Below are 124263 nucleotides of genomic sequence, written 5' to 3' on the forward strand. Positions count from 1 at the left end.
GATTGAAATAATCTCTCTAGAAAAGAAATTCACTATTATCAACTTTACTATATAGAAATATTTGTAAAGTCAAAATCAACCTTACAGTGAAAAATTCACTGAAAGTATAAGAGAAATGAACATCATTTTTTTCCACAAAATATTTATAGGAATAAGGTATTTGATAACATGTACAAATGCACAACCTAGAGGGACCAAGACCATGTTCCTTTCTATTCACTCCTGAAGGATTTGCTAAATGAGCTATTAAACAGACTTAGCATACTATCATAGCAACTACACAGCCAATTATTTCTGGGAAATATTGTCACAGACATATTCTGGTCCCTACCCCTACCTCCTTATTCTAAGGGACACTTGTCTCATAATTTACTGAATATTCTTTCGAATGATACTCTCAAAGTCACATTGAAGCTTAGTACATAAAAAATGCAGTAAGCTTTTTGAATGGGTAGGAAACTCTAAGCCCAATTTAAGTTTGAATATCAATAGATATAATGAAATTGAGATCAGTATATTAAAGTAATTCAAACTCAAAAAGAAAAATAAACATATTCTTTATGTGTATCATTTAGTTTCATTAATATTAATATATTAAGCTTATATTTACAAATGTACCTGTGACATGAAGCTAGAAGTTGACCTAAAGGATAGGAAGACAGGTAAAGGGCATATATCTGAAACAGAGTATGATGGACTATATCTAACCTGACTAAAGAAGAAAAGACATATGAATCCAGGAAGGGAACATTAAGAAAAGGCGGGGGGGAGAGAATAAAGCAACTGAGAGAGAAATAAGAACAAACTATACAAGCATTCATGTTTGAAGAAAATTACCAAGAAACATTTCAATAAAATAAATAAGACCAAATACAAATAATCTTAAAAATTCTAAAAAGAATTTCTTAGCACTATGTCATCAGATGGTGAATCGATTCATTTCTTAACTCTATCAAGGCTATCTAATATGACATGATTTACTCAAATATGTGGTCTTTGTGCCTTGAAACTAATAAATGTTTACTGGAAAGGTATCAAATCTACTATTTCCCATTCTGTTTTTCCACAGATTGAATATTTTGGTTAGATATACATGATATAATTTAACTAAGATTGTCACAATGCAATATTCTTTTACACATATTATTAAAATTTATAGCATATTGAAAAAAGTATTTTTCTGAAAATATCAATTTTGTTTATAAATCACAGTGACCTTGTAAATAGCAAAATGAAATTACATTTAAGATTATGAAATAAAGTGGGACTTTATTACATATTGTGGTAACCATTCAACCAACCCACAAAATTTTAATATGTATGTTATTGATTAAGTTCACAAATGCAGCATAAACAAAAGTCACACCTTTTAATATTCCCAACAGTTTTAAAAGTTTGTACTCCTACTAATAATGGAGGAGCATTCCCCTTGTTACATATCTTCAGCAGCAAGAACTATCTCTCCTGTTACTGTTCTGAGATACTCTGACAGATGTAAGATGGAATCTCTAAGTCATTTTGATTTGCAGTTCTCTAATGGTTGAGGATGTTGAACATTTCTTTATGGCTTTCTCAGCTATTTGTGTTTCCTTTATAGAGAGTTCTCTGTTTACATCTGCAGCCCATTTTTAATTGATTTATTTTGTGTTTTCTATATCTAGCTTCCTGAGTTCGTGTATTTTAGATATTAGTCATCTATCAGCTGAGGAATGGGAAATATTTTTTTGGATTCTGAGGGTGTCACTTTGTCCAAGTAATGGAGTTCTTTACCTTAAAGAAGCTTCTTCAGTTTAACGAGGCCCCATTTATTAATTGTTGATATTAGTGCCAATGTTATATGTTTCTTTCAGGAGGTTGTCTCCTATGCCACCAGATTCAAGGCTATTTCCAACTTTCTCTTTTATCAGCTTCAGTGTGTCTGGTTTTATATTGAGTTATCTGACCCACTTGGACTTGAATTTTGAGGAGGGTGATAATTATGGATCAATTTGCATTCTGTTAATTACTGAAATCCAGTTTGTGCAGGACCATTTAAAGAAGATGCTGTCTTTTTTTCCATTGTGTATTTCTGGACTCTCTCTCTCTCTCTCTCCACGTGTGTGTGTGTGTGTGTGTGTGTGTGTGTGTGTGTGTATGTATATGTATATATACATATATATATATATATATATGCCAGTACCATGTGATACTTTTAATAATATTACTGTACTATAACTAGAAGTCAGGAATGGTTAAACTTCTGACAGTTGTTTTTTGTTGTTGTTGTTGTTCAGACTTGTTTTAGTTATCTTTTTTATTTTATACATGAAGATAAGAATTGTCCTTTCAAAGTTTTTTAAGAAGTGTGGTAAAATTTTGATAGAGATTGCATTGAATCTGTATACTGCTTTTTTTTTTTTTTACTATTTGGATTGTTTAGAAGTGTGCTATATAATATCTAGGTTTCACAGTAACATTTCTATTTAATTTTATTTTGGTCAAAGAGTCACTTACACCATATGAATCTTGTCTCATGACTCAGTCTTTGCTGCTTCATGGCAAGTCTTCTGAGAGCTTTTGGAACAGGTATTGCTCACAGATGAAAGTTATTGAGACAGCTCGGTTAAGTAGCAGGTATTTACAAATCTTTTACTTTGTTACTTTTTTGGTGTGTTTTTACTGTTTACTGTGTAGAAATCTGAACCTATACCTACCAATTTGTTTACCATTAAAATTCAATGTTATTGGTTCATAAATTTAAAAACTCTGCTATTATTATTTTAAACATTTATAGATAGATCATGCAGATTATTTGAGTCTTTTACTACTCCTGTGCTTATAAAATTCTTATTGTTTTCTTTCTCATGTGTACATGGACACGGTGTGTAAGGTAAGGGTGTATGCATCTTTTAAATTGTGTGGATGAAAGAAGTATATAAGAAAAAAATATATTACTATTCCAAAAATAATGTAGTTTCCAGCTGCCTTAATAAGTTATTTTATATACATATATATGTATCTGTGTAATGTATTGCCTATATTATATATGCATCTATACACTATACATATATGAGTACAATGTATACATACATGCCTTATACTTATGTGAGTATAATATATACATATACATGCACAATGTATTTATACATATGTGTTTATATATACAGAATAATAAATGTTTATCTTAATTTTCCATAGAATACAATTTAATTTAAATTTATATTTTATATTTATTTTTTTCCTTCCTCTACTCCTTCCAGAACTCCTTACCTGCCTACCCAATCAATTTTTTGTTCTCTCCCTCTGGGATGGTTAGGATGAAGGAGGGGTGGATGTGGGAGCAGGGAAGTATATATCTTAATTAAGGGAGCCATTTTAGGGTTGGCACGAGACTTGACTCTAGAGGGGTTCCCAGGTGTCCCAGGAGATGTCCCCAGCTTGTTCCTTGAGCTTCAGAGGAAAGGGTTCCTGAACTGGCCTTCTCCTATAGCCACACGGATGAATATCTTGCATATTACCATAGAACCATCTTCTGGCGATGGATGGAGATAGAGACAGAGACCCACATTGGAGCACTGGAGTGAGCTCTCAAGGTCCTAATAAGGAGCAGAAGGAGGGAGAACATGAGCAAGGATGTCAGGACCGTGAGGGGTGTGTTCACCCACTGAAACGGTGGGACTGATCTAATGGAAGATCAACAAGGCCAGTTGGAATGGGACTGATGGAGCATGTGATTGAGCTGGACTCTGAATGTGGCTGATGGTGGAGGATGACTGACAAATGAAGGCCAGTGGCGCTGGGCTTTGAAGCTACTGCATGGACATGCTTTGCATGAGCCTTGTCTGTTTGGATGCTCACCTTCCTGGACCTGGGGAGAATGGGGAGGATCTTGGATTTTCCATAGGGTAGGGAACCCTGACTGTTCTTTGGCCTGGAGAATTCGGGTGAGGAGAAGTGGGGGGAGGGGAGGGGAGGGAAGTGGGAGGAGGAGAGGAGGTGGAAATTTTTAGTAAAAATAAATAAATAAATTTTTAAAAAAGGAGACAGTTGGAAAATTTTGGAGGGGAGTTGGAAGAGGTGAGTATGATCAAAATAATTGAATATGTACATGAAATCTCAAGGGGAAATATAAATATATATTTCAAAAGAAAAAATCAGAGTATACAAGTGAAAAGAATTAAAAATGAAAAAACAAGGTGTCCATAAAAAAAGTGTGCCATCGGATTAGGACATACCATCAACAGTGAGCCAACACTGGATGCTTAACATTAAAACTGTAACAATTATAGACACAGACACAGAGACACAGACATAGAAACACACACACACACACACACACACACACACACACACACACACACACACACACACATGACTCCTTTCATCATCTGCTACTTTCCAAAATATATTTTGATCATCTCAGTTGTAAGGAGCCATCAGGAAATCGCCATTATAATATGGCGCAGGTGGTCCTGCAGCTTGGAGGTAAACAGATCCTTTTGATGTTTGGCCTGCATTTGCATAACTGAGCCTTGTTCCCTAGCCCGAAGCCCCAGGCTTCAGTGGAATGGTATTCACCAATCAGGACAGTATCCGAGCCTCTCCACTCTAGAAAAGCAGCTGCCACTTGACTTTTGTTCCCTCTCGCTCCATGCTATCCCTTCAACCGAAAGGCTCCAATAAAGTGTGATTTGGGAAGAATCCTCGATTTTATGGTCATTCTTGCTTGCTGGTCAAGCAGCGCACCACACTCAGTAATCATTGGAGTGGTAGTGCATAATAATTTTAATATTCATTTCTCCTCTTTTTATTATTTTTCCATCTTTACTGTTTTTTATGTAATGATTTTATTGAGCTATACACTTTTCTCTCCTCCCCTTCCTTTCCTTCTCCATGCTCCCAATTTCCTCAAATCTTTTCTTTTTCTACTTTCCGTGTAGATTAGATCTATTGTGTCTCTCTTAGAGTCCTCATTGTTGCCTAGGTTTTTGGGATGGTGAATTGTACGCTGGTTTTCTTCATTTATGTCTAAAAACCACTTATGAGTGAGTACATATGATAATAGTCTTTCTGGGTCTGGATTACCAAACTCAATATGTTGTTTTCTAGCACCATTCATTTGCCTGCAAATCTCAAGATGCCATTATTTTTTTCTGCTGTGTAGTACTCCATTGTATAAATGTACCACATTTTCCTTATTCATTAGGTTGTTTCCACATTCTGGCTATGACAAACAATGCTGCTATGAATATAGTTGAGCACATGTCCTTGTGTTACAATTGAGCATCCTTTGGGTATATACCCAAAAATTGTATTGCTGGGTCTTGAGGAAGGTTGTTTACTAATTTTCTGAGAAATTGCTATACTGATATCTAAAGAGGCTGTACCAGCTTGCACTACCACCAGCAATGCAGGAGTGTTCTCTTTACCCCACATCCTCTCTAGCATAAGTTGTCATCAGTGTTTTTGATCTTGGCCATTCTTCCAGGTGTAAGATGGAATCTCAGAGCTATTTTGATTTACATTTCTCTGATGGCTGAAGATGTTGAACATTTTCTTAAGTGTCTTTCAATCATTTTATATTCCTTTGTTGAGGGTTCTCTGTTTAGGTCTGTACTCCATCTTTATATTGGATCATGTGTTTCTTTTTATCTCTTAACACAAAAAGAAAAATCAATGGGTGAAGTTCGTTGCTGTTCTGTGACAGCTGATCAGAAATATCCAGATCCAAATTACAGAACTCATAAGAGACTGTCATGTGTCCGTGTTTCCTTCTCTGATTCTTCTTGATAGCATTCTGAAGTCTCTCTCTCTCTCTCTCTCTCTCTCTCTCTCTCTCACACACACACACACACACACACACACACACACACACACATCTTGATCTCTCATTGCCAAAATCAAGAACTCCTCCAAAAGAAACTCAATGTTCCTTCAGTGATTCTCAAGTGTTCTTTATGTTCTTCAGAGAATATTATTCGAACAAGTGAAAAGTCCTTGAGGCTCTGTGAATCTCAACAATAATACTGGCCTCTTGAGACACAGTGCTCAGAGAGTAGTTACTACAAAAGAGGAAAGTAAATAGTAGCCCCAAATTCACAAGAAGCCTGAGAGAAGGGTAACAACTTGGACAACTGAGTAGTTCTGCACTGTAAACATTACTTAAGGAAAGCTCATGAAGGAAGAGGTAGCCCTGCATTCAAATTTATAGTATGATTTATTTTGTTTGTACTTGGTTCTTGTATACTTACAGAGCTAGCTGTATATTGGTGAATATATGTGAATGGTATTTTCAAAATATTCTCATTATTCTTCTGTAGATATAAGTATAAAGATTAAGTTTTCAAAATACAGGATTATTTCCTTCTATACTTAATGATACAGCAGTATGAACCAATAACTATTTAAATCTTATTCTCTCTATACAGCAGTGGAATTTTTCACATGGAAAAGATAAATGAATCTTGATAATTTTTAAGAATTTGCATTTGTTAGGCTATTTAATTGTCTTTTTATTTCAGGTATTTATGTCAAGCAAATCAGCAAAATGAACTACTGAGAAGGGCAGATGTGTTATAAAGAGTAATAAAAACTAATCTGAAGAGCATCTGGAATTTATGTGCAGGTAATTTTCAAACTACTGCTACTTTAGGTATTCAATGTCTATTTTGTTATGGGTAAGTTATTAACTATGGTGTTAACATAAGTAATTGAACCAATGGATTTAGGGTAGTGTTCTTATTTGTAAGTTATTCTAATTTCTAGTCATTGTATTTGCTTTTCCTCTGGAACACATTAACTCCACAAATGAATCAAAAGATATCAACTATAAATTTGATCCAACAAACTTAAAGACATTGATATGTTTTGCAGAGGTTCTATTTCTTTCACACATTTTATTGTTAGTTAATGCTGTGATTAAATGGTAGACAAAGAATTATTCGGGAGATATTCCCAGAATGTGATAAATTTCAGACTTTCAATTGTTAATGTTAATAAAAACAGCTAAAATTAAATTTTTTGTTCAATGTTCTACATAATGATATATAAATCTTTCTTTTTTAAGGCTTAGATAGTTGAGAAATCATTATTAGTGAATTTGTAACATATGGAAACTGTGCATCAATACTCCTTGAATGATTTGCAATGAATAGTTCTACATGATTAATAAATTAGCAATTTAGATTTCACGTACAAATTCCTTCTAGATGCTATTTAACTTTTGCCTGCAGAGCCAGATGGAGAAGTATGTGGTTCCTTCCGTTCTAATACTTTAACATGAACTGTAGCTAGGTAATAGAAAATAATAACACTTATTATAATATATTAATATATTCATACACAGATATATAAAATAATCAATAATTGCTATAAATGCAAAAATAAGTCCTGAAATAGATACAAGCTAAGAGATATCTTTATCACACAGTTTGCACTTAGACTATGTACTCTCAACTTGCTGTTATGCATACATTCTATAGATTTTAAATTATCTGTGAGTTTCAATTACTTTCCCTAATGTGTTTACACACTCTAGAGTTTACTTAATGATAATATATTATTCTTAAGTGTAGGTGAGAAATGCAAGGAAATTTTCTATCTTTTCAAAATATCAACAGTGAATATTTAACTATATTTTGCCTTCTTAATTACCTTTAGAACATACCTCACATAGTATACTTTATTAACTTCAATAGCTGATTCTCATCTCTTTACACTTCTGATACCATATTTTATTAGAATATTTCATATCAATCAGATAATTCATATTTAAAAACTTCAAACTTACAAACATAATTTATATTTTAACAGATAAGACTATCTCAATACCACTAATAAGACAAAATATTAGGGATATTGGTAAAGAACTGTTTGAAGCATCAAATTTAGTTTCCAAATACTAAGGGAATTTTAAATGATTTATAAATTTTCTTCTGGGTTTTTTACAGCAGTATCTAATACTTGTTTATAATGCTGACATAGCTGTGATCACACTGGAAATCTTTTACTTGGATACTTTTCCCTTAGGTACTCAATTTTTCTAGCACAGACTAAATGTCAATGGAATGCCAGAGAAATATATCAGAATTCATTCTCATGGGTCTGTCTTCTAAGCAGAGCATACAAGTGTTTTCCTTCTTGTTCTTCTCATTCTGTTACCTCGCTATCTTGTGTGGGAATCTGCTGATCCTTATAACAATTAGATGGAGCATTCTGTTCAACCAACCAATGTACTATTTCCTGAGTCACCTATCATCCATGGACATCTGCTATACCTCCTGTGTGACACCCAAATTGATTGGAGATATGTTAGTGAGAAGAAAAACCATCTCATATGAGAACTGCATGCTGCAGGTCATTGCTATGCACTTCTTCGGAATGATTGAAGTCTTAATCCTGACAACCATGGCCTTCGACCGTTGTGTGGCCATCTGTAGACCTCTACACTACATGGTCATCATGAGCAGAACCAGGTGTCATGTCCTGATCTGGGCTTCCTGGGTTGGTGGAGCTGCCCATTCCTTTTCCCAGGTTTTTATGTTAATATGTTTACCCTTCTGTGGCCCCAATGAAATTGACAGCTACTATTGTGACATTTTCCCTTTGCTGAAAGTTGCCTGTGCTGACACCTATATCACCGGTGTCCTTGTGGTTGCCAATTCAGGAATTGTTGCCTTGGCAATATTTGTTCTTCTGTTTGGTTCATATGTGGTTATATTGTTCACATTAAGGAACCACTCAGCAGAAGGAAGACACAAAGCTCTTTCCACCTGTGGGTCCCACATCACTGTGGTTATTTTATTCTTTGGACCCTCCATCTTTGCTTATCTTAGACCTCCTACCACTTTCCCTGAAGACAAAATATTTGCTCTATTTTACACCATTATTGCTCCTATGTTCAACCCCCTCATCTACACTCTAAGAAATACAGAGATAAAGAATGCCATGAAGAAGGTTTGGTGTCAAAATACATTCTCAGGAGATAAAAAAATTAATTTGTATTATTCATAGAATATTAAAGGAAAATACTGCACAACTATTAAAATGGCCTTATCATCCAGGAGAGCAATTAATCTTTAAATTGTTCAAAGCTTTGCTCATTCATAAGTAGCAAATACAAAAATATGAAAACTAATTAGTAACAAATATTTCACTGTGCAACCTAGTAAGAAATTGTGTATTCAAATTAATTCAAGGTTAAAGAATGATAGTTGCATTGTATAACCAATTTCAGTGCTAATTTAAAATGTTACTAGTTATTCAATTTTATTAATTACATAATGATAAGGGTTTTTTTAGCACATTTTAGAAAAAGATGGAAATTGCCTTCAAAAAAGTAGGTTTAGTGATGAACTTTATATTCTGACAGGATTTGTAAATAATCCTTATATGGTGACCTTATGAAAGAAAACATTCTATTGTTCTATGACAAACTTTTTAAAAAACGAGAATTTGAGTGATTATAACACAAAATGTTTATCATGAATCACCTGAGAGCTGCTAGCCTGTCTTCCTCCTTATAAATATCATAGGTACTTCAAAGAGCCTTATGGATGGCCACAGTCATATGCACGTACAATGGGTTTATAAATATTTCTTAGGTTTAGGGTGAATTTTTGAACTGGTCTTTTCAACTCTCCCCAGCATCTGAAAACATCAAATGAGGAAATATAACTTTTCTTCTTCCCAATAAAACTAAATTAATTTAAAGCTCTAAGATTACACTACACATATGGGAAGTACTGGTCTCTTTTTCCACCCTTTGGATTTTTAACTTATTCCACTTATCTTAAAATTATATCTTCTTATATAAACATGAACCCTATTTTGTGGGAACATTTCTTGAGTGATAGGAGTCTGTTGTCTTAAAAAGATGCAAGATATTTTGATTTAAGTAGCTACTAGATTATACAGAGAGGGAGATAAATACAGAAGGATTAACAACATGTTGAAAAGTGTATGTAGAGAATTATTAAATATCAATGTGGAAATGCAGAAAACAGCATAAAGGAAGTGAAATAATGGACTCACAAAGGTGAAATATGAGATCACTTATTATAAATAAATTTTCCTTTACCATCATCCTGTCTGAATACATCATCTAAATTTTGCCTCCACTGTGTAGAGATTGATGCAATTAAAAGTTAAATAGAGGGCTGGGCAGTGTTGGCACATGCCTTTAATCCCAGCATTTGGAAGGCAGAGACAGGTAGATCTCTATGAGTTCGAGGCCAGCCTGATTTAGAAGAGCTAGTTCCAGGACAGGCTACAAAGCTACAGCAAAACCCTGTCTCAAAAAAGAAAAAACAAACAAATAAACAAACAAAACAAAACTAAATGTTAAATAGAGGTATCTGCTTTGATTTAGAGAGGAAACTTTTTTGACATAGATTCAAAATGTTGCCCATGGAGATAATAATGTGACATTTCCCAGAAACAAGTGACAACACAACAGGGAAATGATGCCTACTTAGTTATAAAATTTCACATCAAGAAAAATATCACTATAATATTTGGTAATTGCATAAAGTATTGATTAAGCATAAAGTTATTCACAACCTACCAAGAAATTTAAAACCAAAAATTGAAATATGAAAGATTCTGAGCCACTTGCTTTCTCTCTACTCCTCAGAGGTAAACATAGAGAAAAAACAAAACAAAACAAAATCTCAAACTCAAATAAAATGGGAATTAACTGTAGACAACCTAAGGAAGCATTAATTAGTCAAATGGAAACAACTATAAACTCATATGTTTGTTTTTAGTTATCTTGTTTATTGTTAACTGTGTTGATTACTATTCAATTATTGAATAATATTTACACACTAATTAAATAACTGAAGTGATTTATTTTCATAATTCAACAAACATTTAAAGATTCATACTTAGCATTACTGAAATGATATCAACAAAAACAAGTAGACTGGTCAGAAATGTTTTAAATATCCTTACTGGACTGAGTTCCTTTTTCATTGATTTATGTAATAATTGAGTTAATTGTTTTAAACTAGCTAGTGCTAAAAATGATGATTATAAATGTTCTTACCAGTACTCCTATCATCGAATGAAAGCTATTACATGAAAATAATAACACAGAGCCATGAGCGGTGGCTGGGATTCAAAAAGAAATATGTATAATTTTCTTAGTGTTTGTTGGAAGCATGTAAGACATACCTCTTTTGTATGATTAAAGTCATGAAAATAAAACACAGATCATGCTTCCAGCTACAAGGACATAAAAGTAAATTCTTGGGTCATTGCACCTCTGTTTTAAGTGATAGTAGTAATATATTTATTATACCTTGGGTATCTAGAAATGTAACTTGCATTTCTTTATATTTTATTTTACTATTTAAATATATATATATATATATATAACCACAACAAATCATTTTATTTCTCATGATTTAGTATGCACTTTGGTAAAATTGGTTTGCAAGCGCTTTTTAGTGCTGCTGCATTTAAAGTATTAATTCCTTTATGATCTTAGAAACATGGAGCATGGGAAGGATTGAGTAACAAGGTGTAGTTGTACCTACTGATGCTTTAATGTTATCAATAGCCTTTAAAATTTGAAGATTTCTATCATTGTTTACTTTGTGTTGCTATGATAAAACACCATGACAAAATCTAAACTTGAAAAGAAAGGTTTTATTACATCTTACAGAATAGAGCCCATCATTGAGGGAACAAGGAAATGAACTCAGAAAGGGCACACAGAAACTGAAGCAGAAACCATCGAAAGGTATTGTTTACTGGCTCATTTTTCGAGGCCTTTATGGCTTGTTATTTTATACATGGCCACCTTTGTAGGGATTTCCATGCCTCTGTGAGTGAGAAGAATGCCTTCCCATCAATCGCTATTCAAGAGGATGTTTCATGGTCATGATTACAGGGCAATGTGGTAAAAATAACTACACAACTGGGATTCCCAGGTGACCAGTTTATAACAATTTTTCAAAAAATAATCAGCACAGTAGCATTTTATTTATCGTTGCAAGATGTTATAGCATGAAATGTAACACCATTAATGAAAACCCAGAGACATATATTGAGGTTCAACTTGAAGACCAGAAAAGCAAAGCGGTCAAACATTTGCTATTGCCTCAACCTCAGTCTAAAAATCATAATTCTGCTTCCAGGAATCCTCAGAATGAGACTGCCTGAGAGGTGTCTCTTCCTGTCTTTGATTCCTCTCTAGTGCTGTGATTAAAGGTGTATACCACTACTGAGAAGTTTCTATGGCTAATTATTGTGACTCCTGGAATTAAAGGTGTGCATGTATGGCTTTCTGATCTCTACGACTGACCAGGGTGGTTGTTTACTCTCTGATCTTCAGGCAAGCTTTATTTATTAAAATATAATTGAAATATCAATACAATGAAAAATATATTTTAACATAGTTTTAATAAAAAGCTATGTAAAACTTAAGACAGCTGTTTTATGGCTACATATAAACATATATAGAATATGTATATACACCCTCACACACACATACACACACGCACAAAAACACATATATAAATATGTATATAATTTTTGAAATTATGCTTTCTGGTTGAAAATGCTACTCCTAAAACTATAGACTTTCTTGCAAAAACTCCGTTATCAGGAATAGAAAACCTCCATTTGAATTTTTGGTCATAGAGTACCTGAAACCCATGAGAGTATATGGTACTTCTATTGTTTTATGGTGCTTTTTCAGAAAAAGAAGGTAAAACTAAATTTCCGAAGATATCTCATTCTTTGAACACATTATTTGAACAAACTGATATGTAAGTATGACATGAAAACCTCCTCACTAAGGACTAGCTCTTACAGTTTCAGAAGACATGCAATCTACTAGCAGTGAATAGGAAACTGAAATTCTTTTCTTCCATAATGTCTACAAAGCACAAATATTAACAGGTGACAAAATATTCTAAAAGCTGAAATAGTATCACATATATTTGGGGGGAACCAATGTTCCCTTAATTGAAATTACAATCCACTCCATAGCAGGAATTTATGTGTGACCTTGTAAATTTAGCCAACCACCCATGTATTATGAAGCCATGTAACCTAGATGAGACTTTATTACTAACCATATACTAAGCCAGAAAAAATGTCCATTGAATTCTAAATACTTGTCATTATATCCACAGATAAGTGCACCTCTCACCTCCTATCAAGGATATTTCTCTTTGCAGCAGACCAACATCATTGCAAAAACTTAAATTGTGAAATTATAGAGATCAGCAGACATTCAACTATCAGCCTCCAGTTAACATATTTATAGCAGAATCCCAACACTTAAATCTCATGAAAAGCACAAACATGGTGTGGAAAGGTGATAAGAGCCAGAGGACAAAGACAATGTGAGAAACTTTCTTCTTAAAACAAACAAGCAGGATAATAAATGGGAAGAGAGACAAGGGATTGGATCTGGGTTGAACTTGAGGGAAAAGTTGGATACAGTCAAGGTACATTGTATGAATTTCTTTTAAAGAATAATAAAATACATTACTTTTAAAGGAAGCTTATTTTATTGCCAGAAATCAGTCCTAATGATTAAGTAAATTTAAGAAAGCTTATGTGAAAATAATTCCCAAATTATTGATGAAGAGACCATGTAGAAATATAGTTTAAGAATGGATATGCTATCTATCCACTTACCTTTCCATAGACTAAGAAAATGGCCATACATGGCTTGCCTCATGGAATGGAAAAGAGACATTTACCTTCCTTTCAGAAACACTTGATAACTCCAAACTTTCTGTAGGGCATTCTTCATCTCCTTGTTTCTCAGTGTGTATATCAGAGGGTTAAACATTGGAGCTATTATGGTGTAGAAAAGAGCAAACACTTTATCTTCCGGAAATGTGGTAGCTGGTCTGATGTAAATGAATAGTGCAGGAGCAAAAAACAGGACGACAACGGTTAAGTGAGAACTGCAAGTAGACAGAGCTTTGTTTCGGCTCTCCACAGAGTATGCCCTTATGGTATACAGAATGAAAAAATAAGACAGTACCAAAACAACAAAAGTAACTAAAGCAATTAAGCCAGAGTTAGCAATGACTAAGAGACCTATTATGTGTGTGTTGGAACAGGCCAATTTCAACAAAGGGTACACATCACAGAAATAGTGATCTATCTCATTTGGGCCACAAAATGGTAAGAACAGAGTGAGCAGAAGCTGACTAGCTGAGTGCACAAATCCCCCAGTACAACAAGCCATGATGATCGCATTACACCTATGCCTGCTCATGATTATGGTATAATGCAGGGGCTTGCAAATGGCTACATATCGGTCATAGGCCATCCCTGTTAGAATAAAGATTTCAATTCCTCCAAATAAATGAGTTGTAAAGAGTTGTATCATACAATTATTATAGGAAATTAGTTTCCTTTCTGCCAGTAAGTCAGTCATTAATTTAGGGGTTACAGTGGATGTGTAGCAGAGATCAGAAAGTGACAGATAGTTGAGGAAGAAATACATGGGTTGGTGAAAGAGCTGAGTGTGTGTGATAGAAACCATTATGAGTACATTGCCCATCCAAATAGTAGTGTAGCAAAATAAAAAGAAAACAAAGCAAATGACTTCAGTGTTCTTATTTTGGGAAAGTCCCAAGAGAATAAAAACTGTGATGTTACTTCTTCTGTCCATGGTGCCATATAGAGAGAAAATGCAAGTCACCTGAAATGACATAATTGAAGAATTTATGTTTAGAAGTGTCTGCTAACAGTTTTATGATTAAATTCTTTCTGATGTGATAGCTAGGCCTAACTTCCTTCAGTCAAGTATATCAGATAATAAAAATCTGGGGTTCAGTTGCAATAGCTTTCAGGATTCTGTGAAAATATAACAGCTGGTTTCAAATAAATCTTAAATTAAATAGAGATTTAATTTAATTTCTATAATTGTCCATTATAATTGTACAGGTCCATATTTTCTGTGAATTATGGAAATCACAAATAACTATGGTTAAGAGGGTAAGATGTTTTAGTGTATTCCATGTTCTTTTTATTCTCTATAATGTGCTTTGACTTTTCAACAACTCCATGTGATTCTAAGTAGAATATAAAATATATCCTACTCTGATTCTGCTTATAGAACTCACAGAATAATATAGTGAATTTATTTGTAAACTCTACCAGCATTTTCATAAATTTTCATTTCAAATACATAAATTATTATTTAAGTATTAGGGAAAACATTTGGTACACTTAACTTTGAAAAACACAACAGTGTTCAAGATATTAAAATATTTTGAAGCTAGTGTTCTGCAGTCGAGTTCCCAATTTTGGTCCTTCACAAAAAATTGAGTTTAATTTTAACAAATAAAATTTATTAATAGTGTATCTCATTATCAGTCAATAAAAATCATAAAACCTTTGGCTACATGAACTATGAAAATTATAGTAGATAGGTTCCATATGTAGTGCTAGACTTTTTGAATCATGGACAAGGCTGACGGTGTGTACATTTAATTTTTAATACTTCCAAATAATACATCTTAAAATTAATTCTTGACAAAAAGTCTCAAAATATTAGCTTTAATGTGTATTTTCAGCTTTAATTTCTCATTCATATGTTAACTGCTATAAAATTGTTTCTATTCTTTGACAATTAATTAATACTGCCATTCACACTAATAATGATACTGATTATGAAATAAAGATTTTCATTTCCATAGTCAAATTTAAAGAATAGACTAAAAGTACAAAATTTTTAGAAGTAAGTTCTAATCTTTCTCCAAAACAGATAATAGTAATATTTTGCTATATAACAGGAAAATACATTTTAATTATTCTAAAACTAGGTTAGTAATATAAATGTTCATAAACATAATCTCACACTTTTGTGATTTGTACATCTGTAAGTTGCATAAATATTTTACACACACACACATTGTGTTATTAAAGTTTATAGAATTCCCATGCAGAAATAATCTGATGCTTTTCATTAATTCATTAGGCATTTATTAGAATATATTGTTGGAGGCTGAGTTCATTTGATTCAGAAGATTATTATAGTTGATGTTTAACTTTCTCCCTAAAATTTTGTTTTTTAATTTATAAAATATTTTTATTTATTAATATTTATAAATTAGAATATAGTTACAACAATTTCTCCCTTCTCTTATTTTCTCTCAACCCTTCTATAAGCCTCTCTTTGCTACCTTTCAAAATTGTGGCCTCTGTTTTCATTTTGATTCAACTGCTTCACAAAGTAGGCATATCGAGTTTAATTGCTACTGTATTAGTGTATTAAAACCTTACTTGTAAAAATTTAATTACTCCTTATAGTTAGATATCTCCTTGGTTACGAGTGCTAAATTAGTAGCTAACTTCATATATAACCCCGGTTAATTTAAATTTAAAAACAAATTATTTGTTTTAAAAAATTAAAGTTGAAATAACGACATACATCTTACTTTACTGTTAAAGACAGGTTCTGAGTATCAACTTTCATAATAGATGAAAAGGAATTTATTAAAAATGATTTTGAAGTAACAGCATTGTGTTAGTATTGATGTGTCACTTTAAAGGTTAAATAAAGTTAGCTATAATCTTCTACTGAAAGATACCTAAGCATGATAACACAACCAGCGTATAGCCATCTATATCTTGAGAGTTTTCTGTCCCCAGATCTTGAATTCATCACCACCTCTTTCTATGCCCTGTTCAAAGTCAAGAAAATGTAGAGATAAACTGAACATTAATTCTGTATTGCCAAACTTTGAATTTTGTATAAATGTTTGAATAAGTCAAGCAAACTGGTACGTTTTCTGAATTTCAATATTTGCTTCATAATCAATTATTTTAAATAGAAAGTCTTCAATTAGAAAATGAGACTATAAACTAATTTGAAGTCTGTACACAAACCACGGACTGAATCAGTTCTTAGATTCATAATTAAACCTGGAAAATCACAGGTGCACGGTTCTTATAAGGTTTTAGATAACAATTTCTCTTACTTTCTTAAGAATGATTAGTGATATTACATTCTTAATTATTAGCCATAAAGAAAAATAAGTGTTGAGGGGGAGAAATTTGAGCTTAAGTCTTAATGATGTCAGTTCTAAGATTCAGGACTTAGTCCATAAATTTCTTAGTCTATAAAATGAAGGAGCTACAATGAACATTCTTTAAGTATCTTTTCTACACAAATTACTAACGCAGAGGTAAATCTATTTTCAATATCACAAATTTATGAACGATAGAAGGTAGTGAAATTGCTTACTTTCACATGTCCTACTCTTACTTTAAATATGTTGCTTTCTTTATAATCATCTCTGTTCCCTTATTAGGGAATAAGTCATGTAACTTTAAATTATTTCCTTGTAATTTCCTACTTGAAGGCTTCAACTCAAATAACAATATTGATATTTTACCAAGCTTATGTATTAGAGAATTAAAAATTTAATAAATATATGTCAGATATCAAACTACCAAATCCATAATTATAGGACACTGTATAATTTAGAGAGAAAGAATTTGAGACACAAATATATTTTTTTGAAAACACCATAGAACCATTTTACTTCTTACTTCTAAGAATTTCAAATTCAGTTGTTAAAGAGCATTATTTGGGCAAATATTATTTCTTAAAGATACATTTTAATTTCATCTGAAGATAGTAGTTATGAAAGTTTATTGTTCACATATGCTCATTACCAACTCACCAGTTAGCAGCATCCTTTTATATCCAAAATGTCTGAGAAAAATCTGAAACAGAATTATACATGTTCTGTAAAATGATTGTTTCCCATTTATGACAAAATTTTATTGACTGATAGGAAATTTGCTGATTATGCAATTTGAGTTTCTTTCTCCTTCTTTATTATATGGGAAGGAAACTATAGTTATCCTCATGCTGAGAACTAGTCTCAAGCAGTTCATGCAGAACTTTTCATCATGTTCTCTGGGGAGGTGCTATGAGTTCAAGTGTGTTTTATGTATTTAACAATTCCAGAAGTGGAGTCCAGGGAAGTGTATGTGACAGGCAAGTGCTCTGATACAGAGAGATGCCTTGGTGTATTTTGTGTGCCAATACATTACTAGTCAATGGTGGAGAAAAATAGATAGTGAATACAGGAAATAATAGGCAGATCAGACCCAATGTAACTCATTGATAGATGGATTTTTACTCTAATTATCTAAAACAGATACACAGAAGATACCTAATTCTACAAACAATATAGATATTTGCATACAAAGATTAGTGTATCCTCCATAACGTATTCTAAATGTCACTTTACAAGAAATAAGCTTACATGTCATAACCATTGCCTATATCTTAAATATTAATACTATTCTCTAAAATAAAGGAATTAAGATATATAGAAAAATGCATGATTCTAGGATGAGTGTGTGTGTCAGAGGTAGATGAAGAGAGGTTTAAGACACTCTAAGCACTGAAAATGTGTTCATCAAAATAGATACGGAACAAAGAGCCCGATGGCATGACATGAAAATGCTCTAAATGACCAGATAGAACAATCAAAACAATTATAGTATTTCATTAAAATCTAAAGAATAAAGATATAGTTTATACTAATGAAGAAATAAATGGATAGATGAATAAAAGCTTTTAAAACTTTAGTTGTTTTACTAAAACAAAAATCTTTTTAAAATTTGTTTTATTTTTTTAAAAGAAAACAAACTGTCTTATTTCATTTTACATCTCAATCCCTGTTCCCACTTCCTCCCCTCTTCCCATTTTATTCACCTTATCACTTCCCACCCTACCACCAACCAATGCTCAGAGAGTATAAGGCATATTGCCTTGGGGTAGTTCTAAGGTCCACCCTACTATATCTAGGCTGAACAAGGTATTCATCCAGAGAATAGGTTCCCCAAAAGCCAGTACAAGCAGAAGGGATAAATACTGGTGCTGCTGCCAGTTGCCCCTCAGTCTGCCCCAGGCATCCACATGTCTCCCACATTCAGAGGGGCTAGTTTGGACTTATGTTGATTCCTTTCTTGTCCAACTGGAATTGGTGAGCTCCCATTTGCTCAGGTTAACTGTTTCAGTGGGTGTCCCCATCATGGTCTTGAACTCATTGCTCATATTTTCACTTTTTCCACCCTTCAACTGGACTTTGGGGGGGTGGGGTTCAGCCCAGTGCTCCATTGTGGGTTTATGTATCCGTTTCCATCAGTAGCTGAATGAAGGTTCTATGGTGACATTTAAGATAATTTTCAAACTGATTACAGGATAAGGCCAATTCAGGCACCTTCTCCAGTACTGCTTAGGATTTTAGCTAAGGGGTCATCCTTGTGGATTCCTCAAAATTTCTCTAGTGCCAGGTTTCTTGCTAGCCCCATAATGGCTTCCTCAATCAAAATATCTCTTTTCTTGCTTTCAACTCTGTCCTTCTCCATGTTGACTATCCTGTTCCCTCAAATTCTCCTCCCTCCTTCCTTCTCCCTTTCTCTTCCCTTCTGATCTCCCTTCTCTCACCACCCCCATGCTCTCAATTTTATCAGGCAATCTTTTCTATTTCACCTTTTCAGGTAGATCTATGTATGTTATTGTTTTTTTGTTTGTTTGGTTGGTTGGTTGGTTTTTTAGGGTTCACCTTTTTATTTAGCTTCTCTAGGATCATGAACTATAGGTTCATTATCTTTTGATTTACAGCTGGTATCCACTTATGAGTGAGTACATACCATGTTCAACTTTCTGGGTCTGTGTTACGTCACTCAGGATGGTTTCTTTATTTCCATCCATTTGCATGCAAATTTCAAGATGTCATTATTTTTACTGCTGAGTACTACTCAATTGTGTAAATGTGCCACATTTTCTTTATCCATTCTTTAGTAAAAGGCATCTAGGTTTTCCTAGGTTATGCCTATTACAAATAATGCTGCAATGGCCATAGTTGAACAAAATTAGATACCAGACAACAGAAAGTCTCTCGTGTTTCTGATAGGTAGGATCAACATAATAAAATGATAGTCCTACCAAAAGCAATCTGTAGAATCAACACAATTCCCATTAAACTCCCAACAGATTTCTTCACAGTCCTGGAAAGAACAATAATCACCTTCATATGGAAAAACAAAAAACCCAGAAGAGCCAAAGTAATTCTGTACATGAAGGAACTTCCAGAGGTATCTCTATCCCTGACATCAAACTTATTATAGAGCTACAGTAATGAAAACAACTTGATATTGGCAAAAAAGCAGAGATGTCGACCGATGGAATCAAATAAAGGCCTGGATATTAGTTCACACACTTATGAACACCTGATTTGACAAAGAAGCCAAAGTTATACAATGGAAAAAAGAAAGCATTTTCAACAAATGGTGCTTGTATAACTGGATGTCAACATGTAGAAGAATGAAAATATTTCCATATCTATCCCCATGTACAAAACTTAAGTCTCATTGGATTAAAGACCTTAATATAAATCCAACCACACTAAACCTGATAGAAGAGAAAGTGGGAAATATACTTCAATGCATGGACATAAGAGACCACTTTATCAATATAACCACAGTCATACAGACACTGAGAGCAACAATAAATAAATGGACCTCGTGAAACAGAGAAGCTTCTGTTAAAGCAAAGGACACAGTCAATAAAACAAAAAGGCAGCCTATTGAATGGGAAAAGATCCTCATCAATCCCACATCAGAGGATTGATCTCCAAAATGTATGAAGAACTCAAGAAATTAGACATTAAAGTACCATATAATCCAATTAAAAATGTGGTACAGAATTAAACAGAAAATTGTCAACAGAATAATCTCAAATGGCCAAAAGACACTGAAGGAAATATTCAACATTTTTAGATATCAGGGAAATGCAAATCTAAACAACTCTGAGATACCATCTTACACCAGTCAGAATGGCTGAGATCAAAAACAACAATGACAGCTAATGCTGGAATGGATATGGAGTAAGGGAAATACTCCTCCATTGTAGGTAGGAATGCAAACTTGTACAACCACTCTGGTAATTAGTACGGCAGTTTCTTAGAAAATTGGTAATCGACCTACCTCAGGACCCAGCAATAGCACTCTTCAGTATATACTCAAACCATGCTTAAGTACACTACAAGGACATATGTTCAATTATGTTCCTAGAAAAAAAACTTAAATAACAAATGTCTGAATTTAGAATAACGCGATTAAATCCATAATTATCAACCTATACAGAGCTCAATTCCAATTAGATCAACGACATAATATGAATCAGCTATACTCAACCTGATAGAAGAGAATGTTAGGGATAGACTTCAACTTTTTGGATCAAGAAAATACTTCTGAATATACCACTGTTTTGCAGCTAAACAATTGATAAATTGGACCTCATGAAACTGAAAAGCTTTTGTACAGCAATGCACAGTGTCATTCAGACATAGAATCAGGCCACAAAATGGGAAAAGATGTTTGTCAATTTCATATCTGATGGATTTCTACTTTCCAAAAATATAAAAAGAACTAAAATCTGGGTATCAAGAAAATAATCCAATTAAAAATTTGGTACAAATTTATATAGAGAATTCTCAAAAGAAGAAATTCAAATATCAAAGAAGAACTTAAAAATGTTTAGCACCCTTAGTTATATGGAAATGCAAATGAAACTTTTTTGAGATTCCATTTTATACCAGTCAAGATGGCCTAGATCAATTAAACAAATGTAAACTCATGCTGACAAAAATGTAGAGTAATGAGAATACTCATACATTGCAGGTGAGACTGAAAATTTATACAGCAACCATGGAAATCAGAGTGGTGGCTTCTCAGCAAGCTTGGCTTAGATCTACCTCAACATCCAGATAAACTACTCTTAGATACATACTACTATAAGACATTCCTGCAACCATGTTTGTTACCTTTGTATCTGTAAAAGCCAGAAACTGGATGTCTGTCAACAGTTGAATGGAAAGGAAAATACATAGTAAATTTCCAGAACTGAATATTACTTAGCTTTTTTAAAATTAAATACAAAATCTTTTAGGTAAATGGATGCAATTAGAAGAAAAGTCATCCTGAGTGTGGTAACTCAGATCCAGAAAGATAATATGCATTTGCTTGTATGTGAATATTAGCACTTAAGTTATTGAAAAGAAAGCTAGAATCAGTGTAACCACCGAGGATAGGTAGAGAATACGGGGCTGAAAGACAGGGGCAAATTTATATCCCTAGGAAGGAGAAATAGAAACAAGGAAGGGTCAAATGAGAAGGGAGATGGTAGAGAGGAATAAGAAGGAAGAAAAAAATCTAAAGGCCATTTGAGTGGTTGTTTGTAATGTAATATAGAATATACCTCCTAAAATATACATATATATGAAGGTGAACTAAATGAAATCATCAAATAATGGGAATGTAGAACTATAACTGATTGATTCTTGTCACCTAATAAAGCTTCCAGGAACAACATGGTATACATCTAATTAATTGTTTTTCTAAGGGGTTTCATTTGTACACCTAAGCATCCCAAGCTATTGCCAAATAATGTGGGATGTCATTCTGTATATGTGTTGCATTTATTGGTTAATTAAAGTTGTTTTGTCTAATGGCTTAACAGAGTAATGGAGGGCAGGATTTACAAATATATATATATATATATATATATATATATATATATATATATATATATAGAGAGAGAGAGAGAGAGAGAGAGAGTACGTAGAGTCAAAGTGATGCCATGTAGCCACTGAAGGAGACAAGTGTCAGCTACTTACTAGTAAGATATAGCCTCATGCTCAGACACAGATTAATAGAAATGGGTTGACTTAAAATGTAAGAGCTAGTAATGAATATGTCTAAGATACTGGTAAAACAGTGTTTTAATTAAGATAGTTTCTGTGTGATTTAATAATCTGTGTGTTTATTCGGTCTGGGTGGTCAAAAGAAGCATTCTCCACTAATAGTCAAGGTTATTGGTTGCTCTCCACAAATCAAATGGAAGGTAAGGTCCTATTGCTGAAGACAGTGCCTACACAACTTGTTAAAACCTGAGAAGCTGAGCTGATGGCTTTCTAGGGTCTTCAACCCTATGGACAAATGTTCATGATATTGGAATGAACTCTAGATGCTACCAAGTAGAAAGGTAAACATTAAACCTCCTACACTGAAAGATATCCTGGTGCAACTACTTGTGGGAGAAACCAATCAATATCTAATTTGATTTAAGACCAACAGGAAAAGCAGAAAATAAAATGTATGGTGTTCTGGTTCATTTTCTGAACTACAGAGAGTCTGGTAATTATAATTGTGATAATAATAAAAACCTGGTAAAGTTCAAATATATTCTAGAGTTCAGTTCATAGCGCTGTCTTAATGCCAGTTTTAGAATTATAACAAGTGAACTATGAGAGTGTAAGTTTTGACAAAGGGTAAATAGTATGTGAGTTTTGGGAACAATTTATTCCTTCAAGTTTTCTGCATGTCTAAATTTATCCCTAAGTACATTTCATTTGAAATTCTTCATCAGCATTTGAAATTTAACTGACCATACTTGGTCTCTGATATAACAGTTTTGTCCTAAAGTATTCCCAGTCATAGGTCAAAAGTGGATGGTGAGTGGTGGAAATAATCAGGAAAATGAACCCTGCTTTACTGGGTAGACAGACTTTACTGGTGTTTATCTAATGCACAATTGGTCTCAAATTAAAATAGATTTTGTAAAACTACTTTTTCATGTAACATCAAAATGTTCAAGCATGTAATTAAAATTGAGAGCTTTACAGCGATGGTCATAAAATCATTACAATTTTTCATAACTCTGATTTTCTGTGTATGTTTTTGAAGTCACAGCTATTTTCAACATTGTTTCTGATCTTGGATTTCCTATTCACTGTTGCACATCAACATTACCTATGGCTTTAAAATTCTTACTGCTTATTATATTGACCAAAGAAATCTTTGTATCTAGCTGTAAGACATAGGATATATACATAGGCAAGGTAATGAAAATACAATTTAAAAAATGGGATTATGTTAATGCCTTATTCAAATAATCAGTTAAAAATAGACAAAAATCAGTATCAGTTATGTTAGAAAAAGTTTTGTAGAAGGATAGGAGGCTTAGAAGCTTGTAGTATAAGAATGAGTTCCACATGACCCCGAAAAGCTGAAAGTGGTTGCACATGTGTGTGACCCCAGCACTAGGGTGTGATTTGAGGCTGTGGCAGAGACAGAACAGTCTTGGTAAAAAATGGCAACATCCAGGTTCTGTGCTAAGTGCTACTGGTTTATAGATTCTTGACAAGAAAAGATAAAATAAATAAAATGGAAAAAAATAAACTTTTCAAAAACAGGAAACTCAGTTCTCAGCTGAAAAAACAGGTATGTGTCAAATAGATTTCCAGGACACCAGACTTTAAGAGTTATTCATATCACAGGAGATAATGAATTCCTGTGAGACAAGTCTCAGATATAAAACTGCAGAAATCAGAAAGCATACAGCTGTAAACACTCTTTATAGGTTGGACACAGCTGTTTCCTCACTGAAAGACTGACCAGGAATGGATCCAGTTGGATGTTTTACAACTTTGCTACAGCCTATCTAGGAGAACCAAAATCAGAATACAAAAATCATTTCTCTAGCGTGCACTACATGCATCAAAGATCATGATTTCTCTGAAATAATTTTAATTTGGAGGGAATGGAGAGAGAATTTTCTTGTGAAGACACTTCCTTAACACAGGCCTATTTGATAGTAAGTTATCTAGGAGTTTCTTGGCAAATGTATTCATATATTTCATAGAATATGAGAAGTTTCTTTTCTCTAAGGAAAGTTTCACTGAAGGTGGTATTGATGTGAACACTGAACACTCACAACTATGGTCAAGATATCTACCAACTGTTAAGGTATGTTTTTCAAATATGCTTATTAAGTACTGTGATTTTTTTTACATATGGGAAAAATCATCTCTCAATGTTCATCAAATACAGTCACAGAGGTTTTCCTCTTCATCATAATATTTAAAATTTAACAGATAAATGTTTTATCATTATCATTAGGTATTGTGAAACTAACAGAAATAAAGGAATGGATAAGACCCACCTATCTATCTTATGACATATTATTTTGTCCTTTGACACTTTCTTTAATAATCAGAATAAATCATGAGACTACAAATGTTTTGTTGGACCTCTCACTCATAAGTCTCAAAGATTAGTATTAATTGCTTTATTATTAAGTTCTTGATTATGAGCACAAACACAGACAAATCACTGTAAGACCCATCTTTGTGGCTTTTTAGAAAGTACAGTTGGGGATGATTCTTCTTCAGTTCATGACAGTGTCAAATGTTTCTTCATGATTTTGCCCACCCATTTAACATTTTTTGTTATGTACACACAACTTTACAAAACTAACTTGAAGCTTTATACTTGTTACCTTTGTGAATGTTTTTCTATTTTAACCAATTCTCACAATAAATTATAAGGCAGGTTTCACTTTATAGACAGATGATGAAGCAGCTTCATGAAGTGAGAGGTAATGAATGTAAAATGAGAGGAGTGAAAGGAGGGAAAGCTGGCTTCTTACTTCCCCTTTCAGTTCTTAAATGGTTATGTCTGGTCACTGCTGTAATAGTTCTTAGTAGGTTAGAAAAAGAGGGTAGAAAGGGAGAGGGGAGGGATGGAGGGGAGAGGAGAAAATATATGGATCAATACAAGCAATATAAAAAAGAGAATTCAGGGGCCTCTCTTTATAATCATGTTAGAGAAAAGTGATCTTTAGTTAGGCCAAGATAAAATAACAATTTCAAGAATCCAGCAGCATGTATTTCTTAGTACCTGTAATGTAAATATAACATGAGTCATCTATATGTTCACTGACATAAGAGATCAAATATAGTTTATTCAGAGTTACTGAGTACCAGCTTCAGCAGTCCCACAGGCTTCAGAATTCTACAGCAAGTGAAAATTGGCTTGGGAATGGGATCTGCGGTGTAGAACAAACTAACTTACTCAGGCACATTGGACCAGCATGATTCTTTATTCCTTGGGATAAGAAGAAAGAAGGGGGGAACAAAAAGAAGCACAAGGGCATAAGGCCTAAGGGTAAGGAGGGGATAAGACATAAGGTTGAAAAAAGGGGGTTATCTCCACAAAGCTTTTAGATTATAAAGGCATACAAACAAGTTAACAATTCCCTAGTTGATAACACTTCCATCAAGTATGCAATTTCACAGACTTACAAGAAACTAGTGAATCTGACAAGGAGACACCTTATGTCTCAGAGAGGACATGGCTGTGAAGTTACCCTGTAACTGGAAATGCAGCATAGGTAGCTATTCTAACCTGCAGGCAGGCTTGATTTGCATTAACAAAGGAGTCTCTTCTGAGGACACAGCTTTTGACTCCAACAGGGTGCCCAGGTGAGAATTTTTCTCTCTGAGGCTAATTTTCAAATTTAGGCCTTTGCCTTGTATAAAGACTTAATTTCCTGAGCTATAATCCTGTTAATTGAAACCAATTTAAAGGTTAATGCAGAATATTTGTAACTTGTTAAGTCAGAGCAGAAGACCAGTAGATTACACCTTCCTGAGGCTCCTAACTTATCAGTGACTACTGTCAATAAAGAAAGTTTGTGGGGACTGTATTTATGTAGATTTTTGCTATGAGAATAGACTTGACTGAATCCTTTCCAAACCTTTTCAGGATATCACCGGTGTGTGGGGAGATATTTTGGTTGCCCTACAGGAGAAGTCAGGTTTATACACTCCTGGGGTAGTACAGAAGGGAGAAATGTCATGATTCACAAAATTTTTTACAGACTTGACAGTGACTTATTCGAAAGACAAGCATTGCTGTAGCTCTGCCAAAAATGGATTACTCCAGGTGAAGTACACATATCCACTTCCTGTGGATAGTCATGTAGAAGTGTCAGCTGTATATTTACTGTAAAATACTTGTGAGCTCACAACAGATGTTGTCACTCATGTCATATGAAATAAATAAAACTGTTAGAAACCCACAAATTATAAACCAATATTTGTATGAAATGACAATTATGGAGTTTTACGGTAAGACTTTTTTTGATTCTGTAATCACATTTACTAGAAGTTATGGCCATCATGGGTATACTTGTTCAAATAAGGACATATAATGGTCCAGCATATATCTCTAAGAAAATGAAATAGTTTTTGCTTATTATAATATAAAGCATATTACAGGTATACCACATAATTCTATAGGATAGGCAGTTGTAGAAAGATCAAATTGAACTATAAAGAATATGTAAAACAAACAGAAAGGAATGGAAAATACCCCCGGAAAAGATTACATAATGCTTTATTAACCTTGAATTTTCTTAACGCTAATGAGAAAGGAACAACAGCAGCAGAGAGACATTGGATAATAGAAAAATCTTCTGAATTAAAACAGCCAGTGTTTTTCAAGGATGTATTGACCTCACAATGGAAGCCAGGAGATGTACTACATTGGGGAAGGAGTTTTGCTCTTGTTTACACAGGAGAAGAAAAGCTATGGATACCATCAAAATTAATAAAGATTCGGTTTGGAAAGGAGAAACCTCTTGAGAAAGAGAAATGACAGCTCATCCAGAATGGTGACAACCATATAGATAATAAGGAAACCATATAGGGTCAGAGCAGGATTCTGGTCTTCTCTTTACAGGAAAATACACATCTTCAAAAATTCAAGAGATCCTAGATGTTTGGATGCTGACAGAAGGAAAAGTAACTATCCAATAGGATCATCAAGAAAAGGGAATTTGACTCATAAAGACAGGTAATCAAAACATATACATTTATATGTGTGTGTGTATGAATATATAGAGCTGGCTTTAGAATCATGATGTCATATCAACCAAGTGGAGTTGTTGTTGTGGGGCCCCATCTTCTTCCTGAAAACTTCAATGGTTACTGCAGGAAAATACTTTGTTCATTGTGGAAAACTTAAACATTAGTTATATAGACATACATAGGCATATTTGTTCATTAAAAGATAGAGACAAAATTAGGTATGAAGAAAAGTAAATTTTTTTCTAAATTATTTCTTCTTTTTGTCCCATACCAGACAGCTTTTGACGTGAGACATAAAGTCTGAATTTTTCTTTTAACAACATGCTTAGATTTAGAGAAGGACAGAGCCATTGTCCAACTCCAAAACGGTAAGACTTTTAATAATAATATCTGTTAAAAATTTGCCAGACAAATTTAAACAAGAAAAAATCAAAATCATTATTTTCCTCATGATTACCAGCATAAAAGCACTAACTTTCTGGTTTTATATTATGTAAAAATAAAACTCTTATACAATTATGTTATGTAATTATAAAAATAACTAAATAAATTGCAGAAAAAATAATGATATTAATCACCAATTTCATTTACAACTGGGATTGAGTAAGAAAATACCCGTAAGAAACTTCTACTATGAGACAGTATGTTTTGTCAATTTATTTAATATTGGCCTTGAACTTATACATGGTCCTATCAAACATTTTCTTATCTCGAAAATAGACAAATCACAGCAGCTACACAGAGTTTTAAAAATATTCAAGGAAATGAGGAATAATGTGCAGTACATAGAATACATTCTTATACCTTTTACAAAGGATTCATATATACTGTCAATGATTGTACATTATTTTATAGTGACTCATTTATTCCTTTATTAAGTAGTTTTGATTATTACTCTGACTTTCTTCATGACCACTATTGAGTTGTTTTACTTTCTTACTAATATTTATTTTGAAAAAGAAAAAAAGATAAATATTTTTTCCAGATCCTGGTAATTTGTTTAAAAAAGATAGAATCATCTGTATGATTTAAAATTTATCTGTATTTAAAATACATCTGTATTTGTTTTTTGTAAAGGAAAATACCTTTATTAAATGATGAAAGGAAAACATGACAAATATTAATACCTGAGCTTCCTTCACTGGATTTTATTTAGAACTGAACTCAATTCTATTGCCTCCAAGGCACTAAAGTCAATTAATTATATTGGTGCCCGGGATTTCCTATATTCCCAGCGACTTGTTAGTTTTCAAGTTATATTTTCAATCGCCTTTTATGGTTCCTTGTCTCATAAGATTAAAAACAAAACACTTTAGCTTTGGTGACCATTACTTAGATCCTCTACTTATTTGAAACTCTCCATTTCCAGCATTATTTACAAAAGTTGTTTTTGTTTTGCTTTGCTTTTTATATTCTTTGCAGTCATCTTAATCCAGTTATCAGGGAGTCAATTTGAGTAACACAAAGAATGAAGACCTGTATCTGTATGTGAAAGCAGCAACAACAGTATTCACAAAATTTTATGCCTGAGTAGTATTTAAATGAAATTGATGATGCATCATTTTTCCTAACCAAAAAAAGTGCTTAAATTTCCAATAAAACAGATGGATAAGAGGAATGTGACCGAGTTTGTTCTTCTTGGACTCACACAGAACCAAAACATGCAGATAATTGTATTTGTTGTGTTTTTGATTATATACATAGTCTCTGTGTTTGGGAATTTGCTCATTCTGTTCACCATCATATACCATCAAATGGTAAGGTCCCCTATGTACTTCTTCCTTGCCTATCTCTCTTTTATTGATGCCTGCTATTCTTCTGTCAATAACCCTAAACTGATTTTTGATTCACTTCATGAAAAAAAGACTATTCAATTCAATGGATGCATGACCCAAGTTTTTGGAGAGCATTTCTTTGCAGGTGCTGAAATCATCCTGCTTATTATGATGGCTTATGATCGCTACGTGGCCATCTGCAAGCCCCTGCACTATGCAACCATCATGAACCGAGTAGTATGTAACCTGCTAGTGGGGGTGTCATGGATGGGAGGGTTTCTTCACGGAATCATACAGATTCTGTTCGTTATTGATTTACCTTTCTGTGGCCCTAATGTCATAGATCACTTTATGTGTGATCTGAACCCTTTGCTTGAACTGGTTTGTACTGATACCCACATTCTGGGGCTCTTTGTTGCTGCCAACAGTGGGTTTATCTGTCTATTACTATTTATCCTTCTTCTGGGCTCCTATGCAGTTATTCTGTACTCATTAAGAAACCATAGTGCAGAAGGGAGACGCAAAGCCTTTTCCACTTGTATTTCCCACATCACAGTGGCTGGCTTTTTCTTTGTACCTTGTATATTTGAGTACTTGAGACCTGCAACTACTTTACCTATTGATAAGGTAGTTGCTGTGTTCTACACAATGATAACTCCCATGTTAAACCCTTTAATCTATACCTTGAGAAATGCTCAAATGAAAGATGCTATTAGGGGATTGTTCAATAGAAAAATACACTCAGAAGCCAAATGAATATGTTTTGATTCAAATTTGAAAATGGTTGAGTGTACATTTTAGACTGACTTGATATAGAACATTTAAATCATGAAGAATAAAATAGCTGTAATTTATGAGATGGCCTTGAAGGATGCAGAAAAAAAATACCATAGAATGGAGAAACCAACCCATTCTAGGTTATAGTGGCACTACTATTAAAACACTCATTTGCTGTTTCTAATGCCCATTCAGCACTAATAAATTACTCTGTACAATCTATGCCTTTTGAAGTTGAGATTTGCAATTGACACCTTCCACCTAAACTCCATTAAAAAATCTTTCATTAATATTTCCTGGTATTGTGATATTTTTCTTCTGTAAGTTTCCACTAAGAGTAAAATTTTATAACAGAAAAATTCATGGTTCATCTTCTTGGTCAAAGCTATCTTTCTCAAAGTTTTTGTCAAAATAGGTCATCCAATCTCTGCCAGGTTGAATAATAGGGTTTACATGACAAATGGCACTACCTATTTCATTGATCCTTGAAACTCTCCTTCATCATCTTTACATGAGGGAGTTATCGAAATTTGTAATTTACTCACTGTAGCCTCCTCTTTTATAGCCAAGTCACAAACAAATACATAAACACAGACCTTATCACTACCTAAGTAATGACATTAAATGAATGTTTTTGTTCTAGTGAGTCTTCACTGTTAAAGCTGATTCTACATAGCTTGATGTTGGTTCCATTATGTTCACACATATTTCTAGATAAATTGAATAAATTATGAAGTTCTTTGAAATGTAGTACACCTGGGTTATACTATCCTTATTGTTTGAAGTAGAGTATAGTTATTGTTTTAGAAAAAAATTAAGGTTGTGGGAGTGATTTACATAAACTATTTTCTTTAAATGTTTTGAATTAACTTTTTTCATTTTGATATTGTAATTACATTATTTACTCTTTGACAAAATGTTGGAGGAAGGCCGCTTGTGTGTCCTAGCTGCTAAGAACCAAATTAATCACACAGAAACTGTATTATTTAAATCACTGCTTGGCCCATTAGCTCTAGCTTCTTGTTGGCTAACTCCTACATCTTAATTTAACCCATCTCCATTAATCTGTGCATCATCACGAGGTCATAGCCTACCACCGAAGTTTCAGCATATCTATCTCTGGCGGAGGATCCATGACTTGTCGCTGACTCTACCCTTCTTCCCAGCATTCAGTTCTTTCTTCCCTGCCAATCTAAATTTTGCCCTATCAACGGGCCAAGACAGTTTCTTTCTTAACCAATACAAGGAATACATAGAAAAAATAATCTCCAGCATCTACAAAAGTCTCCCATTATAGTCATTCTTGTTCTCTTTCAAATACATGGTCTTGTTTTACAGTATTGTCTAGTAGGCCCATTCCCTCAGAGCTTGCCATAATAGTTTCCCTAGAATGTGTATTTAAATTCTTCAGGTAGACACCTGCAGGTTCTTCTACTGAGGAGAGAGAGAGAGAGAGAGAGAGAGAGAGAGAGAGAGAGAGAGAGATTAGCCCCCAGAAGAAGCCAAAGAGACTGGGAGTGGATTCAGATTCTCTTAAAGGAACAGGTTCCATTTTCTATAGAGGTAAATGCAGGGTCTAACCTGCTGTGCCAGGGTGTGCCTGAATACTAACATTCCTCACTTCTTCTCTTTATTGAAAAGGTAAGGAATTAGGCATGGCAGGTTAAGGGGATGAGGACTCAACACTGTTTCTTGCTGATTTGTGGGTGTCAACATCTTGGGGAACTTGAGAAAACTGAGATGCTGGCCACATTCTGGGGTTAATGAATGCTTCACTGCAGTCCAAGCTCTGTGGAATTGTCTAGTGTCTCTTTGACCTGGAGAGTAGTTGGCAGAACAGAGGAGAAGGTTGATTTATTAAGAAAAATAATTTCTTTAGGTACTGGTGATTGAGTAGGAGGGTGTCAGAATAAGGGGGAGGTGCTGAGGCTTAGAACACTTAAGGCCTTGCAATTGAAAAAGAGGTACATCTCATCTGTTTGGAGTGAGTTCTCTAATTCAGCTCTCTGGAACTTACAAGAGTTATTTGAGTCTATGAAAATATAAATTTTAGGCACATTAGCATTTTTCTTGTTTATAATCTGTACTAAAATTTGTTTTGTAGAAACAACAGTATACTCATTTCAGAAATGATTGTGACAGATGTATTTGCACAATGAAAACTGTCTTTAGAAAGTCAAAAGAGAATTGAAAATCTTGATCTTGAAGAATAATAGTGATAGTACACTGTCAGAGCTAAATCAGTAGCTTAACAGAATGTTATTGGTTAATATTAAAACTATGGATGGCAGCTTAATGAGAGTGATATCTGTTTATTTTCTTTTGTATAACTTAAAACATTTTTATACTATGATAATATGAAACATTCTTATTCTCAGATCTTTATAACTTACAGGTACACAGCTTAATAGCTTGCATTTTATAAACTAAAACAACTTTTGAACTATAAAACATTGTTATAACAAAGTATCTTGACCTTTGCATCTTAAATACCTTTCATTTAAACTTGGTAAGAAGTTATACTGAAATCTGATTTTGAGGTTGTCCCCTTTAAACTCGCAAACCTCTCAACCATTAAACTATATCAGAAATTTTGAGAAGGATTAAATTATACCCAAGTTATTGATTTAAAAATGATAGAGAATTTACTTGGCTATCTAGACAGTCATTCCCCAGGGTCCCCCAAGGTCACTGATGGCAGGGACTTCAGTGCAAATTTGTTGTCTTCAATTATCAACAGGGCCTGCAATACTTCAGAAGATTTAGTGGCTTAGGAGCGTTGAGAAATACCAGCATACCTTGCCCTGGGCAACCAGGCAGTTGATTACAGTTTTCTAATGTCTACTCCTGGAGATCTTCAGCAGATCAATATAGAGAAGGAACAAAGAGTAGAGGCCACACTTCCGACCACCAATCAGTGGTAGAATGTTAGTGGATGATAGGAAGCTAGGCAGTTTGATATCTGAGTGTGGAGGCTCAGTTTCTATGACTAAGTAGAAAAGAAGAAATTCCAAGATACTGAACTCCAGCTCCTGAGAAGTTTCCTATGGACTGTGGCTCATACTGGCCTTAGGTCGTTACTTATAAGGTCCAGGGACCATGGATATGAGGGGGCAAAAGATAAACCTTTATGTAATCATTTTGGGTCAGGCACCAGAGGGGCTTTAAGCTTGAGAGACAAACAGTTGACCATTACTGGTTCTTTTCACAGCCAGTACTAATCTGTACTCATGGCCAGAAGTGGAGTGGGGGACCTTTTGGTAGTGTCGATGTTGGGTGTAGAATTCCAACAATTTTGAGTTGGAAAAGTATAGAAGAGTTACAGGTTACAGAATTCTCAGTGTTCCTCAGCAGCAAGGGTGAGACTGTAGAGTTCAGAGCACCAATGAAGGATTACAGAGCAAGTTGGGACCTTTGCAGGTCCCATTGCATCTGGGTGAGGTCCAATCCACGGATGTTAAGGGACAGACAAATATGCCATTTGGACAGAGATTGGGTGTGAAGTTTTATTAAAAAGGTGTTGTAGAAGAGAGATGGGAAGGGAAGGAAGGGAGATTGAAGACAGACACTAAAAAGAAATCCCATTCTATCTAAGAATTGAGTATAATAAAGGATTATTTATTTAGGGGTAGACTCACAGATCACAGTCCTCTGCTGGAATGAGGAACAGCAACCAAATCCAGCAGCCAGAAGTGAAAGAAGGAGCACACACTTTACACTGGCATTTATAGAAAAAGAGGCCACTCACAAATGGACAGAAAATTTAAAGGCTACTGCCTGAAGGATTTCCTATAGCACATCCCTCTTTTGTTTAAATAGGAGAGTTCTAAGCCTAATACAAAATTATATACAATAAGAACAAATATGAAGTGTAAAAATTAGAATTACAACAAGATAAACAATATCAAGCAAGAAACATGTGATAAGTGATTCAATGATTATCCTATTCTAAGTGGTCTAATTCTTGTATTATAAATAACTTGGCCAAGTAATGAGAGGGAAGTAACTATGACTATCTAGTCTTCAACCCCATCAGAGACCCAAGAAGGGAAATAATGACTTGAGTAAGCAACTTCCAAAATGTGCAACAAATGACAGAGACAACTGGCTACCTGAGCAATCACAGAAAGTCTCATATGCAACAATGGAGCAAACAACTTTGGCTAAGGCCTACCATAACTGACAGACCATTTTCAGGGGCAGAAAAATTTTCAAAATCATCTTGTCCTGTCTTGGCAAGATTCAAGAGTCTTTTTTTTTTCTTGTATCATGATTGTCCTGTCCAGACATTGTGCATTTTGTCAGTGATCAATGCGTGGGCAATTCCTTGTCCGAAAGCCAATTTTGCCAAGAAGCATACTATTTCCAAGTGGAGTGTTTTCAGCGCTCAACATTCTCTCAGGAATAGATTGGTGCTGCAAAGAGCAATAGTGTCTCAAGTCAAAAGAACCCTAAGTTATTTAAATGCAACATTCTAGAGCTCTGTGAAGTGCTTGTAGATTACGCATCTGTGAATATCTCTATGTATCTAAGGAACCTGATTAGTCTAACTATAAATATGATAAAAGGATGAATATTGATCTATAATTCTTCATACCTATATAGCTGAAAAACTAAGACTTCATATTAGAATAGTAAACAATCTTTAAACAACTGTGCAACAAATGAGAACAATGTAAACAATGTATAAGCATCTTGATCAGAGATAAAAATATATATTGCAATATGATAAATATATCCTAAAATTGTATAACTATACAATATGTTTTAAGCAGAGTTAGAAGCATGCATGCATCCAATATGATAAAATAACTTTGCTAGGTATACAAATATTATAGACAAAAATAGGGAGATATTCAGTATAATTTGAATCTGTATCAATATACATGAATCTATACCAATGCAAACTGCCTTTGACTTTCGATGGATACCCACTCAGCCTAGATATAGTCAGGAGGGGCTTGGCTCTTTCTCAAAGCTGTGTGTCTTACCCTCTCTGAGGCATGGATGGGGTGTTTGGTAGGGGCAATAAGAGAGGGAATGAGAGGAGGGGAAGGAGTAGGAATTAGAATTGGTATGTAAAATCAAAAGGTATAGTTTGCATTTCTTTTTAAAAATTTAAAAGAGTAAGCTGTCCAGATAGGGCTTCTCTCTAGCTTTGGTAACTTGTCCTGGAACTAGCTCTTGTAGACCAGGCTGGCCTTGAGCACACAGAGATCCCCCGCCTCTGCCTCCTGAGTGTTCTGATTAAAGGTGGTATATCACCACCTCTCCGAAGTCTTGCCTTTATTTATGTGGAGAAAGTTTTTTTTTCCTATGATTATACTGAATACATTTTCTTTAACTTTGAGTTAGTATTCTCTTCCTTTTATTATTTTATTATCCCTTTTATTCTTAAGTTTGTTTTTTTATGGCATTCATTGATATTTTGTGTTAGAAAAATTTTGAATTTAACATTTTCTATCACGGATATATCTATTTATTCTCATATCTTCAAATCCTGAGATTCTGTCTTCCATTTTTTATATTATGTTGGTGATGCTTGTGTCTTTAATTTCTGTTCTGATCTGATACTGGTTGAACAATTGCCTCATGAAGCTGTGATTCCAATGTAGGAAATTAAGCTATAAGATAAAATATTACTGTGACTACAACATAGGATCCAAACAGATCTATTCTTTTCAATCATACATTTAATTTAAGCATGATTTTATATTTTTAATTTCAAATGTCCACTTGTGGGCACTGGTAATGATATTTCAGAAAAAAAGGTGATTAAAAGTTTAGCTGAGAAGTAATTATTAATAGGCATTTTTATGTTCTTATTTATACCAGCTTAAAGATTAAATTTTATTTATGATTGTTAGCTCTCTATTTTAATTTCTGTATGATTTTGTTTAGATGTTATTGGATTCATTAAAATTGTTTTAGTGTTGGAACAATAAAACTCTGCTTATTTAATATGTTTATTTTAGGTGTTATATTTATTTAATGAATTTTTTCTTGAGACAGGCTCAGTTACATAGCCCTGTTTGGCCTGAAATTTCACATTCCCCACATGGTTTAGTGTTCACAGACGTAGCTCTGCTTGTGCCTCTTCAGTGGTGAAATTAAAAGCATGAGCCAGTATGTCTGTCTGTATTATCAGAATTTTTGGAAACACATTGTGAGTGTTAATATGAGTAGGAAAATATGTATAGATCTCTTAAAGAAGGTCATAAAGAGAAGGTTTCTAATTAAAATGATGATGTTTTTAGAAAATACTTTATTAAAATTTGAATTTGACTTAAGCAGTGCATTGCTAAGAATATTTCATGTTCTCTCACAGTATAGTATTGTCATTACTGTGGGCATTGAATTATCTCCACACCTATAATGTCTCTTATTCAGTAAGATTTCTTTTTTGGCCTCTTGTTTAAAATGGTATTATTTTAGTTTCTTCCTAATCTTCTACCATCAGTAAGCAAAAAAAAAAAAACCTATAAAAGACAATAATAAATAATACAAATATCTTCAATAATATGTAAAATAAAATCTTGGTCTTTGGAGACTGTTCATTTGATAAGTTACTCACTGTACAGTGTGAGAATTTGAGGTAAAATACCTAGCTCCCATATGAAAAGCCAGGAATGGCACAGCATGACTATAAACTTAATGTTAGGGAGATAGAGACATGATTATATCCAAAGCTTAATGGTCGGTAAGCCTAGCTGAATAGTTGAGACTGAGATTCAGGGAAACCTCTTTCTCAAAAAGTATAATGAAGTTAAAGAGAAAAAGTCATAACATTGGGTACCTGTGCCTGTATTGTTATATGCACACACAAAGATACCCTTGTATGCATCAAACAGACATTAAAAAAATAGGTTTTGGAGCATATGATGAAGTAAAATCAACACACATAGATTTAAGATAAAAAATGTATTAAAAGACATGAAAATGAGAATTGTGAGTGTACTTATGATGAAGATAATTAAACCAAGCTTTAATGAAAATTAGAAGAAAATTTTTGCTGTATGGAAAGTATGATAAAAGTGAAACCACTAGGTACTCACTCAGTCATCTATATCAACTTAATTTTTTTTTCCTGACTGAAAGCCATAAAAACAAGATTTAAATTTTAGACTACCTTATTTGAAAATTTCCAAATTTAAAGTTATGAAAGAAAGTATTAACTTTTATTAGTATTGCCATGTGACTGTGGCTTACCAGCAAGATTCTAACCAGTGTCTGTCTCAGGCAGGAGATCCATGGTGTCTCCCATTTTGCCCTTCTTCCCAGCATTCAGTTCTGTCAACTCTGCCTACCTAAGTTCTGCCCTATCAGGAGAAGCACTTTCTTTATTGATTAACCAATGAAAGCATCACATAAACAGAAGGAACTCCTACACCATCCCTTTATATAAATGGACTAACCTCACTGATAAAAAGCACAAACTAACAGATTAGGTAAGAAAACAAAATCCATCCCGCTTCTGTATACAAGAAACAAATTTTAACCTCAAAGACAGACATTGTCTCAGAGTAAAGGGTTGGGAAAAGCGATACCAATCAAATGGACCTAAGAAAAAAGCTGGTGTAGCTATCCTAATATCTAACAAAATAGACTTCAAGCTAAAATCAGTCAAAAGAGACAAAGAAGGTCACTTCATATTAGTCACTGGGAAAATCTTGCTCAGGTAAGATGGAATCTCAGCGCTGTTTTGATTTTCATTTCTCTGATGACTAAGGATGTTGAACATTTCCTTACATGTCTTTCAGCCATTGTAGATTCCTCTGTGGAGAGTTCTCTGTTTAAATCTGTACTCCATTTTTTATTGGATTATTTGTTCTTTTGATGACAAATTTCTTGAGTTCTTCGTATATTTTGGAGATCAGACCTCTATCTGATGTGGGGATAGTGAGGATCTTTTCCCATTCTGTAGGCTGTCATTTTGTCTATTGACTGTATTCTTTGCTTTACAGAAGTTTCTCAGTTTCAGGAGGTCCCATTTATTAATTGTTTCTCTCAGTGTCTGTGCTACTGGGTTATATTTAGACAGTGGTCTCCTGTGGCAATGCTCTCAAAAGTGTACTTCCCACTTTATCTTCTATGAGGTTAAGTGTGGCTGGCTTTACATTGAGATCTTTGATATATTTGGACTTGAGTTTTGTGCATGGTGATACATATGGATCTATTTTCATTCTTCTATATATTGATATTCAGTTATGCCAGCACCATTTGTTAAATATGCTTTCTTTTTTCCGTTTGATATTTTTTTCTTCTTTGTCAAAAATCAGTTGTTTGGAGGTGTGTGGATTAATGTCCAGGTCTTCGATTTGGGTCCATTGGGCCTCCTGTCTGCTTTTATGCCAATACCAGGTTGTTTTCAGTACTGTAGCTCTCCTATACACAGATGATAAAAGGGTTGGAAAGAAATCAGAGAAACATCATCCTTCACAATAGGCACAAATAGCATAAAATATCTCAGAGTAACTCTAATCAAACACATAGAAGACTTGTATGACAAGAACTTTAAATCTTTGAAGAAAGAATTTGAAGATGAAATACAAAAGTGTAAAGATCTCCCATGCTCTTGGGTAGGTAGAATTAACATAGTAAAAATGGCAGTCTCACCAAAAGCAATCTACAGATTCAATGTAATGCCCATCAAAATTCTTCACAGACCTCGAAAAAATGTTACTCAACTTCATATGGAAAAACAACATACCCAGGATAGTCAAAACAATCCTGTACAATAAAAGAACTTCTGGAGGTATCACAATACCTGACCTCAAACTCTACTACAGAGCTACAGTATTGTATCTGATTCTTATTGACTTAAACAACAACAAAAACATACAAAACTGATAAATGATTATGATCAGAGAAGACATACAGAGGAAGCAGAAAATAAAATGTAATGTGGTGGTCTGTTTTATTTTCTGGACTACAGAGAGATTGGTAATTATAATTGTGATAATAACAATAACCTCGGTGAAGTCCAAATACATTCTAGAATTCAGGTGATAGGGATGTCTTAATGCCAGTTTTATAATTATAACAAGTAAACTATAAGAGTATAAGATTTGACAAAGCGGAAATTATATATGAGTTTGGGGTACTATTTATTTATTCAAGTATTCTGCATGTCTAAATTTATTCCTAAGTACATTTCATTTGAAATTCTTCATAAATATTTGATCTTAAACTGACCATACTTGATCTCTGATATAACAGTTTTGCTCTGTAGTATTCGCAGTCAGAGGACACAAATGGGTGAAGAACGGTGGAAAAATCAGTAATTCAAACCCTACTTTATTTACTGGTGTTTGTCTACTGCACAATTGGTCTCAAAATGTATTCTATAAAACTACTTTTTCAGGTAAAATTAAAATTTCAAAAACGTAATTAAAATAGACAGCTTCACAGTAACAGGTATAAAATTATTGCCATTTCTCTTAGTTTTGTTTTTCTGTGTGTGTGTTTGAAGCTACACCTATTTGCAACATTGTTTCTCATCTTGGATTTCCTATTCAGCTTTGCACATACATCAACACCATCTATGCCACTAAAATTCTTGCTGCATATTATTTTGCCCAACAAAATCTTTCTATCTAGTTGTAAAACGTAGGATAAATACACAGATGAGGTAATTAAAAAATTTGAAATATAACATTATACTAATTATGTTTTGTTCAAATAATCAGCTTAAAATGGGCAAAAATTGGTATCAGTTTTTTTGTTAGAGACAGTTTTCTAAGATGGGCCTTGGTGGTACAGGCCTTTAATCCCAGCACTTGGGAGGCAGAGGCAGGTGGATCTATTTGAGTTCGAGGCGAACCTGGTCTAAAAGAGCTAGTTCTAGGACAGTCTCCAAAGCTACAGTGAAAGCTTGTCTCAAAAATCATTAAAAAAAGGAAAAAGAAAGAAAATAAAAAAGAAAAAGTTTTCTAGCGAGACAGGAGGATTAGAAGCTTGTTGTATAAGAATGAGTTCTTCCAGATGAACCTGATGAAGATTATTTAGCTATCCACCAGGAGGTAGGAAATAGACAAGAGTCCCAGGTAACCTCGGGTGCATGGGGGGGAGGGAGGGTCGATGGAAGGGGAGAAGGTTAGAGAGAAGGGAGTAGGGGAAGAAAGGGGAAAGCTTGGTGGCCTGGGATGGGGAAGGAGGGAGGAAGGATGAACAAGGGACCAGGGAAGATTATATTTCAACTAAGGGACCCATTTTAGGGTTTACAGGAGACTTGAGTATATATGGGATCCCAGGTCCAAGGAGAGATCCCCCAGATTGCTCTCTGGACAGAGGAGTGGGTGCCTGAATCGGCCGTGGCCCATGTCCATACTGATGTATATTTTGCTTATCACCATAGATCCTGCATCTGACGAAGGATGGCGATACAGTCGGAAACCCACATTGCAGCACGGGACTGAGCCCCCCGAGGTCCAAATGAGGAGCAGAAGGAGGAAGAACATGAAAAACGAAGTCAGTACTGCGAGGGATGCCATCACCCACTGATACAAGGGAACGGATCTGATGAGAGTTTACCAAGGCCAGTTGGACTGGGACTGAAAGAGGACGTGATCTAACCAGACTCTCCGAATTTGGCCGGATTCTCTGACTGTGGCTGACCCGAAGTCTTTCTGAAAAGCCATTGACTATGACACTGGGACCTGTTTCCTCTACATATAATGGATTTTGGGGATCCAGTCTGTTTGGACACTCACCTTCCTGGACCTGGAGGGAGGGGGAAGGAACTGGAACTTCCCACAGGGCAGGAAACCCTGACCGCCCTGGGGGACGAAGAGGGAGGAGGAGGGGGAGTAGGGGGAGTGGGAGGGTGTTGGGAGGGGGGGTGGAAATGGAAACTTTTATAATTTAATAAAATTTACTAAAAAAAAAAAAAAAAGTATCTACATTTGAATCAGATACCAAAATGTCAATCATGTAATGGTAAATTATAGATTTAGGAAACTGTTAAAAAAAAAAAAAAAAAAAAAAAAAAAAGAATGAGTTCTTCCACATCAACCTGAAAAGCTGGAATTGGTTGCACATATGTGGCCACAGTATTAGAGATTCCTGTGGCAAACACAGGAAAGGCTTGATAAAATATGACAACATCCAGGTTTTGTGCAAAGTGCTGTTGGTATGTGGAGTCTTAACAAGAAAAACTCAAATAAAAAATATGGAATAAAAACATAAACTTTTCAAGTACAGGAAATTCAGTTCCCAGCTAAAAACTGGCAAGTGTCAAATAAAGGTTTCCAGAACACCAGCTTCTAAGAGAGGTTCTTTCTATCACAGGAGACAATGAATTCCTGTGAGACAATCTCAGATATAAAACTGCAGAAATCTGAAAGAACACAGCTTTAAACACTCTTTAAGGTAGGGCACAGCTATTGCCTTACTGAAAGATTGACCATGAGTTGATCGATTTGGATATTTTGCAAATTTGCTAACTCTTATCTAGCAGAACCAGACTCAGAAAACAAAAATCATTTCTCTAGAGTGCCCTACAAGCATCATAGGTCATGATTTCTCTGAAATAATTTTAATTTTGGGGGAATGGAGGAAGAATTTTCTTGTGAAGACACTTCCTTAATAAAATCTTATTTGATAATAAGTTATCTAGGAGTTTCTTAGCAAATATATTCATATATTTCATAGAAAAAGTTTCTTTTCTTTCAGAAAAGTTTCACTGAAGGTGGTATTGCTATGAACACAGAAAACCTACAACTATGGTCAAGACAATTTCCAACTGTTAAGGTATGTTTTTCAAATGTGCTTATTAAGTACTGTGATTTTTTTCACATATGTAATAATCATCGCTCAATTTTCATCAAATACAGTCACAGAGGTTTTCCTCTTCATCATAATTTTTAAAATTTAACAGATAAATGTTTTATCATTATCATTAGGTATTGTAAAACTAAAAGAAATAAAGCAATGGATAAGACCCACCTATCTATTTTATGTGATATTATTTTGCCCTTTGACATTTCCATTAATAATCAGGATAAATCATGAGAATACAAATGTTTAGTTGGACCTCTCACTCATAAGACTCAAAGATTAGTATTAATTACATTATCATTAAGTTCTTGATTTTAAGCACAAACACAGACAACTCACTGTGAGACAGCTCTGTGACTTCTTAGAAAGTACGGTTGGGGATGATTCTTCTTCAGTTCATGACAGGGTCAAACGTTACTTCATGTTTTTGCCCACCCACTTAAGCTTATCTGTTATGTGTACACAACTTTACAAAAATAACTTCAAGCTTTATACTTGTTACCTTTGTGCATATTTTTCTATTTTAACCAGTTCTCAAAAGAAATTACTAGGCAGGTTTTACTTTATAGACAAACGATGAAGCAGCTTCATGATGTGTGAGGTAATGAATGTAAAATGAGAGGAGTGAAAGGAGGAAAAGATGATTTTACTTGTTCCTTTCAATTCTTGAATGGTTATATCTGGTCACTGCTCTGATAGTTCTTATTTGGTGAGAAAAAGAGGGTAGAAAGAGAAAGAGGAGGAAGGGAGGGGAGAGGAGAATAAATCTAGATCAATAAAAACAATATAGAAAAGATAATTCTGGTACCCCTCTTTATAATTTTGTTAGCGAAAAGTGATCTTTAGTTAGGCCAAGATAAAATAACTAATTCAAGAATCCAGCAGTATGTATTTCTTAGTACTTGAAATGTAAATATATCATGAATCATCTATATGTTCACTGGCATATGAGGTCAAATATAGTTTATCTAGAGCTACTAAGTACTAGCTTCAGCACTCCCACAGGTTTTAGACTTCTACAACAAATGAAAGCCGGCTTGAGAATGGGATCTGAGGTGTAACATAAACTAACTGACTCAGGCAATTTGTACCTGCATGCTTCTTTATTCCTTGGCATAAGAAGAAAGAAGTGAAAAGAAGAAGAAGAAGCACAAGGGCAAAGCATGAGGGTAAGGGTAGGAAATAAGGCATAAGGTTGAAAATGATTGGGTGATCTCCACTAAGGTTTTAGTTTATATAGGCGTAAAATAAGGTCAAGTGTGCATTTTTACAGACTAACGAGAAACTAGTGGATATGGCAAGGAGACAACTTATGTCTCAGAGAGGACAGGGCTATGAAGTTCTCCTGTGACTGGAATACAGCATTGGAATCTATACTAACCTGCAGGCATGCTTGATTTGCATTAACATCTAGCTGGGTGACTTAAAAGAAGTCTCTTCTGAGGACCCTGCTTTTGACTCCAGCATTGTGACTAGGTGAGAATTTTTCTCTCTTAATCTAATTTTCCCTGTATAAACAGTTAATATTCTGAGCTATGATCCTGTTAGTTGAAACCAAGGTGAAGGGTAAAAGCAGACTATAAGTAACCTGTTAACTCAGAGCAGATGACCAATACATTATACCTTCTGAGGCTGCTGTTAGAGCAGACATACCACCTCTATGTGGCTCCTTTCTTACCAATGACTGCTATCAATAAAGAAAGTTTGTGGGGACTGTTTTATGTAGATTTTGGCTATGGGAACAAGTCTTGGGTGAATCCTTTTCAAACCTTTTCAGGACTTCATGGTATGTGGGGTAAGGTATCTGGTTGTCCTACAGGAAAAGTTAGGTTTATACACTCCTGGGATACTACAGAAAGGAGAAATGCCATGAATTCACAAGATTTTTACAGACTCGACAATGACTTATTCAAAAGACAAATGTGCCTGTAGCTCTGTAAAAAAAAATGCATTATTCCAGGTGAAGTATACATAGACACTTCCTGTGAATAGTCAAGTAGAAGTGTCAGCTGTACGTTTACTGTATAATACTTGTGGGCTACAACAGATGTTGTCACCGAAATCATAAAATGAAGCAAAGTGTCAGAAGCCCATTTAAGGTAAATTATAAACCTATATTTGTATAAAATGATAATCTCGCAGTTTAATTGTAAGACTTTTAATAATAATATCTGTTACAAATTTCCAGACAAAATTAATTAAGAAAAAAAATCAAAGTCATCATTTCTCTTCCAATTTCCAGCATGGAAACACGAACTTTCTGATTTTATATTAGGTAACAATAAAATTGCTATATAATTATGTGTTATATGATTATTTATGATGTTATATAATTATAAAGATAACTATATAAATAGAAAAAATGATATTAATCAGCAATTTCATTTTTAACTGGGATTGGATAAAGAAATGCCTATAGGAAAATACCACTAAGAGAGAGTATGTTTTATCAATTTATTTAAAATTGACTCTGAAATTATACATGGTACTATCCTTCATTTGCTTATCTCAAAAATAGATAAATTACATCAGCTACAATGGATATTAAAAGTATTCAAGTAAATGAGGAACAATGTGAGTACATAGAAGAATTACTTTATTATAGCTTCTACAAGCTTCTATACTGTCAACTATTATATATTATTTTATAGTAACTCTTTTATCCATTTTCTAAGTAGTTTTGATTATTACCCTGACTTTCTTTATATCCATTATTGAGTTGTTTCATTTCTTATTAAATTTTATTTTGGAAAAGTAAATAAAGATGAATATTTTTCACTACCCTGGTATTTGTTTGAAAAAATAGAATCATAATTTATTTGCATTTGTTTTTGTAAAGCAAAATACCTTTATTAAGTGATGAAATAAAAAAGACAAATAGTGTAATATCTGAGCTTCCTTTTCTGAATTTGATTTAGAACTGAACTCAATTCTATTTCTTTCAAGGCATTAAAGTCAGTTTATTAAATTGGTGCCCAGAGTTTCCTCTTATCCCAATGACTTGTTAGATTTCAAGTTATATTTTCAATTTCAATTTTAGGTTCCTTATCTCATAAGATTACAAACAAAAAGCTTTAGCTTTATATTTGTGCCTACTACTTTGATCCTCCACATATTTGAAATTTTCCACCTCTAGCATTATTTACAAAAGTTATTTTTGTTTTGTTTTCTTTTTCATATTCTTTGCAGTTATCTTAATTCAGTCATCCAGGTGTCAATTTGAGTAACACAAAGTATGAAGAGTTGTATTCTGTATATGAAAACAGCAAACAACAATATTCACAAAATTTTATACCTGAGTAACATTTAATTGTTTTTTTGTTTTGTTTTGTTTTGTTTTTTTCTTAATTTTCAAGACAGGGTTTCGCAGTACCTTTTGGAGCTTGCCCTGGAACTTGTAGACCAGGCTGGCCTCGAACTCACAAAGATCTGCGTACCTCTACCTCCCAAGTGCTGGGATTAAAGGTGTGCGCCACCACAGCCTGGCCCTGGGTAACATTTAAATCTTAATTATGAGAATGCAGAAGTAAAAGGAAGTTGATGATGAATTATTCTTCCTGGCCAAAAAAAGGTGATTAACTTTTCAATGAAACAGATGGAAAAGAAGAATGTGACTGAGTTTGTTCTCCTGGGCCTCACACAGAACAAAGACATGCAGAAAATTGTATTTGTTGTGTTTTTGATTATCTACATAATCTCTGTGATTGGAAATTTGCTCATCCTTTTCACCATCATATACCATCAAATGGTAAGGTCCCCTATGTACTTTTTCCTTGCCTATCTCTCTTTTATTGATGCCTGCTATTCTTCTGTCAATAACCCTAAACTGGTTTTTGATTCACTTCATGAAAAAAAGACTATTCAATTCAATGGATGCATGACCCAAGTCTTTGGAGAGCATTTCTTTGGAGGAGCAGAAATTATCCTACTTGCTGTAATGGCTTATGATCGCTATGTGGCCATCTGCAAGCCCCTGCACTATGTTACCATCATGAACCGAGCAGTATGTAACCTACTAGTGGGGGTGTCATGGATGGGAGGGTTTCTTCATGGAATCATACAGATCCTGTTCATTATTGATTTACCTTTCTGTGGCCCTAATGTCATAGATCACTTTATGTGTGATCTGAACCCTTTGCTTGAACTGGTTTGCACTGACACCCACATTCTGGGGCTCTTTGTTGCTGCCAACAGTGGGTTTATCTGTGTATTCACATTTCTCCTTCTTCTGGGCTCCTACACAGTTATCCTGTACTCATTAAGAAACCACAGTGCAGAAGGTAGACACAAAGCCTTCTCCACTTGCATTTCCCACATCACTGTTGTTGTTTTATTCTTTGTGCCCTGCATATTTGTGTACCTGAGGCCTGCAACTACTTTACGTATTGATAAGGCAGTTACTGTGTTCTACACAATGATAACTCCCATGTTAAACCCCTTAATCTATACCTTGAGAAATGCTCAAATGAAAGATGCTATTAGGGGATTGTTCAATAGGAAAATGCGTGCAGGAGACAAATAAGTATATTGTGAGTCTAATCAGAATATGATTGATTGTACATTTTAGACTGACTTCATATAGAACATTTAACTCATGAAGAATAAAAGAGCTGTAATTCACGGGCTGGCCTTGAAGGAAGTAGAAAAAAATACCATATTTTAAAGCAGAATCGAATCACATGTACAGTACATTGTAATATGTTTACATATATTAATCAACACTTATAAATACATATCAATCTAAAATATTTGAGACTTACTGCTTTCTTAGTCTGAGAGGAGAAACAATGTTCAGATTCTGTTAAGACTGAAAAACTATTGTGGCTCTTTAAAGCTGTTTTTAAAAATATTAGGTACATGTACACATACATGCAGTCGAATTTTAATTTCATACACATATACACAAACATACAAAGTTAAAACTAGCTTATATTTAAACATAAAGCTAAATGAAAAGTCACATGCATGCATACACACATATATGAAAAAGGAATTGTGTAAAAGGGATGCTCTGGTGTCCATGCCAAAAACATGGTACTGTGCAAAACACAACTCATAACTGAGTCAATATGAGAAATTTAGAGACAGAAGTGAAAATAAAAGGAGAACAATGTCCTTAGAAAAGATGACAACTAGTTTGCCTGACCTGTTCTTTCCATTGTATACTTTACATTGTTATTCATAACATAAGAGACTTTTCTCAAGTGGGTCGGTAACTTAAAGTTTACTGGCTGAAGAATTTCCTATAGCACCTCCCCCTTTTGTTTATATAAGAGAGTTCTAAGCCTAATACAAAATTATATACAATAAGAAAAAATATCAAGTATAAAAATTAAACTTACAGCCAGCATAAACAATATCAAGCAAGAAACATATGATAAATGTTTCAATAATTATCCTATCCTAAGGAGTCTAATTTTTATATCATAAATAAATTGGTCAAGTCATGAGAGGAAAGTAACTATGACTATCTAGTCATCAACACCATTAAAGAACCGAGAAGGAAAATAATATGACTCGAGTAAACAGGAAGTTCAGTCAAGCAACTTTCAAAATGAGCAACAAATGACAGAAACAACCGACTACCTGCACAATCATCCAGTCTCATTTGCAATATTGGAGCAACCAACTATGGCTAAGGCCTATAGTAACTGACAGACCATTTACAAAGGTAGGAAATTTTTCAAAACCTCTAACCCTGTCTTGGCAAGAATTGACAGTATTTTTTTCTATTTCCTGCTGGTCCTGTTGGTACATTGTACATTTTGTCAGTGTGTAGAAAGAGCGGTGGGCCGCTTCCTGCCACCCGCCTCCCAGCTAGCTTTACCCCTGAAATAATTACATGGAAACTGTATTCTTTTAAACACTGCTTGGCCCATTATCTGTAGCCTCTTATTAGCTAACTCCCACATATTGATCTAACCCATTTCTAATAATCTGTGTAGCATCAAGAGGTGGTAGCTTACCAGGAGGATTCTAACCTGCAGCTGTCTCGGAAAGGAGAGTCATGGCATCTGCCTGCCTCTGCTTTCTTTCGCCCACAATTCTGTTCTGTCTTCCCTGCCTACCTATGTTCTTACCTATTAGACCAAGCAGTCTCTTTATTAACCAATGAAAGTAAGACATAGAAAGACACACCTACATCATTTCCCCTTTTTCTGTTTAAACAAAAATGAAAGGCTTTCACTTCAACATAGTAAAATTACATATAACAAAACAGTTATCAAGCAAGAATTACAGTTACAATATTTATATCTATTTTATCTATTATCATCACTAAGAAAACTTTAACTATAACTAATCATTCTTCAACACTATCAAAGACTCCAGAAGGATATAATATTACCTAAGCAAACAAGAAATAAACAACTTCCAATCTCCAGAAATGATAGAGACATCTCGCTGCCTGGACAGTCACCCAAAGTTCTTTTGTACCGTTGGGGCATCCATCTTCAGCCTTCAGGCCCATAGTTTCCAGCAGACATTTCCATGAAGCAGGAAATTCCAAAGGCAGTTCAGTCATTATCTGCTGTGTCCTGCAGAATGTCTCATAGACATAAATTAGGAACCCTGAAAGACCATCTCACCTTTAGGAGAGTTCAGCAGTCCTCACTCTGCAGGTTCTTTGGGTACAGTTCATGCAACAGTACAGGCAAGGGTAGTTTCTTGCCCAAATGGCTATCAAACTCCATAAGGAGCCTCTTCGATGCCCATCTTCCTCTTGAAGTAGATTGGTGCTGCCAGGAGCAGACGTGTCTCATTGTCATGAAAAGCCCTAAGTTATTAAAACATTAAATGCCATGTTCTGTAGTCTTTGAAAGATATGAAGAATGCCTATCTGAAATATATCTATGCACATCTAGAAAATCAAACTAACATTACTACAAGCTTGACTATTATCGATGATTATCATTAACAACCTATATTTTCTAATTATACATTACATTTTAAAATGAACTATACAATCACAATAACTTAATCAATATCAGAAATACATATATGTAAAACAAAATTGACCTTAAAATCCATACCAATGAAAATTATTCATATCTATATCATATCCCCCTTTAAATGTAAAAGAGCATTTATAAACAATATCTGGGAATATGGACGTAGTTATTTCTCTCCAAACTTCTTCCTGCTGTATAGGGGCACTGTTAATTAGGTCTTTTATGGTATAACCTGTGTGTTAGGTTCATCTCAGTCGACAGTTGAGTGAAGTCATTTTTTGAAGGTGTTCATGGTGATCTTTCAGGAGGGTGTGGTCTATCATACCATATTGGGATAGAAGCAAATCATAGGACCTCATCCTCTGTGAAAACAAAAGAAGAATCTCCTTTCCAAAGCATCATACTCTTAGACCCAAATTCCGAAGTCATAATACCCTTATATCCATTCTGGTTTAGCTTGGCAGCCCATATAATAAAATGTCTCTCTGTCCTTAGCTCCTTCATAGTCAAAAATTTTAAAGAAAACACAATGTACAGAATCCAGACTCTCTGTGAATTTTCCATTTTATGTGGCTTATTTTTATTTATTTTTTAATCTACAACTATCTGTACTCTGTCTCTTTAAAGACTTTACCCTTTTTTAAGGCATTAACTTTATTCTCTATAGTCCTTTTCTTCTCTCTCCTAAGCCTACGTACAGTCATCCAACATTGTGACCCATTTATAGGTCTTATATGTCTGAATCTGTCCTATTGTGAATCTGTAATATTTTTAGTATCCAGGAGCACTTCTTAATATGCTAAGCAGTTCTTAAAAACTTAAGTTGCACCATGTAGAGGTGATTTGGTACCGCTTATTTCCAGTCTAAACCTTAACTGCACTTTTATTATGATAATTACGACTGTTCCTGCCTGAGGTCACAGAGAATCTTGATACTGTATGCTATTATGCTCTCTTTGAATTGTTTGAATGCTGAGGAAGGAGCAACAGTTGCCAAAAGACATTTGCTTATAAATGCTGCAGAATTAATCCAAGATAGATATTTTGAAAATACCTTGGCTTCAAAATTGAAGTCAAAAGGTATGTTACTTTGGAGAAGAGATTTTGCTTTTATTTCCACAGAAAATGAGAGGCCGTAGATTCATTCAGAGTTAAGAAAAATCATCTTTGACCAAGGGAGACCACCCGAGAAATCTCTGATAAGAACAGATGGCCCAGATGACAGAGTTCTACATCCAGAACAGATTCGAGACTATTGCCTGAGATGATCGAGACTTACAAGATACTTCAGTCAGGACTTGAATATAACTCTAAATTTTCTTTAGGTCCCCATAAGATCATCAGTGCCCCCAACCAGCAGGAAGTAGCCTGAAATACTACGCCCACATTCCCAACAAATGGACTATGGGTATTTTCCTTTGTTTAAAAAAAAAGAGGGAAATGGTGTGGGAGAATTGTCTGTATTCTGTCAATCATGTATTTTAATAAAATGCTGATTGGCCACGCAGGAAGTATAGGCAGGTCAACCAGACAGGAAGTAGAGTTGGGGCAATGAGAACAGGAGTATTCCAGGAAGGAGGAAGTCCCTCCACCATTTCTGTCCAGATCACCGAAGAGGCAGCATGTAACTTGCCCATCTGAGAAAGGTATGGAGCCATGTGGCTAATGTAGATAAGGTTAATGGGATAACATAAGTTATAAGAGCTAATAAGTAGCCTGACCTAATGGGCCAATCAACTTTATAACTTATAGAGATCTCTGTGTGATTGATTTTCTCTGGGACTTGCCGGCTATGGGGTACTGGGCGGGAACAGATACCTCAACAAGCCAGCCCTCATGTTACATCAGTGGGCACAGTGGGCAATGCATGAGCAGTTCCTTGCCCAAAAGCCAGTTTTACGAAAGAGAGAGGGAAAGAGAGAGAGATAGAGAGAGAGAGAGCAGAAGAAGAAAAAGAAAACAAGCTCCAAGTGGACTGTCTTCAGTGCTCAGCATCTCTTGGGAATAGATCAGTGCTGCCAAGAGCAATCGAGTCTCACATCGACAGAACCCTATGTTATTTAAATGCCATACACAGCTCTGTGAAGTGTTTGAAGATTACCTATCTATTCAGAATATAATCTGTATGTATCTAAAGATCTTAATTAGTCTGATTAGAAGTATAAAAAATGAATGAATATTGACCTATATGACTATATATAACTACCTATATAACTGAAAGATTAAGACTTCATATTAAAATATTAAACAATCTTTAAACAACTGTGCAACAAATGAGGACAATGATCTCAAAATGTAAATAATGTATAAGTATCTTGATCAGAGGTAAAAATGTATGTTGCAATATGATAAATATGTCCTAAGGCAGAAATGGAAATTTTTATAAATTAATAAACTTTGGAAAAAAACAAAACAAAACAAAAAAACAAATGTCGTTAGCAGAGGTAGAAACATGCATGCAAACAATATGACAAAATAATTTTGCCCTGGTATACAATATAGGAACATATTCAATAAAATTTGAATTTCTATCAATATACAAGAATCTATGCCAATCTGAATTGCCTATAAATAATAGCTCACAAGCATTCACACTATAACCTATCATTATTAATGTGAGTAATCTCACAATAATCTATCTGTTATTCCATCCAGTGTCCTGTTTTTAATTTTCAAAGAGATCCTGAGCTTACATAGTTTCTATTTAAATCCCCCATACTTATACCAATTATAACCAACACCTAATTGATGTCCCTGACCCTGAGCACAAACTTTTTTGGAAGAGTTACATTGTCTTCTAGAATTACTTCCAGGTTTTATGGGATGATATTTTTTCTATGGGATCCTGTGAAAGTAATATGATGATTAAATTTCAAGATTACTGTCTGTTATAAATTGTAAACAGTCTCTGAGTATTTGTTAGGGTTTTTCTGGGGGTCCTATTTGTACAGCCTTAGATAATCTTTATAAAATGTCACTAAAGAGTTCTCTCCGACCCAGTTTAACCCTGGTATAATATTCAATTGTTTTCTTGGTTCATGAATCCTGCCCAAGCATTTAAGGTTGCTTTGTGGCATTGGGTAAAGGTTTGTTCATAAGAAAGAGCTTGAGTGCAGTGAGCATAAGAATTTGATTTTGGGAAGACTCAAGACCTTTTGCTTATCCTTGTTGTCCTAAACTTTTTACCTCTTCTTGCAAATATTTCTGCAGTAATTGTGGTCCATCACCCATGACTGCCGAAACTAATTGAAGCTAATCATGTGGGGTTGCCTTATTGCTAGAAGCCCATGTCTTTACCATCTCTCTAATAAATGGTGAATGCAAGCCATAAGATACTACTGCTTGCTTAATTTCATTTAGATCATTCATTCCTACAAGTGTCAGTCTACATTTGGATCCTTTAGGGCATTTAAAATTCAATCCTTTGCCAGAGTAGATTACAGGTTGGGAAGCCAAAACCCTGGGTAAGTCATCTCTAACAGCTATTGGCAATGTTGAATCCTGTCCTTGTACCTTTATTCCCTACTCATCAGCTCCAAAAATTTCGTCAATCCTTTCAAATCTTTTTACTACTGTCCTTTTTACAGCCTGAATCTCCTGGCCATATATAATTTTAGTGATTTCACTGAGGCCCCTAGCCTCTGGTCCCCATTCTTCACATGTGATTCCAAGGTGTGTAGTTTTTCCTTAAAAGATAAAATCTCATCCTTGGACATTATTTGGATAGCATACAGTTTGCCTTCCTGGAGAAATACTCTATCTGTTAACCTATCATAACTCTTTAACAGATTTTATTGTCAAATTCAGCAGTATTAATTCTTTCAGATAACTTCTCAGTACCCTTTGACGTGGATTATATTTTATCTGTCAAATTAATGCTATCTTGTTCAATGGTATTCATTTTTTTCAGACAACTTTTACCTTTTGATGGTATTAATCCTGTCAGATAGCTGTTCATTATTAGTTTGTAAAGACTATGATTTCTAAAAGTGCCTCATTTTTAATCTCTGTTATCCAACCATTTTCTTAAGGATATAATATTCAGAAGAAACCTAGTCCCAATATCTAGTAAATGGATGTATCAAAATAACCATATAAGCCTTGCAGAATACACTTTATAGTATCAGCAAAATGGTTATTAAAATTGTGTGTGGTACTATTGTGTGCCATTCCATAATTTTCAGGTTTATTGATTTATCTATTAATTAAATAGTTCCCTTTCTTACGAGGTTCGATAGATCATTTTAGGTATAATAGCTTTAATTTTTCTGCAGGTGTCGCAGTTGCAGCCAATAAATATGCCATGTGGACAGTGACTGGGTATGAAGATTTATTAAAAAGTGATGTAGAGCAGAGAAGAGGAGGAAGAAAGGAAGAGAGAGACTGAGAAAGAGAAAGGAAGAGAGAGAGAGAGAGAGAGAGAGAGAGAGAGAGAGAGAGAGAGAGAGGAGAAAAGGAAAGAGAAGAGGCCAAGACTTGCTTACCTTGGCTAAAAGATAGAGATGGAAAGTGGGCCTGTCTTCTCTTAAAGGGACAGTGTACCAATTGCTATGCATGCAGGTTCAGGATGTGATGCACTGTGCTAGGGTGTCCCTGAACACTAATAGTTGGCCTTGTGAGCATAAGAGCAATAGAAAGAACTCTATCGTGCAAGTGTGGGTGAGTGAGCCTGGAAGTTGTATACATGGTAGAGCTGTTGCCATTGATCACCTGGCAAAACAACACTATGGCTGCTCAGACCTAGTCTCAGGTTTATAACTTGGCCCTCCCCAACATTTACTTCATCTATGAACTTCTGGAGCACGTGAAGGAGTCTGACCCACAGACCTAAACCTGCAGGAACTCTACAACATAGGGCAGGCACAGGATACCCAGAAATAATTCTATGAGGACCTAGCATTGACAGAATAGTAGAAACCATAGACCTAAAACTAGCCTAGTTTTTCTTTGCAATGAAAACTTTTAAGATATATGGACATAGGGGTCTACAATGTAACTTACTGTGTCATGCTCCAGTTTCCAAGATGACAACAACATCCATTTTTTTCTCTGTTTAACTTTTCTTCTTTTTATCTCTTAAAGTTTATTTGAGGAGGCTTACAGGGGTGGAATAGGATCAAGTTCCATGATGTAAAAGACCTATAGATTAAGAAAATAAATAATTAATACTGTACAACATATTTCAATACTTTGCTTCATTTAATTCATACATTGGTAAATAAACCTTTATAATGTAAATCTGATTTCCTATATAAAGGATGGCCTCTTCTAAAATATTTAATCTACTAACCCTCTCTCAATTCCTTACTAAGTGACAAGGGCTGTAGCAATATTCTTAGACAGGAAGTTTACATGGCTAGCAGTGTGTATTTGCTGAGGCAGGAACATGTTTGAAGCAGCCATGTACCTGTAATTGTTATTAAAGCAGTGATTCTGAGGATAATTGCAGCAATAAATCAAATTTAGGTGTGATAGAGAGTTAGCTAATTTCTGTAGGACAAATATGGCGGGATCTTCATACCAGGGTGAGAAAAGATTAACAGGTAACAGTACTTGCAAAGGTTGACAAAGAAGGAAGAAGGCTTTAAGATTAGTAGGGGAGTTAAGACAGTTGATCAGAAAACAATTGTTACAGGAGATATCATAAATTGATCAATTAGCAACAATAGTAAGAGGCACTGTCTCCCCTGTATACAAGATGGCAAAATGTGACATAACACAAGCCTGAATATCAAAGGAGTAATAATTGAGGTGACCAGGTAATTAGAGGTTAACATGATCTATGGAAGCCATCAAAGGGTTCAAATGAGATGAGGATTTGGGGAACTAGATGACAGGGCCACCTATATTAGACTGGCCAACCAAATTTTGTCCATTGATTTACAGTGGGTGTTGAGAAAGTATAAGACCAATTATTTAACCAAGACTGTATTATAAGGACAAAAAGCAACTCAAGTCTAAGGGACAACACATTTCATCCAGTTAGGAAGGCCAGTATCAGGCTTCATGTTATCCCAAGCATGACCAGAAAGCTTAGCATCACGTCAGGATTGTCCCAAGGAGAAATATGATGACAGGAATAAACCTAATTGATTCACGTGCATCTAAAGGAGAAGTTATATTTAAAGACCAGATATTATGATTATCCTGACTAGCTCTGAGGAGTCTGGGCCTTATAAGCAGACATTCTTTTGTAGGGGACAAGGGAAAGGCAAAAAAAAAAGCATAAGGGGAGACTGTCTGAATAACTCTGGAAGTTGAAGAGTTTGACTAGGCAAGGATATATGAAACTAGATCCACTCCTTCCCAGTAAGGAAGAGTCATTGGAAACTAACTTGATTTCCTCATAATCCCATTTGGCTGGGTGAAAGAGAGTGGGTTCTGGGTCTAAAGCCCAAAAGCTATCATGAGCAAGAGTATACAAAAAGAAACAAAATGCCTTAAGGATAAACACAGCAAACATCATAAGGAAATTATTTTCAGGAATTAAATTTTCCCTTGATTCATCTGAATTTGAATAGCCTCAGACGTCAGTTACTTAATCTGACCCCACAGGGTCTCATGTGGAGACAGCGAGCCACCATAGCATGAGTCTCAAATATGAAGCCATGTACCAGTCATCTGTTTCCAGATGAGAAGTTGTGAATCCATTCTTGGTTAAGAAAAATAATGTTTTGTCAGGAAAGCTTCCTGAAAAATCTCCAATGGGAGCAGATGGTTCAGATGATTCAAAATTTTGAAACACCTCTGTTAAACTTTCCTCTGAGTTCTGTGTCTAGAACAGCTTCAAGGCTGATAACTGAGATGGTCCAGCCTCACAGAATGTTCCTGGACTGGAACCATAAACCCAAATTTATTTTTGGATTTCTATAAGATTAGAACCCAAACAATAAGAATTAGCCTAGAAATCTATACCTATATTCCCCCAAAAAAATGGTTTATAGAAATTTGTCATTTTTAGCATATTAGTTACATGTTATTATGAGTAATGTTCAGAAAGAAAAGAAACAAAAGAGATTAAATTCAGAGTTCTTGTTGTGAAAAGAAAAGAGGAGGAGTACTGTGGGATAATGCTCTTGTACGTTGTAAAGATTTGTCACTCACACTGGTTTAATAAAACACTGATTAGCCAGAAACCAGGGGGAAAGTATAGGCTGGGCATCTAGACTAGAATTCTGAAAAGCAGAAAGAAAGGCAGAGAGACAGTTACAAGCCCGATGCAGAGGAAGCAATATAAGAATGCCTTACTGAGAAATGGTAACAAACCACATGGCTAAACATAAAGAAGAATTATGGGTGAATTTAAATCATAAGAGCTAATTAGTAATAAGCCTGAACAATAATGCAGTTTGTATTTAATATAAGCCTCTGGGTTTTTATTTGGGACTGAACAGCTATAGGACTGTACAGGAAAGAGATGTCTGTCTACAGTTAGCCTGTCTTGGTCATCTTTTACTCCTTAATTAGGACATATTATAGTCATAGACATATGTGTATCACAAAGCATCATCTACTTGCCCATAATTATCTAGTTATTAGTTATTTTCTAGAACTCTTTTGATGGAAAGTTGACTAAGAGGTGCATGGCATCTTGGTACATGCTCTCTCTCAATCCTTTATAAACACAGGCCTGTAATCAATTACAGATAAGATCTTTTTCCCTCCAAGAAACCTAAGACACAATGGATCGTATTTACTGATGAGGGGTAAGTCTGGAAGGTGAAAGAAGACAACCTAAGGCAGCAGAGCAATCTGTCCTAAAGCAGAATCGCAGGCTTTTGAAATGGAGGGAATATGTTAGAGCCCACAGAAGTGAATTCAGTTTGCCTTAATCAAAGATTAGTGTGTTCAGGCCTGTTTTTGCTTCTTCAAGTTCATGATAGGAGGTTCAGCACAGGTTGTGGCTGTCTACATGTTCCTTGGCCTAAGGTGTGGTCACTGTATGTCCTGCCTAAACAATAGAACATTCAACTCAGGATATAGTTACTTGATATTTCAGGTATCAAAGAGGTAATTACTTTGTTTGTTCCTTGTTTGTATCATGGTAAAGAAGTCTTGCCATATTTCACCCCTTTGAATTGAAGTATATAAAACATATGAAAAATAAATGCAGGCAAACTCAGCATTCATTGGGTTATACTCCCAATTCTATTCTTGTCTCTGTCATTTTTTGTATCTCTTGGTTGTCAGTCTAACTTTTCTAATCCACATGCCCTTATCTCAGAACACACAAACCCACTGAAGCTGGACCCCAACAGATGGTTCCTCAATATAGGGCTTGCAGCAAATCAGTGCTATTAACTCTATCCTCCATGCAGTGGTTTCCTGAGTAGGAAAGATTTTTTTATGACTATCAATAATCAATGCAGCTTGACCTGAGGCAGAGCCATCAGTGAAGATGAGTGCTGATGGAGGGGATAATGGATTTTAATTGGTTTTATGGGGAAATATAATAGGATGGAAAGCTAGAAATTTTAATAAAAACCATTTCTTATTTTATTTGAAAAGGTACCTGTAAACCTTAAATTGAGCAATTTGCCATTCTGCAGACTCATAAGACAAAATATTATGTTGTTCACCTGTGTAGGGAATGATTATCTCATCAGCATCTTGCCTACAAAAATTCTTACTTTCTTTTTTTCTATTACCTAATAAGGAGGCAACCAGAAGAATAAGCAGTCACAGTTTTTCTGAGTTGCAGAGTCACAGGTAAGTGCAGCCATTCTAGTGGTCTTTTTTTTTTCTAAAAGCAGGCCATGAGAGTGTACTCAGTGTGTAGTATCTAACACTCCATGGGTTATTATTAGCTATATTAAGGAGTCTCTGAGTATTAAATTTTCCTTTTATAAGAATCAAAGTGGTTTGAGCTTCATGTGTTAACTTTATTTGGAGAATTTCAAATAAAGGCTTGAATGTAATCATGGGTATTTCTATATAAAAGCAAACCCAATTAACATCTCCAAGCAGTTTTTGAAAATCATTTAAGGTTTTTATGTGGTTTGTCTGTAATTGGAAAGATTGAGGAGAAATGAAACCTGTATGAATAGCATGCCCCAATTTGAAAAAGGTGGCTGAATTTGGATTTTTTTTTTCCAGAGGCCACCTGAAACTCATACAAAGTTAACTGTTGAATCAGAAATTGTAATATGTCTTGTATATAGGCTCTGTCAGGTCATGAAATCAATATACTATCCATGTAGTGAATTAGGTACAGGTCAAAGTACATTTTCCAAACTTGTAAGAAGGCTGCATCCATAAACAACTGGCACAAGGTTGGTCTGGTTTTACTTCCTTGTGGTAAAGTTTTCCATTGGAACCTTTGCTAGAGTCTTTGAAAATTAGGTAAAGGCAAAATTTTGACCCCCTTGGGGATATAAGGCTATGCTAAAGAATCAGTCGTGTAAGTCTATGACAATTAAATTATAATTTTTAGGAATAGCTGATGGAGATGGCAAGTCAGGTTGTAAAGTCCCATAGGCTTCATAATTTCACTTATATTTCTAAGATCTTGTAACAATCTTCATTTGCCTGAATTTTTCTTAATAGCAAATGCTGGAGTGTTCCCTGAGCTAGAGAAGGGTTTCATTTGATCCATTTGTAGTTTTTCTTCTACCACAGAAGTAGCTGCTTGAATCTTTTGGAGAAAGTTTCTTTTAGAGAAAGAGAGTGCTTGTGCCATCATAAGATATTCACTGCAGGAACGGTTATTATACAAAAAGTTTTAGGCCCAGCATCTTGAAACTGGGTTATCTCCATCAAAATGTGTTCATTTTAGTGGGTTAATCTTCTGCTTTTTCAGCTGAAATCTCCATACATAATTCTTGCAGACCACAGCATTTAGGTATGTCCCTTGTATTTGTGTTCTCTCCAAAACCTTTATCATGAACAGGTGTTGGATTTTGTCAAAGACCTTTTCAAACTTCCAATGAGACGATCATGTGTTTTTTTTTCTTTCAGTTTGTTTATAGAGTGGATTACATTGACAGATTTTCATATGTTGAACTATCTTTGCATATCTGTGATGAAGTCAACTCAATATTGAGTTTTTTTAAGGTGTTCTTGGATTTGGTTTGCCAGTATTTTGTTGAGTATGTTTACATCAATGTTCACGAGGGAGACTATTCTCTTTCTTTGCTGCATCTTTGGTTTTTTTGGCAGGGGAGGGAGTATCAGGAAAACTATGGCCTCATAAAATGAATATTCCTTCTGTTTCTATTATGTGGAAAAATGTGAGCAGTATTGGTATTAGTTATCCTGGTAGCTTTCTAAATTGAAACCATCAGACCCTGGGCTTTTTCTTTTTTTCCTTTTGGATGGGTGATTTTAATTGACTATTTCTATTTTCTTAGAGGGTTTTTGGTCTATTTAAATTGTTTATCTGGTCTTTATTTTATTTTGGTATGTGGTACCTCTCAAGGAAGTTGGTCCATACTGATTCCTTCCCTGTCCAACTGGAGTTGGTGAGCTCCCATTAGCTTAGGTAAACTGTTTCAGTGGGTGTTCCAATCATGGTCTTGACCTCTTTGCTCATATTCTCACTCATCCCACTTTTCCACTGGACTTTGGAAGCTCAGCCCAGTGATCTACTGTAGGTCTCTGCCTCTGTTTCCATCAATTGCTGGATGAAGGTTCTATGGTGACATTAGAGATAGTCATCATTCTGACTACAGGCAATGCCAGTTTGGGGACTCTCTCCACTATGGCTTATGTTCTGAGCTGGGGTCATCCTTGAAGGTGGGTACAGTTGTATGACTGGAGAGTCACTGCAGAGGCACTGGCAGTGTCACCAGAATTTATCCCTACAGCTTGTACTGGCTTTTTGGAACCCATTGTATTTGGATAGATACCTTACTCAGCCTAGATATGACAGGGAGGGACTTGGATCTTCCTCAAATCTATGTGCCTTACCCTCTCTGAGGAGTGGATTTGGCATTTGGTGGGGGAAATAGGAGAGGGAATGGGAGGAGGGGAGAGAGTGGGAACTGGAATTGGTATGTAAAATCATAGAAAGAGAGATTGTTTTTTTCACAAATGCAGAAAGTATTTTTACTACGTTAAAATATTTCTTGAGCAGCAATTATGTACATGGAGAGTTCAAAAAACTGATTTATGATTATTTACCGTGTCCCTCATTAGAGACATCAAAATACATACACTCCTTCTAGTACTTTCTGATGTCTAAGAGGCTTGCAGATCTGTCAGCATGCTCTCATCTGATCACACGAAAAAGTACAGAATAGACAGTGTTCTCTTCTGAACTTACATTTTTAGAACGATTCGAATGCTTTTCCTTGAGTGTATCAGGTCGAAGCCTTTATTTTTTTGGTCGAAGGACAGAGTGTCAGTTACAAATTCGTCAACTTTTATCTTTTCTGACATATATTCAGACACCAGCTTTGGAACACTCTCTACACTCTTCCATCCTCCAAAAGCAGTGCCTTTCCAGGTGCGTTCCATCACCAGCTGGAATGGGCTAGTGGCGATTTCTTCACCTAAAGCAGCTGCACCAACCACCACACTTACTCCCCAGCCTTTGTGTGCCGCCTAGTGGGCTGCTCTCATGACCTTCACATTGCCAATACACTCAAAAGAGTAATCTACTCCCCCATTTGTCGTCTCAATGATTACTTCTTGGATGGGTTTACTGAAATCCTGGGGGTTAATACATTCAGAGGCTCCAAATTCTTTGACCTTTGCAAATTTATCTTTATTGATGTCGATACCAATGATCCGAGATGCAACAGCCACTTTACAACCCATGATCATTGCTAATCCAACTCCTCCCAGGCCAAAGACAGCAAAGGTAGAACCGTGCTCCACCTTGGCAGTGTTCACAGCAGCACCTTATCAAGGTGAAATGCCACACCCAAGAAGGTAGACTTTATCCAAAGGTGCTGAAGGATCAATTTTAGCAATGGAGATGTCAGCCACAACTATGTACTCAGAAAATGTGCCTCCCAGGCGACTGCAACTTGGTTAGCCATGTCCACAAGTTGGGGTTCGTGAGCTGAACGTCAAGCAACAAATCTAGCAGATCCTGGGTATTTATTTTTTTCTTTTTAAATAAATTAAAAAAGAAAGTACATTTCTTTTAGATTTTTCTTTCTCCCTTTCTTTCTTTCTTTCTTTCTTTCTTTCTTTCTTTCCTTCCTTCATTTTTTCCTTCCTTCCTTCCTTCCTTCCTTCCTTCCTTCCTTCCTTCCTTCCTTCCATCCTTTCTTTTTCAAATAGGGTCTCTCTGTAGCTTGGGAAACTTGTCCTGGAACACACAGAGATTTCCCCTGCCTCTGCCTCCTGAGTGGAGTGTTGGGATTAAAGGCATGCACCACCACCGTACTACAGACTTGTCTTTACGTGGGGAAAGTTTTTTTCTATGATTTTGTTGAATATGTTTTCTGTAACTTTGAGCTGATATTCTCTTCCTTTTCTATTGCTATTATTCTTAAGTTTGGTCTTTTCATGGCATCCATTGATATTTTGTGTTAGAAAAACTGAATTTTTTTAAACATTTTCTATGATTGCTATATCTATTTACTCTCATATCTTCAAATCCTAAGATTCTGTCCTCCATTTCTTATATTCTGTTGGTGATACTTGTGTTTGTAATTTCTCTTCACTTCCCCATATGTTTCGTTTCCAGAATTCCATTGGTTTTTGTTTTGTTTACTGTTTATATTTCAGATCTTTATGTCTTGAACTATTTCCTTTACCTGTTTGTTTGGTTTTTTTACTGATTTTTTTCACTTTCTTTAGGAAATTAATTCATTTGTACCAACTTTTTGTTTTATTTTTCTTTGACTTCTTTAAGGGATTTTTTTTAATTTCCTCTCTCAGAGCCTCTATCATTTCTTTAAAGTAATTTTAGGTTCATTTAATTGTGTTTCAGCTGTATTGGAATGTTCAGACTGTGCTGTTATATGACTGCTTATATCTGGTGGTACCATATTGCTCTTTTGGTTGTTGAATGTATTCTTATACCAGCATTCACTCTTCTTTTCATCCAACTAGTATGGAATGTGCCTGTGCCTATTCTTCCAAATGTTGTGGTTTGCACTTGTGCCTATGTAGTCTCCTATCATTCAGTTTAGGTTTCCCTGCCTACCTTTATTCTACCCTATCAGGCCAAGCCAGTTTTCTTTATTCATTAACCAGGACAGAAGAACCTCCCATATCAGTGATCTACAAAGAACTGAGTCTTGTAGCCCTTCCAATGGTCTGGTCCTCCCTGGGGAAGACTTCTTCTTTGTCTAGCTTCCTTCAGTTGCTTTAATTCTATGTGTCATAAAATTAAATCCTTGAATAAAAAATTGGCTTGGCTGTTGATAGGGCAGAACTTAGGTATGTGGGTAAAACTAAGTTGACTGCTGAGGGAAAGAAGGGCAGAGTTGAACAGATGCCATGTAGCCTTGCTGGAGAAGGACACCAGAAAGTCAGCTGGTAAGTCATAGCCACATGGTAATACTCAGATTATTAGAAATAGGTTAAATTAATATGTAAGAGTTAGCCAAAAAGAAGTTAGAGCTAATAGGCTAATCAGTGTTTCAATTAATACAGTTTTTGTGTGATTATTCCATGGTTGGGTGCCCAGGAACTAACAAGAGGCATTTCCTCCATCATATTGGTGCTGACATGACAAATGAAAATCTTAAAAACCTGAGAGAGCCTAATTCTAGACACAAAAATACAGAGTTTAACACAGCTTCTTGTTGTTTAATGACAGCATGTCTTTGCTCCTTAAGAGAGACTTTTCTGACTCAGCTGTAGTAGAAAAATAAGTGGTTCAGTTTTAAAATTTCAGCTCTATGGGCTGTTCTGCCAGGGTGACTTCTGGTTCTTTCAGGAGACTGAGCATTTGGATGGGGTTTGTGAGCAACATGCTATGGCTTGCTTGCTGGTCTGATGCACCAGTGGTGTGCGTAGAGATGGTGCACTGTGCATGACTCTCAGAGGTGGCAAGTAGCTCTGCCATGCTAAACTGTGTTGAACAAGCAGAAACTAATGTATATAATCTAGTAATTTTGCTGCTTAAGTTTTTAAAAAGCACTAATCATTTTAAGAAGCGCTCCTAAACAGTAAAGAATTTCAAATACACAAGAGGACAGATTCAGACATAAAAGACCTCTAAATGAGTCACAGTGTTGGATAACTATATGCAGGCTTAGAAGAGAAATGAGAAAGAGTATAGAGAGTCATAAATTAAAGTCAATGATTTTTTAAAAAAGGGGTAAAGTCTTTAAAGACACAGAACACAGAATGTCATAGATTAAAAGGAGCCAAGAAAAATAATCCATGTAAAAATGGAAAATTCAAAGAGGTCTGGATTATGTATATTATTGTGCCATGTTTGAATTTTTGACTGTGAATGAGCTAAGTACAGAGAGGTATTTCATTGTATGGACTGCTAACCTAAATCAACATGTATATTAGGAAGGTATCATCATTTCTAAATTTGGTTCTAAGGATATGTTGCTTTGGAAAAGAGGTTCTTCTCTTGTTTCCACAGAAGATGAGAAGCTGTTGATTGCTACCAGACTGGTGTGGTTTGATGGACATAGACCTCCTGAAAGGGTGGCTTGACTATGCCTCAAAAAATTACGTTGCCCAATAAAAAGCAAGAAGAAGTTTGGACAGAACTATGCCCATATTCTCAAATATTGTCTATAAATGTTTGTTTACATTTAAGGGGTCACATGATATAAATATGAATATTTTGCATTGGTATGAACCTTCCTTTATTAATAGAAATTGAAGATCAATCTTATTATATGTATATTTCTGCTCTTGATTAAGGTATTGTGTTTGTATAATTAAGAAATATAGGCTAATATATAATCATCTGTAATAGTCAATATTATAGTCGTTGTAGTTAGGTTTTCTAGATATATACAGAAACATTTCAGTTAGATAGGTATTATTCAAATCTTTCAGAGACCTTCAAGTTACAGCATGTAAATGTCTTAAGACCTTAGGGCTTTTCATGATAATGAGGCCCATCTTCTGGCAGCAAAAGATACTTCAAGAGGAAGATGGGCATTGAAGAGGCCCCTTATGGAGTTGGTTAGACAGTTGGCAAAGAATCTGCTCTTGCTGGAAATACTTAACTGAACATGCAGGACCCACAGAGAAATGACTGCTGAACTTGCCTAAAGGTGAGAAGATCTTTTGGGGTTACTGCTTCATGAAAAAGTCTGCTGGATACTATGGTGTTGTAGGCTGAATTTAGATGCCCCAATGGTACATAAAAACTTTGGGTGAATCTCCAGGCAGCAAGAGATTTCTGTCAATTCTAGAGTTTTGGAAACTGCTTACAATGACTTAGGTAATATTATATCCTTCTGGAGTTTTTGATGGAGTTGAAGAATTTTTAGTTATACTTTTCTTTAGATATGATAAAAGATAATATATATATATTTATATATATAAATAATTCTTGCTTGATAACTGTTTTGTTGCATGCAATTTTACTATGTTAAAGATAAAACCTTCCTTTTAGTTTAATCAGAAAAGGGGAGGTGATGTGAAATTTCTCTCTGTATGCTGTGATTACCATTAATGAATAAGGAAAACTGCCTTGGCCTGATACTAGGGCAGAAGGTAGGTGAGGAAAACAAAGTTGAATCCTGGGAGAAAGAAGGGCAGAGTTGTAGAGACACTATGTAGCCTCACTGAAGACAGATGCCAGAACTTTAGCCAGGACCACAACCACACAGCAAAACACAGATTATTACAAATGGGTTAAATTACAATGTAAGAATTAGCCAATAAGAAGCTAGAGCTAATGGGTCAAGCAGTGATTTAATTAATAGAGTTTTTGTGTGATTATTTTGGGTCTGGGTGGCCAGGAAAGAACATTTCCTGTGGCATTTCCTCTAACAGCTTTATATTTAAAAACCACTTATCAGTGAATCTATATAATTGTCTTTCTGGGTCTAAATTACCTCAATCAATATTATGTTTTCTAGCTCCATTCATTTGCCTGCAAATTTGAAGAGGTCATTATTTTTTTCTCTCCTATGTAGTATTCCATTGTGTAAATTTACTATATTTTCCTTATCCATTCTTTGGTTGAGGGACATTTAGGTTGTCCTAATAAACCTTTCTTTTAAGAAAGTAAGAAATGCCTCTATTCTAAAAGAAATAAAAAATGATCATTTTAAAATGGTGATTACTATACTGTATCAAAAACAAAGATGGAAACTTGTGCTGGAGAGGTTGTGGGGTAAAGGGAACACTCCTGCATTGCTGGAGGGAGTGCAAGCTGATACAGCCCCTTTGAATGTCAGTGTGGTGATTTCTCATAAAATTAGAAAACAACCTTCCTCAAGACCCAACCATACCACTTTTGGATATATATCCAAAGGACGCTCAATGGTACCACAAGGACATGTGCTAAACTATGTTTATAACAGCATTGTTTATTGTAGCCAGAACCTAGAAACAACCTAAATGCCCCTAAACCAAAAACGGATAAGTAAAAGATGATATATTTACACAATAGTGTACTACACAGCAGGAAAAAAAGGATGACATCTTAAAATTTCCAGGCAAATGGATGAAGCTAGAAAACATCATATTGAGTGAGGAACCCAGACCACAAATTCAATTATTATATATAATCACTCATAAGTAATTTTTAAACATAAATCTATGAAAACTAGCCTACAAATCACAATCCCAGAAAACCTAGATCACACTGAGGACCTTAAGAGAGACATACATAGATCTAATCTACATGGGAAGTAGAAAAAGACAAAATCATCTTCATTATATTGAAGTGTGTGTATATATATATATATATATATATATATATATATATATATTAGCCTTGTTCTTTCCATAATATTTATCACAATGGTTGCTAGATTTGTCAAATGCCTTTTCTTTATCAAATGAGATGTTTATGGTTTTGTTGGCTTTTTTAGTCTTTTTATATGGTAAATTACATTTACTGATTTATATATTTTGAATTAATTCTGCATCTCTAGAATGACACTTATTTGATCATAATGGAAGTTTTTAAATTTTTTCTTAAATTTATTTTGTTGCTATTTTATTGGAAATTTTTGTATTTCTGTAAATAAGAGAAAATATTCTGTAATTTCCTTTTATTGTTGGGTCTTTATGTGGTTTTAGTATCAAGGTAATAGTGACTTCATTAAAATAATTGGGAAATACTCTTCCAGTTTTGTTTTGTGGAATAATTTGAGAAATGTTGTCCTTAGTTGTTCTTTGAAAGCCTGGTAGAATTCTTTGTTGAATCCTATTGCACCTGAGCTTTAAATCTCTTTTAAAGAGAGCCTTTTAGCTATTCCTTTGATTTTATCAGAGATTATTTGCTTGTATGTGAATATTAGCTGTTAAGTCATTGATAAGTTAGGTAGAATAAGAGAATAGGTAGAGAATAGGATATTGGGGGGATGGGGAAAAATTCATCTTCCTAGGAATAGGAAACAGATGGGGGAGGGTCAAACAGAAGGGAAATGGTAGAGAGGGAAAGGAAAGAACACCAAAATACTAAGTGTCATTTGGGAGGTTGTATGGAAATGTAATACACGATATGCTTCCTAAAATGTATACATATATGAAAGTTATCTAAATGAAATCATAAAATAATGGTGATACAGAACCCAAACTGGACATCTCTTGTCACTTAATGAAGCTTTCAGGACCCACATAGGAAACATCTAATTAATTTGTTGTTCTAAGGGTTCTGTTTGAATACCTAAGCACCCCAAGCTATTACCAAGTGATGGGGGATGTCCTTCTGTATATATGCTGCTTTTATTGGTTAATGAATAAAGTTGTTTTGGCCAATGACTTAGCAGAGTAAAACCAGGAAGAAATTCCAAATAGAGATGTATAGAGAGAGTAGGTGGAGTCAAAAAGACGCCATGTAGCTATTGAAGGAGACAGATGCTGGATAATTACTAATAAGCTACAGTTTTGTGATGAATGGATTGTTTTGAGATATAAGAGCTAGCTAGGAATATGTCTGTGCTATTGACCAGTGTTTTAATTAAGATAATTTCTGTGTAATTTAATAATCTATGTGATTATTTGCTTCTGGGTGGCCAGAACGAGCAGTCTCCACTTACAGGCAAGAATATTGGTTGCTCCCTACAACCAAAGGTAGGGTCCTATTTCTGAAGGCAGCACCTACTCAACTTGTTGGACACTAAGAAGTTGAGTTGATGACTATATAGTGTCTTCAATTTTATGGAAAATATTCATGATATGGAATGAACTCTAGGTGCTACCAAGTAGAAAGGTAAACATCAAAACTCCAACAATGAAGACCCAACTGAAAGATATATTGGTACAACAATGACACTAATCTTGTGGGAGTAACCAACCAATATCTAATATGATTTAAGAGCCGTTCCATAAGATTCAAACCATACCTGATACTGCTTGGATAGCCAAGAACCTGAGACTAGATAAATCAGGCACTTAATGTAAAACGAATACTACAGTTTTCCAAAGGAACACAGCAATAAAATGACTCTTAACTGCATTCTGCTGTACTCATCAGAGAAGCTTCCTCCTGTAGTTGAAGAAAACGAATACAGACCCACACAGCCCAAAAACTATGTAGAGAATAATAGACCTTGGTACACTGAACACTAAAAGGAATGTTTTATCAAACCTCTCCCCTCCCTCATTGCTCAAGAAACACTGTAGAAGAGAAGGCATAAAGAGTATAAGACCCAGAGGTGAGGTAGAACACCACAGAAACAAGGAATTCTAACTCAGCTGATATGCATAGTAACAGAGACTGAGGTAACATGCATAGGTCTGCATCAGATGGTGTCCTAGAGCTGAAAGAAGTGGACAGAAGCAGCCATACCTAACCCAGAAACAATCTTCAAATGATAACTACTTGCAGATAAAAAAAAAATTAGTTTTCTACAGGGGAATATCAGTGAAAAAACAAACCACTCTTAATGGTAGGCTGTCTGCCCAGCAGGGGATGGTCAGCACAAATGAACTCAGTGACATATTTGGAGATTCTTTGTTTTACAGTATTATGTAACACTGTTCCATTTCTTCCTTCTTTCCACCCTCCCTGCCACCTTTTCTTTCTTCCTTGTTTGTCTGTCTGTTTTTATCTCTTATTAGTCATTTTCACAAATATTATGACATTTAGTTTTGTGTTTTTATGGAAATCCTCTGTGTACAATCATTTGTCTCTGCATTTATATGGGCTTCTAATGTTTTATCTTTGGCTTTTTGTTGTTGTTGTTTATTTGTCTTATTCTGATTTGTTTGGTTTGGTTTCAGTTTGTTGTATTTCCTTTCATTTAATTATTATTATTCTTTAGATACCTGTTATTTTCTAAGAGATACAGAAAGGATGTGGATACACATAAGAGTATCAGTACAGAAGAGCTGAGAGAAGCTGAGGGAAGAAAAATCATAATAAGAATATATTATATGAAAAAAAATATTATCAAGAAAGCAAAACACTTAACTAAAAATAATTTTCTGAATTACTTTCTTGCAGAAGATGAGGTTAAATTCACACAGGTCTATAGTGAGAGTAAACCAGATTTAGTAGCTCATTTCTTGGTTTAAGAGGTCTTTCTGTCTTTGTTTTGCTTTTATTAGTTAATAAAGAAACTTCTTTGAGCCTTGTTGATAGGGCGGAACTTAGGTAGACAGGGAAGACAGAACTGGATGCTGGGAGAAAGAAGAGTGGAGTCAGAGATACCCCATGGATCCACCAGAGACAGATGCTGAAAATTTTACCCAGTAAGCCACTGTTATGTGGGCATACACAGATTAATAGAAATGGGTTAAATAAAGATGTAAAAATTAGCCAATAAGAAACTAGAGCTAATGGGCCAAGCAGTGATTCAATTAATACTGTTTCTGTGTGGTTATTTCGGGGCTAAGGTAGCCAGGTGACTGGGACGAACAAGCAGCCCCTCCTTGCAACAATTTATTTCTTTCTTTTCTTTTTATTAAAAATTTCCAGCTCCTTTCCTACTCCCATTTTCCTCCCCCTCCACCACACCCTCTTCCTCTCCCTCTCTAGTCCAAAGAGCAGTCAGGGTTCTCTGCCCTGTGGGAAGTCCAAGGTCCGCTCCCCTCCATCCAGGTCTAGGAAGGTGAGCATCCAAACAGACTAGGCTCCCACAAAGCCAGTCCATGCAGTAGAACCAAAACCTAGTGCCATTGTCCTTGGCTTCTCAGTCAGCCCTCATTGTCAGCCACATTCAGAAAGTTCATTTTGATCACACACTCATTCAGTTCCAGTCCAGCTGGCCTTGGTGAGCTCCCACTAGATCAGTCCCATCATCTCAGTGGGTGGACGCACCCCTCACGGTCCTGACTTCCTTGCTCATGGTCTCCCTCCTTCTGCTCCTCATTTGGACCTTGGGAGCTCAGTCCAGTGCTCCAATGTGGGTCTCTGTTTCTATTTCCATCCATCGCCAGATGAAGGTTCTATGGTGATAAGATATTCATCAGTGTGACTATAGGATAGGGCCAGCTCAGACGCCCTCTCCTCAGGACTAGTTTGTTCCTATGTTTGTTCCTTCCCAGTCCGGCAGGAGTTGGTGAGCTCCCATTAGTTCAGGTAGACTGATTCAGTGGGTGAACCCATCATGGTCTTGATCTCTTTGCTCATGTTCTCACTCTTCCCGCTCTTCAACTGGACTTTGGGAGCTCAGTGCAGTGCTCTGATGCAGGTCGCTGACTCTGTTTCCATCAGTTGCTGGATGAAGGTTCTACAGAGATATTTAAGATATTCATCAGTCTAACTACAGGGAAAACCCAAAATCAGGCTTTCTCTCCTCTATTGCTTAGGGTCTACCTGGAGTCAACCTTGTGGATTTTGGGGAATTTCTCTAGAGCATAGTTTCTGTTAACCCTATAATGGCTCCCTCAAACAAAATATCCTTTTCCTTGCTCTCTTCTCTGTCCTTCTTCCATCTCAACTATCCCAGTCATTCAAGTTCTCCTCAACCCTCCCCTTCTCCCCTTCTCCTCTCCTTCCACCCTCCTTTCTCCCCACACCCCCATGCTCCAAATTTTGCCAGGTGATTTCATCTGTTTCTAATTTTCAGGTGGATTAATATATGTTTTTTCTTAGGGTTCACCTTGTTACTTAACTTCTCTAGGATTATGAACTATAGGGTCAAATTCCTTCGTTTATAGCTAGTATCCACTTAGGAGTGAGGACATACTATATTCATCTTTTTGTGTCTGGGTTATCTCACTCAGGATAGTGTTTTCTAATTCCATCCATTTACATGCAAAATTCAAGATGTCATTGTTTTTTAACTCGAGTAATACTCTAATGTGTAGATATGCCACATTTTCTTTATCCATTCTTCAGCTGAGGGACATCTATGTTGGATCCAGGTTCTGGCTATAACAAATAATGCTGCTATGAACATTGTAGAATAAATGCCTTTGTAGTACGATTGAGCATTTTTTGGGTATATGCCCAAAAGTGGTATTGCTGGATCCTGAAGTAGGCTGATTCCCAATTTTCTGAGAAACTGCCATACTGCTTTCCAAAGTGGTTGTATGAGGTTTATTCCTACAATGATTTTTTTCCTTCTTAAAAAATGAACCCTATGTGACTTCTACACTAAATAGTAGAATGTGTATGCTTAAGTACATAACTGCCCTAAGGAAAATATTCTCAATATATTTTATCAGGACATTAATAATACTAATTAGATTCTATAATATATAGCACAAACTCAATAGTTCAAGATTTCTGCTAAGCAATCTGTTTTTACAGGTGATACTCATTTTTAAATTGTCATTTTGTCAGTTCTGGTCACCATTTCCTGAATGAAGAACATTCAGAAAAATATCTAATCTCATCCTTGAAGTCTTTTTTATAATGCTACATTATAGGTAGTCTCCTTATAAATTTTTCATTTTGATATATTTCTATCGCTTTATGGAAGCTTTCCTGTTTGTCTTTTTGTACTACAAACAATTTTATTACTCAAGTTTTAATTATTTTATATAAATAATTTCTTTTGTATTCTTTCAAATTCTTTTTTATTTAATTTTATTTATTTTATTTTTTATTTATTAAAAATTTCCACCTCTTCCCTGCCTCCCTTTTCCCTCCCCTCCCCACCTCCCCCTCCCTCTCTAGCCTTAAGAACAGTCAGGGTTCCCTTCACTGTGGAAAGTCCAAGGTCCTCCCCCCTCCATCCAGGTCTATAAAGGTGAGCATCCAAACAAATCAGGCTCCCATAAAGTCAGTCCATGCAGCAGAATAAAAATCCAGTGCCATTGTCCTTGACTTATCAGTCAGCCTTCATTTCCAGCCACGTTCAGAGTGTCCATTTTGATCACATGCTCCAACACTCCCAGTCCAGCTGGCCTTGGTGAGCTCCCATTAGATCAGTCCCAGCATCTCAGTGGGTGGACGCACCCCTCATGGTCTTGACTTTCTTGCTCATGTTCTCACTCCTTCTGCTCCTCATTTGGACCTTGGGAGCTCAGTCCAGTGCTCCAATGTGGGTCTCTGTCTCTATCTCCATCCATCGCCAGATGAAGGTTCTATGGTGATATACAAGATATTCATCAGTGTGACTATAGGATAGGGCCAGCTCAGGCGCCCTCTCCTCAGCTGCCCAAGGAACAAGCTGGGGACATCTCCTAGGATACCTGGAAACCCCTCTAGAGTCAAGTCTCTTGCCAACCCTAAAATGGCTCCCTTAATTAAGATATTTACTTCCCTGCTCCCATATCCACCCTTCCTCCATCCCAATCACCCCATTCCCCCAAGCTCTCACCATCATCCCCTTCTCCCTTCTCTCACCCCCTCTCCCCTTACCCCCACCCTACCCCCTACCCCCACCCCCAAGTTCCCAATTTTTGCCGGTAGCAACTCTCTTATGATGTAAAATGGTAGGAACCTCAAGAATTAATCGTTTGACTGTGATATTAAGGTTATATGAGGTTTCTCCTCTATACTATTATTTAAAAATATGTAGCTCAGATTACTGTCATTTGGTATTGTGTCTGATTCTTATTAGCTATGCTACAACAGAAATATGTAAAACTGAGAAATGATTAAGATCAGAGAAGACTTATATGGAAAGCAGAAAATAAAATGTAATATGATATTCTGATTCACACTCTGAACCACAAAGACTGCTAATTATAATTGTGATAAAACATTAACATTGGTGAAATCCAAATATATTCTAGAGTTCAGGTGATAGGGCTGTCTTAATGCCAGTTTTAGAATTATAACAAGTGATATAAGAGAATGTAAGTTTTGAAAAGGGGGAAGTTTCATATTATGAATTTCTTGGTAATATTTATTCTTTCAAGGATTCTTCTATTTAAAATTATTCCTAAGTATGTTTCATTCGAATTTCTTTATCAACATTTGACCCTACTTATAATCTCTCTCTCTCTCTCTCTCTCTCTCTCTCTCTCTCTTTCTCTCTCTCTTTCACTCTCTCTCTCTTTTGAGACAAGGTTTCTCTGTAGCTTTCATGCCTGTCCCGGAACTAGTTCTTTTATTTACTTGATCTCTTATATAACAGTTTTACTCAAAAATATTCCCAGTTAGAGGTCAGAAATGAATGGAGAATGGTGGAAATATTCAGTAAAATGAAACCTGTTTTACTGGGTAGACAGATACTACTTGTGTTTATCTAATGAACAATTGATTTCAAATTAAAGTTGGTTTTGTAAAACTACTTTTTCAGGTAACATAAAAAAATCAAAAATGTAATTAAAATAGAGAGATTTACAGTGATGAGTTTAAAATCATTGCCATTTTTCTTAGCTTTGTTTTTCTGAGTGAGTGTTTGAAACCACACCTATCTGAAACATTGCTTCTCGTCTTGCATTTCTTATTCTGTATTGCACATCAACATTATCTATGCCATTAAAATTCTTGCTGAATATTATTTTGTCTAAAGAAATCACAATTAGTTGTAAGACACAGGATATATACATAGGTGAGGTATTTAAAAACAGTTTTAAATATAACATTATATTAATGTATGTCATGTTCAAAAATCAGTTTAAAACTGACAAAAATCAGTGTCAGTTTTGTTAGGAAAAGTTCTCTAGAGGTTCAGGAGGATTAAAATATTGCACTATAAGAATGAGTTCCACATCAATTACAGGAAGTTGGAAATGGTTCCATACATGTGTGATCCCAGCACTAGAGTGTGATTTGCGGTTGTGGCAGAGACAAGAAAGTCTTGATAAAATATGGCAATCTGCAGGTTTTGTGTTAAGTGCTGCTTGTATGTGGATTCTTAACAAGAAAAAAATCAAATAAAGAAAACGGAATAAAAACATAAACTTTTCAAGTATAGGAAAGTCAGTTCTCAGGTGAAAAACTGGTGAGAGTCAAATAGAGATTTCTAGAACATTAGCCTTTAAGAGAAGTTCTTCATACCACATTAGATAATGAATTCCTATGAGACAAGTCTCAGATATAAAACTGCAAAAATCTGAAAGTATACAGCTGTAAACTCTCTTTTAAGGTAGAGCACATCTGTTTCCTCACTGAAAGACTGACCAGGAGTGGATCAATTTGGATGTGTATTGCAACTTTGCTACCTCCTGTCTAGCAAAACTAGAATCAGAAAACAAAAATTATTTCTGTAGAGTGCCCTTTAAGCATCAGAGGTCATGAATTCTCTGAAATAATTTTAATTTGGGGGGAATGGATGAAAAATTTCCTTGTGAAGACACTTCTTTAACATAGGCATATTTGATAGTAAGTTATCTAAGGAGTTTCTTAGCAAATGTATTCAAATATTTCATAGAAAAAGTTTCTTTTCTTTAAGGAAAGTTTCACTGAAGGTGGTATTGATATGAACACTGAACACTCACAACTATGGTCAAGACCATCTTCAACTGCTAAGGTATGTTTTTCAAATGTGCTTATTAGAAGTGTAATTTTTTTTCACATATAGCAATAATAATCTCTAAATGTTCATCATATACAGTCACAGCCATTTTCCCTTTCATCCTAATTCTTAAAATTTAACAGATAAATGTTTTATCATTATCATTAGGTTTTGTGAGACTAACAAAATAAAACAATGAAAAAGATCACCCCTATTTATTTTGAAAAATATTATTTTGCCATTTGTCACTTCTGTTAATAATCAGAATAAATCATGAGCAAAAAATGATTACTTGGACCTCTCATCCAAAGATAAGCATTAATTTCTTTATTATTAAGATCTTGTTTATAAGAACAAACACAGACAACTCACTGTGGGACCCATCTCTGTGGATGATTCTTCTTCAGTTTGTGACAGGGTCAAATGTTTCTCCATGTTTTTGCCCACCCACTTAAGCTTATCTGTTATGTATACACACCTTTACAAAAATAGCTTCAAGCTTTATACTTGTTACCTTTGTGCATGTTTTCCTATTTTAATCAATTCTCACAGAAAATTATAAGTCAGGTTTCACTTTCTAGTCAAATGATGAAGCAGCTTCATGAGGTGAGAGGAGATGAATGTAAAATGAGAGGAGTGAAAGGAGGGAAAGCTGGCTTCTTACTTGCTCTTTTCAATTCCTGAGTGGATATATTTGGTCACCACTGTAACAGTTCATAATGGGTTAAAAAGAGAGGGTAGAAAGGGAGAAGGGAGTAGAGAAAAATGTATAGATCAACAAAAACCATACATAAAAAAGAATTCTGTGACCCCACTTTATAAATATGTTAGAGAAAACAGATCTTAAGTTAGGCCAAAATAAAATGACAAATTATGGAATCAAGCAGCATGTATTTCTTAGTACTTGGAACATAAATATGCCATGAAGTACCTACATGTTCACTGGCAAAATTGGTCAAATGTAGTTATCAAGTGCTTCTCGGAACTAGCCTCAGCACTCAAACAGGCTTTAGAATTGGACTTCTACAGCAAGTGAAAACTGGCTTGGGAATGGGATCTGAGGTGTAGAACAAACTAACTGACTCAGACATTTTGTACAAGCATATTTCTTTATTCCTTGGGATAAAGAGTAAGAAGGGGGAAAAAAAACCTTTCCAAGACTTCATGGTATGTGGAGGAGGTATCTGGTTGCCCTATAGGAAAAGTCAGGTTTCTATGCTCCTCGGATACTATAGTAGGGAGAAATCCCATGATTTCAAAAGATTTTTACAGACTTGACAGTGACTTATCCAAAGGACAAATTTGCCTGTTTCTCTGCAAATATGGGTACTCCAGGTGAAGTACACATATATACTTCCTGTGGATACATCAATAGAAGTGTCAGCTGTACATTTACTGTAACATTCTTGTGGGCTCACAACAGATGTAGTCACTCAAGTTAAATAAAATGCTAAAAAAGGGTTAGAAGCACTTTTAAAGTAAATTATAAACCAAAATATGTATAAAATGATAATTATGAAGTTTAATTGTATGAGTTTTAATAGTAATATCTGTTGAAATGGCCATTTAATATTAAGTATGAATGAAAATAATCAAAGTTATCATTTTTTTCTGATTACCAGCATTAGAAACATTAACTTTTTGGTTTTATATTATGTAACAATAAACTGTTAAATGATGATGTTATATGATTATATATATGATTATATATAATGTTATATAAAGATAAAAATAACTATATAAATTGTAAAAAAATGATATTAATCATTAATTTCATTTACAATTGGGATTACATAAAGAAATACCTATAAGAAACATCAACTAAGAAACAATATGATTTGTCAATTTGATATTGAACTTAAACTTATACATGGTCCTATCTGTCATTTTTTTATCTCTAAAATAGATAAATAACAGCAGCTACACTGGATATTAAAAGTATTCAAGGAAAGAGGAAGAATTTTTAGTACATAGAAAATATACTTTATTATAGATTTTACAAGTCTATCATTTATACTGTTAATTGGATTATTTTTTATTGTCTCATCTATTCCTTTATTAAGTAATTTTGATTATTACCCTGACTTTCTTTATACCTGTTATTGAGTTGTTTTAATTTCCTATTAATATTTATATTGGAGAAGTAAATAAAGATGAATTTTTTTAATTCCTGATAGTTGGTTTGAAAAAGATAGAATCATAATATATTTGTATTTTTAAAGCAAATTACCTTTTTCAAGTGATGAAAAGAAAACTTGACAAATAGTCTAATACCTGAGCTTTTTTCTCTAGATTTGATTTAGAACTTAACTCAATACTGTTTCTTCCGAAGCAATAAAGTCAGTTATTAGTGCCCAGAGTTTCCTCTTATCCCAACGACTTTTTAGTTTTCAAGTTATATTTTCAATTACCTTTTATGGTTCCCTATCCCATACGATTAAAAACAAAATGTTTTAGCTTTATATTAGTGACCATTACTTTGATCCTCCATATATTTGAAACTCTCATCTCCAGCATTATTTACGAAAGTTGTTTTTGTTTCCAGTCATCTTATTCCAGTCATCTGTGAGTCAATTTGAGAAACACGAAGTATGAAGACCTTTATTCTGTATGTGAAAACAGCAACAAAAATATTCACAAAATTTTATACATAAGTAGCATTTAAATGTTAATTATCAGAATGCTTAAGTTAAAGGAAGTTGATGGTGCATTATTTTTTTCTGGCAAATAAAAAGTGATAAACTTTCCAATGAAACAGATGGAAAAGAGGAATGTGACTGAGTTTGTTCTCCTGGGGCTCACACAGAACAAAAACATGCAGAAAATTATATTTGTTGTGTTTTTGATTATCTACATAGTTTCTGTGATTGGAAATTTGCTCATTGTGGTCACCATCATATACCATCAATTGGTAAGGTCCCCTATGTACTTCTTCCTTGCCTATCTCTCCTTTATTGATGCCTGTTATTCTTCTGTCAATAACCCTAAACTGATTTTTGATTCACTTCATGAAAAAAAGACTATTCAATTCAATGGATGCATGACCCAAGTCTTTGGAGAGCATTTCTTTGCAGGTGCTGAAATCATCCTGCTTACTGCAATGGCTTATGATCGCTATGTGGCCATCTGCAAGCCCCTGCACTATGTAACCATCATGAACCGAGTAGTATGTAACCTGCTAGTGGGGGTGTCATGGATGGGAGGGTTTCTTCATGGAATCATACAGATCCTGTTCATCATTGATTTACCTTTCTGTGGCCCTAATGTCATAGATCACTTTATGTGTGATCTGAACCCTTTGCTTGAACTGGTTTGTACTGATACCCACATTCTGGGGCTCTTTGTTGCTGCCAACAGTGGATTTATCTGTCTATTACTTTTTCTCCTTCTTCTGGGATCTTATGCAGTTATCCTGTATTCATTAAGAAACCACAGTGCAGAAGGGAGACGCAAAGCCCTATCCACTTGTATCTCCCACATCACAGTGGTTGTCTTATTCTTCGTGCCCTCCATATTTGTTTATTTGAGGCCTGCAATCACTTTCCGTATTGATAAGGCAGTTGCTGTGTTCTACACAATGATAACACCCATGTTAAACCCTTTAATCTATACCCTGAGAAACGCTCAAATGAAAGATGCTATTAGAGTATTGTTCAATAGAAAAATACACACAGAAGACAAATAAATAAGTTTTGATGCAAATCAGAGAATAATTGACTGTGCATTTCAGACTGACTTCCTAACTCATGAAGAAGAAAGCAGCTGTCATTTATGGGGTGGCCTTGAAAGAAGCAGAAAAAAAAAAACACCGTAGAAAAGAGAAAACTAACCCAGTCTAGGTTATATTTGCACTATTATTAAATCACACATTTCCTGTTTCTAATGCCTATTCAGCAGTAATGAGTTACTCTAAACAATCTATGCCTTTTGAAGTTGAGCATTTGCAATTGACCCCTTCCACTTAAAACCCATTAAAAATATTTCACTGATATTTCCTGGTTCTATGATATTTTTCTTCTATACGTTCCCACTAACAGTAAAGTTTGGTAACAGAGACATTCATGGCTCATCCTTCAAAGCTGTCTTTCTCAAAGTTTTTGCCAAAATTAGGTCATCCAAGCTCTGCTAGGTTGAATAGTAGGGTTTACATGACAAACGGCACTAACATTCTTGTTTCATTGATCCTTGAATCTCTAATTCACCATCCTTAATGAGGGAGGTATCACCATTTCTAATTTACTCACTATAGACTCTCCATCTTCAGTCATGTCAAAAACAAATATATATACAATGACCTGAGTAATGACATTAAATATATGTTCTTGTTCCAGTGAGTCTACATTGTTAAAGCTGATTTAATATAACTTGAAGTTTGTTCCATTATGGTCATATGTGTTCCTAGGTAAATTTAACAAATCATAAAGTTCTTTGAAATGTTGAACACCTGAGTAACACTGTACTCATAGATTATGGCTTAGATTAGAGTATAATTATTGTTTTAGAAAAAAAAGAATAGGGTTGTGGGAGTGATTTATATAAACTATATTCATTAAGTTTTTTTGAATTAACTGTTTTTATTTTGAGATTATACTTACATCATTTACTCTTTGGCAAAATTTTTCCATTATTGTCATTCTTGTTCTCTGTCAAATATGTGGCCTTGTTTCACAGTATTGTTTAGTAGGCCCATAATCTCAAAGCTTGCCATAATAGTTTCCCCCAGACTGTGTATTTAAATTCTTCAGGTAGACACATACTTCAGAAGGAAGGTCCTTCTACTGAGTAGAGAAAATTGATCACATTTAAAGATTCTTAATTTCTGTACATTTTTCTTAGTTTCTTCCTCCATTTATTAATGGAGTCCAGGACGTAGTATTCACCTTTTTCTAATCATTTTGTATTAAAATTTGTGTCTTTGAGAACTCTTTTTTCCCATGAAGCTTCTCTAATTGTAAAATATGGTGTTTATTTTTCTTTCTGAATCTAGATATATAAACTTATATTTTTCCCTTAACAGAAAAGTATCAAAACAACTAATGCCATATAGCCAGGGTGTGTGGACCTCAGCCAAGCAGGAGCTGGGGACCCTCACCATGGCCCAATGGGCCCTAGCTAAGCACATATCCCATGGCATGTGGCCTAGGTGCATGGTACTCAGCAAAATGCACCAACCAGGAGCCTGCCCAGTACCATGGTGCAGGGCAGATGGGAGGTATAATGAATTCTTTGTGAGGAGGAAGTATGGCCCTGTCTAGTGTCTTGGCAACCTGAGTTGAACAAGGAGACCCAAACACAGGCCTCTTCACTGTGCTAATAGGAGTGGGAGATCTATCTCTGACCCCACCAGCTGCAACACTCAGGAGAGTGGGTCCTGCTTTCAGGGGGCAGCACAATATGACCAACCTTGTTAGCTGAGGTGCAGAAGAATCACACAGTTGTGAACATAAGATATATGCTTCCATTCTCTCATCTGTCTTGTGTCAGAGACAGGGGAATGATACCTTTACCTCAGCCATTATTTCCTGGGGCAGGTGGAAGGCTTGGCCCTGTGGGCATAAGTGTGGGAGGGTTATGTGACCCCCTCCAGATGCAACACTTGGGAGAACAGGTCTTCCACTTTCACCATGGCAGCATAATTCAGCCAACCCTCTTAGATCAGGTGTGGATGAGCCAAACCTAAAGTTATGAGCATGAGACCTGTTCCCATTACCCATCCATCTTGTGGCAGCATGGGCACAGGAGAGTTGTGTCCTCCCACCTTCCCATCAATGCCTGGGGAAGGTAGGTAAGATACATCATGAGTAACTCTGGCAGGTCCCACTGTGGGTGGGGGAACAAGGGCAGGCAACAGAATATGCCATGTGAATGGACATTGGAAGTAAAGTTTTATTAGAAGGGGTTGTAGAGGGAGGAGGGAGAGGAGGAAGGGAGAAAGAGGCAGAAATAGAAAGCAAAGAGGCAGAGAGAGAGAGAGAGAGAAAGAGAGAGAGAGAGAGAGAGAGAGAGAGAGAGAGAGAGAGAGAGAAATTTGCCTCCAGAAGAAGACTAAGAGACTGGGAGAAGGCACAGATACTCTTAAAGGGAATGTTTACCATTTGCTATTCAGGCGAGTGCAGGGCGTGACCTGCTGTGCCAGGTTGTGACTGAATACTAACATTTCTCACTTCCTTTTTTCTTAAAAAGGTAAGAAACTGGGTGTGGCAGATTAAGGGGGATGAGGATGAGTTCTCAACACTGTTTCCTGTTGATTTGTGGGTGTCAAAACCTTGGGCGACTTGAGAAAATTGGAATACTGGTCACACCCTGTGTTAGTAGATTGTTTAACTGGTGTCCAGGCTCTGTGGAAATGTTCAGTGTCTCTTGGACCTGACAAAGAGTTGCAGAGTAGAGGAAAATGGCAATTTATTAAGAAAATTAATATCTCTAGGTCCTGGTGATTGAGGAGGAGGGTGTCAGGACCAGGGGAAGGTGGAGATGCTAAGAATACTTAAGGCCTTGTTATTGAGGGAGAGATACATCTGACCTGTTTGAGGTGAATGCCCCAGTTGGTTCCCTCAAACTTAAAAGAGTTATTTGAGTTTATGACAATATGTGTTTAAGGCATAGTAGCATTTTTCTTATTTACAATCTGTACTAATTTTTTTGTAGAAATAACAGTATACCTATTTCAGAAATGACTGTGACAGATCTATATGCATAATAAAAACTGTCTTTAAAATGCCCAAAAAGAATTGAAAATATTGAACTTGCATAATTGCAGTGGTAGTACTCTGCCAGAGTAAAATTACTTTCTTAACAGAAATTTATTGATTAATATTAAGATTATGGATGGTAGCATAATGAGAGTGAAATCTTATAACTTTCATTTGTATATCCTAAAACATCTTCTAATGCTCTGAAACGTTCTTATCCTCAGACCTTTATTACTTGCAGGTACACAGCTTAATAACTTGCATTTAAATGCCTTAAAAGACCTTCTTGGATCCTAAAACATTGTTAGAACCACATATCTTGAGCTTTGAATCTTAAAACACCTTTTATTTAAACATGGTAAGAAGTATTGCTGAAATCTCTTTTGTGAGGTTGTCCCTTTTAAACTGGCAAAACTCTCAGCCATCAAACTGCATCACAATTTTTGAGGATAAAATTTTACCTGAGTTTTTAATTTAAAAATGACAGAGAACTTACTTGATTGGCTATCTAGACAGTCACTCCCCAGGGTCCTCCATGGACATTGAGGGCAGGGACTTCAGGGCAGCATTTGCCTTCTGCTGTTATCACAGCACCTGCCAGACTTCAGAAGATCTAGTTTTTAGTAGTCTTTAGGAATACCAGCCCCTCTTGACCCGGGGAACCACATTTTCAATTACAGCTTTCTGTTGTCTACTGTCTGGAGATTTTCAGCAGTTCAGATGAAAGACAGTTCTTCTAGTGGTTAGTGCTTTTACTTGAAGCAAATTACAGAACACTGATTAGTCGTTGTATGTCTTCTGTCTTCTTTGGGGGAAATGCAGGGGGTGCCAGGAGCCAACCTGTCTCTTTGTTATGAAAAATCTTTTGATTGTTATACATTTATATGCCATATTTCTCAGATCTCTGAGCATTTGAGGGCTATCTATTGGGTATATATAAGTAATGACTAAAGATAGGATCTGCCTGAAGAGCTGGATCCAAACCAAGAGTTTGGGGAGGAATGTTTTAGAAAAAAAACTTGTTTGAAATAGAAGCTTATGAGTAAAACTGACAATAGTAAAGAAGAGGAAAGAGTGTAGATTAGCTTTTATTTTATCTTAAAGAGATATTTATAACCTTAAACTTTTATCATTATTAAGGACATATTTTATCATTATTAAGGACAGAATTTAATCACATATACATATGTTGTAACATATTTACATATACTAATCAACATTTATAAATACATATCAATTTAAAATATTTGAGACTTATTGCTTTCTTAGTCTGAGAGTAGAGACAACATTCAGAATCTGTTTGGACAGAAACAACTATGGTTGTTTAAAGCATTTTTTAAAACAATATATATATATATGTACACATATGTATAGTTGAATTTCAGTTTCATATACATATACACACACAACAAAGTTAAAGTTAGCTTATATTCACTCATAAAGTTAAATCTAAAGTCACATGCATGCACCCATACATATATGAAACAGAAATTGTGTAAAGAGGATGCTCTGGTGGGCATGCCACAGTATAAAACACACCACATGTAATAGAGACAGTAAAAGGAATTTAGAAAGAGAGGTGTAAATAAAAGAAGAAGAATGTCCTTAGTAAATATGGCAACTAGTTTGCCTAACCTGTTCTTAGTTAAGATGGTGGTGTCAAGTCATCATCCATAGCAATGATGGCTGTGATGTCATCTGGTTTGCCCTCCTTTCCATTATTCAAGATGGTGGCAGTCACATGGTAAAAGGCACATTGAACACATATGATTTTTAGAGCAGCCACAGAAATTTTAAATATTTACAAATAACAAGAAAACATGCAGAATAAATAAAACATACATGTAAACTAGAATCATATCTGGGTGTGGTATAGGAGGGTCATCTGTCTATGTGTTACTTTCATTGGTTAAGTAAAGAAACAGCCTTGGCTTTTTGATAGGGCAGAATTTACATAGGTGGAGTAGACTGAACAGAATGCTGGGAGAAAGAAAGCAGAGTCAGGCAGAAGCCTTGGCTCTTCTCTCTGAGATGGACGCTGGTTAGACTCATGCCGGTAAGCCACAGTCAAATGACAATACAGATTATTAGAAATGAGTTGAATCAATATGTGAGACTTAGCCAATAAGAGGCTAGAACTAATGGGCCAGGCAGTGTTTAAATGAATACAGTTTCTGTGTAATTATTTCAGGTAAAGCTAGCCTGGAGCAGGGTGGCAGGAAGTGACCTGCCACTCCTCTTACAACATGTGTGTCCACACATTCTTTCATACATGAATTAGACAGGACACTTCTTCAGCACTGCCAGTCACAGTAGGGCAGGATGAGGGACCTGTGCCAGATGCAGCAACAGAGACCATAAATTGTGGGTGTAGGACAGTTAGAGGAGAGACAGGTTCTATCCCTGACAAGCTTAGCCACAGTGGAAGATAGCAGAGTCAGAGTTTATCAAGGCTGGATTATATGCTGGGAATGAAAGGCAGACAGAAAAATATAGAGAAGGAATAATAAGTAGAGGCCACACTTCCAACTACCAATCACTGGCAGAATGTTAGTGCATGATATGAAACTGTGTAGTTTGATATCTGAGTGGAGAGGCGCAGTCTCCATGAGTGAGCAGAAAAGAAGAATTTCAAAGATACTGAACTCCAGCATGTCAGAGGTTCCCTATGGACCATGGCTCAGACTGGCCTTAGGTAGCTATTGACAAGGTCCAGGGACAATGTGAATGGGTTGGTGCAAAATGAACCTCTATGTCTTTGTGTCAGGCCCCAGAGTGGCTTTAATCTTGACAAAGGGTTGCCAGTACTGGGTCTTTTCACAAACAAGACTAATCTATACTCAGAGAAGCATGGCCAGAAGTATGGTGGGGAACCTATTGGTAGTGTAAATGTTGGTTGTGGAATTCCAGCAATTTTGAGTTGGAAAAGTATAAGAGGATTACAGGCTACAGGATTCTCGGTGTTTCTTAGCTACGAGGAAGAGACAGTAGAGTTCATAGCACCAGTGAAAGATTACAGAGCAAGTTGGGACCCTTGCAGGTCCCATGACATCTGGGTGAGGTCCAAGCCATGGAGGGTAAGGGACAGGCAAATATGCCCTGTGGACAGAGATTGGGTGTGAGATTTTATTAAAAGGTGTTGTAGATCAGAGAAAGGGAGAGAAGAAAGGGATGCTGAGGAAGATGGATGCTAAAAAGAAATCCCATAGTAACTGAAAATTGAGTATAATGAAGTGTTATTTATTTAGGGGTAGACTAAAAGATCACATTCCTCTGCTCGAATGGGGAACAGCAACCAAATCCAGCAGCTGGAAGAGAGAGAGAGAGGGACCACACACTTTATATTGACATTTATAGTATAAGAGGCCACTCCCAAGTGGGCAGGTTAGTTAAAAGGTACTGGCTGAAGGATTTACTACAGCACCTCCCCCTTTTGTTTATATAAAAGAGTTCTAAGCCTAATACTAAATGATAAACAATAAGAACAAATATCACATATTTTAAAATAAGAATGACAACCAGCATAAACAATATCAAACTAGAAACATATGATAAATGATTCAATAATTATCCTATCCTAAGCAGCCTAAGTCTTATAAATAAATAACTTGGCCAAGTCATGAGAGGAAAGTAACTATGACTATCAAGTCTTCAACTCCATCTAAGACCTGAGAAGAAAATAATATGACTTGAGTAAGCAGGAAGTTCAGTCAAGCAAATTCCAAAATATTCAACAAATGACAGAGACATCTGCCTACCTGGATAATCACCCAAAGTCTCATTTGTAAAGTTAGAGCAACCAAGTTTAGTTGAGGTCTAGAGTAATTGGCAGATCGTTTTCAGAGGCAGGAAAATTTTAAAACTGTCTTTCCCTGTCTTGGCAGTATTTGACAATCTTTTTTACTGTATCCTGCTTGTCCTGTCTGGACCTCATGCACTTTGTCAGTGGTTGAGGAATGGACAGTTTCTTGCCCAAATGCCAGTTGTTCCAAGGAGAATACAAATTCAAGTGGAGTGTGTTTGGTGCTCAAAACTCTCTTGGGAATAGATTGTGTAAAACGTCACTAAAGGGTTCTCTCTGGCCCTGTTTAACTCTGCTTCTTTTCTCCCAGCAAGCACAGAGGCTGCCAAGTAACCAGGTAACCTACATAAACAGTCAGGCTGAAATCATTGCCCTTGGTCCGATTAGCACATACATCAGACGCTGCAGTTTCTACCGGACTATGTCCCACAGTGAAGAGTCACAGGTGTCTAAATTATCAGTTCTGGGGTATGCTGTTATCAGCTATTGTGATCATGGGCATTGTGAGTCTGTGGCCGAGATCTCTTCTGCTGTCCTCAGATGAAAACACAAACTGTAAATTTCCTGAACTAAAATTATCAGTAAACTAAGGTGAAGGTGAGCTTAAGGAGTTAAGAATCTTTAGAGAGGTAAAACCAGAGCAGCAGCTTGGACAAGCAATGCTCAATGCCAGGAACCTAAGCACTGTCATGCCTTCTGATAAAGAAAATTGTAGGAGGCAGATCTCTGCATTTACCTAGGAGAGAGGAACAAGGTCTGGCAATGGGAAATTGCTGTGAAATGGGGAACTGATTCCCAAATATGTAACAGAAAGGGAGTTAGCTGCAATAAAATCTACAGTAAAAGACAACCACTCATTGACAAAGTAATGACAACAAAATCCTTGCGTCTTGGCTTAAAAACTTTTACCAAAGTCATAGACTTTGATAAGTCAATCAAAATAAGATGACTGAGCAATTATTGCATAATATTGTGGCTTGTAACAAGAATTGAGATCAAGGTCTTACCCATAATAACTATGTACTCTATCAGTGCATTCTAGAGCAGTCTAGCTGCTGTCTAGAAGGATAGGTCTCTCATTTATCTAAGCCATCTACAAAACACTGAAGCATTTGTCTTGAACTAGCTAAAATTTAATTTCTTTTTGAATAACAAGATTTAAAAAATACTGTCTGTGTTTCACACCTGTACATGACAATTTTCATTTAGTGTAACTCAGACGATTGATGAGGGGATTATGCAAGGGGACAATCATCTGTAAAACACAGGCATGACCTTATCCTTGATCTCATGTCCTACAGGTAACATGTAGGAGGTATAAATTTCAGGCACTTAAAGTAGAACTACCACACTGTCAGAACTATGGGATGAGAGGGTTTTGTATAATCATCATGTGCTCAGACTATACAAAAATGAAAATATGCCCAGATGTACACCTCCCCTGTGGTTCTGCTGCTCATCAGAGACTTGGATACAGCAAAGAAAAGCTTTGTCTATAATGGATCCATGACTCAGCTCTTCATTGCTCACTGTTGGCAGATGTGGGAATATTTACCTTGAACCAGTATGCTGCCATTGTCAAATTCATGCACTACATGGTCATCATAAATGAAAAGTGATGCAATATGATGAATATGCTGTGGTAATGATGTCATTCCTATACTTTATCTTTCATCAGGTTCAGGATATATGATTTTGCACTGAAATTCTTCTTCTTTTTTTTGTTTTTTGTTTTGTTTTTTTGAGACAGGGTTTCTCTGTGGCTTTTGGAGCCTGTCCAAGAAATAGCTCTTGTAGACCAGGCTGGCCTCAAACTCACTGAGATCTGCCTGCCTCTGCCTCTCGAGTGCTGGGATTAAAGGCATGCGCCACCACCACCCGGCTGCACTGAAATTCTTGATTCATATTTTTACTGTGTTTTATGCTCGGTTATAGGTATAGGATGTCTTTATATTTTCTGCATATAACTACCCAGTTTGATCAGCACCATTTTCAAAGATATATTTTCTACAGTACAACTTTTGAACCTCATTTAAAAAATAATATAACACTTGGTTTATGAAGTAATGTCATCTTCAATTCTATTCTAACAATCAAAGTATGTTTTATGCAAATATTGTTGCTGTTTTGGTTATTATAGCTCTGTAACACAGTATTAAATACGTGATTGTGATGTCTCCAGTGGTTCATTTATTATGCAGGATTATCTTAGCTATTCTGTTTTATTTTTTTTCCGTTTCTGCCAGTGTTTCCATGTGAATTTGAACATTTTTCTTTATTTCGTTTTTTGTGAAGACTTGTGTTGGATGTTGATGTTCATTTCATTAAATTTGTAGAAGTTTCTTTTTGTTGTTCAATCTAAGACTTCAAATACTATACAAAACAGGAATCAAAAGAGACATCCATTTCTTGTTTTTGATTTTAGTGGAAACACTTAGTGGTTTTCTCTACTTAGTTTGGCATTGGCTGTGCATTTGTTATAAACCATCTACATCATATTGAAGTATATATATTGTCTCCATAGTATTTCTAGGATCTTTATAATAAATGGGTATTAGATTTGTCAAATACCTTTTCTTCATCAAATGAGATGTTTGTGTTTTTTGTTTTTTTCTTGTGTTTGTTTTTGTGTTTGTGTTTGTTTTTGGTTTTTTATGTTTAGTCTGTTTATATGAATGATTACATTTATCGATTTACATATTTTGAGCCATTTCTGCATCTCTGGAATGACATTTACTTGAGCACGATGGAAATTTTAAAAATTTATTTTTGGATTTATTTTGTTACTATTTTATTGGAAATTTTCATATTCATGTCCATAAAGGAAAAGGTTCTGTAATATTTTTTATTTTTGCATCCTTATGTAGTTTTGGTATCAAGTGATGGAGGAGGGTTATCTGTCTATTGTGTTATTTTCATTGGTCAATAAAGAGACTGCCTTGGCCCCTTGATAGGACAGAAAATTAGGTAGGCAGAGTAAACAGAACAAAATGCTGGGAAGAGGGCTATGAGCCAGACGCCATGAAGCCAGCCACCAGGTCAGACATGCTGAATCTTTCCCGGTAAGCCACACCTCGTGGTGCTACCACGAGATTATTAGAAATGGGTTAATATCAAGATATGAGAGTTAGTCAGTGACTAACTCTCTAGAGATAATGGGCCAGGCAGTGCTTAAATGAATACAATTTGTGTGTTGTTATTTCTGGGACTAAGCTAGCCGTGCAGGAGCCGGGTGAGGCGAAAAGCATGCCTGCCCGCAACTCCTTTCTACAATCAAGGTGATAGTGGCTTCATAAAAAGAATTAGGAAATATTCTTTCGGTTTTATTTTGTGAAATAATTTTGGAAATATTGGCATTAGATGTTCTTTGGAGGTCTGGTAGAATTCAGTGCTGAATCCATTTGCACTTGGACTTTAATTTTTTTAATGGGAGCCTTTTAATTATTTTTTTTGATTTCAATAGAGTTTATGTGTCTGTCCAAAATATTTATCTGATTTAACATTGGTAGTTAAAATGTATCAAGAAATTTATCCATTTCTTTTAGCTTTGCCAGTTAGATGTAAAAGAATTTTTTTAGATTATACCTTATGATTCTTTAACTTTTCTTCATGTCTGTTATGATATCTTTTTTTCAACCTTAAGTCTATTAAATTGGATCATCTTTTTTCTGTGATTTGGTGAATTTGATTGAAAGATTGTCAATCTTGTTGATTTTCTCAAAGAAAGCTCTTTGTTTCATTGACTCCTTGCAAATTATTTTTTCTATTTCATTATTTTGACCCCTGGCTTTTATTTTTTCTTCTTGTATACTCCTTTTGGTTGCTATTTCTTATTTTTGTTCTAGAGATTTTTCGTGTGTAATTAAGCTATTAATTTGAGAGTTTTCAAGTTTTTATGTAGGTACTTAGCCCCTCTTTACTCCTATAATTCCTTGACAATATGTTCAAATGGCCTCTGGGAGCTTGATCCAGTGCTTGACTGTAGATTTCTGCATCTGATTTCATCAGGTACTGGACAAAGTCTATGATGGGTAGTCATCAACCTGATTACTAGGGAAAGCAAGTTCAGACACCCTTTCCACTATTTCTAGGAATCTTAGATGATGCCATCTGTGTGGGTTGCTGGGAGTTTCCCTGGCACCAGGTTTCTCCCTAACCCCAGAATAAACCCCTCTATCAAAATATCTCTTTCATTATTCTACCCCGCCTTCCCACTCTCAACTCAACCCTCCTGATTCCTCATGTTTCCATCTCTCCACCCTTTCCCTTTACTCTGGTATGCCCCCAGTTAACTCAGAACATCTCATTTATTTTTTCTAGGTGCCCATTTGACTATAAATTTCATAATGTAATTAATTTTATAATGAATAATAGTCCATTGTGTAGATATACCACATTTTCTATATCAATTCTTCAGTGGAAGGGCATATAGGTTGTTTCCAGGTTCTAACTATTATGAATAATGTTGCTATGAACAGAGTTGAGTAAGTGCCTTTCTGGTATGATTGAGCATATTTTGTGTTTATGCCCAAGATGGGTATCACTGGGTCTTGAGGTAGATTGATCCACAAGATTCTGAGAAACCACCATACTTTTTTATCAGAGTGCCTATTCAAATTTGTGCTCCAACCTCAGTAGAGGAGTGTTCCCCTTACTCCACATCCTCTTCAATGTAGGTTATCATTAGTCTGTTGTGACAGGTGAAAGAAGGTATCTCAAAGTTCTTTTCATTTGCGTTTCTCTGATAGCTAAGGATATTGAACAGTTCTTTAAATGTATCTTGCCCACTTGAGATTCTTCTGTTGAGAATTCTGTTTAAATATAAACCTCAAATTTTAATGGGATTGTTAGTTATTTTGATTTCTAGCTTCTTCAGTTCTTTATATGTTTTGAATAACATTCCTCTTTCAGATGTGGGGTTGGAGATTTTTTTTCTATTCATCAAGCTGTCATTTTGTTTAATTGACTGTGTTCTTTGCTTTTCAGTTTCATGAGGTTCAATTTATTAATTATCAATCTCAGCACCTATGTGACTGGTTTTATACTCAGGAAGTAGTCTCCTGTGTCCATGTATTTAAAGATACTTCTCATTTTCCCTTCTATCAGCTAAAGTGTAACTGGATTTGTGTTGAGGTTTTTGATACGCTTGGACTTGGATTTTGTGCAGGGCGATAGATACGAATGTATTTACAATCTCTTGCATGCTGACCTCCAGTTACACCTGCACCATTTGTTCAAGATGCTTTCTTTTTTTATTGTTTCTTTTTGGATTGTTTGTTCCAAATCTAGTATTCACAGGTGTCTGAATGTATTAAGGATCTTTGATTTAATTGCATTGGACCACCTGTCTGTTTTTATGCCAATACCAAACTGCTTTCATTACTACATACTTGAAGTCAGGGTTTGTTATACCTCCAGAAGTCTGTGCAGGCATTTATGGTCCATTAGTGTCTGAAAAACATCTGTTCAGGACCTTCTGACTTCTAGAGTATACATTGAGAAGATGGGTATTCTGATACGTTTGCCTTTATAAGTTACTTGGTCTTTTGTTTTGCAGATCTTTAAATTATTTCTTTATTATCTATAGTTAGTATAGTTAGTGGTTTGATAATTATGTGGAAAAGGCACTTTTTTTGGTCCAGCCTATTTGATGTTATGTAAACTTCTTTTACCCTTGTACAAATGACATTCTTTAGGTTGGGAAAGTGTTCTATGATTTTGTTTGTTGAAAATGCTTTCTGTGTTTTTGAGCTGGCATTCTTATCCTTCTTCTATCCCTATTATTCTTAGGCTTGGTATTTTCATGGTGTCCCAGAACTCTTGAATGTTTTATGTTATAAACTTGTTGGATTTTACACTTTTTTTACTGATAACTTTATTTCTTTAACATATTTTCAAATCTTGAGATTCTCTTTTGTATCTCTTATTTTCTGTTGCTTATTTTTGCATCTATATTGTTTTTTTTTTGCTTCTGCAGATTTTCCATTTCTAGAATCCCCTCAGTTTGTGTGTTTCTATTTCAGTTTTCAAGTCTTGATCTATTTCCTCCATCCATCTGATCACTTTTTTCTTGACATTCTTTGCTTCTTTTAAGGGATTTATTTATTTCTTCCATTTTCTGGGTTGTCTTTTTTTTATTAAATTATAAAAGTTTCCATTTCAGCCCCTCCTCCCAACACCCTCCCACTCCCCCCACTCCCTCTCCTCCTTCCTCTCCATCCCCTAGAGCAGTCAGGGTTTCCTGCCCTGTGGGAAGTTCAAGTTCCTCCCCCCTCCCTCCAGGTCCAGGGAAGGTGAGAGTCCAAACAGACTGGAGCGCCAAAATCCAGTATATGCAGAGGAAGCAAGTCCCAGTGTCATTGTCAATGGCTTTTCAAAAAGGCTCCGGGACAGCCACATTCAGAGAATCTGGTTGGATCACATCCTCGTTCAGTCCCAGTCCAACAGGCCCTGGTGAACTCTCATTATATCAGTCCCCTTGTATCAGTGGGTGCTCGCATCCCTCGCAGTCCTGATTACTTTTTTTATTTTCTTCATCTTTCTGTTCCTCATTTGGACCGTGGAGTGCTCAGTTGGGTGTTCCAATATGGGTCTCCATCTGTATCGCCATCCAACGTCGGATGAAGGTTTCCTCTGCCCTTGCCTTCTTTGCTCACGTTCTCTTTCCTTCTGCCTCTCATTTGGACCTAGGGAGCTAGGTCCAGTGTTCCAACGTGGTTCTCCGCCTCCAACTCCATCCATCGCCAGATGAGGGTTCTATGGTGACATGCAAAATATTCATCAGTATGGTTGTGGGCCAAGGCCGGTTCAGGCACCCTCTCCTCTGTCCAGAGAACCATCTGGGGATCTCTCCTTGGACCGGGGATCCCCTTTATAATCAAGTCTCTTGTAAACCCTAAAATGATTCCCTTAGTTGAGGTATAAACTTGCCTGATCCCATATCCATCCTTCCTCCCTCCCCCCCATCCCAGTCCCCCGATCTTTCCCCAATCCTCCCCTACTCCCTTCTCTCTAACCCTCTCCCTTTCTGACAACCCTCCCACCCCACCCCCCATGCACCCGAGGTTACCTGGGACTCTTGTCTATTTCCTACCTCCTGGCGGATAGCTAAATAATCTTCATCAGGTTCATCTTCTTATTTAGCTTCTCTAGGATCACGAATAATAGGCTCAAAGACCTTTAATTATGGTTAGAATCCACTTATGAGTGAATACATACCGTGTTCCTCTTTTTGGGTCTGGCTTACCTCACTCAGTAAAGCGTTTTCTATTTCCATCCATTTGCATGCAAAATTCAAGATGTCATTGTTTTTTACCGCTGAGTAAAACTCTAATGTGTATATGTTCCACACCTTTTTTAACCATTCTTCTATTTGAGGGGCACCTAGGCTGTTTCCAGGTTCTGGCTATTACAAATAGTGCTGCTACGAACATAGTTGAACAAACGCTTTTGTAGTATGTTAGGGAATCTCTAGGGTATATTCCCAAGAGTGGAATTGCTGGGTCCTGAGGGAGGTTGACTCCCAGTTTCCTGAGAAACCACCACACGGATTTCCACAGTGGCTGCACAAGTTTGCATTCCCACCAACAATGGATGAGTGTTCCCCTCATTCCACATCCTCTCCAGCATAGGCTATCATTGGTGTTTTTGAGTTTGGCTATTCTGACAGGTGTAAGATGATATCTCAAAGTTGTTTTGATTTGCATTTCCCTGATCGCTAAGGAGGTTGAGCATGACCTTAAGTGCTTTTTAGCCATTCGAAGTTCATCTGTTGTGAATTCTCTGTTCAGATCAGTACCCCATTTTTTAATTGGGTTAATTAGAGTTTTAGTGTCTAGTTTCTTGAGTTCTTTGTATATTTTGGAGATCAGACCTTTATCTGTTGAAGGGTTTGTGAAGATCTTTTCCCAGTCAGAAGGTAGCCTTTTTGTCTCACTGACAGTGTCCTTTGCTTTACAGAAGCTTCTCAGTTTCAGTAGGTCCCATTTATTTATTGTTTCTCTTATTGTCTGCGCTCCTGGGGTTCTGCTTAGGAAGTGGTCTCCTGTGCCTATATCTTGTAGACTACTTCCCACTTTCTCTTCTATCAGGTTCAAAGTGGTCGGATTAATGTTGATGTCTTTTATCCATTTGGACCTGAGTTTTGTGCATGGTGATAGATATGGATCAATTTTCATTCTTCTACAGGTTGACATCCAGTTATGCCAGCACCATTTGTTAAAGATGCTATCTTTCTTCCATTGTATACCTTTAGCTCCCTTGTCAAAAATCAGGTGTTCATAAGTTTGTGGGTTAATACCCGGGTCTTCTATTCGATTCCATAGGTCGACTTCTCTGTTGTTATGCCAATATCAAGCTGTTTTCAATACTGTTGCTCTGTAATAGAGTTTGAAGTCAGGGATGGTACCAAAACCACACAATGACACAACCAGGAAAGAGAATTACAGACCAATATCACTCATGAACATTGACGCAAAAATACTCAATAAAATACTGGCAAACCGAATCCAAGAATACATTAGAAAAATTATCCATTATGATCAAGTGGGCTTCATCCCAGAGATGCAGGGTTGGTTCAACATACGCAAATCTATCAATGTAATCCATCATATAAATAAACTGAAAGATAAAAACCATATGATCATTGCATTGGATGCTCAAAAAGCATTTGACAAAATTCAACACCCATTTATGATAAAGGTGTTGGAGAGACTAGGGATACAAGGATCATGCCTAAATATAATAAAAGCAATATACAGCAAGCCGTCAGCTAACATCAAATTAAATGGAGCGAAACTCAAAGCCCTTCCACTAAAATCAGGAACACGACAAGGCTGTCCACTCTCACCATTCCTCTTCAATATAGTGCTTGAAGTTCTAGCAATAGCAATAAGACAACATAAGGGGATCAAGAGGATTCGAATTGGAAAAGAGGAAGTTAAACTTTCGTTATTTGCAGATGATATGATAGTGTACATCAGCGACCCCAAAAACTCTACCAAAGAACTCCTACAGTTGATAAACACCTTTAGTAATGTGGCAGGATACAAGATCAACTCCAAAAAATCGGTAGCCCTCCTATGCACAAAGGATAAAGAAGCAGAGAGGGAAATCAGAGAAACATCACCTTTCATGATAGACACAAATAGCATAAAATATCTTCGGGTAACTCTAACCAAGGAAGTGAAAGACCTATTTGACAAGAACTTTAAGTCTTTGAAGAAAGAAATTGAGGAGGATACCAGAAAATGGAAAGACCTCCCCTGCTCTTGGATTGGGAGAATCAACATAGTAAAAATGGCAATTCTACCAAAAGCAATCTATAGATTCAATGCAATTCCCATCAAAATCCCATCAAACTTCTTCACAGACCTTGAGAGAACAATAATCAAGTTTATATGGCAAAACAAAAAAACCAGGATAGCCAAAACAATCTTATACAATAAAGGAATCTCTGGGTTGTCTTTTTATAAACTTCTTTAAGGGAATTATTTCCTGCTTAAGAGCCTCTATAATCTTCATAAAGCAATTTTAAAGCTTATTTTCTTCTGTTTCCCCTGCTTGGGGTGTTCAGCTTGTGCTGTTGTAGCATCACTATATTCTGGTGGTGTCACTTTGGTCTTTCCTTTGTTGAATGTATTTTTTACACATGTGTTTAGTCTTTTCTTCCAACTGTTGTGACTTGTCTCTGTGCCTGTTCTTCCTACTGTTGTCGTTTGCGATTGTGCTTGTGTAGTTTGTTGTTTTTCCAACTGGTGTGGTTTGCACCTGTGCCTATGTAGTCTGTTGTGGTTGTGGGGTATAATTGGTATGAACATCATGAGAATGATATTCAGGTGTGTGGAGTTGGTTGGCAGAGTTGGTCTTTGTGGGACAAAGTCCAGTGGGGTGTAGGGATGATGCCACAGACTGGAGGTGGGTATCCCACCTTCTTCCATGCTGTTGGGGACTGTTCCAGACCTCTGGAGTTCCACCACAGGTGGAAGCAGAATTCAGCTGCTTTCCTGGTGATGGGATGAGGGGGGAGAGGCACAGGATGTGCCCTGAGTTTTAGTTAAGGTCTAAATTTTGGGACAGTCAATCTGAGAAGTCAGTCATTTATCTGTTTTTCCAACTGATGTGTTTGACCCTGTACCTATGTAGTCTTTTGGGGTTACTAGGAAAGGCTGTGCCTAGGAATGATGTCAAGGTGCTTGGTTACACTAGGGATGAAGGGAGAGAAGGCAATTAAATCATTTCCTTTGTTCAGTATAATTGAAGTGTTGTGTTGTCACCACCAGGTTTGAGACTATACAAATGTCGCACAGCAAGATTGGGGTTCCGTGGTTGGAAGAGGGAATTTAGGGGTGATAGAATCCATCCTCAAATCAGTTCCCCTGCTCAAGGTAGTAGATACCAACAGAGAGTAGCTTCCTGGATACTAACAGTCAACAGGTTTTAAAGAGGAAATCGTGCCCAGAGCTTTTCAGTTCAGCAGAGCCTTTAGATCATTAACCATCCACTTAGAGCTATGCATTTTCTTCTTATTTGTAGTGCTGTGTTTTCATTTCACTATTTTTAGTAATTTTTAAAATTTCTTTCTAGAGTTCTTTTTTAACCTAGTCATTATTCAGTATTGAGGTGCTTAATTTCTATGAGCTTAAGTATTTATTGGGGATTGCTTTGCTATCATTTTTAAGTAAGTTTTATTACTTTGCACTTATATAGGATAAAAGGAGTGATTGCAGTGTTTTCAAATTTGCACAATTTGTTTTGTATCCAAGGATTTTTTTCTGTCTTAGAAATCTTCAATCCTATGTGTGCTTATAAGTAGAATATGCATTCTTTTGTTTTGGGTTAGAATATTCTACATACATATGTTAAGTCATTTGATGTAGGATGTCAATTATTTCTCATGTTTTTCTGTTTAATTTTTGTCCAGATGACCTGCCCCGATTAATACAGAAAATTGAGTTTTGAAATTGCCTACTATTTGGATTGCATCTTTAAATTTAATAGTACAAACTTTTAATGAAATTAGATACAGCAGAATTTGATGCAAGTATGTATGTTTAGTATATTAATGCCTTCTTTTTTAACTGTTCCCTTGATCAAGGTGAAGTGTCCTTCTTTGCCTTTTTTGATTAGCTTTAGTTTGAATTCCATTTTGTCAGATATATGCATTACATTCCTTAGTGATTAACCCTGAGTTACCAAAAATACATAGAGTCACATTAAGGAAAGAAATATAAGCACTTCATCCAGAGTCATTTAATCAAGAATGAATCTAGACTTGAATACTCTACATCATGCTTCTTGTGTTTTCTGTCCTCTGTTTGTTTGTTGTATACTTCTGAATCTGTGTCTGCTTGAAGGTTGTATGTGATTCTGTGAAGTCATATGTGTTTCTCTCTGTGACTGTGTGTCTCTTTGTTCTGATGTTTGTTTGAGAGTATGAATGGTGCTTATCTCTCTGTGTGTGACTGGAAATACATCTGGGTCTCTGTCCCTAAAAAAATTACTACACAATGTTTTTTTGAACAGCACAGAAAACATCACATAGAGGAAGGAATGGGCTACTTTACAAAACTCTTAACCAAGTTTTACAAGGAATTAAATGACTGAATCAAATTGATTCCGATTGGTCCGGATAAGAAACAACACTCTTTATCAAAGAACATCCATGAATAGTCATTTTCAAACTTTATGACAGATTTTAGGTTGTTGATTTCAACTCCTGTATTTGCTGCTTTCAGCAAATAAAACATACATTATCTAGGTCAAAGGCATAGAAGCATAAGCAATTTAAGATTTTAGCTTTGTTTAGCTTATTTTGTAATAGTTGATTACATGGGAAATTCAGAATAGCAGCAGTCTTAAATGTTAAGAAAGTTCAAGATAGATTATTTATTTTGGCTATGATGTTCCATAAAATTTCTAGTGTCTTAGAATGTAAGATATTTTCAGGATGTTTTCAAAGTCATATATTGGGATAGTAATACCAAATACTTTTCAAAAATAGAGATTTTACTTTGGTTTGGTTTCCTATAGACTTAGGAAAAAAAAGATGTAGTATAAATGTGATGGTTTGGTTTGATGGGGACAAGACACTAACCAGAATAGATAGGACCATTGTATCATTACCTGATTGTTAAGTTTGAAAGACATCCATAGGGCTGGATTCACAATGGAGTAGGGTAATGCCGGAGAGAGATCTCTGTTAGCTTTCTGGGAAGTATTACTTCCTGTGTGTAAGCTAATGACTACTCAATGTCCCCTGTTTCATTAGAAGCCTCCTTAGGGCATTTTTAACCTCTGCATTCCTCAAGGTGTATATCAAAGGATTTAACATTGGTTCAATGACAGTGAAGGACACAGCCATTATCTTGTCTACTGGGTAAGTGACCACAGGTCTGACATACAAGAAAATACACGGCACAAAGAAAAGTACAACCACTGTGAAGTGGGAAGTACAAGTTGAGAGGGCTTTACGCCTTCCTTCAGAGCTAAAGGACTTTAGGGAGCAGAGGATGATCACATAGGAAGCAGTTAGAATAAGGAAAATGGCCATACACATCACTCCACTGTTGAGAATGACTAAGAGACCTAGAATATAGGTGTCCATGCACGCCAATTTCAACAGTGGAAATAAATCACACATAAAGTGATCTATGATATTCGGGCCACAGAAAGGTATTTGATACATGAAAAGAAGCTGAATGGTTGCATGTGCACATCCACCCACCCAAGTCCCTCCTACCATAAGGCAACATACTCTGGGACTCATGGTTGTCAAATAATGCAAAGGTTTACAGATGGCCACATAACGGTCATAGGCCATCACAATGAGAAGAATTATCACCACACCACCAAAGAAGTGATCCACAAAGAGCTGAGTCATGCAACCTTCCAATGAAATGGAAATGTTCTCAGAGAAAGAGTCCACAATTAACTTGGGTGTAATGATAGAAGAGTAAGTAACCTCCATGAGGGATAGCGACTTAAGGAAGAAATACATGGGGGACCTCAGACCAGGACTTCTAGTTATTGTTACCACAATCAATATGTTTCCTAACATTGTTGCTACATACATGAGTAGGAACAAAACTGATAATATTTTTCTTAATTCTGGATTCTTTGTAATTCCCAAAAGAATAAATTCAGTCACATTGTTCAACTTCTCCATCTGATGCGAGTTGATAAAATCATGGAATTCTGAACTCGATAATCTGCAAGAGAATTTTTTTCAAATCAGTAGTTATTGGTTTGTTGGGCAGTTTGGGGGCACTGTCTAATAATCACTTTATCATTCTTTTCTCCATCTTGTACTACAAAAACCAAGCACTAACAATAAAAGCTTTATGACAGTTTCAACTCTACTGGTCTAGGAAGCTTTACTCTCATGCAGTTCATGCTTTCTGTTCTGTGTTTTCTGCTTGGATTTGAATTCTTATTATTACTTCACTGTATACATATTCTTAGGATATGCTAGGACAAGCTTTGACCAACTAATGATTACCAGTTTCATGTTTTTTTCATTAATTTGTCTTTCATTTTCATTCTCTTCATACCTTCACTTTATCTTTTTACAAACAACAAAAAGAAATTCTACTTAATGTGCAAGATCTATTTAATGCTTTCATTTTTAAACTTGAAGTTAGAATGATAAATTGTATTTATTTATTAAATAATCAAAACACTTGGAAAGCATAATAATTTTTATTTGTTCATTTCCTGTCAATACTGTCTCCTTGGAATGTCCTAGCTGAAGAACCATATGCAAAACTCTTGACTTAGCAGTGACTATACTCTTCAAATTGTATGTCTTCTAAAATTGAATCATCAATATTACTCATATACATTGCTGATATCCATTGATTCTCTACTACGTTTCACAAACAGGAATTCCTATAAAGTCATTTATTCACTTTTGAGAGTAGCATATAAGTCTAAAGAAGTGAAAGAAAACCTAAATTTTACATTGCCAGTAATACTGGAGTCAAATTCAAATCAAGGTCTTGTTACTTTTAAAATTAATACGAATAAAATATGTATTGTGGCCCTTTTGATAATATCAAAGAGACAATATCAATAAGTTATTCTTGTTCTTTATATTCTTTTATTTTCATAACTATCTAGCATTATAGATTCACGTTTCAGCTAATAATTGGATAGACAAATGTAGTAACAACCATGTATCAAACTCCAAAATATAATGCTGTATATATAATTATTAGCTGAGTTATCATGCAGTCTCTTCATTTTCTGGATAATATTTTAAGAGATTGTACCCAGCACTCCTACAATTGAAATAACATCATCCTATAATGAGTCAATGTCAACTGGATGATATTAATAATGTATCATTAAAGATATGGTAACTCTATTGGTACTCCATCATCATAACTAAATATTGCCTTCTTGTGAAGTGATATTTCCAGATAAAGTTAAGAATAAAAATAAAATTAATATCAAGAATAAAAGCAATATTATTCTAAATAATACTCAAAGTATCAAAAATCATTTGTCTGCAAAAAATTATATTTTAAGAAGGGTTTAAGCTGATTTATCAATTATCAGATACGTTTTATATTACATGATATGACTATTACTAGATCTTCTCACTTGAGAATGAGGAAACTAAACCTTACAAGCCTAAATGTATCATCAGAGAAGCATGGAAATTTTGAATCAGGCTCTCTCAGCTTCTTCCTTCCTTCCTTCCTTCCTTCCTTCCTTCCTTCCTTCCTTCCTTCCTTCCTTCCTTCCTTCCTCCCTTTCTCCCTCTGTCCCTCCCTCCCTCCCTTCTTCCTTCCTCCCTTCCTTTCTTCCTTCCTTGCTTTCTCTTTTTCTTTTCTCAACAGGGTTCAGGGTTACTTTGTATAGCTTTGGTGCCTGTCCTGATACTAGCTCTTGTAGACCAGAGTGGTCTGGAACGCACAGGGAGCCATCTGCCTCTGTCTCCTGAGTTCTGGGATTAAAGGCGTGCATCCCCACTTCCCATCTAGGCTATCTCCGTTTGAAGTGATATCTCTTCATCATTACACTAACCTTTTGAAGAACAGCATTAACATCTCTGCACTCCAAATAATTTTCTGCCAGAGAATATCAGTAGAATAAAAGTAATTTTTCAGTAAGTAGTAACTCTCTCTATCATACGGAGCCCGTACAAAATGTTTGTCACTTGACTTAAATATATGAGAGAGCCTTTAAAGTCTCTGCTTTTTTAAAACCTATGATACAGACGAATCCAAATTTCCCATATCTTTCTTCCAAAAATTATTTTGTTTTAATATTCTTGTAATTAAAATATAATTACACTATTGCACCCCTTCTGTTTCCTCCTTAATACTACAATTTAGCTCCTTTATATTAAGTCTCATTTTCTTTAGTTGCTGTTATACACACACACACACACACACATGTAAATACAATCTGTTCAGTTCGTGTAATGTTTCTTATATGTACATGACTTCAGTGCTGAGACTTGGCATTGGTTATCTTACTGATATTCTTAATGAAGTGGATGAAGCACATTCTTATATATTAAAACTGAATTTTATTTTTAACTCTGACTTGTAGGATATGTTAATAGTTTAATTCCTCTCTGGGTCTCAGAATGTTTGCCACAAAATGTTAAACAGCTAAGAGTTTGAAGGAGTGATCTAAAGATTTAATTTACACAACAATTTCCACTTAGTTCTTATGTTGTATGCAATCACACTGCCTAACATATATAAAAATCCCATGCATTAGGTAATATTTATAACCCTGTGTTTTTGGAAATAATAAATAATCCGTGAACTTAGAATGACTTTGTTTTTATTACACTATCCTTACCCTGACATAATCTATTTTTCCCAGTAGATAATATTTCTGTTTTGCTGTTCTCTCTCTTTCATTAAAATCTAGCATATCTTTTAAAAAAGAAACAAACAGTTCAGTTAATTTGATTTCTCTGTTAGAGTAAACTGACTTAGTTTTCTTTTGTTCTGAGGTCCATTACTGATAACTGGAATAGTTGAACACGGTGTTTTACAAAGATAAACTTTGCTCTAGGAAACCTGAATTTTGTGGTAAACTTGGTTTACAGATTCAGATGGAGGCAAGCTCGAGATTCAGAATGAGTCTTAATCTTAAAACAAAACAAAACAAAACAACAACAACAAAAAACAGGCTGTGTGAGATAAGAACTATTTTTATCTTAATATCAGACTCAATTTAAAAAAAAAGTTTGGATATCTTGTAACACTGGTGAAAAGCCTATGAGTGGACACATTATCAACTTTACCAAAGGAACAGATTACTATTCACCATGACTCTTCGAATTGTGTTCTGCAGCCTCTAATCATCCCGTTATAAGTCCTCAATCACTCCCTCTCCATAACCACTTACCTGGTACCGTCCTCACCATGTCATCCATGGCATTTGTTACATGAACTTGCATCGGTGACACAGCAGTAATATTATTTGGTCTTCGGGATTTCTAATTTCATGTTCAGTTTATCATCTAAAGAATGGCTGAGGATCACTCATTACCTTTCCATCATTTTCAATTCTGTGATATTTGTACACTAACAGCTTAATTAAATCCAATTTATTCTTTCAAATTAACCGCATTCTAGGGAACCTGTATTGAACCATGAGGACTCAGCAAGTCTGGTGTCAGGCTTGACTCTAATAGTGAAAGAGTTCTCATCAGGCTGTTACCACTGTACTATGCTTTAAATACACTACCTAACACCTTCATCTCTACTATTCCATCTAATGCATATGACATGAGCAAGCTTCAGAGCTGAATCTTACCTTGGTTTCCAATTCTGTGTTGAGCCACTGTTATCAGATCTCTATTATTTGATAATTTTCAATAACTTCCCCAAGTACACATACACAAAAAAAACCCTGAAATCATTGTTAGCTCAGAACTCTTCACTCTGAGATGATTGTGCCCACAAATATAAAATAGGTGATTTAATTACACATTAAAATACAATTATGAGTTTGTTGTGTGAGTCAATTATTGCAATAATATCAAATGGTATCTTAGATTAATAGTAACATCAGTAAAACTCAGGTAAATCTTAACATTTTCCCAGCTTTATTTCTATGATACTTTACCTCTGTGACCTTAGAAAACCAGTTACCTGATAATCCCAGTGGACAAATATAAAAACTGTAAATAGTGAACACATAAATTGTCTAAGCCAACATCAAGATGACCCAAAATCCTGCCCTAGCAGTGATGTTCTTAAGTGAAACAAATCTTTCCAGGGATGTGTTGGAAATCAGAGCAGCAACAACTTACAATGCATGGGAAATTTCCTTGATAGGAACAGAGTTCCCAAAGAATTAAGGGTAGAGATTACACAAAGATACACTGTAGGTTCTTGGACTTAAATAGTAAAACAACCTACATTTTCATTAAATAGGAACAATTCCCTAGAACCGTCATCAGAGCTTGTCAAAAACCCATCCATGGTACTCTGCCTATTATTTGGTGGTATTTTGAGCATGACTTTGTAAACAGTATTCAAAGAATATTTTAGAAGATACACATTTATCACACCCTCTCTTGGGTAGTGGGCTCAGGGGAAAGAAGTCAGACAGTAAGGTGGGAATGGCAAAGATTTTCAAGATGAGGATGTTTGCATCATTCCAACTGCATCCCTTTGTGACTGTTTCTCTACTGACTCAGGATCTAATGACTTTACCATAAATTCTCTCCATTCACTCTGAGATCAGGGTTTTCCCCGGGGTAGAAGCACACTAGATTAAGACCAGCTGATAATGTATGAGTAAAGACCAAGCAAACAAAACAAACACAATAAAGACATCATAGAATGACCCATTTGGTTGCTTGTTCCAAACATAAACAACCTTTCAGGAACTGAACAGCCTCACAATGATGCATCTTCCTAAAATCAGATAAGTGAAAGCAAATCCTACTTATATTGCTCATTTAGCAAGTACCCTCGAACAAGATTTATTCTCACACTCTCAATCTCTTTACATTTTTTGGACTACTGTTGAAATTGTACCAAATAATATTTAACTCTAGGCTATCTGAATGTGTATATATGTATATATGTGTGTATATATACATGTATGTATGTATGTATGTATGTATACATATATGCAATGCCTTAGCTCATATCAAAGACTAAATTCTTTCTCATACTAGAAGAATTAATGTTCTACAGTATTTTCAATTAGAAAGAATTGGAGCTTCTTCCAGACACAAAAACTCAAACACATGTGAAGTCAGACACTGTGACAGCGTGCATGAGACCTACACAAGTTTAAACCAGACAAAAATCCCAGCACTCAGAGGGGGAAGTGAACACAAAATTACACACCTAACCAAGAAGTTATTTGCATTATATATTATATAATTAGCATTATATATTATACCTGCTTGGAAAGGAAACATCAGTTTCTCCAAAAGATTGTCTTAGAGTGTATCCACTATACTTCATGGTAGGCCCCATGATCAGGAATGGTTGAATCAACGCAAAATGATCATTGTTTTTGCGTGTGTGTGTGCTTTGGGGTTTGTTTTGATAATCTTTTTCTTACTAGATTTCTTGTTTTTTCACTTTGTTTGTTTCCATTGTGTTAACATTGTTTTCACTAATACAACATATATTTTTCATTTAGTCATTAGAAAATGAGGCTTGTAAGGGGAAGAAAAAATTACATAAAGTTGATTTAAAATACCTAGGAGTCCTTGTATCTACAGCTTGACTGACATGATCCCCATAGAGCACAAACCATAGAGATGACATAACTATCATACCAAAGGATATAATGAGACCATGATCAGACCTCCTTAACACAGGTTTCTGCTTCCATTTTTGCATATTAATTTTGCATATTAATTTTGTCTCCACATGAAAGAAATAGTTCTGAAAAATGACTATATCTACACAAACTTTTCCAGTGTTTTAACATATAAACATTACATCATGATTCAAGATCCATTGAGTACATTATCAAATGTAATTTTTCACATTAAGTATCATTTCAGTTCCCATGATGACAAAGAGAAAAGAGAGCTTGAGGATCATTTCCTGCAAAATTAGTATGGATTATGAATTTTCCAATAATTTTAATGTACACTAAATAGTAATTCAATCCTCTGAAAAAGTGAAAACAAACAAGAAAAGACAGATACCTAATTATTCCAGTAAGCAAAATACAAAAATTGTGAAAGTAAGTTTTAAAGTAAGGTAAATTGTTTAGCTAAAAAATTTCATCATTTGTCAACTCCTTTTCAATTCACCTTGTAAGCCAACTTCTAAGGAGCTTTTATGTAGCAATTAAGTACTAAGGAACTATGTATAATGAAATGGTTTTGTGAGTATGTGAACTTTCAAAAACGCCTGCATTTCGTTTTTAATAATTTTGAAATAAAATATGACACTGACTAAAATACATAAACAAGATATTTTTATTTTACAACTGTAATCAGAACTACACTTTCATATAACAAATACATCAGAAGCTATTAGGTGAGAATATTTTGGCTCAAGTCTAATGTATGTGTTCTAAAATTTACTTCTGCTTTAGGTCACTTTTTTTTCTGTAAATTAAGGATACTAGAGTTCAAGATTTAAGGTTTCTATAACATTATGCTTACATTTGATTCTTAAAATTTATCTTAATATTATGTAAAAATTATTTTAATGTAATTTTCTAATTATTAATTTTAACTAGCACAAAAACATATTACAGTTTTTTTAATAAAATTATTAAACATGTTCCAATGATTCTTTTAAATGTCTTTCCTTGTTCTAAATTTCATTCCTCTCTGTTCAGATACCACTACTTATTCATGAAGGGGAGCTCACACAACTCTGAAATTAAAAAATAGGAACTCTTCAAAAGGTACAAATGATTTGTTCTGATTCAAATCCTTCATTTATATAGTTCCTAAAACATTTTAATGACCATTACAATTAGATATAGAAAAATGAAATTTGATCACTATACTTCCAACTTGAGCTGATTTTATAACTTTTCTGAACTCGTTTTTACTCTTCAATGAAAGAGAAATAGTCACATTAGTTTCTTCATTTTAAATGAGCTGTAAGAGCCTGTTAGGAGGTCTAAGAAAAAACTTAAACTACAAAAATCGGTGCTTGCCCCTGATTTTTGGTGAAACATAACACAAAATAATAAATATCAAATTTCATAAATAAATCTTTACTGATTTTAAATTACATGTCATTATTTGCATTACAAGATAAAATTGTAGAAGACATTATTGACAGATGTTTTCTGTGTCGCCTGGTCCCAAAGCCATTCAGTACCAAAGAAAAACACCGAAGTCTACATTAATCATAAACTGGATAGCCTAGTAGCTTAGACTTTCCTGTTACCTAATTAATACACCTTAAATTAGCCCATAATTCTTGTCTATGTTTGCCACGGGGTTTGGTTCCTTTTATCAGTGAGGAATTCTCATCGTGTTTCCTGTTGGTCTCTGTGACTCCTGCAGAGTGAGTGACTCTTTCCTCTTCCCAGAATTCTCCTCTTCTGGTTGCCTTGCCAATACTTCTTGCCTGACTACTGGCCAAGCAGCATTTTACTAACTCAATACTGTAACAAATCTCACAGGGTACAAGATCATTGTCCCACAGCAAAGGCTTTGTGTGAAATGATGAGTACTCGCTGAACCTGGAATTTTAAGATCATGGGATAGTTCATTAAAGCGAAGGAATTATCTGGCCAGAAGGCTGGGTGCAGATGTGATAACTAGCCTGTGGAACTTTTCTATAGACACTCTTCCATCACTGAATCATCCCCCAACCCTTACTGTAAAATTATGTTCCTTATTCAGGATATAGGTCCTATTGTTATGGACTTTGTAAAAGGGTCCGTGTGGTCACACCTGATGTGTATTTAGCTTACTTTGTTCCTAAAAGTGATGTATATTTGCTTTGTTATGAAAATGAAATTGAGTTATTACCAGACTAAAATTTTCCCAAATTGTTACCGGCTCCACAACATAAAACTGTTTTCCAATATTTTGTTATACTTATTTTCTTATTGTTTGTTAATTTCTTAGTGTGCTTAATTCAGAAATAGAACTTACTTATCAAAATATATAGAAATGAGCATACATAATATAATATTAGTGTATATATAATGAAGGCCTTGAAATCATGTATAAAGGGGTATATTATGATGAAATACAAAATTGCAATGAAAATGTAAAAAGAAAATAGCTGTGGTATATTATTTATTATTCAAAATTGGATTATGTTTAATAACAGTCTAATAACATTTTTTTACCTCTGCATTCCTTACTGTGTAGATAATAGGATTTAACATGGGTGTGACAATAATATAAAACAGTAATATTGTTTATCCATAAGAAAGGTTGTCACTGGTCACATATACATAAAAATACAAAACACAAAAAGTAATATGACAATTGTGATGTGGGAGGCACAGGTAGAGAGGGCCTGTTTTCTCCATGAAGAGCTGTGTGTCCTCAAGGAGCACAGAATGAGCACATTGTACATCAGGTGCATCATGATGGTGATTACAGGAATTACTTACCACTGACAGCAACCAAGAGGCAAAGAAGGAAAGTGTCAGCACAAACCAGTTGTAGCAGGGGAACATATCACAAAAGAAATGAACCAAGACATTGAGGCCACAGAAAGGAATCCAGAGGGAAACAAATGTCTGCCCAATAGACTATAGAAAACTCACTATCTAACACCTTCCTACTATCAGACAGCAAGTGTGGTGGTTCATCCTGATCACATAGCTCAGAGGTCGACAGATAGCTACACAGTGGTCAAAGGCCATAACCACAAGGAGGACACTCTCTTAACCTCCAAAGAAATGCACAACAAAATGATGATTAATGCAGACATTGAAGGAAATGTGTTTTGTCTCTAATAGTAAGTCTACCAACATTTTAGGAATTGTACAAGAAGAATAATGTGCATCTATCAGAGATAAGAAAGCCAGAGTTTGAAGACTTTTTCTGTGACAGTGATGATGATGGTGATGAAAAATTCCAAAATTAGAACTCTCTGTACCTGGAAGCTCAGTGTCAGACCCTAGAGGATGAATTCAGTCACATTCATTCTGTTTTCTCTCATTTGAAAGTTGCTGGGGAGCTTAGAAGCACTGAGGTAGCTTGGAAAAAAGAATCTTAATAGGAGCATTGAGGAGAAACACTTTAGAGTTTTCAGAAGAAAAGAAAACATTTTAATAATGTGAATTATTTTGTTGCATTGTATGCAGAGAGACACACACTATGCAACCTCTTTTATAGAACAAAATTAGAATTTACCTCAACATCTTATAAGAAATTTTATGTGAAGATAAGTGTAAACTAAATTTACCATTGAAGAAATGTTTTTGAAACTCTCAATTTGATTCCTACTCATTCTTAGTTAGCATATGCATACTTACCAATCAGTATGAAATGAGTTTATAGATAGTGTATAAGCTTGTCTGTATTTGTGCACTTGCACATGCTAATAGTTATCTAGATATAATTTAATGTTAAGATTTATTTAGCAGTTAATTTACAAGGTCATTTCTATGTACTTATTAATTACTTCTAGTAAGTAAAAGTATACTAGTAGAAATTGCAAATCAAGCCTTTTTTTCTTCATAGCAATTGAAAATAAGTAATTTAAAAATAGAATTATTTAACATATCTGTTTATAATACTTGCCCTGAAAATGATATGGCAAGATAAGCCAAACATAGAGCCTTAACCATATAATTATGTCCAATACTGTATTCAAAGAACTTCATTAAGGTAGAATACATAACAAGTATAGAAGAGAGTGAAGAAGGAGCTAATATGACATCTAAAACAAAGAAAATTGCTGTGAAATGCACAGAGTTAAAGTCCATTACCTAGTGGACATGGGTAATGATCTGTTTGTTACAGATCTTACAGGGCTTTAGACTATGGTATAGGGAATGATTTTATTAATTATTACAAATTAGAAACTACTGATTTTATATTGCAGAATGACTTAATTTGACTTAACTACCTTATAAACTGTTCTGTCCAAAGAATAGAATATGGATTGTAGGAGAAGCTGACAAATTGAGATATATTCTCACAATCCGGTTGGAAGAAGATGGTGTCTTAGACCAAGATGGTACCAGTAACAGTGACACTATTGTCTTTCACTGAGACAATTTAGTGTAGAAACATCCTCTAATATAGCAAACATTTGCATTATGATTTACCAAGTGCAAGATTCATTTATCCTTATGTTGGCATTGAATGTAATGTTATATTTATTCTTGAGGATAAAATAAGACAGAGAATAAAAGTAGCTTGCTAAGAATTACTTAATAGTCTACAAACATAGCCTTATGTTGAAATGAAAACCAATCATATTTTATAAAATTTGAAATTGGAATATTTTTAAATGACGATAATTGACCAGATGAACCACTTTAAGAATAAAAGGGAGACAAGTTCACTCATTAGAACAATGTAGGTACAAAGAAGGCAGCTGTCATATAAGCTGTGCTAAACTTTTTTGAACAGTTGAATCATCACTACTTACTATGAAAATTAAAGATAAGGTCTCATGACGCTTAACACTGAATGTGTCTGAGGCCACATCTATTCATGCTACAAAAGAACACCAAGCTATATAAGAGAATAGCACATCTGTCAAACATTCATCTGCCATTTTTCTATCAATAAGTGTTCTTTTAGGTTTTCTTATTTAGCAGCAGTATTGTTGATAAACTGTTTAACATAGTTATATATACAAAGCAAACCCACTAGTTAAATTTTTTTCACTAGGTAGTTAAGAGAGTGTTTGTTAAAAATAATTAGATTTCTAATATGAATGCCACTTGGGATTTTCTGGAACAAAGAAATGCATGTACTTAGCAAGCATTGTTTCTCTCTGACATTCTTCCCTTTAAACCTAATTTTAATTCTTTACTCATCAACAGTTTCTCTTGTCTGTACAATCTGAATCACTCATTGCTCCCATTTTCATCTAATGCTGCCAGATGACTTTTATCCTGAAGATAAAAAGAGCACAAAGTTTAGGAGACTGTGTTCTAGCTTACATCAAAAAATAAACAACTCTCCCAAAAATAAATTTAGAAGTTTGGAATAATAAAGTTCTAATTATTTACTATATTTCATGAAGTAAGAATATCATGACCCTTGGGGAGAAAGGCATCCTTAGTTTGGTTCCTTTCAGTAACCTGAATTTTCCTCCAAGTATCATGTTTTTGTAAATTTCTCTCATACAGAGATATGTGTGTGTGTGTGTGTGTGTGTGTGCGTATGCACTTGTGTTCTAATAGGATATATATGTGTGTGTGTGCATATATATATATATATATATATATATATATATATATATATATATATACCTATATTTCAGCAGTGTTTCCAAGCAGTGTACTGTTAACAAGAAACAAATTCCATGTATTCCAAGAAGAAATAATGCTAGGAATACCACAGTGCATAAGGTATGGTAATTAGCATCCTCTTTTATAAAACTGACTCTTTGTTTCTTGAGGAAAAAGGCACATTTCATCAAATCCTTTCCCTGGTATAAACGTACCCACAACTACAATATTAAGCTTACATTCTTTTAAAAATATATAAATGTGAACATTTTTGGATAAATAAAAATATGGAAATGACCACATTAAAATAGTTTTGTACATTATCAATTTTATTTAATATTCTATCTAATAATGTATAATATTCTCAGGTTAAAAACTGTTTCCAAAGAAATTTTAATGCTTTTATGAATGTTCCAATAGCACTTTCCTAATCTTCTTTACCTATTCCTGGTCTTAAGATTAATACAAATGCTGAAAAGTTTAAGATATAGGAAATTGTATCTTACTTTCCTGATGAGCAATGATGATAACTCAGTAAATTTCAAAATTCTACAAAATACCATCCATAATTTCCTGTTTCTGTTTTGTTGATAGAAAAATGAGGCATGGAGAACCTAAGTCTTATACCCCAGGGGGAACACATCTGAACAACCCAAACTCATTCTCTGTCTTAGGTCTCCATCTTGTCTTGGTTCCACAGAACTTCACATTTAACATCTTACCTAAACAGGTTATTCTTTCCAAAGAGTAGCTTTCAGACAAGCCCTTGAAAAGACTGCTTTTCATCCTAACTAATGGAAAAGGTATAGAAAAAAGTGATAGAAAAACATTTGAAAATTTGAAATATATGAACTTATAATCCTCTGAGATATTCTCTCTTTCACTCTCAGGACAATTTAAAATTACCAATTTATTTATATTGTAGAGTTAGTTAACAATTCATGACCAGTCTGGAGAGATAGATCAGAAGAGCACTGACTGCTCTTCCAGAGGTCCTGAGTTCAGTTCTTAGCAACCACACTGTGGCTCACAACCATCTGTAATGAGATCTGGTGCCCTTTTCTGGCATGCAGGTATACATTAAATTACATTGAGCTGACAACTGAACTACATAGCAGAGCAAGCTTTTGAAATCTCATAGCCTACTTGCAGAGACATGTCTTTTCAAAAAAACCCATCTAATCTTTCCTGAATTATTCCACCAATCAGGACCAAGCATTCAAGTATATGAGCCCATGGGGGCCATTCTTACTCAAATCACCACAGGTGGAAGAGCCACAATGCAAGTAATAAAGTGAGAACATATTTGTCATTCAAAAAGGGAAACTGTTTTCTTAGGCACAATAAACTCAGTTGGAGATTCCTCCTTGTTGTTATTCAGCTTTTCATTTGTCAACTACAGCCATTCTTTCCCCAACCCACCGCCCACGGCCATGGTCCCTCTATACTTTCCTGGTTTAGTGTTTCCTCCATGTTGTACATGCCTATCAAAGCATTTGGAGCTAGGAACTACCAGATGGAGGAATATGTATGGTGTTTATCTTTCTGGGTCTGGGTTAAATCATTTAGTATTATCTCTTCTAAATCCATCCATTTAGCTGTAAATTTCATGATTTTATTTTCTTTATAACTGAATAGTAATCCATTGTGTATATGTACCACATTTTTTTTCATGTTGTATTGTTCAATTTATTTTGTTTTAGAAAAGAGTTAGATTTTTATCCAAATTCATTGTTTTTATTACCGAACAACTAAATTTAAACATTTTTATCATTTATCTGACTTTTTAAAAAAATTTAAGCTGTTCCCATTTCCAGATATTGTGAATAGGGTGACAATGAGTATTGCTGAACAAGAGTCTATGGTATTAGATGTCAAGTCTTTAGAGAATATACCAAGGAGAAGTATTACTGTGTCACATTTTATTTTAAAGATTTTTTAATTTTGTTTTATTTTGCTTTTGTTTGTTTTGCAAACTTTAGATCAATATTTGCATCAGAAGCTGAGATTATTGAAGATAAGATGGTAAATAGTATGTTAACTAAATTTTATTAATGCACTATATCTAATGAACACACAGGAGAATATATTTTTGGACACAAATAGATCATTCATTATGAGTAGTCAGAACTATTCTTGTCTATGTTATTGCAAATGGATATCATGTGCTTGATTCTGATAGTACAGAATTTGTCTCCTTAAAAAGTGGCAGAGCTAGATGAAAATTGTGAATTGTAATGTCCTCTTTACCAGAATAGTACTCTATTAAACTGAGATTTCCCCAAAAGTATACTTAGAAACATTTAAATTGGGAAGATTTAGACTCCTAAATAACTTATGTTTCCATTTTCTCTACCTTGTACTTCAGGTTTATTTATAAACATTTAATCTGGTAAGTCTGATTTTTATTTCTATCCTTTAAAAATATTGAGTACATATTAGGTTACTAGGTATTCTGTTAATAATCAGAGTGTTGATAGCCTAAAAGGATGAAAATGATTTCTGCTGTGACAAAAATTAGTTAGATGAAAGACAATTTAAAATTCAAGAGATTTTATGTGAGCGTGTGTGTGTGTGTGTGAAAGGGTTTAGAATTACTGTCTCTATCTAGCATAAAACTCGCAAATTTAGCTAGCCTAGTTGACCAGCAAATTTTACCACTCTGTGTGGCCCATCTCTACCTCAACAAGTCTCGAAATACAAACACAAGAACCATGTCCAGGTATTTGCTAGAGTTCTCGGGTAAAATTAGGTTTTTATCCTTTCATGACCAGCACATTATGTCCCTCAACTTCAAGAAGCATATCTAAGTTATAGATTGTCATGATAAATCCTGATTGCAGCAGACATATAGGGGTAGAGATTAACTAAAGGCAAACATCAGATAAAGTTAAGGATTGTAAAAATAGGTTTAAAATAGGAATGAATATTGAAAAACATATAGGAATTTGGTCAAACAAATATTTTTGGAATATATTTTTTCAGACAAATTAAAAGAAATGACTTTAAACTTGGATGACCTCACATTGTTTAAATACACACTTTTTAAATATATGATTAGAGACATCTGTGGAAAATGTGGCATAAAATAAACTTGTGTCTAAAAACTAGTCTCTGAAATACATAATCAGGCCATTGTGATATCCTGGACAGGTCATTAGCTTAAATGAAATCTCTTATATTTCATGTAGAATCATGGTACTTCTAAAGATAGATCTCCCCAGCTCTGCAGGAAGTATTGGTCTTCACAATATCAGGATATACTAGTTATGGTCCCCTTTTCTTCCACAATTTCCTCAGTTCATTTCTAATCTCTGTATTCCTTAAGGTGTAGATCAAAGGATTCAACATTGGCTCAACAATGATAGCAGACACAGCCATTGCCTTATCTATAGGGAAAGTGACCATAGGTCTCATGTACAAGAAGATGCAAGGTACAAAAAACAACACAACCACTGTGAGGTGAGAACTACATGTGGAGAGGGTTTTGTGCCTTCCTTCAGAACTGCAAGACTTCAGAGAACAGAGGATGACCACATATGAAGTCATGAACATGAGGAAAATGGTCACACACATTACCCCACTGTTAAGAATGACTAAGAGACCCAGGACATGTGTGTCCATGCAGGCTAATTGCAACAATGGGAACAAGTCACAAATAAAATGAATAGTCAATGACATTGGGGCCACAGAATGGAATTTAATACATAAAGAGAAGCTGAATTGTTGCATGCATGGATCCTCCTATACAAGCGCCTCCCACCATCAAGCAGCACACTCGAGGAGTCATGATAGTCATCTAATTCAGGGGTTTACAGATGGTCACATAACGGTCATAGGCCATCACAATGAGAAGGATGATCCCTGAACCAGCTAATAAATGATCTCCAAAGAGCTGAGTCATATATCCTTCAAAGGAGATAGTTGTTCTTTAAGAAAGGGCATCCACAATCAACTTGGGATTAGTGACAGATGAATAGGTGACGTCTATGAGAGACAGAGAAGAGAGGAAGGAATACATGGGTGACCTCAGACTATGGTTTCTAGTTATAGTGATTACAATGGGTACATTTCCCAACACTGTGGCCATGTACATGCTTAGGAACAATGCAGAGAATAGTTTTCTTATCTCTTGATTCTTGGTAATTCCCATAAGAATGAATTCTGTCACATTGTTTCTACTCTCCATTTGCTGGTAAAAACGTGGAACTCTGAACTGGGGGACCTGAAAAAAAAGTTTGTTTTTATTTGTTTTTTTGGTAATGTCTTCTTATTTGATTATTTCATACAATATACTTTGATCATATTCTTTCCCTCCTCCATTTTTCCCAGATACTATCTTCCTTCCTATACCTCTAGCTTCATTCTCTCCTCTCATCTCCTCTATTCCCCTCCACTTTCTTCCATTCCCCTCTCATCTCCTCCTTTCCCTTCCCCTCTCCTCCCGTCTCCTATTCTCTCCTCTCCCTGCCCTCCATCTCTCAAAGGCAAAATCTAAACATAAACATTAAATTTAAAAAATCCCATGCTTTGGTTTTGACTTCTTATAAGAACGTTATTTTTAATGAGTAATCCCTGGACAGATGATATCTTTTCTCCCCTGTGAATGCCATCAATGAGAACTATGGGAACCAGCTAGTCCCAGTAGAATCTAACAGACCTTTCATTTCTATTGATCCCATTACATGAAGTCTTTCACAGATATATTTTGCTTTCTGTTCGGGCAACTTAGGAAGCCTGCTTCATCATTTTAGTTTGTATGTATTCCTAGAAATATTATATGATTAACACCCTTGGGAAAACTTTTATAAATTGGTGGGTAAAAGAAAAGATGTAAATAACAATCAATTAGTACAATAATGGTTTAATCTTTTGTCTATAACTCACACTCCTTAATATCTATTTTTACACAATACAAACATACACATGTGCATAAGATCTTCGCTCGGTTTCTCTTTTTGCCGCATGAGCATAGGATGCTGACTTTTATTTATCAATAGACATATAGAAATGCTTAGAAACATTGTAAATTTTAGTATAATTTATTAAAAATTCCTCTGATTATTTAGAGAAACTTAAAAGATCATGAACACACAGTCCTATGGAAATAAAGCTAAGTTGTCTTAATGGAAACCATCATGTCAGGGACTAATACAACATTAAGGTATTCAAGATGTCTTGTTTTTATTCTTATGAGAAGTATGAGAGATATCTGTCCATTGTAGTGCACACCTATAATTCAAGTCAAAGCACAGATTAGACATATAATGAACTATTATCTCAAAAAATAAAAAAATAATTAAGCTAAAAGTTCTGCATTAGAAAGAGCAGAGTTGTCTGCTTATCAGTTTCTGTAAATAAATCTCAGTGAACTAACAAAACTAGATTAACTTCCTTTGTTGGATGTGTGATCATGTTTATAACACTAGCCACTAAGTATTCCACTTCTCAGTTCCACTAAGAATTCTGTCTTACCTTGTAACACTTCAGAGGATTACAAAGGAAACAAACTGTAATAAAATGTTTATAGACTGCTATTCAATAATTCACCATGATTATTTTTCTAAGTTTCTCAGAGTCCGCATACCTTGGTTTATACCCTCTGCTAACAAGATTATTACCACCCCTCCTTTATTCTTCACTTCCTCACTGCTTCTTCACCTGCATCAGCCTCAGCATTCACTTTATGCTCCTTCATAGATTCCATATTCGTCACAATTTAATTATTTTGATAATACTTTTAAAATTCATATAAATCTTTGTCTTTATACCAATAGGGTTAAGGATTTCAAATTTATTATTTTTGTATAATTTATATTGTTATGCAACACACAATAATGATTCAAATAATTAAATTCCATACACAAAACTAAATTGAGTCACAAAGCACAAGTATGGTTGGTAAGAGTTGAATTGAATGTAGAACCCCATTTCGCCAAGAGAAGATCAACAGCAATGATTTTCTTTTTCCCTGAAATGTTCCGTATCTTGTGTTCAGCTTTTCAGAAAGACTTCGGGTCAGCCACAGTCAGAGAATCCGGCCAAATTCGGAGAGTCTGGTTAGATCACGTCCTCTTTCAGTCCCAGTCCAACTGGCCTTGGTAAACTCTCATTAGATCCGTTCCCTTGTATCAGTGGGTGATAGCATCCCTCGCAGTACTGATTTCGTTTTTCATGTTCTTCCTCCTTCTGCTCCTCATTTGGACCTCTGGGGGCTCAGTCCGGTGCTGCAATATGGGTCACCGACTGTATCGCCGTCCTTCGTCAGATGCAGGATCTATGGTGATAAGCAAAATATACATCAGTATGGACATGGGCCACGGCCGATTCAGGCACCCACTCCTCTGTCCAGAGAGCAATCTGGGGCATCTCTCCTTGGACCTGGGATCCCATATATAATCAAGTCTCCTGTAAACCCTAAAATGGGTCCCTTAGTTGAAATATAATCTTCCCTGATCCCATATTCATCCTTCCTCCGTCCCCCCCCATCCCAGGCCACCAAGCTTTCCCCTTTCTTCCCCTACTCCCTTCTCTCTAACCTTCTCCCCTTCCATCGACCCTCCCTCCCCCCCATGCACTATAAAACTTTTTTCCTTACCTTCCTTTTTTAATAATTATTTCGTCCATATTTTTCTTTAAAATTATTAATTACTGTATTAATTACTTTGATACAAGAGTCTGATATATCTAAGGCTAATGTAAGACTTTTTATTCATGATCTTGTACTAATTCTATTGCTTCAAACTTTTGTTTTCTATGTTTATAAGTGTGGTAGACCGTGTCTAGTTTTTTTTGAACTCTGCAGGGGTACAAACCTATAGCTTTGGGACAGTCTTTAAAATGTATCCTTCCTTTCTAACATATTTTAAAATTACTTCTATAATTTTAAAAAATACAGTTAAAATTTATTTTTATTTCTTTATTAATAAGTGTTTTTGCTTAACATTATCATCCCTGGGAACATTTGTAGTAATTATTATTATTTTTCATTGTCTGTAATCTCCTACTCTTTTACATAAACCCTCATGACATTGTCTACCTTCTTTCAGCATTTTCTTCTTCTTCATTTATCTTTAATAGCTTCCCTTGCCTTCTGCTTTTATTTCTTATATTTACTATTCCTTCATCTAATCTTAATCAATTTTTTTCTTTTTATTGAAAATTGACATTTTTATCACATAATATATACTTATTATAGATTTCCTTCCTTCTACTCTTTCCATTATCTCCCTTCCTTCCCTCACATCTGGATCCACCCCACTGCTCTCTCTTATTAGAAAACAAAAGGCTTCTAAGGGATAACAATAAAATAAACTATAATATGATAAAGTAAAACAAAACAACACAAAAGAATAGGACAAAACAAATAAAGGAATAGAGGTCTAGAAAAGACGCGGAGCTAGTGACCTTTGCAAAAGCATACCCAAACCAGTGACCTCTGTGGTACCAGGCCCAGTCCAATAATGACCACAGGAGCAGGCCCAAGTTAGTAGCCTCTACCAGGGCAGACCTGAGCCAACTTCTGCAGGACCGGGTCTGAGACGGTGACCTCTGGGGGAGTAGGCTCAAGTAAGCATCCTCAGTGGGAGCAGGCCTAAATGATCTCAGTGATTGCAGAGCAATCCCTGGGAGAACCACGTGACCACTGGGAACGTTGAGTGACTTCTGGGGTAACTAGAATCCTGGTCATGCCTCCACCACCTCCACCACCTTGCTTCTGTACATTTTTGAAATGTAAGAGTAAGACTGGAATAAATAGTTACTAGCAAAATTGACAATAAATTCACACATTGCAATATGGAGATCTTTACTTCTATTACCATGATTTATTTCACCCTTCTCATTTTAGGTTATTTTATGAAAATTGTGGTGAATGACTTTAATTCCAGCACATGGGAGGCAGAAGAGGTATATCTTTGTAAGTTTGAGGACAGACTGATCTACAAAGTGAGTTCCAGGACAGACAAAGAAACCCTGTCTTTAAAAAGCAGAAAACCAAAACAAAATAAAACAAACAAAAAATAAAAACAAAGCAAAACAATAAAACAACCAAAGAACAACAGAAGAAAATGACCTATAGTCCTATGACCAGCAAGTTAAGCTATTTGTTCATGCCTAGTTTTAGTGTACAATTTTGAAGACAATGTAATTCAGTGTAACCTTAAACTATGTAGCAGAAGGTAATGTTTAATTTTTAGTCTCCTGATATTCACCACTCAAGTACTATGACTACAGGCCTGTTCTATCATTCCTTGTGGGTAACAGTGAACTTTTAATTGGCTCTTCATTATTCTGACACTTTGTTTCTTAAGTTTGCAGCTGAGAACCAGCTCCCCTCTAATAGAAAACGTGTGTGTGCCAGCAGATGTCCTTGTAGTTCTTGTTAGTTAAATACTTACTTTATCACTGCTAATAAACCACTCTGAGGGTCCTTCCCAGAAAGTATATTAGGTTGTTGTGTGGTATACCATTGTGTGTGTGCATTTGTGTGTATGCGTGTATGTATAACAGATACAATTAAGAAATGAAAAAATGATATAACAGAAGAAGTATTTCTTACGGAGTGATTATGGTGTCCATGGGAGACTGTGGAGATATAAGTAAACATTGGGACTCGATAGTGAACAATATAGAAAGAAAGTCTGGAAGCCATTTGCTAATGACATGGAGATTTATCCCTCAATCCCAATGTTTCCTACATGCATGCAGTTTAGCTATTTCAAAACTAAGTCGTCATAAATAAAGAGGAAACTTGTTTACAAACTTTGGAATAGTCATTGTGTCTTGTCATGGTTTGAGGAGTGGGTGGTGTTGCATTGTGGAATAATAAGAGAAAAGCTGGGGGTGTTGAAAATGAGCCATGCTACTATACAGGACATGATTTCGATGAGTTTAAATAAGGTAAACCATTACTTTAATATGCATGTGACAGAAATTGGGAGGAATTTCATTTTAATTTTAACATAAGTGAATCTTTTTCTTATCATAGGAGGAAGTTTCTAGTCTCAAACATGGCTCTTGCTTGAGTAATTCAATTGATAGATTAACTTAGAATCATTTTGGTAAAAATTTAAATATTATAATTCCTGTAAGTTTCATGATATCAGGCATTTAATGTTCAAACCATAAAGAAAGCAAAAATACAGTAAAACGTTGTTATGAAGATTTAGCCTTCTACTGGAAAGAAGCATATTGTCTTGATCCCAGAGAAGTTTTTAAAACACTCTCCTTTCCCTCCAATGGCCACCCCTCAAAGAATACACTATTATTAGAGCTGGTGAACAGAAACGGTTTGCATTATGAATTAGCATCTCCATCAGAGTAAGGTGATCTCAAGGGATCCAACTGGATGCAGCAAATCTGCATCTCACGTGAGTATTCCATGCTCTTCCTGTCCTGGTCAGACACAGGAGGAAATATAAAGTCATGCAAATCCTCTGAATAAAGAAATCCATCCTACCAACACAAACAACAGGATATAGAAAAGGAACATGAAATAAATTGGTAAGTCTCCATTTGAATACTTCTTTAGCAATTGTTCTCAATTCAAGAATGTAGATCCCCATGTGAACTAGGTAGGTTATTTCTCTAATAGACGCAGAGAATCACAAAAAGCTTTAAGTATTTTGTTAAAATAATTAGGTCTATGAACTTGACCAGGATGTGTTAACTGGGTGAAAGTTTTTCCAGACACTTGAAACAATAATCTGTAAACATTTCACCGATGTTTGAGTACTGTGAACAAGCTTGTCTCATATGAATGAAGCTTCGACTTACAAAATATAGTATAGTTACAAAAAGAAAACAGAAAGGTAAAAGAAATAATTACACATTAAATGCAGATGATCTGATAACCTTATATATTTGTCTCCAAAAACACTTGCAGACAAAAGTGCGTAATAATCATTTTATTGTTTGGTTGAGCATTTCATGAGGGATAGGACACAATTATTTTCTTTCTGAGATTGGGTGATCTCCATTAAAAAAAAACACATTTAAGGTTCACACATTTTCTTACAAATTTTGTGATTTCAGTTATCTTTAGAGCTGAATTGTATTCCATTTTATGTATGTTCCCTATTTTAATTATTCATTCACAAGTTCATGAGCAGGTAGGCTGGACAGTACATGTATGTGATTCCATAATGCGGCATTGCCTTACTGGGATATCTGAATTTTAAATATGTTTTCAATGTTTGAATAGTCCTGCAGAATGTAGTTCTCTGCAAAAATATTAAACTAAAAATATTAAATTGATGTTTATTTTTAACAAATGAATATTTGCTACAAAAATAATAAGGTTTAAATTCTTTTAGAAATATACTTAACACCTTCATAATTTTGAAGCTTCTGAACATTAGAAGGAATGTTGATTTATTGTTCCCAAATTTCAAAGAATAGCATTCCAGGAATTTGAATATACAGATAAATTTGTTCCCCACCCCAAACTCTATGCTACAATTCTAAAATGTGCCCTTATTATTAGGCCAACATAGTCTCAATAAAAATATAGTTTATGTTAACAAAAATCCTATGATTTATAAAAGAAACACACACATATATGTGTTCATCCAAAAGTGTGCCAACACTTTTATTTCTACACCTGTCTACTTATCTGTAAGTGATATTTTAACTAAATATAGCAAATGAGATGTTTACTTACAGAATTCTGTTCATTCTTTCATTCTAGCCTGGATTTAATCAAGTTTTCTGAGTTAATTTATTTGTTCCATTTAGAGTATTTTTAAAAATGATCCAGATTCTAGAAAGTAAATGCTCAAAAGACTGGCCATAAGAAATGTGCCTGCACTGGTGATTTGTGCTTTTTCTTTTTCTAATTTCACTTTAATAATCTTTTTTCCTTCCTTGGTCTCTGCTTTCCAAGAGTTCCTCCTCTGATTAGAATTCCCATCTTTTGGCTTTGTTCATGTTTGTTTTTCTTCTTGTTTTTTTTTTTATCTCTATCTCATTTTATATCCTTTCATTTTTAATTTATGTGAATTTTTTCTGAATCAGTTTTATTATGAAGCCCAGATTAACATTAGAAGATCTGCCTTATTCACCCTAGTGATGATATTACATGTATGTGCCAGTTTCCTCCTAATTTTCGGCCTCCTGGGTAACCTTTTCTTTTCTCATTATTTCCTTTTAATAGCAGAAAAATAGGAAATGTAATTATCTCTGACATTTATAATACTCAATACTATATAAGATTAAGATTGTCTATTTTCATTTAGAGATTATTTTATTTATGAAATTTGTATGTTATAAGAAGCATAGCCACAAAATGTAATTGTTTTTATTTGCCAGAATTACTCCAGTGCCTGTGATGGAGACGGTTGCCCTAGTAGAGTGGGTAATGCTTGAGCTTAATTCATTTAAGACAGCAATTATGTAGTAGCTGCTTCAGATGACAAAGATTATTTGCCTTTACATTGGTTTTATACATTTAAACTTCATGACCTATTTTACCCTAATAAATTCATTTCTCATTCTAATAAAAAATCCAGAGTTTCATGAAAAGAAAAATGAATTGATGGAATATTTATTAAAGGGATAATTTATCAAAATAATGAAAGGGACATATAAAGTATACCTGAATTATAACAGGGTCTAAAAGAATTGTAGACTCCAAAATTTTATTTGGAGAAAAAGTAATTACACACACACACACACACACACACACACACACACACACATACACACACACTTAGAACTGAGAGAGAAATAGCATCTACAGATAAGTGTCAATTCGAAAGCTAGGGCACATGACATCACTGATACTCTTACCCTACAGATGGTATAATCAATTCACAACTGTTAATGAATTTATGGAAAATATAACAGATGAAACCTTTTCTTTACTACATGAAATGTTTGAAAAATAATTTGGAGTGTTTTACAACATATAAGGATAATGAAGGATAAATAGGTATAGCTTTTGAAGTAAATGGCTATCAAAAATAAATGGAAGCACAGAAGCAGAGCAGCCTTTTATGATGCTAGTGATAACAATATTATTTTAGAAGTAAATGAGCTTAAAATTAACTCACAAATAAATAATCATAGAATTTATTCTAAAATTTTACTTTAAATTTTTCTTTCATGAACATTGTATTCAAATTCATTAATCTCTATGATTATACACCTACACACATGAAGACTAATTAACAAAGACATTGCAATATTGTTGATACAACAGAAAATTAAAATCACAAATTCTCATATAGTTATAGTGAATGCAATTTGAACAGCTACTAAGTTATTTTGAATTCATGTCATTAGTTAGCAGTTCAATATTTCAAGATAAATGTACAGCTAAAAATTAAAGCAGTGTTAATTAATTATGCATCTAAGAACTATTGAAGAAATAAACATTATATTCTATTACTAATGACTCAAAAATTTTTGTTTTCTAATCTGTGCTTCAAACTGCCTCTTCATCCCTCCTGGGTCCCTTTGCTCATAGTATTCCCTCTCATGGAAATAATTCTGCATTTCTCTTCATCGCAATCCTATATGGAGCTTTAAGACATTTTTTGTTTGCATTTTTATTTCAGTTATTTATTAATGTTGAAATTAAGCTGATCATTTTTCTCTTTTCTAAAGAAACAGATCACAGCTAAAAGGGTTATGAAATACTTATCTTCATAACTAATCAAGGAAACTAAGGACAGAAATATATGGCAAAGAACATTAAAGAGAGGAATTGAAATTATCCTCAAGTTCATTAAAATAATCATTCTAAGTGTCACCTTGGAGCTAGAGAGATTGCTTAGAAGTTAAGAGCACCACATTAGAGAGAGGACTGATCTAAAAATATATAAAGAATCAAGAAATTAGATGCCAAAATTACAAATAATTCAATTAAAAAATGGGATACATATATAATCAAGTTTCCTGTAAACTCTAATATGACTCCCTTAGTTGAAATATATTCTTCCCTGATCCCACATTCATCCTTCCTCCCTTCCCCCCATCCCGGTCAACCGAGCTTTCTCCATTCCTCCCCTACTCCCTTCTCTCTAACCCTCTCCCCTTCCAACAACCCTCCCACCCCCCCCCCCCATGCACCCAAGGTTACCTGGGACTCTTGACTATTTCCTACCTCCTGGCGGATAGCTAAATAATCTTCATCAGGTTCGTCTTCTTATTTAGCTTCTCTAGGATCACGAATAATAGGCTCAAAGACCTTTAATTATGGTTAGAATCCACTTATGAGTGAATACATACCGTGTTCCTCTTTTTGGGTCTGGCTTACCTCACTCAGTAAAGCGTTTTCTATGTCCATCCATTTGCATGCAAAATTCAAGATGTCATTATTTTTTACCGCTGAGTAAAACTCTAATGTGTATATGTTCCACACCTTTTTTAACCATTCTTCTATTGAGGGGCACCTAGGCTGTTTCCAGGTTCTGGCTATTACAAATAGTGCTGCTATGAACATAGTTGAACAAACGCTTTTGTAGTATGTTTGGGCATCTCTAGGGTATATTCCCAAGAGAGGAATTGCTGGGTCCTGAGGGAGGTTGACTCCCAGTTTCCTGAGAAACCGCCACACTGATTTCCAAAGTGGCTGCACAAGTTTGCATTCCCACCAACAATGGATGAGTGTTCCCCTCATTCCACATCCTCTCCAGCATAGGCTATCATTGGTGTTTTTAACTTTAGCTATTCTGACAGGTGTAAGATGGTATCTCAAAGTGGTTTTGATTTGCATTTCCCTGATCGCTAAGGAGGTTGAGCATGACCTTAAGTGTCTTCTGGCCATTCGAAGTTCATCTGCTGTGAATTCTCTGTTCAGATCAGTACCCCATTTTTTAATTGGGTTAATTAGAGTTTTAGTGTCTAGTTTCTTGAGTTCTTTGTATATTCTGGAGATCAGACCTTTGTCTGATGAGGGGTTGGTGAAGATCTTCTCCCAGTCAGAAGGCAGCCTTTTTGTCTTACTGACAGTGTCCTTTGCTTTACAGAAGCTTCTCAGTTTCAGCAGGTCCCATTTATTCATTGTTTCTCTTATTGTCTGTGCTACTGGGGTCCTACTTAGGAAGTGGCCTCCTGTGCCTATATCTTGTAGACTACTTCCCACTTTCTCTTCTATCAGGTTCAAAGTGGACAGATTGATGTTGATGTCTTTAATCCATTTGGACTTGAGTTTTGTGCATGGTGATAGATATGGATCTATTTTCTTTCTTCTACAGGTTGACATCCAGTTATGCCAGCACCATTTGTTAAAGACGCTTTCCTTCTTCCATTGTATACCTTTAGCTCCCTTGTCAAAAATTAGGTGTTCATAGGTTTGAGGGTTAATATCTGGGTTTTCTATTCGATTCCATAGGTCGACTTCTCTGTTCTTATGCCAATACCAAGCTGTTTTCAATACTGTAGCTCTGTAATAGAGTTTGAAGTCAGGGATAGTAATGCCTCCAGAAGTTCCTTTATTGTATAAGATTGTTTTGGCTATCCTGGGTTTTTTGTTTTTCCATATAAACTTGATTATTGTTCTCTCAAGGTCTGTGAAGAAGTTTGATGGGATTTTGATGGGGATTGCATTGAATCTGTAAATTGCTTTTGGTAGAATTGCCATTTTTACTATGTTGATTCTCCCAATCCAAGAGCAGGGGAGGTCTTTCCATTTTCTGGTATCCTCCTCAATTTCTCTTTTCAAAGGCTTAAAGTTCTTGTCAAATAGGTCTTTCACATCCTTGGTTAGAGTAACCCCAAGATATTTTATGGTGTTTGTGGCTATCGTGAAAGGTGATGTTTCTCTGATTTCCCTCTCCGTTTCTTTATCCTTTGTGTATAGGAGTGCCACTGATTTTTTGGAGTTGATCTTGTATCCTGCCACGTTACTAAAGGTGTTTATCAGCTGTAGGAGTTCTTTGGTAGAGTTTTTGGGGTCGCTTATGTACACTATCATATCGTCAGCAAATAACGAAAGTTTAACTTCATCCTTTCCAATTCGAATCCCCTTGATCCCCTTATGTTGTCTTATTGCTATTGCTAGAACTTCAAGCACTATATTGAAGAGGTATGGAGAGAGTGGACAGCCTTGTCGTGTTCCTGATTTTAGTGGAAAGGCTTTGAGTTTCTCTCCATTTAATTTGATGTTAGCTGTCGGCTTGCTGTATATTGCTTTTATTATATTTAGGTATGATCCTTGTATCCCCAGTCTCTCCAACACCTTTATCATAAATGGGTGTTGAATTTTGTCAAACGCTTTTTCAGCATCCAATGAAATGATCATATGATTTTTTTCTTTCAGTTTATTTATATGATGGATTACATTGATAGATTTGCGTATGTTGAACCATCCCTGCATCTCTGGGATGAAGCCTACTTGATCATAATGGATGATTTTTCTAATGTGTTCTTGGATTCGGTTTGCCAGTATTTTATTGAGAATTTTCGCATGGATGTTCATGAGTGAGATTGGCCTGGAATTCTCTTTCTTGGTTGTGTCTTTGTGTGGTTTTGGTATTAGGGTGACTGTAGCTTCATAAAAGGAGTTTGGCAGTGACTTTTCTTTTTCTATATTGTGGAATACATTAAGGAGTATAGGTATTAGCTCTTCCTGGAA

The 124263-nt window shown here is 35.2% G+C and overlaps 6 protein-coding genes and 2 pseudogenes across 10 annotated transcripts; 4 read left to right on the plus strand and 4 right to left on the minus strand.

Annotated features, from left to right (window-relative positions):
- The first annotated feature begins 8040 nt into the window (after positions 1–8040).
- Positions 8041–8991, plus strand: LOC125399393 (olfactory receptor 4P4-like). Its single transcript, XM_048432835.3, has one exon. The coding sequence runs from the start codon at positions 8041–8043 to the stop codon at positions 8989–8991; it is 951 nt and encodes a 316-aa protein (XP_048288792.3).
- Positions 8992–13696: 4705 nt separating this feature from the next.
- Positions 13697–14626, minus strand: LOC125399495 (olfactory receptor 4P4). The gene has a single exon (XM_048432914.2). It carries the CDS (start codon positions 14624–14626, stop codon positions 13697–13699), a length of 930 nt encoding a protein of 309 aa, XP_048288871.2.
- A 7067-nt stretch (positions 14627–21693) lies between these two features.
- On the plus strand, positions 21694–30229 carry LOC125399494 (olfactory receptor 4C46-like). Of its 2 annotated transcripts, XM_048432909.2 has the most exons (2): positions 21694–21705; positions 29312–30229. In XM_048432909.2, exons 1-2 carry the CDS (start codon positions 21694–21696, stop codon positions 30227–30229), a joined length of 930 nt encoding a protein of 309 aa, XP_048288866.2. The 2 variants fall into 2 exon arrangements, with proteins under 2 accessions (XP_048288866.2, XP_048288869.2); XM_048432912.2 differs by lacking the exon at positions 21694–21705 and having other exon boundaries at positions 29300–30229.
- A 10262-nt stretch (positions 30230–40491) lies between these two features.
- LOC125399492 (olfactory receptor 4C46-like) lies at positions 40492–46550 on the plus strand. 2 transcript variants are annotated; one of them, XM_087903812.1, is made up of 2 exons: positions 40492–40503; positions 45633–46550. In XM_087903812.1, exons 1-2 carry the CDS (start codon positions 40492–40494, stop codon positions 46548–46550), a joined length of 930 nt encoding a protein of 309 aa, XP_087759938.1. The 2 variants fall into 2 exon arrangements, with proteins under 2 accessions (XP_087759938.1, XP_085542067.2); XM_085685941.2 differs by lacking the exon at positions 40492–40503 and having other exon boundaries at positions 45609–46550.
- Positions 46551–60237: 13687 nt separating this feature from the next.
- Positions 60238–62057, minus strand: LOC125399392 (alcohol dehydrogenase class-3 pseudogene; annotated as a pseudogene).
- An 8050-nt stretch (positions 62058–70107) lies between these two features.
- On the plus strand, positions 70108–77523 carry LOC125399491 (olfactory receptor 4C46-like). Of its 3 annotated transcripts, none has more exons than XM_087903813.1 (2): positions 70108–70119; positions 76606–77523. In XM_087903813.1, the coding sequence occupies exons 1-2, from the start codon at positions 70108–70110 to the stop codon at positions 77521–77523; spliced, it is 930 nt and encodes a 309-aa protein (XP_087759939.1). The 3 variants fall into 3 exon arrangements, with proteins under 3 accessions (XP_087759939.1, XP_048288862.1, XP_048288861.1); XM_048432905.3 differs by lacking the exon at positions 70108–70119 and adding an exon at positions 74889–74900; XM_048432904.3 differs by lacking the exon at positions 70108–70119 and having other exon boundaries at positions 76588–77523.
- A 19044-nt stretch (positions 77524–96567) lies between these two features.
- LOC125399490 (olfactory receptor 4C6-like) lies at positions 96568–97497 on the minus strand. The gene has a single exon (XM_087903896.1). It carries the CDS (start codon positions 97495–97497, stop codon positions 96568–96570), a length of 930 nt encoding a protein of 309 aa, XP_087760022.1.
- A 14453-nt stretch (positions 97498–111950) lies between these two features.
- Positions 111951–112872, minus strand: LOC125399489 (olfactory receptor 4C6-like; annotated as a pseudogene).
- Positions 112873–124263: the final 11391 nt, after the last annotated feature.

The sequence above is a fragment of the Myodes glareolus genome, chromosome 3, assembly GCF_982192425.1.
Source record: "Myodes glareolus chromosome 3, mMyoGla1.1, whole genome shotgun sequence".
Taxonomy (NCBI): Eukaryota; Metazoa; Chordata; class Mammalia; order Rodentia; family Cricetidae; genus Myodes; species Myodes glareolus.

Excerpts from the sequence above, each read along its gene's own strand:
- LOC125399393 (XM_048432835.3), top strand. The coding sequence starts at position 8,041 with ATGGAATGCCAGAGAAATATATCAGAATTCATTCTCATGGGTCTGTCT.
- LOC125399490 (XM_087903896.1), bottom strand. The coding sequence starts at position 97,497 with ATGGAGAAGTTGAACAATGTGACTGAATTTATTCTTTTGGGAATTACA.
- LOC125399495 (XM_048432914.2), bottom strand. The coding sequence starts at position 14,626 with ATGGACAGAAGAAGTAACATCACAGTTTTTATTCTCTTGGGACTTTCC.
- LOC125399491 (XM_048432904.3), top strand. The coding sequence starts at position 76,588 with ATGAAACAGATGGAAAAGAGGAATGTGACTGAGTTTGTTCTCCTGGGG.
- LOC125399492 (XM_085685941.2), top strand. The coding sequence starts at position 45,615 with ATGAAACAGATGGAAAAGAAGAATGTGACTGAGTTTGTTCTCCTGGGC.